The sequence below is a fragment of the Watersipora subatra genome, chromosome 1, assembly GCF_963576615.1.
Source record: "Watersipora subatra chromosome 1, tzWatSuba1.1, whole genome shotgun sequence".
Lineage (NCBI taxonomy): Eukaryota > Metazoa > Bryozoa > Gymnolaemata > Cheilostomatida > Watersiporidae > Watersipora > Watersipora subatra.
The window spans coordinates 61,924,551-62,068,729 of NC_088708.1; the positions used below are offsets into that span (position 1 = coordinate 61,924,551).

A 144,179-nucleotide genomic window follows, 5' to 3' on the forward strand; every position below is an offset into this window, starting at 1 on the left:
ACTCTTATCACAATCTAAATCAGTTTTTAGTTAGTTTAAATTCATAATAAATCAAGTAAACTATTAAAATTCATAACTACAAAGCTTTGAAACATTGATAACATCTAAAAGAAATTATTTACATTGAACATCATTAGTGATAAACAACCAGGAAAGGTCTACTACCGTGTCGAATGCTCAGTGCAGTTTGTCAATTAGCAAACCAACTGTGATTTCAGAATGATAATCATCTGAAGTTCATAAAATCTGGTTACCTATGATGATTGTTTGAAAGCCTGCTTATTTATTTTTTGAAAGGGATATCAGCTCTCACAAAGGATATCTTCAAAGCATGAACTTGTGAACTAGTCACAAATACAATAGAAATTAAAACCAAAAATGTCCATAAATTCATGTACTATTCTGTTTTCCTTTCAGCTATTGTGAACTATCTCACGTTTATTAGTTTATTACTATTTTCAGTGAATTCTGCTTGCCGTGTTACATTTTCCGAGGTGCACGCTACAAGAAAAAACATGCTAGAAGAAAAAGGTTATGAGATAGATAACTTTATTTGGATCAAGAGTGAGTTTTCCCACAAAACGATTGTTAAGTACGGTTGGGCACAAGTAAAGCAGGTCCATGAGGAGCATGAAATCTTGTCATTATAACTGTTGAAACTTTTACTGTTCTGGACAAGGTATTATTTTGGTGACCTTTGTCTAAAGATGAACTTACACAAAATTTGAGTAGATTTTATCAAAAAGTATCCGCATTTTTGTATCATTTGCGATTGTTTTTAATATTTGAGATGGTCTGACTGCCAGAATGTTTCAAGATTAAAATCAACATAACTTGATCACAGTTAAAACACTTAAAAGGAAAATACACACAGAAATTACGTCACTGTTTGTGTGGCTGCCTGTCTCTCATTATTGATATCAGCTGTTGTGTTCAAGTTGCAGAGTTACACATCTCTATTCTGTCGGTCACTTTGTCTAAGTACAACTATAGACGCTATAATTACACTTTACTTTAATTTGAATGATTTAATTGTGATCAAGTTTTATTGGTTTTCATCTTGAAACATCCTGGCATGCAGATCACCTCAAAAATTAAAATTTATCGCTAATTATAAAAAATACCAAAAATTTCTGATAAAATCCACTAAACATTTTGTGCAAATTCATGTTTAAGATAGACTAGTATTGGTGGCTGTTTTGTTCATAAAAATTGTAGACGAAAAACTGGGTGGGCTTTAGAAGTCTTTACTGTAGAGCCACCTACAGATTGACAACCATTTATTTGGCCCCTCTATTCATATGGATCCTTTACAATAGCCACACAAGATAACAAAAGAAAACCTTGCAAACATGAAGCATTGAGCACTCAAGTAAAAAGTTTTCATAACCAGTTAGCAAATCAGTTCCTGGTAGAGAGGTCTTGAATGTATGGTCTATGATATCATAACAGTCATTAAAACAAACTTTATCCCGACTATAATTGTTAGTTCATTGTCATGTCACATATTTCTTGTGATGACCATCGCTAAATATTTCAAAGCTATTTCAGATGGCTGTCAATCAATACATGCAATAATATATCAATAATTCGATGAATGAAACCCCAGTAATGTTTAATATAGTTTTAGTATTTAACGTATTTGGGTATAGATATAAAGATTTTTATATTTTATTATATATGCAAATTTAAACCACAACTCACAAAATACCATAAAACCTCTATTTTAGCGCCACGTTTGTTTGAACGCCACCTCTATTTGACCGCCACTATAGGATAAGGATATCGACTAGTTCAGTAGCGCAGAGGATTTTTGGTCAGCAGACACTGTGGAAGGTATTGAACAACCAGAAAATGAAATGGTTCTATACAACAGCAACAACCAGAATGCAACCTGCCGAGCAAACGATGCAGATATTTTTGTTTCTGCATGTATTGTAATTATGGTTTGTTTATGTCACTTGTTCTTGAATATATATTTGTAGCATTTGCTAGATGATTATTATATAGTTTAGAAATTTGCAGACTTACAGTATCTTATTTGATAACATCATAGCGGCTATCTAAACTCGGCTTACAATGGGTCGACGCCCATAACTCTTCTTCAATCGCACATAGAAAACCAGTTTTGGTCCCAAACTGTAGCAAACATATCAATGGGTGCAATGAGTTTTAATGCAACATTGTTAAATATAGTTATAAAATAAAAATATTATGCCTTTAAATTTAGACCAAAATAAAAAAATTTGAAGCTCCAAAAGATGCAACGCAGGCTATAAGACCATCGTAGGTTAACTGTAAACAATATATATCAACTGATAGAGATATTTCTCAGCTTTCCAATGTATATTTATTTAGAGATCTACCACAAGTTGGAGGTAAGTTATAGCATATTCATCGCACCCAAAGAGGGTTAATGTAGTGGCATTCGAAGGGGAGTGCAAAATGTAGGTGACATTCGCTTCTCCTGTAAATGAGTTACATTTAGCTTCCAAAATTCTAACGTTCTAACGAACTCCTTGAAAAATACAACGACATCCTCTATTTGAATGTCACCTCTGATAAACCCCCACTACAAGAGAAGGTTTGAAAAATACAGTGCTATGGTGTTCAAATAGTGGTTTTGCTGTATCTCTGCTCTGAGTCAGAGCACAAATGTAAAAACTTGTACTTTTTTACGATATGCACTCATATGCCCTCGCATGAAATATTGGCCATCAGCAATCAAAACATTATTTTTTACATTTCAACATTCCAATGGCCAGAACAGAGCATACAGTCACACTATATCTTGAAATACATTCATCTGGTCAGCTTGCTTTTCTTGTGTCTCATGAGATCTTTGGTATCAGCAGGCCTACTGTTAGGCACAAGATTATCCATATGTAAATCTTAGCTAATACCCAACCTTATAGACTACCTAGACTACCTTAGGCTATATTTCCCTCATGTTCAATGTGCTGCTCTGTTAATTTATCAGGTCATGAGCAGATCTGGAAGTTCAAGCTTTACTTCTACTCCCATTTTCAGCAATGGGTCTGTCAGGAAAATAGGTCAATTCAGTTTCCTTACTGAAGATACCGACTAATTCATTAAGCTGTATTTATCGTTAATATATGTAGCTCTTTTAGCTAGCATCAATAGCAAGAGGGACATTACAAGAATAGTGGCAACTATGAGAAGTATGAATATTCTAGTGTTGTAAATAATAGCACCATAATACAGCATATAGTGGTAAACAGGAGCAGTCTAGAAACTGATAATGTTGATAATAAGAGCAAGAGTTGTCACCCTTGATTATTATTGAACCATATCATTCGTATGTATAGGAATATTCTGTTCTCATGACAGAGTATATGCTAGCATTTTGCTTCAAATACCAGTCTAATGGAAACACAAATATACCTAAGTGCACCAACATCTTCCTATGACTGCACTGCCAACAGGGCCTCTACAGATGATGGTCGCTCTATGCAATTGGAATAGCATTAGAAATCTGATGTAATAATGTTGCCAAGTAACAAACCCTAAAAATATATGTGTAGAGGAACATGCAGAAAAATAGAAAAAAGTGGACATCTAAAGATATGAGCTAACAGTACTAACGACTGTCCATTCCATTGTTTTGATACTCTGCCAGTATTTCTTTGTCTATATGTGTCATCTTTGTATCATTATTTCGTGGTCTATCAGATGGTTACACAAAAATGGCTACACAAAAAATCTAATTTAGCAAGATGATTGTATCTTAGTATTTTTTACCATAAATTATGGGTACCCCATGTAGTAAGGACTCTGAGAGCACTTGCGTAACAGTAATTAAATTGCGCAAAAAATGAAGTAATACGAAACTTACTCTATTATCTCTGGCATGCAACTTCTAATTCAATTACATCAGCAAAGTTATTAAAAAGTAATCTTTAGATGTGGTCAGCTACCCACTATACATATCACCTGTCAGTGTTTGTCTTCTGACTTATGAGGTTTATCTCTAATTTAACTGAGTACCCTATATGTGCAACAACTGTTCCTACTGTTTAGTATGTAAATGTATATCTTTAATTATGTGTGTAACTAGTAAATACCCACAGCGAATCATGGCAGTTTCAAGTTCTTAGAAAATCCTGCTGTACAATACTATAAAGTCTATGTATCTGAATAAACCCGTGTACGCAGTCATTCCTAAATGAAGATGGTCATACAAGATGCTTATGCTACATTTAGTACCAATAGCACATGTTTGCAAACCATTTGGTAACCTGAATTGTGGTGAAGACAACCAACTCAACAACGAGTAGTCTCCATCCATAGTTAGTATTACTAAGTAGTCTCATGGAGAGGTTACAAGGGAGTAAACTCCACAACACTTTCATCATACTGCCTCATTCTCAGCTTGAGCCATAAGATAGTACAAAACAGCTGTACTAGAAACACTTCAAGTCTTTTCTTTGTACAAAACAGTATATTTTAGTAGATCTATTAGCCATAACTATGCTCGTTTTATCTTTACCCAAAAATGTAAGAAAAAAAAGATAATCCGATGTCGTCTTCTTACTTAAAGGTTTACTTGCAACAAAATTCACATTACAGTTATCTGGTATCAAAAGGTTTACCATGCCTTACTCTGCTGTGTTGTAGATGCAAAATATGTGGAAATGTGAATACAAGCTCATAAAAGCTCAAAAACGAACAGTTAATTGCGGCCATCATAAAACTGTCGTAGATTCGAATCTCTTTATTTTGATGATATACTCAACTCGACCTGGTTATTGTTTTGACACGTTATGTTATCACGTGAAATGAAAGGCCAATAGAAAGCTCAATATAAAATGCCTCGAAGCACTAGTTTATGACAAACCCTTCGGGTTCTACCAGAAAGCCCTCATGAAATATAGATGCTCGCTACTTTACAGTTTTGTTTCAGCTTGGTCTAATCATCTAGTTGTAATCTGATCATTTGACTCATTAATACTCCTGCACGCACTTATTCCAATGCGTTTCCGTGAGACAAAAAAGTTTTTTTTTTGTTCGCATCTACATGTATCAAGTGTTAAAAATGTGTAAAATTACAGGCCCTAAGGACTTGATTTTTTTATGTCTATTCTTTTAAGAATGGATCATCCTAAAAAATTTTTACATGTTGTGAGCCATTTATGTCCATTGGCTATGGGAAAAAACCAATTCAACACAGTTTTAAATGAAAATCGAACTTGAAAACAACAACTACTATAAAAGTTTAAAACAGAAATAACTTTAAATGTCAATAATGTTAATAATTGCCAGATTATGTCACAAATCTTGAAAATTTGGCTGAACAGTTTATTGGTCTATTAGCGTACTTTAGCTTCAGCTTGCAACAAACCAAAATTAAGTTACAGTGTATATATAATCTTCACTGACTATAATGAAATCCACTTATGATAATTACTTATTAACAGCTACTATAGCGAAGTGGATTTTTAGTGTGGACACTCAGTGATTATGTTGCTGATGATTGAGGTAACCCTTTTATTCACACGCTGTGGACTGGAATACCTCACTGAACTGACATCACACATGTATACTAGTAAGAGTTATGAGACATGTAAGATCTCTTCACAAGATCATATCAATCGATTTACACATTTAATATCAGCACTTTACAACTCATCATTGGCCCTACATCCACTATGCCATCAATTGTTTCTCATGCTCTGACCATATGACCATTTCATGATACTTGTAGACTGGATTAGTACGAGCACTAGAAAACTGTAAAAAGAACGTGCATGTGAACATAACTTCCTGAGGGCAAGAGAAATTTGAACAAAGTTTAATGCATCCAGTTTGTGTATGAGGGAAGAGAGATTCAATGCTCAATCCACGAACCTCTTAGCTCCAGCTTAGTGACTCATTGCAAGGCAAGTGCAAGGCCTGAATAAAGCAATCAGTTTCTCAAGGAGTGTTTACACTAATGGATAAAATACTAAAAACTCTGTACGCTGGCACTTTTAAGGAACGCAAATGTCATAAACAATGTAAACAACAATAGCAGTTAATAATGGAGTGATGCAGGCTGTTGTTGTTGAAAATCTAACTGTTGAAGCAGCCAATAAAAGTACAACATACTCAAGAAAAGCCAGTCATGATAGCCCTAAGATGCTTGCACACAAAAGTCAGCAACCCAAAACTATGATGAGGTTATGATCCCACGACCAAACACGAGCGAAGCGATTGTTTGGGAGATTTATGATAAATGCATATGTGCCCACAACTCACGAAAATTATTCATCAACGGACATCGCAAACCCTTGTACCAAAATCTCATCAAGGAATTTAAACCATTTTTCTATGGAGTCGTTTAAGTATAATAACGATACAAAACACATATAAACCTGTTTAAATATGTTACCAACTCTTTATTATTCGTAGAAAATTTCCTAAACCTTACCCATCTGATCGGATTATACATAAACAGACAGATTAATTTGGCCTGAAATCGTTATTAAAACTTGACAAGCCTTATTTTTATCAAAATTAAGACCGGCAAATGAAACGCCGAGCAACAGAGAATAGAACCATTAAGTCGTGCGCATTTCACACAAAAAAAATGTGCACATTTCACCAGTCTATAGTATTGTCGAATTGCCGAAGGTTTCTGTAGCTAACGTAGAAGTACTGAAAAAGCAATCGCTGTTTTTGCCGATTTCAAAGTAACTGACTTTTTGGACATTTATGAGTACTTTGGTATTCCAACTGATGTCCAAAGCAGTGAAAGTAAAGGAAATGACGATGATATTTTTTTAACGATTCTTACGAGATTATTACAATATTCAAGTATAAGAACAATTATTCGATTTTATAAGATTTAATTATAAGAATAAGCATTCGAATTTACAAGATCGAAGTATATAGTGGCCGATGTTGGGAAATACGTTACTGTTATTATTTTTTCTAAATAGTTTTGTTAAATAGATTTTCTAAAAATCTATAAAAATATCCCAACTTCTTGATATTGTTAGCTACGATGTTTTGAAATGTAAACAAAATTGTGCATTGGTTTTTTATTATTACTGTATTATACTATATTAATAATATTGGTTATTCTAATAATATCAGTGCACTTTACTTCTAATATTGCATTTCTCCTATTGCAGCGGGAGAGATATAAACATATAATCCTTTCCTTTCATTATTGCTGTTTGTTGTACATTATAATGCCCAGTACATTACAGCTACCATTGCAGTTATCCTGTTGCACTGCAGTGCCATTTGACTGCTAATATTGCATTTCTCAACCATCAGTACCCTTTCCTTTTTCCAGTATCACTTTGGTCGTGGGCTGTATGACAGTGGAATTTCTAGTATTATAAATATTATTGTTAGCTTCTTTAACAATCTAATATCCGTTCTCCTAACATAGAAAAGTACTTTAAACACTTTATGTTAAACTATTTACTTATTTGATTGATACTTGCGTGACATAATTTGAAAAAGTTTTTATTTGAAATGCCAGTATTCAGACCAAGAAATTTGTGACTAGAGTCTTACCAGTTGATACACAAATAACTCGAACTGTAACAATGGTTGTAGTACACCTCTCATTCACAATGACAATGTCATGGTATGAACTAAACACATTAGATTATACACAATGAGTACTGCAGACACTAACGATTCACATAACACTCTATGCTGAGACAGCGCACTATTGTAGATTTCCTACTCTGTCTCTTTCCTGAGTTGGAAACTAATCATGATAATTATTCTACCAAAACAGACAGAATATTGAGCAGGTTGTTATATATGTATTGTATTACTACTGATATATTGGCACGTTCTACTGCTCTGGAATGCTTGCAGTAAAAATATAAACGTTTAACTATAAAATCAGTCCAAAAATATCACTATTTATAAATTGCACACATCTTGTTCCAAAGCAGCATTTTCTAAGATTAATACTTTGCTGTGGTATGCAGCAGCCTTGTTAGTGCTGGTTAATTCGGTTTGTGCTTATAACAATGTGAAAAGTTGGAGCAAGTGGTTTGTGCTAATAGCCTTTGTGAAAAGTTGGAGCAGGTGGTTAATACTACCAGCCATGATGAAGAGTTATATGTGTTTTGCGGATGCTGGATGGCTCAGCTCATCTGTGGCTGATAGAAGGACATGAACACTGTCAATATTAATCTCAGCATTCCCTGACAAGGTACAGGATGGTATGTGCCTAAGTGATAGAGAGCAGTTTACGTTAACCTTTATAAAAAGAGTTCAAGGCAGTAATACAAGATGAAAGTATGGTCAGACCAAAGTATGGCCCGCAAGTACATTAGACAATCCTATAACAAATATCTCCTATAACGTAAATTCTAGATAATGTAAAAATTTATGTAGTTTTTGCTTTGTACTACGTAAAAAATTCCAGATGACGTAAAGTGGCAAGTAGAGGCAACTTCTCAAGTTTGATTTAAATGGTAACATATCTCGCCGCAATTGTGCAACAAAAATGACCTACAAATAGAGTTATATTTTAGATACAACTTCCATGTTACTACAACTTCCACAACAATCAGTGCTACCAGAGCAAGCAGTGCTGTAGTGCTATCTAGCATACCTGTAGTGCTACAGGTATGCTGCGTGATTGCTAATAAATGGTGTACGTACTTGAAGGTGATCGATTTGGGTAGGTATTACAGCGTCGGTCTACCAATCTGAATGTCACGAGTTAAGAGTACTGCCAAAAGTTATCTTTTACCTTAACCTTGACCCCTGAATACAGATAGACGACGAACAGGTATGCACAGCTCTTTTTGTAGTAAAAATATTTTATTGTTTTGCTTTGTTATAGACGTGTAAAATGTGCTGTGAGTTTAACTTTGAAGAATAGACTGTGCTGTCTAAAAACATAAAAAGATCGTTGTAAATGGACATCGAATATGTGCATTCCCTGTCAACTTATTGTAAAATTACCGCAATCAAAGTCTATAAAACCAGTGAAATTGATCAGAAAAAGGAAACAAATTGTTGATGCAAACTAATAATATTACAGTTGCGATACAGCCAACACATTAAAAATTTAAGTCTAGTTTTTTCATGCTGTATGGCCAAAGGAGTCAATTTGGAAAGATCTCGGAACGGATTAGGCTATTTACATGTATTTTATTGTTCGTATAATGTAAAATCCTTATATCGTAAACGTTTCTGGAATGGATTATTTACGTTGTAGGACCATTTACTGAATGATTATACCTCGACATACAAGTGCCCTAATATACGAGAAAATTTGAGATATGTGCAAAATTTCGAGCAAGTTTCTGCTTTGAGATACAAAAAACATTCAGACATGAGAATATGAGCCGATTCTTGATGCGGCCACTAAATGGTCAAGTATGTGAGAGGCTGCTTTCGAGAACAGCATCACTTGGTCTTTCTCTTTGAATCAGTTTGAAGAAAGACCAGCTAACAGTCATAGCGAAAGTGAGACACAAGGTCCAAAGCTGAAGAAAGATAAGGCAAAAGCTAAGATGAAGACAAAATAGAGGCGCAAACACATTAGGTGATATTTACTATGATAATTTGCTGCGCAGTGTCAATCTACGCTGGATTACACTGGTTGAACTCATGCTGAGCGATAATGCTAGACTCGCTCGATCAGAGCTTTCTCGCACAGGAGGTGCATTTTGATTGGTTGTTTTTTCCTCAGAATGCAATATTCTGGCTGCTAATTATTTCGTATCAATGTTTAACAACAAATATCGACAACATTTTGATATTTTGTTACTATTGAAACATCATCCAAATGAACACTGAATTGTTCATATATTTAATAAGAGCGTACCCAGTCCTGTATATATGACACAACACACAAACATCACAAAGATATCCAGTTAAAAACTAACGTTTGGGGTCAAGCGTTGTAAAAGTTTATCATGTTAAAAATGGTAAATAGTTATTTTATTAAAGATTAAAAACTACTATAAAGTAAATTATATATAAAGTTATTAATATTATTGTTAAAAATTTAAGAATCATTTTTCATGTCTTCTTGTAGTGTGCAATTCATGAAAGTGAAATAGGCCTAATAAAGGAAACAGAGTTTGTTTACGCCGTTGTCTAGAAGGCGCCATATTTAATTAAATTTATTAACAACTCCGAAAAAACTGTTGATACAGCATTTTATTGGCTGTTTGCAAACATGCCCGCGTTATCGCTCACTGATGAATCGCCCAATTGTGTCTGGGCACACGTCAGCGAACTCTCTGCGCTCCTCATGACGCCCGCGATAGTATCGCCTAGAGTGTGTATGTGTCTTTAAGAGGCAAGTTTTAAGCGCATACTTAGTAAGCTAAATTCATTTCAGTTGAATTCAAAGTTTATGCTATATTACGTAGCGTTATGTAGATTTCAGAAGATTGACTAATGAGCTCCTTTCCATAATGCATTACGCTCATATGTCAAGATTTGACTGTACAGTAATACCTCGCTACTTAGCAGCTCAGCTTTCGCGGCCCCAATACTTTATGAGGTAAAACATATTCATTAGAAATTGAAAAAAACTAAAATATATAAATATTTTACATACTCTGGCCAAGTGAGATCCCAAACCCATGACATGCCAAACCCACATGTAAGAAAAAGTGAAAAATGCATACGAATAACCAAAAAGTGATTTTTTATTAGATGAGTTTATTAGTTTTTATTTCACAGATGTTTACTTTTCACAGGGTGGGACAAATCCCGATTAACTGCAAAAAATGAGGGATTGCTGAAAAAGTGAATTACTGTATAGATGCAAAGGGCAGACTTACATACAAGGATGTTGCTGTTATAATGTTGAGTTTGAAATTACAAATTGAAATTTATGACGACCAAGCGTCAGCAGAGTTATGCTGTAGAGGAAGATTGGAGAATTGAGGTAAATCTATCTTTAATTTTGAGTCTCCTATATATATATATATATATATATATATATATATATATATATATGCTAAACTAAAGGTAATAGTTTTTCTACTCAAAAATCCATTTACTAATTAATAAAATTATAATTTTTGCTATCACCAATCATTGTTTTATAGTTTTTTGTCGTTTCATCTAGCTAAAGTATTTACTCGGAATTTTCTTGGGCAGCTTTAACTACTAAGTTAGATTCATGATTAGAATTTATGTTCACTTCTCGCAAGTAGAAAGGAAAGAAAATCGATTGATCAATGCTTATCTTTAACTCCCAGAAACAGAGCTTCGAATTTTTGGCTTGGCGTACTTATGCTTTTGTTAAACATTTATTCATTTTGTAATTTTAAACTCTCAATCTACATGTAGCTCCCAAATTGAAAGCTTTCAGTAAATACGCGCTACAACGACATAACAATGAATGACATATTGTTTTACATTACTATTACTATTGTTTTACAAACTATTACATTTGTTTTATTGATTACAAGATGTTTATGTGGCGCGCCTGGGGGGTGCAGTGGCATCAGTGTGAAAACTGGCATACATGGGAAAGAGAGACACGAATGTGTGCTGCACAAACCATGATATTTTTTGTTTGAGTTTACTGCAGTAGAGTAATTTGTCTTATTACATGTATATGAGCTGAAACTATGTGAGTGGCCAGGACTTGTATGTATGTTTTTAATAAAAACTTTCAAGCAACTAAAACAAAAACTTTAAGGTATGATTGTGCTTCTATTATATACTTGAGCTAATAAATTCTTCTGACAGCAAAATTTGACAGAAATTAAATTATCAATGCACACATTTTTTCAACATTGAATTACCCTACATAATAATATTATTCGACGGATTTAAAAAATTGCAAATTCGAAGGCAGACACTAGCGTGCATGCTTGAAAACAGTTAATAATTAGAGTTGTTGGTTTTTGAAAATGATGATAATATGGAATATATGACAATGATGATTCTGATTTGCCATAGACATCATTATGGTATGTATCTGTTTTGAATAAAAAAGTCAACTAGGCCTACAAAGTAAAACATGTGCTATATGCATGTGAAGGTTTTGCACTCTTGTAAAGGATTCTGCTGGCCTTTAATCAGGCAGATCTAGCTTGCAATAAATGTTGCATAAATTTAAGAGAATGAGTGTGGTTTTTCTTTCGTTTTTATTCTGAAGGAAATTCCATTAGTCGTGGAGCTTGCAACTACTGCTCTGCTCTCCCACTGAAAGCGCTCCCTATATATACATGCATTTTACTCGTTCTGGATAATGGAACTGAGTAGGAAATCATATAAAAGTGAAAATAAATAGAGTCGCTAACACGTTGGCATGGTTATAATAAACTAACAAATTATTAGCGATACGATGCGTAATAAAAGCGACAAACACAACATGCAAAATATATACGAGTAGTTATAAGAAAAATACGGTAACAGAAAGTCATGGCCTGGCGTCCACCACACACTCCTCTTCATTAGAGATTGTGTCTAATTCAAACAAAATGGTGGAGCAACTAGCCTGGCCCAACTAGCCTACTAGTCAATCGTTTATCGTCAGCAGATAACAGATTACTGATGATGTATCCTTGTTCTGCTGCTACAGTCGCCTCTTTACACCATCTCAAGCTATTTGAAAAATTTAACTCCAGCCAATATTTGAATGCCCCTTCTATTTGACCGCCACTATAAAGGATGGATTGAAAAATAGAGCGCCATGGCATTCCATTAGAGATTTTGCTGTATTTCCTGTGAATAAGCTCATTTCAGTGGTCACATCATATTTCCTGTGATCTGCTCACTTGACATTCTTCACTTGAACTTCTTACATTTAGTATTTCTATAGTTTAAATTCTAACACCTATTTTATCAGTGATAATGACATCCTATGCTAAATTCAAATTTTGAGATACAATTTTCTTCTAATTGGATGGACTTGGGCTCTCTTAAAGATTTAATGGCAGCACAAATGTTATTGCATTAATAACATCGGATAGTGTTACAGGTTGGCATTTCAATAATAGTGTGGATGATTTCAACCGAGTACCAAATTTGACCAACCTTTTCAAGTTGTAAAAATGAAAAGAAAGATTTGTGATCTTTTCAAAATTGGATCGGAAACCGCTATGATGCTATATAACTATATTAAAATCTCGTCTTCCGAACTACATGTAGGTTATATAAAAACCATGTGTATTCACAATCTTAATTTCTAAAAGTGGAGCATGCTTCAAATGTTTTTAACATATGACTTCAAAGAATAGAAAAATTTTTGGACAGCTTTATAAACTTCTCAATTTTTGTGCAAGAAAATATTTTTGCTAGAGCACTGCACAAGATGTATGCAAAAGTCAATCAGTGTGATTCTATAACCATATTTTCAAAGTTAGGGCTGTTTGTATAAAAATTATATTTTTAGTATTTGTGCAAACTTCTTCAAGTATGCCTTATAATTACTGGTCATGTTGTGTAATCATAACAATGTAACAAAGTGATTAAGAAAAACACATGTATAAGAATGGCAGCCAGCAGGAGCGCTTTTGGCACACATTCCCGCTGAGGCTAATCATAAGCATTGACATTCCTTATTGTATGCCTGTTTAACTGAAATAGTGACTGTCTTATGTCACTGTTTGATGATTGTATGACAGGTGTTTTTATCTTCTAAAAGGGTTATATGTTCTTTTAAAGTCAATATCATTGCTGAAAAGGTAAATATTATAAGTAAATTGTTGTAAATAGATGTGGTTTTAAAACTCTGGCGGTTAAGATTTCAAAACTACCAACCAGCATTTATGCCTCCTATGCTGTTGGTTGTTCTTTCTCGCTAATACACATTTGTAGACGGTGCTCCACAAGGCACATACATGTACACATACATACATCAGCCATCCAATATTTTCAACTTTATTCAGTTGGTGTAGCCATCACAGCCAAAGTAAACAATTGGAATAAAATGTTTGAAAATAACATTAAAGGGGTTACCAGAAATTTGCTAAGGCAGTTGGTTTTATTGTGCAAACAACTTCTCACAACTTGTGAGAAAGTTTTAAGGAGTAAAATTGATGTCAGAGCTGAAACAGGATCTAGATGAAATGCACTACACATGTATCTCACTATCAACCAACACAACAATCTAATCATATTTACTGAGCTTGCATGAACAAATGTCTCAATCAGAAAAGTGAACTACCTAGAACTTAATTGGCACAAAACTGACACCAGTAACTTATGACATTTGACAGGTTCCATAAATAGAGAATGCTGTTTGATTTGTTACGCTTAATGTCATACTTCATGTTATGGTGGTTAAATCACATAAGAGGAAGTGGTTTTCACTGCAGTGACTGACTCTATTATTTACAATTAAAAGTCACCTACTTTCTCAAATATAGTTAACCACCATTGGTATTTATTGACACTATGAGTATGAGCATGACATGCATAGCTATATTTTAATTAATGTAAGACTACAGAAAACATGTTATATAGTTGAACATTTAGATAAAAATCATAAATTACATAAGAACAGGTTTAAAAATTGCTAGTAAACATCGTAAGAGGATAATTGGCATAAATAGCAATATTTTATTCATGTTGCTGTTTCATATGCATATTCACTATTGGAAGTCAGGTCTGAGTGTGAACATAATTATGACCATAAAACACAGCAACAATTTGTAGTAAATACAAAAAAGCAAAAGTGTATGATGGTGCCACATACAAGTGGAATAAAAGTGCTTTGGCATCTACGAGCAGGTGCTAGATGTCAGTATGTCATTTAAAGTTGGAGTACTCGCTGAACTCTGAGAGATAGGATGTAACAAACTCATGGAGGAGGTTGAAAGATGCCTGAAGTAAAGAACAGCAACAGACATGAACGACAAGTCATTGAATTTTGTATTTCTGAGTCAGGATATAAAGCACAGGCTGCAGAGCGCAAATTTTTTTAACAGATCTAAATAAGTGTATTCCTATTCATACATTTGGCAGATTGTTAACAAGACCAAATTAGCCTACAGGCTATGATTAATACAGTAGGTCTTTCTTGAGATCAAATACTCATATTCAAGGTTATGCATTTAACACATTTCGAAAGTTCTTAAGATAGTAAAGAATTATTTAAAATGAGACCAGTGATCACAATATATCACATGAAAACCTCAAGAGTGTATTACATGTGCTGTACAACTTAAACTGCTAGAGAGAGGAATTTAAAATGCAGCAAGTACCTCCTTGCGTATCACCATACAGCAACTCTTAAACTAAAAGTTTATATGTAAAACAAAAATGTTCATATTTACCTGTAATTTAGTTGAAGGTTTTTGAACCAGCCAATGATATTGCATACAAGTCACACAGTGGACCAACTAGTCTTTCCAATTAAAATCATTTTATGGGATCTCAATTAATTTGCAAAAACTTCCACGAAAAATTATGTATTCGCGAATTTATTTGCTGAGATAAATCTAAAGGTTTTAGCACAATTAGTGATTTTCAATTATAGAGTTGAAGTCCATCTCTTAACACGTGTAATCAAATATCGTTACGATAAGTTTTGTGTACAGCATTCTATTATAACATTAGGCACATAATATCTTTGGTACTCACAAAGTCACTTATGAACTCTGGTCGACTCCGCCGGGCCAACTTAACTTCCAGAACGATATCTACTTCCTGTTCAATGCGAACCCTCAAGAAAAGATTCATGGCTACCACAAACAGGCCACTCAATCTGCTACCATTGCTAAAATACAAATTGATGAATCTGCTATTATGTAATGGAGATGGATGTTAACACTAGTAATAAATTGAAATGGAGAGAAAAAGTAAATTACTAGCATTGTTTAATGTTTAAGTGAGGAATGAACTAGTAAAATACCTGCACTGTATAGTAATGAGTAAGGAATGAACTAGTAAAATACCTACACTGTATAGTAATGAGTAAGGAATGAACTAGTAAAATATCTGCACTATATAGTAATGAGTAAGGAATGAATTGGTAAAATACCTGCACTGTATGGTTATGAGTAAGGAATGAACTAGTAAAATACCTGCACTGTATAGTAATGAGTAAGGAATGAATTGGTAAAATACCTGCACTGTATGGTTATGAGTAAGGAATGAACTAGTAAAATACCTGCACTGTATAGTAATGAGTAAGGAATGAACTAGTAAAATACCTGCACTGTATAGTAATGAGTAAGGAATGAACTAGTAACATACCTGCACTGTATAGTAATGAGTAAGGAATGAACTAGTAAAATACTTGCACTATATAGTAATGAGTAAGGAATGAATTGGTAAAATACCTGCACTGTATGGTTATGAGTAAGGAATGAACTAGTAAAATACCTGCACTATATAGTAATGAGTAAGGAATGAATTGGTAAAATACCTGCACTGTATGGTTATGAGTAAGGAATGAACTAGTAAAATACCTGCACTGTATAGTAATGAGTAAGGAATGAACTAGTAAAATACCTGCACTATATAGTAATGAGTAAGGAATGAATTGGTAAAATACCTGCACTGTATGGTTATGAGTAAGGAATGAACTAGTAAAATACCTGCACTGTATAGTAATGAGTAAGGAATGAACTAGTAAAATATCTACACTGTATAGTAATGAGTAAGGAATGAACTAGTGAAATATCTGCACTGTATAGTAATGAGTAAGGAATGAACTAGTAAAATATCTGCACTGTATAGTAATGAGTAAAGAATGAACTAGTGAAATATCTGCACTGTATAGTAATGAGTAAGAAATGAACTAGTAAAATATCTGCACTGTATAGTAATGAGTAAGGAATGAACTAGTAAAATATCTGCACTGTATAGTAATGAGTAAGGAATGAACTAGTAAAATACTTGCAGTGTATAGTAATGAGTAAAGAATGAACTAGTGAAATATCTGCACTGTATAGTAATGAGTAAGGAATGAACTAGTAAAATATCTGCACTGTATAGTAATGAGTAAGGAATGAACTAGTAAAATATCTGCACTGTATAGTAATGAGTAAAGAATGAACTAGTGAAATATCTGCACTGTATAGTAATGAGTAAGGAATGAACTAGTAAAATATCTGCACTGTATAGTAATGAGTAAGAAATGAACTAGTAAAATATCTGCACTGTATAGTAATGAGTAAGGAATGAACTAGTAAAATATCTGCACTGTATAGTAATGAGTAAAGAATGAACTAGTGAAATATCTGCACTGTATAGTAATGAGTAAGGAATGAACTAGTAAAATATCTGCACTGTATAGTAATGAGTAAAGAATGAACTAGTGAAATATCTGCACTGTATAGTAATGAGTAAGGAATGAACTAGTAAAATATCTGCACTGTATAGTAATGAGTAAGAAATGAACTAGTAAAATATCTGCACTGTATAGTAATGAGTAAGAAATGAACTAGTAAAATATCTGCACTGTATAGTTATGAGTAAGGAATGAACTAGTAAAATACTTGCACTGTATAGTTACGAATAAGAATTGAACTAGTAAAATACCTGCACTGTATAGTTATGAGTAAGGAATGAATTAGTATTATACCTGCACTGTATAGTAATCAGTAAGGAATGAACTAGTAAAATACTTGCACTGTATAGTAATGAGTAAGGAGTGAACTAGTAAAATATCTGCACTGTATAGTAATAAGTAAGGAATGAACTAGTAAAATACCTGCACTGTACAGTTACGAATAAGGAATGAACTAGTAAAATACCTGCACTGTATAGTAATGAGTAAGGAGTGAACTAGTAAAATATGTACAGTGTATAGTAATCAGTAAGGCATGAACTAGTAAAATACCTGCACTGTATAGTAATAAGTAAGGAATGAACTAGTAAAATACCTGCACTGTACAGTTACGAATAAGGAATGAACTAGTAAAATACCTGCACTGTATAGTAATGAGTAAGGAATGAACTAGTAAAATACCTGCACTGTACAGTAATGAGTAAGGAATGAACTGGTAAAATACCTGCACTGTATGGTTATGAGTAAGGAATGAACTAGTAAAATACCTGCACTGTATAGTAATGAGTAAGGAATGAACTAGTAAAATATGTGCAGTGTATAGTAATGAGTAAGGAGTGAACTAATAAAATATGTACAGTGTATAGTAATGAGTAAGGAATGAACTAGTAAAATATCTGCACTGTATAGTAATGAGTAAGGAATGAACTAGTAAAATACCTGCACTGTATAGTAATGAGTAAGGAATGAACTAGTAAAATATGTGCAGTGTATAGTAATGAGTAAGGAGTGAACTAATAAAATATGTACAGTGTATAGTAATGAATAAGGAATGAACTAGTAAAATACCTGCACTGTATAGTAATGAGTAAGGAATGAACTAGTAAAATACCTGCACTGTATAGTAAGGAGTAAAGAATGAACTAGTAAAATATGTGCAGTGTATAGTAATGAGTAAGGAGTGAACTAGTAAAATATGTACAGTGTATAGTAATGAGTAAGGAATGAACTAGTAAAATATCTGCACTGTATAGTAATGAGTAAGGAATGAACTAGTAAAATATGTGCAGTGTATAGTAATGAGTAAGGAGTGAACTAGTAAAATATGTACAGTGTATAGTAATGAGTAAGGAATGAACTAGTAAAATATGTGCAGTGTATAGTAATGAGTAAGGAGTGAACTAGTAAAATATGTACAGTGTATAGTAATGAGTAAGGAATGAACTAGTAAAATATCTGCACTGTATAGTAATGAGTAAGGAATGAACTAGTAAAATATCTGCACTGTATAGTAATGAGTAAGGAATGAACTAGTAAAATATGTGCAGTGTATAGTAATGAGTAAGGAGTGAACTAGTAAAATATGTACAGTGTATAGTAATGAGTAAGGAATGAACTAGTAAAATATCTGCACTGTATAGTAATGAGTAAGGAATGAACTAGTAAAATATCTGCACTGTATAGTAATGAGTAAGGAATGAACTAGTAAAATATCTGCACTGTATAGTAATGAGTAAGGAATGAACTAGTAAAATATGTGCAGTGTATAGTAATGAGTAAGGAGTGAACTAGTAAAATATGTACAGTGTATAGTAATGAGTAAGGAATGAACTAGTAAAATATCTGCACTGTATAGTAATGAGTAAGGAATGAACTAGTAAAATATCTGCACTGTATAGTAAGGAGTAAAGAATGAACTAGTAAAATATGTGCAGTGTATAGTAATGAGTAAGGAGTGAACTAGTAAAATATGTACAGTGTATAGTAATGAGTAAGGAATGAACTAGTAAAATATCTGCACTGTATAGTAATGAATAAGGAATGAACTAGTAAAATACCTGCACTGTATAGTAATGAGTAAGGAATGAACTAGTAAAATATCTGCACTGTATAGTTATGAGTAAGGAATGAACTAGTAAAATATCTGCACTGTATAGCAATGAGTAAGGAATGAACTAGTAAAATACATGCACTGTATAGTAATAAGTAAGGAATGAACTAGTAAAATACCTGCACTGTACAGTTACGAATAAGGAATGAACTAGTAAAATACCTGCACTGTATAGTAATGAGTAAGGAGTGAACTAGTAAAATATGTACAGTGTATAGTAATCAGTAAGGCATGAACTAGTAAAATACCTGCACTGTACAGTTACGAATAAGGAATGAACTAGTAAAATACCTGCACTGTATAGTAATGAGTAAGGAATGAACTAGTAAAATACCTGCACTGTACAGTAATGAGTAAGGAATGAACTGGTAAAATACCTGCACTGTATGGTTATGAGTAAGGAATGAACTAGTAAAATACCTGCACTGTATAGTAATGAGTAAGGAATGAACTAGTAAAATATGTGCAGTGTATAGTAATGAGTAAGGAGTGAACTAATAAAATATGTACAGTGTATAGTAATGAGTAAGGAATGAACTAGTAAAATATCTGCACTGTATAGTAATGAGTAAGGAATGAACTAGTAAAATACCTGCACTGTATAGTAATGAGTAAGGAATGAACTAGTAAAATATGTGCAGTGTATAGTAATGAGTAAGGAGTGAACTAATAAAATATGTACAGTGTATAGTAATGAATAAGGAATGAACTAGTAAAATACCTGCACTGTATAGTAATGAGTAAGGAATGAACTAGTAAAATACCTGCACTGTATAGTAAGGAGTAAAGAATGAACTAGTAAAATATGTGCAGTGTATAGTAATGAGTAAGGAGTGAACTAGGAAAATATGTACAGTGTATAGTAATGAGTAAGGAATGAACTAGTAAAATATCTGCACTGTATAGTAATGAGTAAGGAATGAACTAGTAAAATATGTGCAGTGTATAGTAATGAGTAAGGAGTGAACTAGTAAAATATGTACAGTGTATAGTAATGAGTAAGGAATGAACTAGTAAAATATGTGCAGTGTATAGTAATGAGTAAGGAGTGAACTAGTAAAATATGTACAGTGTATAGTAATGAGTAAGGAATGAACTAGTAAAATATCTGCACTGTATAGTAATGAGTAAGGAATGAACTAGTAAAATATCTGCACTGTATAGTAATGAGTAAGGATTGAACTAGTAAAATATGTGCAGTGTATAGTAATGAGTAAGGAGTGAACTAGTAAAATATGTACAGTGTATAGTAATGAGTAAGGAATGAACTAGTAAAATATCTGCACTGTATAGTAATGAGTAAGGAATGAACTAGTAAAATATCTGCACTGTATAGTAAGGAGTAAAGAATGAACTAGTAAAATATGTGCAGTGTATAGTAATGAGTAAGGAGTGAACTAGTAAAATATGTACAGTGTATAGTAATGAGTAAGGAATGAACTAGTAAAATATCTGCACTGTATAGTAATGAATAAGGAATGAACTAGTAAAATACCTGCACTGTATAGTAATGAGTAAGGAATGAACTAGTAAAATACTTGCACTGTATAGTAATGAGTAAGGAATGAATTAGTAAAATACCCGCACTGCATAGTAATGAGTAAGGAGTGAACTAGTAAAATATGTACAGTGTATAGTAATGAGTAAGGAATGAATTAGTAAAATACCCGCACTGCATAGTAATGAGTAAGGAATGAACTAGTAAAATACCTGCACTGTATAGTTACGAATAAGGAATGAACTAGTAAAATATCTGCACTGTATAGTAATGAGTAAGGAATGAACTAGTAAAATACCTGCACTGTATAGTAATGAGTAAGGAGTGAACTAGTAAAATACCTGCACTGTATAGTAATGAATAAGGAATGAACTAGTAAAATACCTTCACTGTATAGTAATGAGTAAGGAATGAACTAGTAAAATACCTGCACTGTATAGTAATGAGTAAGGAATGAACTAGTAAAATACCTGCACTGTATAGTAATAAGTAAGGAATGAACTAGTAAAATACCTGCACTGTACAGTTACGAATAAGGAATGAACTAGTAAAATATCTGCACTGTATAGTAATGAGTAAGGAATGAACTAGTAAAATACCTGCACTGTATAGTAATGAGTAAGGAGTGAACTAGTAAAATACCTGCACTGTATAGTAATGAATAAGGAATGAACTAGTAAAATACCTTCACTGTATAGTAATGAGTAAGGAATGAACTAGTAAAATACCTGCACTGTATAGTAATGAGTAAGGAATGAACTAGTAAAATACCTGCACTGTATAGTAATAAGTAAGGAATGAACTAGTAAAATACCTTCACTGTATAGTAATGAGTAAGGAATGAACTAGTAAAATACCTGCACTGTATAGTAATGAGTAAGGAATGAACTAGTAAAATACCTGCACTATATAGTAATGAGTAAGGAATGAACTAGTAAAATACCTGCACTGTATAGTAATGAATAAGGAATGAACTAGTAAAATACCTGCACTGTATAGTAATGAATAAGGAATGAACTAGTAAAATACCTGCACTGTATAGTAAGGAGTAAAGAATGAACTAGTAAAATATGTGCAGTGTATAGTAATGAGTAAGGAGTGAACTAGTAAAATATGTGCAGTGTATAGTAATGAGTAAGGAGTGAACTAGTAAAATATGTACAGTGTATAATAATGAGTAAGGAATGAACTAGTAAAATATCTACACTGTATAGTAATGAGTAAGGAATGAATTAGTAAAATACCCGCACTGCATAGTAATGAGTAAGGAATGAACTAGTAAAATACCTGCACTGTATAGTAATGAATAAGGAATGAACTAGTAAAATACCTGCACTGTATAGTAATGAATAAGGAATGAACTAGTAAAATACCTGCACTGTATAGTAAGGAGTAAAGAATGAACTAGTAAAATATGTGCAGTGTATAGTAATGAGTAAGGAGTGAACTAGTAAAATATGTACAGTGTATAGTAATGAGTAAGGAATGAATTAGTAAAATACCCGCACTGCATAGTAATGAGTAAGGAATGAACTAGTAAAATACCTGCACTGTATAGTAATGAATAAGGAATGAACTAGTAAAATATGTGCAGTGTATAGTAATGAGTAAGGAGTGAACTAGTAAAATATGTACAGTGTATAGTAATGAGTAAGGAATGAACTAGTAAAATATCTGCACTGTATAGTAATGAGTAAGGAATGAACTAGTAAAATATGTGCAGTGTATAGTAATGAGTAAGGAATGAACTAGTAAAATATCTGCACTGTATAGTAATGAGTAAGGAATGAACTAGTAAAATATGTGCAGTGTATAGTAATGAGTAAGGAGTGAACTAGTAAAATATGTACAGTGTATAGTAATGAGTAAGGAATGAACTAGTAAAATATCTGCACTGTATAGTAATGAGTAAGGAATGAACTAGTAAAATATGTGCAGTGTATAGTAATGAGTAAGGAATGAACTAGTAAAATATCTGCACTGTATAGTAATCAGTAAGGAATGAACTAGTAAAATACCTTCACTGTATAGTAATGAGTAAGGAATGAACTAGTAAAATACCTGCACTGTATAGTAATGAGTAAGGAATGAACTAGTAAAATACCTGCACTGTATAGTAATGAGTAAGGAATGAACTAGTAAAATACCTGCACTGTACAGTTACGAATAAGGAATGAACTAGTAAAATATCTGCACTGTATAGTAATGAGTAAGGAATGAACTAGTAAAATACCTGCACTGTATAGTAATGAGTAAGGAGTGAACTAGTAAAATACCTGCACTGTATAGTAATGAATAAGGAATGAACTAGTAAAATACCTTCACTGTATAGTAATGAGTAAGGAATGAACTAGTAAAATACCTGCACTGTATAGTAATGAGTAAGGAATGAACTAGTAAAATACCTGCACTGTATAGTAATAAGTAAGGAATGAACTAGTAAAATACCTGCACTGTACAGTTACGAATAAGGAATGAACTAGTAAAATATCTGCACTGTATAGTAATGAGTAAGGAATGAACTAGTAAAATACCTGCACTGTATAGTAATGAGTAAGGAGTGAACTAGTAAAATACCTGCACTGTATAGTAATGAATAAGGAATGAACTAGTAAAATACCTTCACTGTATAGTAATGAGTAAGGAATGAACTAGTAAAATACCTGCACTGTATAGTAATGAGTAAGGAATGAACTAGTAAAATACCTGCACTGTATAGTAATAAGTAAGGAATGAACTAGTAAAATACCTTCACTGTATAGTAATGAGTAAGGAATGAACTAGTAAAATACCTGCACTGTATAGTAATGAGTAAGGAATGAACTAGTAAAATACCTGCACTGTATAGTAATGAGTAAGGAGTGAACTAGTAAAATACCTGCACTGTATAGTAATGAATAAGGAATGAACTAGTAAAATACCTTCACTGTATAGTAATGAGTAAGGAATGAACTAGTAAAATACCTGCACTGTATAGTAATGAGTAAGGAATGAACTAGTAAAATACCTGCACTGTATAGTAATGAGTAAGGAATGAACTAGTAAAATATCTGCACTGTATAGTAATGAGTAAGGAATGAACTAGTAAAATATGTACAGTGTATAGTAATGAGTAAGGAATGAACTAGTAAAATACCTGCACTGTATAGTTATGAATGATAATTGAACTAGTAAAATATCTGCAGTGTATAGTTATGAGTAAGGAATGAACTAGTAAAATATGTGCAGTGTTTAGTAATGAGTAAGGAGTGAACTAGTAAAATATGTACAGTGTATAGTAATGAGTAAGGAATGAACTAGTAAAATATCTGCACTGTATAGTAATGAGTAAGGAATGAACTAGTAAAATACCTGCACTGTATAGTAATGAGTAAGGAATGAACTAGTAAAATACCTGCACTGTATAGTAATGAGTAAGGAATGAACTAGTAAAATACCTGCACTGTATAGTAATGAGTGAGGAGTGAACTAGTAAAATACCTGCACTGTATAGTAATGAATAAGGAATGAACTAGTAAAATACCTTCACTGTATAGTAATGAGTAAGGAATGAACTAGTAAAATACCTGCACTGTATAGTAATGAGTAAGGAATGAACTAGTAAAATACCTGCACTGTATAGTAATGAGTAAGGAATGAACTAGTAAAATACCTGCACTGTATAGTAATGAGTAAGGAATGAACTAGTAAAATATGTACAGTGTATAGTAATGAGTAAGGAATGAACTAGTAAAATACCTGCACTGTATAGTTATGAATGATAATTGAACTAGTAAAATATCTGCAGTGTATAGTTATGAGTAAGGAATGAACTAGTAAAATATGTGCAGTGTTTAGTAATGAGTAAGGAGTGAACTAGTAAAATATGTACAGTGTATAGTAATGAGTAAGGAATGAACTAGTAAAATATCTGCACTGTATAGTAATGAGTAAGGAATGAACTAGTAAAATACCTGCACTGTATAGTAATGAGTAAGGAATGAACTAGTAAAATATCTGCACTGTATAGTAATGAGTAAGGAATGAACTAGTAAAATATCTGCACTGTATAGTAATGAGTAAGGACTGAACTAGTACAATACCTGCACTGTATAGTAATGAGTAAGGAATGAACTAGTAAAATACCTGCACTGTATAGTAATGAGTAAGGAATGAACTAGTAAAATACCTGCACTGTATAGTAATGAGTAAGGAATGAATTGGTAAAATACCTGCACTGTATGGTTATGAGTAAGGAATGAACTAGTAAAATACCTGCACTGTATAGTAATGAGTAAGGAATAAACTAGTAAAATATCTGCACTGTATAGTAATGAGTAAGGAATGAACTAGTAAAATATCTGCACTGTATAGTAATGAGTAAGGAATGAACTAGTAAAATACTTGCACTGTATAGTTATGAATAAGAATTGAACTAGTAAAATACCTGCACTGTATAGTTATGAGTAAGGAATGAATTAGTAAAATACCTGCACTGTATAGTAATCAGTAAGGAATGAACTAGTAACATACCTGCACTGTATAGTAATGAGTAAGGAATGAACTAGTAAAATACCTGCACTGTATAGTTATGAGTAAGGAGTGAACCAGTAAAACATGTGCAGTGTATAGTAATGAGTAAGGAATGAACTAGTAAAATACCTGCACTGTATAGTTATGAGTAAGGAATGAACTAGTAAAATACCTGCACCGTATAGTCATAGTATATCGAGAAGAGGAAGCATATCTTTCAATCTTGCGACACAGAGTTAATAGCTGGGTGGTGCTAGGCAACTCTCCATTTGGCAATTGCAACTCAATTAGCAGGACATCAAAATATTTCTGTAATTTCATTAAAGATAATAATTAATGGTACACAACAGGTATTAGAAAGAATTTAGGTTTTGTGACACATTATTATGCTTATTACGACACATTCAAGGATGGAAAATAAGGTGCCTGGTTTAGTCCAAAATACTGGTTTAATCAGAGATAAACTCAAAATCTATGCAGAGTCAGTAAGAGTGAAATGAGCTGCTAAAAGTATATTTGCACACACTAGAAATGTCAAAACGAACATTCACAGTAGAAAGATCAAATTAAAATAAATGATAATGACAAAAAGAAATGCAAAAAGCATGTGCTCATTGGTAGGTGAAAAATCTAAAAAACAAATATAAAAGGTCATGAAATAATTGGTCAGGAAAGTGGAGGTGCAGAGAGTAGTCTATAAAAAAGTGAATGGACAAGCTCAAAGTCAGTAAATAAATGAGAATGGTAAAATTCAAGAAGAAAATAGTAGAATAGGTAAGAAATGGTTAGCAAATGAAATAAATAAACATGAGGGAGAGAGTAGTAAAAGATACAAACTAGGGAGGAGTTAATGAAGGAAATAGAAGTTGATGAAGATCCATAAACAATATAAAATGGACACCAGGAATTGTCAGTCCTTAACAGTAGTCTGATAACAGATCTAAAAGTGAGCAAAACTTTTGTAATGCAACTTGTATCTAAACTGTCTTTATCATACCAGAAAAAAAGTTGTGAAAGAGTCATTAAGATTCTAGACCAAGATCTGTAATGTTTTTCGAAGTGGTACCTACTTAGCAACTCTAACTTCTACAGTGTTAAAAAGAGCCAAGTTAAACATTATCATAGTGACTGGTAGTTCAGGAGTAAAATTCGCAAGTTGTATATAACTGAAAGGTTGAAGTAGTGTTCTACAAATCTGAGACTGCCCACAAACCCTAATTCCATAATACCATATCTCTATATGAATGCCAAGAAACTTACTCCTTGCTGTACAACACAGAGTTCTGTTTCTGAGCAGCCATCAGATCCTAAAATGCGGTGTACACATTGCACAGTTATGTCTCTGATAGCGGTCTGGGTTTCTGGTTCATATGGCCAGTACGCTTGCTCATCCTAAAAAACAGGAGATGGTTTGATAACATATCCAAAAGCTATTGTTCATGTTTATAAAAAGTAGAGTGTTATTTTACTCTTTCCCCGTTTCTAAATTTTAAAGTTTGCCTCTTTGAAGATTGATGATTGGCATATATGATAAAAACTTTACATATGAGAAAAAATTACATACTTTGGATAGTGACCAAAAGAAGTAAAAGATGTTGTAACAAGTAAAGTATAGACCGTATTTAATACTTCACATGAAGTTTAAAATTATAATAATGTTGTTCATTGGGATCAATTTTAAGTGATGCAAGATGTTGGCACTGTGTAAAAAATTGACTGAAAATCAAATTAACCTACTCTAATAACTATCCATTAACATCTTTTAGTAGAGATGATTTGAATTATATAAAAAATTTAAATTGTAAATTTATCTCTAAACCTGGTTATGATCTCTAGATATTCATCTCTACGCATGTTTATAGTCTCTAGATATTCATCTCTACTCATGTTTATAGTCTCTAGATATTCGTCTCTACGCCTGTTTATAGTCTCTAGATAATCATCTCTATACCTGTTTATAGTCTCTAGATATTCATCTGTACACCTGTTTATACACGTTCAGTTTTAGTTCAGTGATGAAAAGAGAAATATATGATGTTTAGTCAGAGGAATAATTGTGAATCTATAAAGGAGTTTGTTTTATATTACTGGGTGAAGCGTTTAAAAAGAGTAACGAGTAACTACAATACTAACAATTATATGTGATAAGATGTCTGACCATTTTAGTAAACATAGAACACTTAATATGTTTATTAGCGCAATAAACTCTACCATCATAGGGGCAGTTCAAGTGTGTTTACACCAGGCTCAATCACAAAACTATTTTTAAAAAGGTTCACCTCATTGTTGTTAAGGTGGACTATCACAGCAGACTCTCTCATGAGTAGCATATTCCAAAAGTCATGCTCTGTATGGGCGAGGGGTGTCTGTGTGACAATGAAACCAGACTTTGTATGGTAAGTCTGTGATAAAAATGCCAGAAAATACATACCCACCAAATTTCATGCTGAGCTCATCTCATTTCGTGAAATGCATGAAGTTCAGATGAACACAACCACAATATAACAGAAGATGTGGGTTTTACACTATAATAATAATACCCTCTGTACATACAACAACATAGTGTAACACATTAAACCCTAGCGCAATGTGATAAACACATGCCTAGTAATTTGTGTAGTTTGCATGACCACAGTTGTATAGTTAGGAATGGGCGAGCCTATACAGATTAAAACTAATGATGAGTAAAATACTATAATAAAATAAATAAATAGGCCTACCAATTCAGAGCCAGTAACAAATAACAACCAAACTTCAATTTACGTACCCCAACAAACAGTTTGATCAAAAGATATATAATTTGAACTAGCTAGAATTTAACCACATTCTCATCATTATATACCATGAGCCCAATTATGCTTTTTCAGTCTGAAAGCTGTCTATTTTATCGCCTGTCTTGAATACTGCTTGGCAAATAAATTCTAGCAGATGTGCAGTATAATGATGGACTACATTTTAAACTTAAAAAGCATCAAGCATCGTGGTTAAGTGCTTTACACCAAACCTATTCAGCAAAAAGAAAAGCTTTTTCGGGTTAAAACAAACAACACTCTCACATTGTTTTTTGAATTATGTAAAATTTGAGCAATAAAAAGCGGAAAAAAAGTTGAGAGAATTTTTGCTATGACTGCTGAAAAAACTATGGCTCAAACATTCATGGAATAAACTGGAAATACCCAATAGTTATTGTCGGTAGCCAAATTACACTCTCATTATCTTTGATAAAATACGGTATATAACAGACATGCTTGTTGTGGTGTAGGACATGATGACTGAAAATTGTGTTTCGCATAGTGGATTAGTATAACTTTTTATATTTTAATAGAATACATAACCTATTCTACCATAACTTTACTCAAAATTCAGATAGAATACAGGTGGCGACTGACATGTTAATACATTCCTAACCTTCCCATAAGAAAAAGATTTATAAGAGATTTAGTGTGCTTTATAACTTATATGGTTTCTTAACATGTAGTTGATGATATAAACTATTATAAAACTTGTTGAAAAGCTGTTTTATAGTTTTGAAGTAAATTAACATTACTTAAAATATTTTTGATAAAAAAATTTGTTTCGGAATTCAAACAATTTGATTGTGACACAACATTTCAGAACAGTTTGTGATGTAAAATCCTGATTAAACTGTATAAAAATCCTTACACTATTTCCTAAAACTCTTCTATTAGTCAGCTATCAAGAAATTACAATGATACAGAAATTGACTTAACCAAATTTTTAAAGAGGTTAAAGGTATGGCAACCTTGAACAGTAACGAATAAAAAAGTTATTATTTAAAGTGTATATTTTCACTATGTGGTAAGAGGCAAAAAAATAAGAAGTCTAAAAGAAAACTAATTACTAGAATAAAAGAAAAAAAGGAAAAAAATCTACAATGAAATGAAGTACTCAGGGAACTGTCAATAAAAAGCTGATGAAACCTGAGGAGACGTGATAGACTTTTGCAGCAACCTTATTTTTCAAAGAAAATGAAAACAAAGTGAAAACAAGTATAAATTATATAGCAAAATCTGTAATAAAAACGCCAAATTCTACACATTGAGGCACATCAATTTGGTAACTTACAAGAATAGTGTGTATAGTAACTGTACTACAGAAAAAACTGGTTGTAGCATTTTGTACAATATTCATGGTTGATAAAAATTGCGCTGGAAAAGGAATATCTTCAATAAATTTAGAAAATGAGGACAACCAGCAACACCAATCAATGGAAGCTTCAATAAAATTCAATATTTAGATAAAGTTTTCAGCTTTTACATGCATATCAGGACATCTGTCTTTCTCCGAACTTAAATTAGGAAGAGAAAAACTTAGTTCCTGTGTTTGGATGTTATACAGCATACAGACCACAGATTATTATACTATATCTACACAAGGTACTCACTTACATTACAGCCACTAGACAGTACACAGACTAAAGAGTAATGTACTGTACATAGACCAGATACTCACTTCTATTTTAGCTACTATACAGTATACAGACTAAAGAGTAATATACTGTATAGAGACAAAATAGTCACTTAGATTACATATACTATACAGTATACATGCTAAAGAGTAATATACTGTATGTAGCCAGAATAATCACTTATATTACAGTTACTATACAGAATATGGACTAAAGAGTAATATAATGTATATAGACAAAATAGTCCCTTATATTACAGCTACTATACAGTATATAGATTGAAGAGTAAAGGTAGGGCCACACGAGACAAAATTCTCACGAAATCGGCGAAATTTGGACGAAACGATTCGTACGAATTGACATTTGGACGAATTCGCCAATCGTTGGTTGCGCACGATGAACGAATCCTGAATAGGACGATACGTCAGAAATTCCTACGAAACGTTGTTTGATTGGTCGGTTGAAAAGGTTAGTTGAATGTTGAAGGTCGTCTTCTTTTGCGCGTGTTTGGTCAGATCTATAAAAGATAACGATTTGCGAGTTTCTAGCCCGCAGTTCCTAACTCGGTTTGAAAACTGCATGCTGTGTTGGCGATTATATGTAATCAGTAGTACCATGGCCATAATGGATTTATTTAATAGAAATATAACTGTTTTGTAGCTAGACTAATAATTGCTGAAAAGTCAGGTTCAAATTTGTATTGTAATTAGAAGAAAAAGTAAAACGGTTTTGTGGGCAAGCCAAAACCTGCTGTAGTCATACAAAATAACCGTTTTGCAATGTAGTACGTACATAATAGTTCGTAATAAAATTATCAATGTACAAGCTCTATTCAAAAGTATACTAAAACCATTTACAACAACAGCCTACTACAACTACTCAGCGCAACTGGCATTAGGAGTTTTGTAGTTGCGTAGAAACGACCTTAATAACGCGCAGTTATATTGTAGGTCCCGAAATGTATTTACGTGTACATTCCGCAACCGATTTTAGTAATTAGGAATTGCGACTAGAAACTCACAAATCGTCACCTTTTTTAGATCTGACCCGCATGTTTGTACTGAAGCAAATGATTGAAACGGAATCGGCTTCAATTTATCACCGCGTTATGATTGCCTAGTTGAAAGTTAGTTTCGTACGAATCCGTGGTGGGGAAACTCCGTGTGGCAGGTCAAAAATTTTGTACGAATGGAATTTCCCAGATTAGTTGAAATTACACGATACGTGTGGCCGGCCTTAAGACACTGTATAAAAACAAAATAGTCACTAAGATTAGATAAACTATACATTATACATACTAAAGAGTAATATAATGTATGTAGCCAAAATAGTCATTTATGTTACAGTTACTATACAGTATACAGACTAGAGAGTAACATACTGTATGTTGACAAGATAGTAACTTATATTATAGCTACTATACATTATACCGACTAAAGAATAACAAACTGTATATAGACAAGGGAGTCAATTATATTACAACTACTATACAGTAGAAAGACTAGAGAGTGACATACTGTATGTAGACAAAATAGTAATTTATATTACTGTTACTATACAGCATACACCCTAAATAGTAATATACTGTATATAAACAAGATAGTCACTTATATGTCAACTACTATACAGTATACAAACTAAAGAGTAATATACTGCATATAAACAAAATAGTCACTTATATTACAGCTACTATACAGTATATAGACTAAAGAGTAATATACTGTATATTGACAAAATAGTCACATACATTCCAGCCCCTAAACAGTACACAGACTAAAGATTAATATAACGTATATAGACAAGATAGTCACTAATATTACAAATACTATACAATATACAAACTAAAATGTGACATACTGTATGTAGACAAAATAGTAATTTATATTACAGCTACTATACAGTATACAGACTAAAAAGTATTATACTGTATATAGACAAAACAGTCGCTTATATTACATCTACTATACAGTATACAGAGTAAAGAGTAATATACTGTATGTAAACAAAATAGTAATTTATATTACAGCTACTATACAGAATACCAACTAAAGAGTAATATACTGTATGTGGACAATATAGTCACTTATATTTCAACTACTATACAGTATACAGACCAAAGAGTGACATAGTGTATGTACACAAAATAGTAATTTATATTACAGCTACTATACAGTATACAGACTAAAAAGTAATATACTGTATATAGACAAAACAGTCACTTATATTACATCTACTATACAGTATACAGAGTAAAGAGTAATATACTGTATGTAAACAAAATAGTAATTTATATTACAGCTACTATACAGAATACTAACTAAAGAGTAATATACTGTATGTAGACAATACAGTCACTTATATTTCAACTACTATACACTATACAAACCAAAGAGTGACATAGTGTATGTAGACAAAATAGTAATTTATATTACAGCTACTATGCAGTATACTAACTAAAAAGTAATATACTGTATGTAGACAATATAGTCACTTATATTTCAACTACTATACAATATACAGCCTAAATAGTGACATACTGTGTGTAGACAAAACAGTAATTTATATTACAGCTACTATACAGTATACAGACTAAAGAGTAATATACCGTATGTTGACATGACAGTCAGTTACATTACAGCTAATATACAGTATACAAACTAAAGAGTGACATACTGTATGTAGACAAAATAGCAATTTATATTACTGCTACTATACAGTACACAGACTAAAGTGTAATATACTGTATGAAGACAAGAAAGTCACTCATATTACAACTACTAAACGGTATACAGACTAAAAAGTAATATACTGTACGTAAACAAGATAGTAATTTATATTACAGCTACTATACGGCATACCGGCAAAAAAATAATGTACTGTATGTTGAAAAGATAGTAAATTATATTACCGCTAATATACAGTACACAGACTAAAGAGTAATATACTGTATGTTGACATGACAGTCACTTATAATACAACTACTATACAGTATACAGACTAAAGAGTAATATACTGTGTATAGACAAAATAGTCACTTATATTACAGCTACTATACAGTATACAGACTAAAGAATAATATACTGTATGTAGACAAGATAGTGACTTGTATTACAGCTACTATACAGTACACAGACTAAAGAGTAATATACTGTATGTTGACGTGACAGTCACTTATAACAACGCAACTATACAGTATACAAACAAAAAAGTAATACATTGTATGTAGACAAGATAGTCACTTATACTTCAACTACTATACAGTATACAGACTAATGAGTGACATACTGTATGTAGACAAAATAGCATTTGATATTGCAGCTACGATACAGTATATAAACTAAAGAGTATTATACTGTATGTAAACAAGATAATCACTTATATTCCAGCTACTATATGTTATACCGACTTAAGAGTAATAAACTGTATATAGACAAGATAGTCACTTATTATTCAACTACTATACAGTATACAGACTAAAGAGTAATATACTGTATGTTGACAAAATAGTAATTTATATTATTGTTACTATACAGCATACACCCTAAAGAGTAATATACTGTATGTTGACATGACAGTCACTCATACTACAACTACTAAACAGTATACAGACTAAAGAGTAATATACTGTATGTTGACATGACAGTCAGTTATATTACAGCTAATATACAGTATACAAACTAAAGAGTGACATACTGTATGTAGACAAAATAGCAATTTATATTACTGCTACTATACAGTACACACACTAAAGAGTAATATACTGTATGTAGACAAAATAGTCACTTATATAACAGCTTCTATACAGTATACAGACTAAAGAGTAATATACTGTATGTTGACAAGATAGCCACTTATATTACACCTACTATACGGTATACGGACTAAAGAGTAATGTACTGTATTTAGACAAAATAGTCACTTATATTACAGCTACTATACAGTATACAGACTAAAGAGTGACATACTGTATGTAGACAAAATAGTAATTTATATTACAGCTACTATACAGTTCACAGACTACAGAGTAATATACTGTATGTTGACAAGATAGTAACTTATATTACAGCTACTATACAGTACAGAGACTAAAGAGTAATATACTGTATGTTGACATGACAGTCGGTTATATTACAACTACTATACAGTATACAGACTAAAGAGTAATATATTGTATATAGACAAAATAGTCAGTTACATTACAGCTATTATACAGTATATGGACTAAAGAGTAATAAACTGTATATAGACAAGATAGCCACTTATATTTCAACTACTATGCAGTATACAGACTAAAGAGTAATGTACTGCACGTTGACCAAATAGTTATTTATATTACAGCTACTATACAGTATACTAACTAAAGAGTAATATACTGTATGTAGACAATATAGTCACTTATATTTCAACTACTATACAATATACAGACTAAAGAGTAATATACTGCATGTTGACAAAATAGTCACTTTTAAAACCGCAACTATGCATTATACAAACTAAAGAGTCATGCACTGTATGTAGACAAAATAGTCACTTATATAACAGCTTTTATACAGTATACAGACTAAAGAGTAATATACTGTATGTTGACGAAATAGTCACTTATATTACAGCTACTATACAGTATACAGACTAAAGGGTAATATACTGTATATAGACAAGATAGTCACTTACATTACAGCTACTATACAGTATATAGACTAAAGAGTAGTATACTATGAATAGACAAAATAGTCACTTACATTACAAATACTATACAGTCCACAGACCAAAGATTAATATAATGTATATAGACAAGATAGTCACTTATATTACAAATACTGTACAGTACACAGACTAAAGAGTAATATACTGTATGTTGACAAGATAGTAACTTATACTATAGCTACTATACAGTATACAGACTAATGAGTGACATACTGTATGTAGACAAAATAGTAATTTATATTACAGCTACTATACAGTATACTGACTAAAGAGAAATATAAAGTATATAGACAAGATAGTCACTCATATTACAACTACTATACAGCATACAGACTAAAAAGTGGCATACAGTATGTAGACAAAATAGTAATTTATATTACGGCTACTATACAGTATACAGACTTGAAGTAATATACTGTACATAGACAAAATAGTCATTTGCATTATAGCCCCAATACAGTACACAGACTAAAGAGTGACATACTGTATGTAGACAAAATAGTAATTTATATTACAGCTACTATACAGTATACCGACTAAAGAGAAATATAATGTATATAAACCAAATAGTCACTTATATTACAAATACCATACAGTACACAGACTACAGAGTGACATACTGTATGTAAACAAAATAGTAATATATATGAGAGCTACTATACAGTATACAGGGTAAAGAGTAATATACTGTATGCAAACAAGATAGTCACTTATATTACAACTACTATACACTATACTGACTAAAGAGTCATATACTGTATGTTGACAAAATAGTCACTTATAATACCAAAACTATACAGTATAAAGACTAGAGAGTAATATACTGTATGTTGACAAGATAGTAACTTACATTACAGCTACTATACAGTACACAGACTAAAGAGTAATATACGGTATGTTGACATGACAGTCAGTTATATTACAACTACTATACAGTATACAGACTAAAGAGTAATATACTGTATGTTGACGTGACAGTCACTTATATTACAGCTAATATACAGTATACAAACTAAAGAGTGATATACTGTATGTAGACTAGATAGTCACTTATATTTCAATTACTATAAAGTATACAGACTAAAGAGTAATATACTGTTTGTAGACAAAATAGTTTTTTATATTACAGTTACTATACAGTATACTCACTAAAGAGTAATATACTGTATGTAGACAATATAGTCACTTATATTTCAACTACTATACAATATACAGACTAAAGAGTGACATACTATGTGTAGACCAAATAGCAGTTTATATTCATGTTACTATACAGTATACAGACTAAAGAGTAATATACTGTATGTAAACAAGATAGTCACTCATATTACAACTACTAAACAGTATACAGACTAAAGAGTAATATACTGTATGTAAACAAGATAGTAACTTATATTACCGCTACTAAACAGTACACAGACTAAAGAGTAATATACTGTATGTAGACAAGATAGTCACTCATATTCTAACTACTAAACAGTATACGGACTAAAGAGTAATATACTGTATGTAAACAAGATAGTAACTTATATTACAGCTACTATACAGCATAGAGGCAAAAGAGTAATATACTGTATGTCGAAAAGATAGTAACTTATGATACCGCTACTATACAGTACACAGACTAAAGAGTAATATACTGTATGTAGACAAGATCGTCACTCATATTCTAACTACTAAACAGTATACGGACTAAAGAGTAATATACTGTATGTTGACATGACAGTCAGTTATATTACAGCTAATATACAGTATACAAACTAAAGAGTGACATACTGTATGTAGACAAAATAGCAATTTATATTACTGCTACTATACAGTACACACACTAAAGAGTAATATACTGTATGTAGACAAAATAGTCACTTATATAACAACTTCTATACAGTATACAGACTAAAGAGTAATATACTGTATGTTGACAAAATAGTCACTTATATTACAGCTACTATACAGTATACAGACTAAAGAATAATATACTGTATGTAGACAAGATAGTGACTTGTATTACAGCTACTATACAGTACACAGACTAAAAAGTAATATACTGTATGTTGACGTGACAGTCACTTATAACAACGCAACTATACAGTATACAAACTAAAGAGTAATACATTGTATGTAGACAAGATAGTCACTTATTCTTCAACTACTATACAGTATACAGACTAATGAGTGACATACTGTATGTAGACAAAATAGTATTTTATATTACAGCTACGATACAGTATATAAACTAAAGAGTATTATACTGTATGTAAACAAGATAATGACTTATATTCCAGCTTCTATATGTTATACCGACTTAAGAGTAATAAACTGTATATAGACAAGATAGTCACTTATTATTCAACTACTATACAGTATACAGACTAAAGAGTAATATACTGTATGTTGACAAAATAGTAATTTATATTACTGTTACTATACATCATACACCCTAAAGAGTAATATAATGTATATAGACAAGATAGTCACTTATATTTCAACTACTATACAGTAAACCGACTAAAGAGTGACATACTGTATGTAGACAAATTAGTAAATTATACTAGTGCTACTATAGAGTATACAGACTAAAGAGTATTATACTGTATATTGACAAGATAGCCACTTATATTACACCTACTATACGGTATACGGACTAAAGAGTAATTTACTGTATTTAGACAAAATAGTCACTTATATTACTGCTACTATACAGTATACAAACTAAAGAGTGACATACTGTATGTAGACAAAATAGTAATTTATATTACAGCTACTATACAGTTCACAGACTACAGAGTAATATACTGTATGTTGACAAGATAGTAACTTATATTACAGCTACTATACAGTACAGAGACTAAAGAGTAATATACTGTATGTTGACATGACAGTCAGTTATATTACAACTACTATACAGTACACAGACTAAAGAGTAATATACTGTATGTTGACATGACAGTCACTTATAATACAACTACTATACAGTATACAGACTAAAGAGTAATATATTGTATATAGACAAAATAGTCAGTTACATTACAGCTATTATACAGTATATGGACCAAACAGTTATAAACTGTATATAGACAAGATAGCCACTTATATTTCAACTACTATACAGTATACAGACTAAAGAGTAATGTACTGCACATTGACCAAATAGTTATTTATATTACAGCTACTATACAGTATACTAACTAAAGAGAAATATACTGTATGTAGACAATATAGTCACTTATATAACAGCTTCTATACAGTATACAGACTAAAGAGTAATATACTGTATGTTGACCAAATAGTCACTTATATTACAGCTACTATACAGTATACACACTAAAGGGTAATATACTGTATATAGACAAGATAGTCACTTACATTACAGCTACTATACAGTATATAGACTAAAGAGTAGTATACTATGAATAGACAAAATAGTCACTTACATTACAAATACTATACAGTATATGGACTAAAGAGTAATATACTGTATAAAGACAAAATAGTCACTTACATTACAGCCCCTATACAGTCCACAGACCAAAGATTAATATAATGTATATAGACAAGAAAGTGACTTTTATTACAAATTCTATACAGTACACACACTAAAGAGTAATATACTGTATGTTGACAAGATAGTAACTTAAATTACAGCTACTATACAGTATACAGACTAATGAGTGACATATTGTATGTAGACAAAATAGTAATTTATATTACAGCTACTATACAGTATATAGACTAAAGAGTAATATACTGTATATAGACAAAATAGTCACTTACATTACAGCCCCTATACAGTACACAGACCAAAGATTAAAATAATGTATATAGACAAGATAGTCACTTATATTACAAATACTGTACAGTACACAGACTAAAGAGTAATATACTGTATGTTGACAAGATAGTAACTTATATTATAGCTACTATACAGTATACAGACTAATGAGTGACATACTGTATGTAGACAAAATAGTACTTTATATTACAGCTACTATACAGTATTCCGACTAAAGAAAAATATAATGTATATAGACAAAAAAGTCACTCATATTACAACTACTATACAGCATACAGACTAAAAAGTGGCATACAGTATGTAGACAAAATAGTAATTTATATTACGGCTACTATACAGTATACAGACTTGAAGTAATATACTGTATATAGACAAAATAGTCACTTGCATTATAGCCCCAATACAGTACACAGACTAAAGAGTGACATACTGTATGTAGACAAAATAGTAATTTATATTACAGCTACTATACAGTATACCGACTAAAGAGAAATATAATGTATATAAACCAAATAGTCACTTATATTACAAATACCATACAGTACACAGACTAAAGAGTGATATACTGTATGTAGACAAAATAGTGATATATATGAGAGCTACTATACAGTATACAGGGTAAAGAGTAATATACTGTATGCAAACAAGATAGTCACTTATATTACAACTACTATACACTATACTGACTAAAGAGTCATATACTGTATGTTGACAAAATAGTCACTTATAATACCGAAACTATACAGTATACAGACTACAGAGTAATATACTGTATGTTGACAAGATAGTAACTTATATTACAGCTACCATACAGTATACAGACTAAAGAGTAATGTACGGTATGTTGACATGACAGTCAGTTATATTACAACTACTATACAGTATACAGACTAAAGAGTAATATACTGCATGTTGACAAAATAGTCACTTATATTACAGCTACTATATATTATACCGGTTAAAGAGTAATAAACTGCATATATACAAGGTAGTCACTTATATTGCAGCTACTATCCAGTATACAAACTAAAGAGTAATATACTGTATGTAGACTAGATAGTCACTTATATTTCAACTACTATACAGTATACAGACTAAAGAGTAATATACTGTATGTAGACAAAATAGTAATTTATACTACAGCTACTATACAGTATACTAACTAAAGAGTAATATACTGTATGTAGACAATATAATCACTTATATTTCAACTACTATATAGTATACAGCCTAAACAGTGACATACTGTGTGTAGACAAAATAGTAATTTATATTACAGCTACTATACAGTATACAGACTAAAGAGTAATATACTGTATGTTGACATGACAGTCACTTATATTACAGCTAATATACAGTATACAAACTAAAGAGTGTTATACTGTATGTAGAATAGATAGTCACTTATATTTCAATTACTATAAAGTATACAGACTAAAGAGTAATATACTGTTTGTAGACAAAATAGTAATTTATATTAGAGCTACTATACAGTATACTACCTAAAGAGTAATATACTGTATGTAGACAATATAGTCACTTATATTTCAACTACTATACAATATACAGACTAAAGAGTGACATAATATGTGTAGACCAAATAGCAGTTTATATTCATGCTACTATACTCTATACAGACTAAAGAGTAATATACTGTAAGTAGACAAGATAGTCACTCATATTACAACTACTAAACAGTATACAGACTAAAGAGTAATATACTGTATGTAAACAAGATAGTAACTTATATTACAGCTACTATACAGCATAGAGGCAGAAGAGTAATATACTGTATGTCGAAAAGATAGTAACTTATATTACCGCTACTATACAGTACACAGACTAAAGAGTAATATACTGTATGTAGACAAGATAGTCACTCATATTCTAACTACTAAACAGTGTACGGACTAAAGAGTAATATACTGTATGTTGACCAAATAGTAATTTACATTACTGTTACTATACAGCATACACCCTAAAGAGTAATATACTGTATATAGACAAGATAGTCATTTATATTTCAACTATTATACAGTATACAGACTAAAGAGTGAAATACTGTATGTAGACAAATTAGTAATTTATATTATTGCTACTATAGACTATACAGACTAAAGAGTATTATACTGTATGTTGACAAGATAGCCACTCATATTACACCTACCATACAGTATACGGACTAAAGAGTGATATACTGTACTTAGACAAAATAGTCACTTATATAACAGCTACTATACAGTATACAGACTAAACAGTGACATACTGTATGTAGACAAAATAGTAATTTATCTTACAGCTACTATACAGTATATAGACTAAAGAGTAATATACTGTATGTAAACAAGTTAGTCACTTATATTACAGCTACTATACAGTATACATCCGAAAGAGTCATATACTGTATGTAGACAAGATAGTCACTTATATTATAGCTACTATATATTATACCGGTTAAAGAATAATAAACTGTATATAGACAAGATAGTCACTTATATTTCAACTACTATACAGTATATAGACTAAAGAGTAATATACTGCACGTTGACAAAATAGTAATTTATATTACAGCTACTATACAGTATATTTCCTAATGAGTAATATACTGTATGTAAACAAGATAGTCACTTATATTACAGCTATTCTACGGTATACATACTAAAGAGTCATAAACTGTATGTAGACAAGATAGTCACTTATATTATAGGTACTATATATTATACCGGTTAAAGAGTAATAAACTGTATATAGACAAGATAGTCACTTATATTTCAACTACTATACAGTACACAGATTAAAGCGTAATATACTGCACGTTGACAAAATAGTAATTTATATTACAGCTACTATACAGTATATATACTAAAGAGTAATATACTGTGTATAGACAAGGTAGTCACTTATATTACAGTTACTATACAGTATACATACTAAAGAGTCATATACTGTATGTAGACAATATAGTCACTTATATTTCAACTACTATACAATATACAGACTAAAGAGTGACATACTATGTGTAGACCAAATAGCAGTTTATATTCATGTTACTATACAGTATACAGACTAAAGAGTAATATACTGTATGTAAACAAGATAGTCACTCATATTACAACTACTAAACAGTATACAGACTAAAGAGTAATATACTGTATGTAAACAAGATAGTAACTTATATTACCGCTACTAAACAGTACACAGACTAAAGAGTAATATACTGTATGTAGACAAGATAGTCACTCATATTCTAACTACTAAACAGTATACGGACTAAAGAGTAATATACTGTATGTAAACAAGATAGTAACTTATATTACAGCTACTATACAGCATAGAGGCAAAAGAGTAATATACTGTATGTCGAAAAGATAGTAACTTATGATACCGCTACTATACAGTACACAGACTAAAGAGTAATATACTGTATGTAGACAAGATCGTCACTCATATTCTAACTACTAAACAGTATACGGACTAAAGAGTAATATACTGTATGTTGACATGACAGTCAGTTATATTACAGCTAATATACAGTATACAAACTAAAGAGTGACATACTGTATGTAGACAAAATAGCAATTTATATTACTGCTACTATACAGTACACACACTAAAGAGTAATATACTGTATGTAGACAAAATAGTCACTTATATAACAGCTTCTATACAGTATACAGACTAAAGAGTAATATACTGTATGTTGACAAAATAGTCACTTATATTACAGCTACTATACAGTATACAGACTAAAGAATAATATACTGTATGTAGACAAGATAGTGACTTGTATTACAGCTACTATACAGTACACAGACTAAAAAGTAATATACTGTATGTTGACGTGACAGTCACTTATAACAACGCAACTATACAGTATACAAACTAAAGAGTAATACATTGTATGTAGACAAGATAGTCACTTATTCTTCAACTACTATACAGTATACAGACTAATGAGTGACATACTGTATGTAGACAAAATAGTATTTTATATTACAGCTACGATACAGTATATAAACTAAAGAGTATTATACTGTATGTAAACAAGATAATGACTTATATTCCAGCTTCTATATGTTATACCGACTTAAGAGTAATAAACTGTATATAGACAAGATAGTCACTTATTATTCAACTACTATACAGTATACAGACTAAAGAGTAATATACTGTATGTTGACAAAATAGTAATTTATATTACTGTTACTATACATCATACACCCTAAAGAGTAATATAATGTATATAGACAAGATAGTCACTTATATTTCAACTACTATACAGTAAACCGACTAAAGAGTGACATACTGTATGTAGACAAATTAGTAAATTATACTAGTGCTACTATAGAGTATACAGACTAAAGAGTATTATACTGTATATTGACAAGATAGCCACTTATATTACACCTACTATACGGTATACGGACTAAAGAGTAATTTACTGTATTTAGACAAAATAGTCACTTATATTACTGCTACTATACAGTATACAAACTAAAGAGTGACATACTGTATGTAGACAAAATAGTAATTTATATTACAGCTACTATACAGTTCACAGACTACAGAGTAATATACTGTATGTTGACAAGATAGTAACTTATATTACAGCTACTATACAGTACAGAGACTAAAGAGTAATATACTGTATGTTGACATGACAGTCAGTTATATTACAACTACTATACAGTACACAGACTAAAGAGTAATATACTGTATGTTGACATGACAGTCACTTATAATACAACTACTATACAGTATACAGACTAAAGAGTAATATATTGTATATAGACAAAATAGTCAGTTACATTACAGCTATTATACAGTATATGGACCAAACAGTTATAAACTGTATATAGACAAGATAGCCACTTATATTTCAACTACTATACAGTATACAGACTAAAGAGTAATATACTGTATGTAGACAAAATAGTAATTTATACTACAGCTACTATACAGTATACTAACTAAAGAGTAATATACTGTATGTAGACAATATAATCACTTATATTTCAACTACTATATAGTATACAGCCTAAACAGTGACATACTGTGTGTAGACAAAATAGTAATTTATATTACAGCTACTATACAGTATACAGACTAAAGAGTAATATACTGTATGTTGACATGACAGTCACTTATATTACAGCTAATATACAGTATACAAACTAAAGAGTGTTATACTGTATGTAGAATAGATAGTCACTTATATTTCAATTACTATAAAGTATACAGACTAAAGAGTAATATACTGTTTGTAGACAAAATAGTAATTTATATTAGAGCTACTATACAGTATACTACCTAAAGAGTAATATACTGTATGTAGACAATATAGTCACTTATATTTCAACTACTATACAATATACAGACTAAAGAGTGACATAATATGTGTAGACCAAATAGCAGTTTATATTCATGCTACTATACTCTATACAGACTAAAGAGTAATATACTGTAAGTAGACAAGATAGTCACTCATATTACAACTACTAAACAGTATACAGACTAAAGAGTAATATACTGTATGTAAACAAAATAGTAACTTATATTACAGCTACTATACAGCATAGAGGCAGAAGAGTATTATACTGTATGTCGAAAAGATAGTAACTTATATTACCGCTACTACACAGTACACAGACTAAAGAGTAATATACTGTATGTAGACAAGATAGTCACTCATATTCTAACTACTAAACAGTGTACGGACTAAAGAGTAATATACTGTATGTTGACAAAATAGTAATTTACATTACTGTTACTATACAGCATACACCCTAAAGAGTAATATACTGTATATAGACAAGATAGTCATTTATATTTCAACTATTATACAGTATACAGACTAAAGAGTGAAATACTGTATGTAGACAAATTAGTAATTTATATTATTGCTACTATAGACTATACAGACTAAAGAGTATTATGCTGTATGTTGACAAGATAGCCACTCATATTACACCTACCATACAGTATACGGACTAAAGAGTGATATACTGTACTTAGACAAAATAGTCACTTATATAACAGCTACTATACAGTATACAGACTAAACAGTGACATACTGTATGTAGACAAAATAGTAATTTATCTTACAGCTACTATACAGTATATAGACTAAAGAGTAATATACTGTATGTAAACAAGTTAGTCACTTATATTACAGCTACTATACAGTATACATCCGAAAGAGTCATATACTGTATGTAGACAAGATAGTCACTTATATTATAGCTACTATATATTATACCGGTTAAAGAATAATAAACTGTATATAGACAAGATAGTCACTTATATTTCAACTACTATACAGTATATAGACTAAAGAGTAATATACTGCACGTTGACAAAATAGTAATTTACATTACAGCTACTATACAGTATATTTCCTAATGAGTAATATACTGTATGTAAACAAGATAGTCACTTATATTACAGCTATTCTACGGTATACATACTAAAGAGTCATAAACTGTATGTAGACAAGATAGTCACTTATATTATAGGTACTATATATTATACCGGTTAAAGAGTAATAAACTGTATATAGACAAGATAGTCACTTATATTTCAACTACTATACAGTACACAGATTAAAGCGTAATATACTGCACGTTGACAAAATAGTAATTTATATTACAGCTACTATACAGTATATATACTAAAGAGTAATATACTGTGTATAGACAAGGTAGTCACTTATATTACAGTTACTATACAGTATACATACTAAAGAGTCATATACTGTATGTAGACAAGATAGTCACTTATATTATAGCTACTATATATTATACCGGTTAAAGAATAATAAACTGTATATAGACAAGATAGTCACTTATATTTCAAGTAATATACAGTACACAGACCAAAGAGTAATATACTGCACGTTGACAAAATAGTAATTTATATTACAGCTACTATACAGTATACAGACTAAAAAGTAATATACTGTATATAGACAAGATAGTCACTTATATTACAACTACTATACAGTATACAGACTAAAGGGTAATATAGTGTATATAGACAAAATTGTCACTTATATTACAGCTACTATACAGTATACAGACTAAAGAATAATATATTGTATGTAGACAAGATAGTCACTTATATTACAGCTACTATGCAGTACACAGACTAAAGAGTAATGTACTGCATGTTGACATGACAGTCACTTATAACACCACAACTATACAGTATACAAACTAAAGAGTAATATATTGTATGTAGACAAGATAGTCACTTATACTTCAACTGCTATACAGTATACAGACTAAAGAGTCACATACTGTATGTAGACAAAATAGTATTTTATATTGCGGCTACTATACAGTATATAAACTAAAGAGTAATATACTGTATGTAAACAAGATAGTCACTTATATTCCAGCTACTATATATTATACCGACTTAAGAGTAATAAACTGTATATAGACAAGATAGTCACTTTTATTACAGCTACTATACAATATACAGACTAAAGAGTATTATACTGTATATAGACAAGATAGTCACGTATTTTTCAACTACTATACAGTATACAGACTAAAGAGTGACATACTGTATGTAGACAAATTAGTAATTTATATTAGTGCTACTATAGAGTATACAGACTAAAGAGTATTATACTGTATGTTGACAAGATAGCCACTTATATTACACCTACTATACGGTATACGGACTATAGAGTGATATACTGTATTTAGACAAAATAGTCACTTATATTACAGCTACTATACAGTATACAGACTAAACAGTGACATACTGTATGTAAACAAAATAGTAATTTATATTACAGCTACTATACAGTATATAGACTAAAGAGTAATATACTAAATGTAAACAAGGTAGTCACTTATATTACAGCTACTATACAGTATACATACTAAAGAGTCATATACTGTATGTAGACAAGATAGTCACTTATATTATACCTGCTATATATTATACCGATTAAAGAGTAATAAACTGTATGTAGACAAGATAGTCACTTATATTACAGCTACTATGCAGTACACAGACTAAAGAGTAATGTACTGCATGTTGACATGACAGTCACTTATAACACCGCAACTATACAGTATACAAACTAAAGAGTAATATATTGTATGTAGACAAGATAGTCACTTATATTTCAACTACTATACAGTATACAGACTAAAGAGTCACATACTGTATGTAGACAAAATAGTATTTTATATTACAGCTACTATACAGTATATAAACGAAAGAGTAATATACTGTATGTAAACAAGATAGTCACTTATATTCCAGCTACTATATAATATACCAACTTAAGAGTAATAAACTGTACTTAGACAAAATAGTCACTTATATTCCAACTACTAAACAGTATACAGACTAAAGAGTAATATACTGAATGTTGACAAAATAGTAATTTATTTCACTGTTACTATACAGCATACACCCTAAAGAGTAATATACTGTATATAGACAAGATAGTCACTTATATTTCAACTATTATACAGTATACAGACTAAAGAGTGACATACTGTATGTAGACCAATTAGTAATTTATATTATTGCTACTATAGACTATACAGACTAAAGAATATTATACTGTATGTTGACAAGATAGCCACTCATATTACACCTACTATACAGTATACGGACTAAAGAGTGATATCCTGTACTTAGACAAAATAGTCACTTATATAACAGCTACTATACAGTATACAGACTAAAGAGTGACATACTGTATGTAGACAAAATAGTAATTTATCTTACAGCTACTATACAGTACATAGACTAAAGAGTAATATACTGTATGTAAACAAGTTAGTCACTTATATTACAGCTACTATACAGCATACATCCTAAAGAGTCATATACTGTATGTAGACAAGATAGTCACTTATATTATAGCTACTATATATTATACCGGTTAAAGAATAATAAACTGTATATAGACAAGATAGTCACTTATATTTCAACTACTATACAGTATATAGACTAAAGAGTAATATACTGCACGTTGACAAAATAGTAATTTATATTACAGCTACTATACAGTATATATACTAAAGAGTAATATACTGTGTATAAACAAGGTAGTCACTTATATTACAGTTACTATACAGTATACATACTAAAGAGTCATATACTGTATGTAGACAAGATAGTCACTTATATTATAGCTACCATATATTATACCGGTTAAAGAATAATAAACTGTATATAGACAAGATAGTCACTTATATTTCAACTAGTATACAGTACACAGACTAAAGAGTAATATACTGCACGTTGACAAAATAGTAATTTATATTACAGCTACTATACAGTATACAGACTAAAAAGTAATATACTGTATATAGACAAGATAGTCACTTATATTACAACTACTATACAGTATACAGACTAAAGGGTAATATATTTTGTGTAGACAAGATAGTCAGTTATATTACAGCTACTATGCAGTACACAGACTAAAGAGTATTGTACTGCATGTTGACATGACAGTCACTTATAACACCGCAACTATACAGTATACAAACTAAAGAGTAATATATTGTATGTAGACAAGATAGTCACTTATACTTCAACTACTATACAGTATACAGACTAAAGAGTCACATACTGTATGTAGACAAAATAGTATTTTATATTACAGCTACTATACAGTATATAAACTAAAGAGTAATATACTGTATGTAAACAAGATAGTCACTTATATTCCAGCTACTATATATTATACCGACTTAAGAGTAATAAACTGTATATAGACAAGATAGTCACTTTTATTACAGCTACTATACAATATACAGACTAAAGAGTATTATACTGTATATAGACAAGATAGTCACGTATTTTTCAACTACTATACAGTATACAGACTAAAGAGTGACATACTGTATGTAGAAAAATTAGTAATTTATATTAGTGCTACTATAGAGTATACAGACCAAAGAGTATTATACTGTATGTTGACAAGATAGCCACTTATATTACACTTACTATACGGTATACGGACTAAAGAGTGATATACTGTATTTAGACAAAATAGTCACTTATATTACAGCTACTATACAGTATACAGACTAAACAGTGACATACTGTATGTAAACAAAATAGTAATTTATATTACAGCTACTACACAGTATATAGACTAAAGAGTAATATACTAAATGTAAACAAGGTAGTCACTTATATTACAGCTACTATACAGTATACATACTAAAGAGTCACATACTGTATGTAGACAAGATAGTCACTTATATTATACCTGCTATATATTATACCGATTAAAGAGTAATAAACTGTATGTAGACAAGATAGTCACTTATATTACAGCTACTATGCAGTACACAGACTAAAGAGTAATGTACTGCATGTTGACATGACAGTCACTTATAACACCGCAACTATACAGTATACAAACTAAAGAGTAATATATTGTATGTAGACAAGATAGTCACTTATACTTCAACTACTATACAGTATACAGACTAAAGAGTCACATACTGTATGTAGACAAAATAGTATTTTATATTACAGCTACTATACAGTATATAAACTAAAGAGTAATATACTGTATGTAAACAAGATAGTCACTTATATTCCAGCTACTATATATTATACCGACTTAAGAGTAATAAACTGTATATAGACAAGATAGTCACTTTTATTACAGCTACTATACAATATACAGACTAAAGAGTATTATACTGTATATAGACAAGATAGTCACGTATTTTTCAACTACTATACAGTATACAGACTAAAGAGTGACATACTGTATGTAGACAAATTAGTAATTTATATTAGTGCTACTATAGAGTATACAGACTAAAGAGTATTATACTGTATGTTGACAAGATAGCCACTTATATTACACCTACTATACGGTATACGGACTAAAGAGTGATATACTGTATTTAGACAAAATAGTCACTTATATTACAGCTACTATACAGTATACAGACTAAACAGTGACATACTGTATGTAGACAAAATAGTAATTTATATTACAGCTACTATACAGTATATAGACTAAAGAGTAATATACTAAATGTAAACAAGGTAGTCACTTATATTACAGCTACTATACAGTATACATACTAAAGAGTCATATACTGTATGTAGACAAGATAGTCACTTATATTTCAACTACTATACAGTACACAGACTAAAGCGTAATATACTGCACGTTGACAAAATAGCAATTTGTATTAAAGCTACTATACAGTATATAGACTAAAGAGTAATACACTGTAATTAGACAAGATAGTCACTTGTATTCCAGCTACTATATATTATACCGATTAAAGAATAATATACTGTGTATAGACAATGTAGTCACTTATATTACAGTTACTATACAGTACACAGACTAAAGAGTAATATACTGCACGTTGACAAAATAGTAATTTATATTACAGCTACTATACAGTATACAGACTAAAAACTAATATACTGTATGTTCTCAAGATAGTCACTTATATTATAGCTACTATACAGTATACAAACTAAAGAGTAATATACTGCATATAAACAAAATAGTCACTTATATTACAGCTACTATACAGTATATAGACTAAAGAGTAATATACTGTATATTGACAAAATAGTCACATACATTCCAGCCCCTAAACAGTACACAGACTAAAGATTAATATAACGTATATAGACAAGATAGTCACTAATATTACAAATACTATACAATATACAAACTAAAATGTGACATACTGTATGTAGACAAAATAGTAATTTATATTACAGCTACTATACAGTATACAGACTAAAAAGTATTATACTGTATATAGACAAAACAGTCGCTTATATTACATCTACTATACAGTATACAGAGTAAAGAGTAATATACTGTATGTAAACAAAATAGTAATTTATATTACAGCTACTATACAGAATACCAACTAAAGAGTAATATACTGTATGTGGACAATATAGTCACTTATATTTCAACTACTATACAGTATACAGACCAAAGAGTGACATAGTGTATGTACACAAAATAGTAATTTATATTACAGCTACTATACAGTATACAGACTAAAAAGTAATATACTGTATATAGACAAAACAGTCACTTATATTACATCTACTATACAGTATACAGAGTAAAGAGTAATATACTGTATGTAAACAAAATAGTAATTTATATTACAGCTACTATACAGTATACAGACTAAAAAGTAATATACTGAATATAGACAAAACAGTCACTTATATTACATCTACTATACAGTATACAGAGTAAAGAGTAATATACTGTATGTAAACAAAATAGTAATTTATATTACAGCTACTATACAGAATACTAACTAAAGAGTAATATACTGTATGTAGACAATACAGTCACTTATATTTCAACTACTATACACTATACAAACCAAAGAGTGACATAGTGTATGTAGACAAAATAGTAATTTATATTACAGCTACTATGCAGTATACTAACTAAAAAGTAATATACTGTATGTAGACAATATAGTCACTTATATTTCAACTACTATACAATATACAGCCTAAATAGTGACATACTGTGTGTAGACAAAACAGTAATTTATATTACAGCTACTATACAGTATACAGACTAAAGAGTAATATACCGTATGTTGACATGACAGTCAGTTACATTACAGCTAATATACAGTATACAAACTAAAGAGTGACATACTGTATGTAGACAAAATAGCAATTTATATTACTGCTACTATACAGTACACAGACTAAAGAGTAATATACTGTATGAAGACAAGAAAGTCACTCATATTACAACTACTAAACGGTATACAGACTAAAAAGTAATATACTGTACGTAAACAAGATAGTAATTTATATTACAGCTACTATACGGCATACCGGCAAAAAAATAATGTACTGTATGTTGAAAAGATAGTAAATTATATTACCGCTAATATACAGTACACAGACTAAAGAGTAATATACTGTATGTTGACATGACAGTCACTTATAATACAACTACTATACAGTATACAGACTAAAGAGTAATATACTGTGTATAGACAAAATAGTCACTTATATTACAGCTACTATACAGTATACAGACTAAAGAATAATATACTGTATGTAGACAAGATAGTGACTTGTATTACAGCTACTATACAGTACACAGACTAAAGAGTAATATACTGTATGTTGACGTGACAGTCACTTATAACAACGCAACTATACAGTATACAAACAAAAAAGTGATACATTGTATGTAGACAAGATAGTCACTTATACTTCAACTACTATACAGTATACAGACTAATGAGTGACATACTGTATGTAGACAAAATAGTATTTGATATTGCAGCTACGATACAGTATATAAACTAAAGAGTATTATACTGTATGTAAACAAGATAATCACTTATATTCCAGCTACTATATGTTATACCGACTTAAGAGTAATAAACTGTATATAGACAAGATAGTCACTTATTATTCAACTACTATACAGTATACAGACTAAAGAGTAATATACTGTATGTTGACAAAATAGTAATTTATATTATTGTTACTATACAGCATACACCCTAAAGAGTAATATACTGTATGTTGACATGACAGTCACTCATACTACAACTACTAAACAGTATACAGACTAAAGAGTAATATACTGTATGTTGACATGACAGTCAGTTATATTACAGCTAATATACAGTATACAAACTAAAGAGTGACATACTGTATGTAGACAAAATAGCAATTTATATTACTGCTACTATACAGTACACACACTAAAGAGTAATATACTGTATGTAGACAAAATAGTCACTTATATAACAGCTTCTATACAGTATACAGACTAAAGAGTAATATACTGTATGTTGACAAGATAGCCACTTATATTACACCTACTATACGGTATACGGACTAAAGAGTAATGTACTGTATTTAGACAAAATAGTCACTTATATTACAGCTACTATACAGTATACAGACTAAAGAGTGACATACTGTATGTAGACAAAATAGTAATTTATATTACAGCTACTATACAGTTCACAGACTACAGAGTAATATACTGTATGTTGACAAGATAGTAACTTATATTACAGCTACTATACAGTACAGAGACTAAAGAGTAATATACTGTATGTTGACATGACAGTCGGTTATATTACAACTACTATACAGTATACAGACTAAAGAGTAATATATTGTATATAGACAAAATAGTCAGTTACATTACAGCTATTATACAGTATATGGACTAAAGAGTAATAAACTGTATATAGACAAGATAGCCACTTATATTTCAACTACTATGCAGTATACAGACTAAAGAGTAATGTACTGCACGTTGACCAAATAGTTATTTATATTACAGCTACTATACAGTATACAGACTAAAAAGTAATATACTGTATATAGACAAAACAGTCACTTATATTACATCTACTATACAGTATACAGAGTAAAGAGTAATATACTGTATGTAAACAAAATAGTAATTTATATTACAGCTACTATACAGTATACAGACTAAAAAGTAATATACTGAATATAGACAAAACAGTCACTTATATTACATCTACTATACAGTATACAGAGTAAAGAGTAATATACTGTATGTAAACAAAATAGTAATTTATATTACAGCTACTATACAGAATACTAACTAAAGAGTAATATACTGTATGTAGACAATACAGTCACTTATATTTCAACTACTATACACTATACAAACCAAAGAGTGACATAGTGTATGTAGACAAAATAGTAATTTATATTACAGCTACTATGCAGTATACTAACTAAAAAGTAATATACTGTATGTAGACAATATAGTCACTTATATTTCAACTACTATACAATATACAGCCTAAATAGTGACATACTGTGTGTAGACAAAACAGTAATTTATATTACAGCTACTATACAGTATACAGACTAAAGAGTAATATACCGTATGTTGACATGACAGTCAGTTACATTACAGCTAATATACAGTATACTAACTAAAGAGTAATATACTGTATGTAGACAATATAGTCACTTATATTTCAACTACTATACAATATACAGACTAAAGAGTAATATACTGCATGTTGACAAAATAGTCACTTTTAAAACCGCAACTATGCATTATACAAACTAAAGAGTCATGCACTGTATGTAGACAAAATAGTCACTTATATAACAGCTTTTATACAGTATACAGACTAAAGAGTAATATACTGTATGTTGACGAAATAGTCACTTATATTACAGCTACTATACAGTATACAGACTAAAGGGTAATATACTGTATATAGACAAGATAGTCACTTACATTACAGCTACTATACAGTATATAGACTAAAGAGTAGTATACTATGAATAGACAAAATAGTCACTTACATTACAAATACTATACAGTCCACAGACCAAAGATTAATATAATGTATATAGACAAGATAGTCACTTATATTACAAATACTGTACAGTACACAGACTAAAGAGTAATATACTGTATGTTGACAAGATAGTAACTTATACTATAGCTACTATACAGTATACAGACTAATGAGTGACATACTGTATGTAGACAAAATAGTAATTTATATTACAGCTACTATACAGTATACTGACTAAAGAGAAATATAAAGTATATAGACAAGATAGTCACTCATATTACAACTACTATACAGCATACAGACTAAAAAGTGGCATACAGTATGTAGACAAAATAGTAATTTATATTACGGCTACTATACAGTATACAGACTTGAAGTAATATACTGTACATAGACAAAATAGTCATTTGCATTATAGCCCCAATACAGTACACAGACTAAAGAGTGACATACTGTATGTAGACAAAATAGTAATTTATATTACAGCTACTATACAGTATACCGACTAAAGAGAAATATAATGTATATAAACCAAATAGTCACTTATATTACAAATACCATACAGTACACAGACTACAGAGTGACATACTGTATGTAAACAAAATAGTAATATATATGAGAGCTACTATACAGTATACAGGGTAAAGAGTAATATACTGTATGCAAACAAGATAGTCACTTATATTACAACTACTATACACTATACTGACTAAAGAGTCATATACTGTATGTTGACAAAATAGTCACTTATAATACCGAAACTATACAGTATAAAGACTAGAGAGTAATATACTGTATGTTGACAAGATAGTAACTTACATTACAGCTACTATACAGTACACAGACTAAAGAGTAATATACGGTATGTTGACATGACAGTCAGTTATATTACAACTACTATACAGTATACAGACTAAAGAGTAATATACTGTATGTTGACGTGACAGTCACTTATATTACAGCTAATATACAGTATACAAACTAAAGAGTGATATACTGTATGTAGACTAGATAGTCACTTATGTTTCAATTACTATAAAGTATACAGACTAAAGAGTAATATACTGTTTGTAGACAAAATAGTTTTTTATATTACAGTTACTATACAGTATACTCACTAAAGAGTAATATACTGTATGTAGACAATATAGTCACTTATATTTCAACTACTATACAATATACAGACTAAAGAGTGACATACTATGTGTAGACCAAATAGCAGTTTATATTCATGTTACTATACAGTATACAGACTAAAGAGTAATATACTGTATGTAAACAAGATAGTCACTCATATTACAACTACTAAACAGTATACAGACTAAAGAGTAATATACTGTATGTAAACAAGATAGTAACTTATATTACCGCTACTAAACAGTACACAGACTAAAGAGTAATATACTGTATGTAGACAAGATAGTCACTCATATTCTAACTACTAAACAGTATACGGACTAAAGAGTAATATACTGTATGTAAACAAGATAGTAACTTATATTACAGCTACTATACAGCATAGAGGCAAAAGAGTAATATACTGTATGTCGAAAAGATAGTAACTTATGATACCGCTACTATACAGTACACAGACTAAAGAGTAATATACTGTATGTAGACAAGATCGTCACTCATATTCTAACTACTAAACAGTATACGGACTAAAGAGTAATATACTGTATGTTGACATGACAGTCAGTTATATTACAGCTAATATACAGTATACAAACTAAAGAGTGACATACTGTATGTAGACAAAATAGCAATTTATATTACTGCTACTATACAGTACACACACTAAAGAGTAATATACTGTATGTAGACAAAATAGTCACTTATATAACAACTTCTATACAGTATACAGACTAAAGAGTAATATACTGTATGTTGACAAAATAGTCACTTATATTACAGCTACTATACAGTATACAGACTAAAGAATAATATACTGTATGTAGACAAGATAGTGACTTGTATTACAGCTACTATACAGTACACAGACTAAAAAGTAATATACTGTATGTTGACGTGACAGTCACTTATAACAACGCAACTATACAGTATACAAACTAAAGAGTAATACATTGTATGTAGACAAGATAGTCACTTATTCTTCAACTACTATACAGTATACAGACTAATGAGTGACATACTGTATGTAGACAAAATAGTATTTTATATTACAGCTACGATACAGTATATAAACTAAAGAGTATTATACTGTATGTAAACAAGATAATGACTTATATTCCAGCTTCTATATGTTATACCGACTTAAGAGTAATAAACTGTATATAGACAAGATAGTCACTTATTATTCAACTACTATACAGTATACAGACTAAAGAGTAATATACTGTATGTTGACAAAATAGTAATTTATATTACTGTTACTATACATCATACACCCTAAAGAGTAATATAATGTATATAGACAAGATAGTCACTTATATTTCAACTACTATACAGTAAACCGACTAAAGAGTGACATACTGTATGTAGACAAATTAGTAAATTATACTAGTGCTACTATAGAGTATACAGACTAAAGAGTATTATACTGTATATTGACAAGATAGCCACTTATATTACACCTACTATACGGTATACGGACTAAAGAGTAATTTACTGTATTTAGACAAAATAGTCACTTATATTACTGCTACTATACAGTATACAAACTAAAGAGTGACATACTGTATGTAGACAAAATAGTAATTTATATTACAGCTACTATACAGTTCACAGACTACAGAGTAATATACTGTATGTTGACAAGATAGTAACTTATATTACAGCTACTATACAGTACAGAGACTAAAGAGTAATATACTGTATGTTGACATGACAGTCAGTTATATTACAACTACTATACAGTACACAGACTAAAGAGTAATATACTGTATGTTGACATGACAGTCACTTATAATACAACTACTATACAGTATACAGACTAAAGAGTAATATATTGTATATAGACAAAATAGTCAGTTACATTACAGCTATTATACAGTATATGGACCAAACAGTTATAAACTGTATATAGACAAGATAGCCACTTATATTTCAACTACTATACAGTATACAGACTAAAGAGTAATGTACTGCACGTTGACCAAATAGTTATTTATATTACAGCTACTATACAGTATACTAACTAAAGAGAAATATACTGTATGTAGACAATATAGTCACTTATATAACAGCTTCTATACAGTATACAGACTAAAGAGTAATATACTGTATGTTGACAAAATAGTCACTTATATTACAGCTACTATACAGTATACACACTAAAGGGTAATATACTGTATATAGACAAGATAGTCACTTACATTACAGCTACTATACAGTATATAGACTAAAGAGTAGTATACTATGAATAGACAAAATAGTCACTTACATTACAAATACTATACAGTATATGGACTAAAGAGTAATATACTGTATAAAGACAAAATAGTCACTTACATTACAGCCCCTATACAGTCCACAGACCAAAGATTAATATAATGTATATAGACAAGAAAGTGACTTTTATTACAAATTCTATACAGTACACACACTAAAGAGTAATATACTGTATGTTGACAAGATAGTAACTTAAATTACAGCTACTATACAGTATACAGACTAATGAGTGACATATTGTATGTAGACAAAATAGTAATTTATATTACAGCTACTATACAGTATATAGACTAAAGAGTAATATACTGTATATAGACAAAATAGTCACTTACATTACAGCCCCTATACAGTACACAGACCAAAGATTAAAATAATGTATATAGACAAGATAGTCACTTATATTACAAATACTGTACAGTACACAGACTAAAGAGTAATATACTGTATGTTGACAAGATAGTAACTTATATTATAGCTACTATACAGTATACAGACTAATGAGTGACATACTGTATGTAGACAAAATAGTACTTTATATTACAGCTACTATACAGTATTCCGACTAAAGAAAAATATAATGTATATAGACAAAAAAGTCACTCATATTACAACTACTATACAGCATACAGACTAAAAAGTGGCATACAGTATGTAGACAAAATAGTAATTTATATTACGGCTACTATACAGTATACAGACTTGAAGTAATATACTGTATATAGACAAAATAGTCACTTGCATTATAGCCCCAATACAGTACACAGACTAAAGAGTGACATACTGTATGTAGACAAAATAGTAATTTATATTACAGCTACTATACAGTATACCGACTAAAGAGAAATATAATGTATATAAACCAAATAGTCACTTATATTACAAATACCATACAGTACACAGACTAAAGAGTGATATACTGTATGTAGACAAAATAGTGATATATATGAGAGCTACTATACAGTATACAGGGTAAAGAGTAATATACTGTATGCAAACAAGATAGTCACTTATATTACAACTACTATACACTATACTGACTAAAGAGTCATATACTGTATGTTGACAAAATAGTCACTTATAATACCGAAACTATACAGTATACAGACTACAGAGTAATATACTGTATGTTGACAAGATAGTAACTTATATTACAGCTACCATACAGTATACAGACTAAAGAGTAATGTACGGTATGTTGACATGACAGTCAGTTATATTACAACTACTATACAGTATACAGACTAAAGAGTAATATACTGCATGTTGACAAAATAGTCACTTATATTACAGCTACTATATATTATACCGGTTAAAGAGTAATAAACTGCATATATACAAGGTAGTCACTTATATTGCAGCTACTATCCAGTATACAAACTAAAGAGTAATATACTGTATGTAGACTAGATAGTCACTTATATTTCAACTACTATACAGTATACAGACTAAAGAGTAATATACTGTATGTAGACAAAATAGTAATTTATACTACAGCTACTATACAGTATACTAACTAAAGAGTAATATACTGTATGTAGACAATATAATCACTTATATTTCAACTACTATATAGTATACAGCCTAAACAGTGACATACTGTGTGTAGACAAAATAGTAATTTATATTACAGCTACTATACAGTATACAGACTAAAGAGTAATATACTGTATGTTGACATGACAGTCACTTATATTACAGCTAATATACAGTATACAAACTAAAGAGTGTTATACTGTATGTAGAATAGATAGTCACTTATATTTCAATTACTATAAAGTATACAGACTAAAGAGTAATATACTGTTTGTAGACAAAATAGTAATTTATATTAGAGCTACTATACAGTATACTACCTAAAGAGTAATATACTGTATGTAGACAATATAGTCACTTATATTTCAACTACTATACAATATACAGACTAAAGAGTGACATAATATGTGTAGACCAAATAGCAGTTTATATTCATGCTACTATACTCTATACAGACTAAAGAGTAATATACTGTAAGTAGACAAGATAGTCACTCATATTACAACTACTAAACAGTATACAGACTAAAGAGTAATATACTGTATGTAAACAAGATAGTAACTTATATTACAGCTACTATACAGCATAGAGGCAGAAGAGTAATATACTGTATGTCGAAAAGATAGTAACTTATATTACCGCTACTATACAGTACACAGACTAAAGAGTAATATACTGTATGTAGACAAGATAGTCACTCATATTCTAACTACTAAACAGTGTACGGACTAAAGAGTAATATACTGTATGTTGACAAAATAGTAATTTACATTACTGTTACTATACAGCATACACCCTAAAGAGTAATATACTGTATATAGACAAGATAGTCATTTATATTTCAACTATTATACAGTATACAGACTAAAGAGTGAAATACTGTATGTAGACAAATTAGTAATTTATATTATTGCTACTATAGACTATACAGACTAAAGAGTATTATACTGTATGTTGACAAGATAGCCACTCATATTACACCTACCATACAGTATACGGACTAAAGAGTGATATACTGTACTTAGACAAAATAGTCACTTATATAACAGCTACTATACAGTATACAGACTAAACAGTGACATACTGTATGTAGACAAAATAGTAATTTATCTTACAGCTACTATACAGTATATAGACTAAAGAGTAATATACTGTATGTAAACAAGTTAGTCACTTATATTACAGCTACTATACAGTATACATCCGAAAGAGTCATATACTGTATGTAGACAAGATAGTCACTTATATTATAGCTACTATATATTATACCGGTTAAAGAATAATAAACTGTATATAGACAAGATAGTCACTTATATTTCAACTACTATACAGTATATAGACTAAAGAGTAATATACTGCACGTTGACAAAATAGTAATTTATATTACAGCTACTATACAGTATATTTCCTAATGAGTAATATACTGTATGTAAACAAGATAGTCACTTATATTACAGCTATTCTACGGTATACATACTAAAGAGTCATAAACTGTATGTAGACAATATAGTCACTTATATTATAGGTACTATATATTATACCGGTTAAAGCGTAATAAACTGTATATAGACAAGATAGTCACTTATATTTCAACTACTATACAGTACACAGATTAAAGCGTAATATACTGCACGTTGACAAAATAGTAATTTATATTACAGCTACTATACAGTATATATACTAAAGAGTAATATACTGTGTATAGACAAGGTAGTCACTTATATTACAGTTACTATACAGTATACATACTAAAGAGTCATATACTGTATGTAGACAAGATAGTCACTTATATTATAGCTACTATATATTATACCGGTTAAAGAATAATAAACTGTATATAGACAAGATAGTCACTTATATTTCAAGTAATATACAGTACACAGACCAAAGAGTAATATACTGCACATTGACAAAATAGTAATTTATATTACAGCTACTATACAGTATACAGACTAAAAAGTAATATACTGTATATAGACAAGATAGTCACTTATATTACAACTACTATACAGTATACAGACTAAAGGGTAATATAGTGTATATAGACAAAATTGTCACTTATATTACAGCTACTATACAGTATACAGACTAAAGAATAATATATTGTATGTAGACAAGATAGTCACTTATATTACAGCTACTATGCAGTACACAGACTAAAGAGTAATGTACTGCATGTTGACATGACAGTCACTTATAACACCACAACTATACAGTATACAAACTAAAGAGTAATATATTGTATGTAGACAAGATAGTCACTTATACTTCAACTACTATACAGTATACAGACTAAAGAATCACATACTGTATGTAGACAAAATAGTATTTTATATTGCGGCTACTATACAGTATATAAACTAAAGAGTAATATACTGTATGTAAACAAGATAGTCACTTATATTCCAGCTACTATATATTATACCGACTTAAGAGTAATAAACTGTATATAGACAAGATAGTCACTTTTATTACAGCTACTATACAATATACAGACTAAAGAGTATTATACTGTATATAGACAAGATAGTCACGTATTTTTCAACTACTATACAGTATACAGACTAAAGAGTGACATACTGTATGTAGACAAATTAGTAATTTATATTAGTGCTACTATAGAGTATACAGACTAAAGAGTATTATACTGTATGTTGACAAGATAGCCACTTATATTACACCTACTATACGGTATACGGACTATAGAGTGATATACTGTATTTAGACAAAATAGTCACTTATATTACAGCTACTATACAGTATACAGACTAAGCAGTGACATACTGTATGTAAACAAAATAGTAATTTATATTACAGCTACTATACAGTATATAGACTAAAGAGTAATATACTAAATGTAAACAAGGTAGTCACTTATATTACAGCTACTATACAGTATACATACTAAAGAGTCATATACTGTATGTAGACAAGATAGTCACTTATATTATACCTGCTATATATTATACCGATTAAAGAGTAATAAACTGTATGTAGACAAGATAGTCACTTATATTACAGCTACTATGCAGTACACAGACTAAAGAGTAATGTACTGCATGTTGACATGACAGTCACTTATAACACCGCAACTATACAGTATACAAACTAAAGAGTAATATATTGTATGTAGACAAGATAGTCACTTATATTTCAACTACTATACAGTATACAGACTAAAGAGTCACATACTGTATGTAGACAAAATAGTATTTTATATTACAGCTACTATACAGTATATAAACGAAAGAGTAATATACTGTATGTAAACAAGATAGTCACTTATATTCCAGCTACTATATAATATACCAACTTAAGAGTAATAAACTGTACTTAGACAAAATAGTCACTTATATTCCAACTACTAAACAGTATACAGACTAAAGAGTAATATACTGAATGTTGACAAAATAGTAATTTATTTTACTGTTACTATACAGCATACACCCTAAAGAGTAATATACTGTATATAGACAAGATAGTCACTTATATTTCAACTATTATACAGTATACAGACTAAAGAGTGACATACTGTATGTAGACAAATTAGTAATTTATATTATTGCTACTATAGACTATACAGACTAAAGAATATTATACTGTATGTTGACAAGATAGCCACTCATATTACACCTACTATACAGTATACGGACTAAAGAGTGATATACTGTACTTAGACAAAATAGTCACTTATATAACAGCTACTATACAGTATACAGACTAAAGAGTGACATACTGTATGTAGACAAAATAGTAATTTATCTTACAGCTACTATACAGTACATAGACTAAAGAGTAATATACTGTATGTAAACAAGTTAGTCACTTATATTACAGCTACTATACAGCATACATCCTAAAGAGTCATATACTGTATGTAGACAAGATAGTCACTTATATTATAGCTACTATATATTATACCGGTTAAAGAATAATAAACTGTATATAGACAAGATAGTCACTTATATTTCAACTACTATACAGTATATAGACTAAAGAGTAATATACTGCACGTTGACAAAATAGTAATTTATATTACAGCTACTATACAGTATATATACTAAAGAGTAATATACTGTGTATAAACAAGGTAGTCACTTATATTACAGTTACTATACAGTATACATACTAAAGAGTCATATACTGTATGTAGACAAGATAGTCACTTATATTATAGCTACCATATATTATACCGGTTAAAGAATAATAAACTGTATATAGACAAGATAGTCACTTATATTTCAACTAGTATACAGTACACAGACTAAAGAGTAATATACTGCACGTTGACAAAATAGTAATTTATATTACAGCTACTATACAGTATACAGACTAAAAAGTAATATACTGTATATAGACAAGATAGTCACTTATATTACAACTACTATACAGTATACAGACTAAAGGGTAATATATTTTATGTAGACAAGATAGTCAGTTATATTACAGCTACTATGCAGTACACAGACTAAAGAGTAATGTACTGCATGTTGACATGACAGTCACTTATAACACCGCAACTATACAGTATACAAACTAAAGAGTAATATATTGTATGTAGACAAGATAGTCACTTATACTTCAACTACTATACAGTATACAGACTAAAGAGTCACATACTGTATGTAGACAAAATAGTATTTTATATTACAGCTACTATACAGTATATAAACTAAAGAGTAATATACTGTATGTAAACAAGATAGTCACTTATATTCCAGCTACTATATATTATACCGACTTAAGAGTAATAAACTGTATATAGACAAGATAGTCACTTTTATTACAGCTACTATACAATATACAGACTAAAGAGTATTATACTGTATATAGACAAGATAGTCACGTATTTTTCAACTACTATACAGTATACAGACTAAAGAGTGACATACTGTATGTAGAAAAATTAGTAATTTATATTAGTGCTACTATAGAGTATACAGACTAAAGAGTATTATACTGTATGTTGACAAGATAGCCACTTATATTACACTTACTATACGGTATACGGACTAAAGAGTGATATACTGTATTTAGACAAAATAGTCACTTATATTACAGCTACTATACAGTATACAGACTAAACAGTGACATACTGTATGTAAACAAAATAGTAATTTATATTACAGCTACTATACAGTATATAGACTAAAGAGTAATATACTAAATGTAAACAAGGTAGTCACTTATATTACAGCTACTATACAGTATACATACTAAAGAGTCACATACTGTATGTAGACAAGATAGTCACTTATATTATACCTGCTATATATTATACCGATTAAAGAGTAATAAACTGTATGTAGACAAGATAGTCACTTATATTACAGCTACTATGCAGTACACAGACTAAAGAGTAATGTACTGCATGTTGACATGACAGTCACTTATAACACCGCAACTATACAGTATACAAACTAAAGAGTAATATATTGTATGTAGACAAGATAGTCACTTATACTTCAACTACTATACAGTATACAGACTAAAGAGTCACATACTGTATGTAGACAAAATAGTATTTTATATTACAGCTACTATACAGTATATAAACTAAAGAGTAATATACTGTATGTAAACAAGATAGTCACTTATATTCCAGCTACTATATATTATACCGACTTAAGAGTAATAAACTGTATATAGACAAGATAGTCACTTTTATTACAGCTACTATACAATATACAGACTAAAGAGTATTATACTGTATATAGACAAGATAGTCACGTATTTTTCAACTACTATACAGTATACAGACTAAAGAGTGACATACTGTATGTAGACAAATTAGTAATTTATATTAGTGCTACTATAGAGTATACAGACTAAAGAGTATTATACTGTATGTTGACAAGATAGCCACTTATATTACACCTACTATACGGTATACGGACTAAAGAGTGATATACTGTATTTAGACAAAATAGTCACTTATATTACAGCTACTATACAGTATACAGACTAAACAGTGACATACTGTATGTAGACAAAATAGTAATTTATATTACAGCTACTATACAGTATATAGACTAAAGAGTAATATACTAAATGTAAACAAGGTAGTCACTTATATTACAGCTACTATACAGTATACATACTAAAGAGTCATATACTGTATGTAGACAAGATAGTCACTTATATTTCAACTACTATACAGTACACAGACTAAAGCGTAATATACTGCACGTTGACAAAATAGCAATTTGTATTACAGCTACTATACAGTATATAGACTAAAGAGTAATACACTGTAATTAGACAAGATAGTCACTTGTATTCCAGCTACTATATATTATACCGATTAAAGAATAATATACTGTGTATAGACAATGTAGTCACTTATATTACAGTTACTATACAGTACACAGACTAAAGAGTAATATACTGCACGTTGACAAAATAGTAATTTATATTACAGCTACTATACAGTATACAGACTAAAAAGTAATATACTGTATGTAGGGTAGACAAGATAGTCACTTATATTACAGCTACTATCCAGTTTACAAACTAAAGAGTAATATACTGTATGTAGACTAGATAGTCACTTATATTTCAACCACTATACAGTATACAGACTAAAGAGTAATATACTGTATCTTGTCAAAATAGTAATTTATATTACAGCTACTATACAGTATACAGACTAAAAACTAATATACTGTATGTTCTCAAGATAGTCACTTATATTACAGCTACTATACAGTATACAAACTAAAGAGTAATATAATGTATGTAGACTAGATAGTCACTTATATTACAGCTACTATACAGTATACAGACTAAAGAGTAATTTACTGTATATAGACAAAAAGCTCACTTACATTACAACTGATAGCATTAATATATCCTGTTTTGTTAATCTGGGTTTCTGGTAACAGGATTCTGTGAGACTCAACTGTAACAGAGTTCAACAAACAGTCAAAATCATGTAAACCCTCATCAAAATCGAGTCTACCAAACTGTCTCTACCTGAACAATTATAAATTTGTCTTATCAACTGCATTGCCATCCACCTGGCTGATTGTATAATTTAGTAGAGGAGTCATGTCAATGTTCTGCAACAATCATGAGCACTCTAACAACATTATACACTGCGCTAAACAGTGCAAACTATTTTGGCATCTTCTCTTATGAGGGCTTCAAATGTCTCGCACTTAACCTTTCAAGGTGCAGCTAAAAAAAATTCCGTTTAAATATGTTACGCGATGATCAAATTTTCGCGCCTATACATTCCCCTAAACTTGGAGTCATCCTCTTTATGTTACTTCCGATGACATCAGAATTATAATTAAATGACCCATGAACACAACAGTTATTATAAACTACTAATATTAGTGGTTTACAAAGATTTTAAGCTTTAGTTTTAATGCTACCTACTGAGGCATACACTCACTGCAAATAAATCCCTTATTTTTTACAAAAACCGACGGCAATTCTTCTGCAGTTGTAAGGCGTGCTTAGTAGGAATCTGAATGTCTCGCGAGTACCCCATATGCTCATCCCCTTTTAATTGAAAACTGAAAAGCGTACCTAGAGATGATAATCCTAATCCCTGTCACTCAACTTGATACCTTAATACAAAAGTATTTAAAATAGAAAACCAATTAATAGTAATAATAACTACTGCATATTGAAAACATGCTGTAGTAAAAATACCTTAAACTTTGGTTTTAGAGCCATTTGCCATTACTAATACCAGGACATGTTACAATGAATGTTCCAAGCAGCAAATTAGGCTGGTAAACTTATTTGGTATTCAATAAAATGGTAAACTCTAATACTAGAAATGAGAAGGCCAACTATCTTGTTTAGTATTTTTAGTACTGCTTAGCATAACGTAAACACTCTTGGAATGAATTATTTCATTGTAGGGATGGTTATTATAAACTGCTTCTTTTTCAAGTATTTTTCAAAGTCAGCAAAACTATAAAGCAACAAGTTACAAGTGTATCATTTGCTCCACTAATGAAACCATTATATCAACGATCTACAGTATATATATATTTTTCTTAAACTTTGTCATCTGTTTGTTGTTATGTGTTTGGATGAATCTGTCTGAATCTATTAAAATCTTGGAATTACAATGTTGCATCCTGCTAGATTTGAACTCATGGCGGTTGCAACTGCGAGTTTGTAATCCTATTGTCTACCCACAAGCCCATGAAAGATCTTACAATTTATCGCTCTTACTATATACTTCATACACCTTTTTCCCGATTTTACTTGCTAAATGACGTAATATATGAAACTATAAGCTCTATGAAGCATGATAGAGTTTCATAGAATTATTAATTTAAACTCTATGAAATGCAATACTTTTTCAGCTTTTCGTGAACTTATATTTCCAGTTTTTCGTGAGGTTCAGTTATTAAATCAGTCAATACTTTGCACGCGGACAATTGCATTATCTCGGGTAGGAATAGCCACTACATTCTCTCTCCGTTCGGTCAGCCAAAGACAGACCGATATCTCATTTGTACCAGTATCGAGAGGTACCGGACCGGTATTGTCGCATTCAAAGTTTTGAATGATATCTTCTGCTAGAACAGTAACCTTTTTTATACATAGAAATCTATGCACGGAATTTTTATTATTAGTTCGATCTACAAAATGTATTCAGAATTTCTATTTAGTTTTCTCAGTTCGTATTATCGCATCATTACCAAATCAGCTTTTATTTACGTGTAATCATAGCAAAACAGACTTAATTTAGCTATTAGTTGGTAATTATTTTACATTTAAACACTTTCATAGCTGTTTCATTTTGTTTCTTAATGTATTTGACCTGTACAAAACATTTTCTTCATGATATGAAGTTTGAAAGTTGCAGTTGTTTGACAAAGTTTAAAAACCTTTACAGTTGTTTTCTTTTTTCTCTTAATAATTTAAATTGCAAAAAAATACTTTTCTCATGATATGAAGTTTGAAAGTTGGAATGGTAACTGCTGTTATATGTTAAATAAAAATAAGTTTTCTGTGTAAAGACTTTTATTACCCGGGCACCGCCGGGCATTCACCTAGTAACTTCTAAACGTGAAAGTTTTTGGCTGACAGATACAGTTGATTTATATACGTAGTGGAAATAGGAAACTCTTTCATAAACCTGTTATCACTTTGGTCTACTAGCATACCCACAACTATGAACTTACATTACCGCTGAATAAAACACCAACCTTCAGAGCAATAAACCGCTTGTGATGAAAAAATAATATTAATCCTTCTGGAAATAGAATACCTGAAAGCAAACAAACAGGGATGACATAGAACTACCATAGACAACAAATGTGAGAGTTGACATACGTGGCAGCACGCTCTGGTCCCTATTTCGATGTCTGTTCTCGAGAGCCTTTCCTGCGGAGAACTGGTCATCCGTATTGGGAGAGCAAGTAATCTTGCTTCTATCAAACATCAGTTCCAATGTGCACTTCTCCTTACCATTTCTCTGTGATAGAAACAAGTTTAATGGATTTGACTAGTCAAAATTTACATCGGCCTTATATGGTCATACGCCGTCTAACGCAATGCACACTGACTCATTTTCAGACTTTCAATTACCCTATGTGCCAATGTGGCCCGCCTTTCTTTTCTGGAGTTGAAATTCACCATCACACACCTTGCCGTTAAAGTATTGTATATACGCCTATTCACTCACCACCTAAATCCACAATTTCTCACTATGAGAAGCAGCATTTGCTATCAGTAAATAGGGTTCAGCTTGGAAACTTACATTCCTCCACTTGACTAGTTTCTCATAAAATTGAGCACAAGTTACAGCCGTTTCTCCACAGACAAGAGCTTCTACCAGCACCTCATAGAGAAACGCATATTGCTCCTGAAACATACCCACAGAGATATCCATAAATACACGATGCAAAAGCTAAATTATGCTAAAACAGTGAAACAGGACAGGCAACGAAATGAACATGCTAACTAATCATACAACAGGATCTCTCAAACGTAAAATATTCTAGATGAATTTTGACATAAAATTTCCTGGCTTACTACTGAACTTGACCAAGCTATAATAACAAATAGGATAAACAGTTGGCAATTAACTATTTTTAACAAATATCATTTTTTGACCCTAAATCACTTTTAATTTGACTTAACCTTGACACCTGATACCATTTGTAAAGCTCTCAAAGCTTCAACTAACTGTGTTTTATGCACATTCAAATTTTACAAATGGTGGACATGTCGCTGTCTGAATGGCATTCTGGGTGATTACAGACCTAAAGACAGGAATGAAATGGGACATTTATGAAGGTTTGCAGAAAGTAACTGGTCCTAATGTTGAATCATGTAGGCAGGTACTAATGCTGAAACTGACCAGAGGTGATCAATATATATCCCCACATTACCCCAAATGTTTTTCGACCATACTAAAAAATGTTGTCATCTCAGATCTCCGAAAAACCATACCACAGTTTTAATCATTTTAGGCCTCTGCAATCTCATTCTATGAACACAAGTCACCACATTCACTTTTGATTCTGATTTTTTAGGTTGGTTCACTGCCTCTTCAATCAGCAGATCTAGAGCAATGAATGTCCCAGTTCGTCCAACACCTGCACTAAAAGCAGATATATGAGTAGAATTACATTAGATTATATTAAGATCGCAGAAAGCGCCTTAGAAACAATTAAATGCTTTATTCTGAGGGTAAAAGGTTAAAAGCAGATCAAGTTCGTAAACTATTTTAGAAGCAGGTGGAACAGGAAGATATTGAGGATGGATACGACTAGTAAAATACTAGTACTCGTACTCACCTGCAGTGTACTATTGTAGGACCTGCATTAATAGCCATTTCTTGTTTGACTCTGTGCCTGAAGTCCAGTAACCCAGCAGTAGTAGGAACTCCATGTTCAGGCCATGCGGTAAAGTGAAAAAGTCGGACTGTCCTTGTTCTCTAAAGACATAATTGCTCAGCATGTTAGGCTGTTGTACACCAAAACAACTTGTTGAATGTATTTTGCTTTGAGAAAAGCATGATCTGTACGCTACTGATCTTCTGTCATTTTCTAGAACTTGAGACTTTTTTTAGACTTTTAGACTTCCCTTGTTGTAACCGTCATCTGAATTTATTTAGCTCAATTTGATTAGTTTGGAAGCAGTTTTACCTACCTTTTCAATGTTTTGTTGTAATAATATTCGTTGTGCATAATTATACAACCTTAAAATGTCATGCAAGTTCTCAATAAGTATTGTCCCAGTGAGCCATTTCCTTTAGAAGGTATTCACAAAATGAAAAATTAACCTGTTTGAACTTGTAACCAAAATAAAACTCACAAACTGCAGCTCCATATAACTACAGTAGTTGTAAAAGATGAAAATGTTAAAGCTGCACTGTTATCATTATACACCTATCGACTCATCTAATCTTTCTGTTAGTTTTATTATGTAAAGGCAAGACATCACCGCTTATCAATTTGTCACTTTGAAATAGCAAGTGCTGTAAGTTATACTGAAACAATGATAAAGGTTAGAATGACAAACAAAATATAGCGTAAAGAAAAACTTTGGCAGAGACACCTGAGATAGACATAAAATAAAGCAGTTTATTTTATTAGTCGCAAATTAGTTTTTTTTAAAGCAGTGCAATTATTAGTCGTCTAGCACCAGACAACTTGCTACCCTAAATCAACTAAGTATATCAACCTAGAAGTCTCATTTTTACTCCTAGGCAATTTCCTATATTTTTATTTTGGAAACATTTCATTGAACATATTCTGTGCAAAAAGTGGTAACAATAAAAGAGTTTCAAAGGAATTATTATTGCTGCTTGTAAGAAAGTAAATATTTCAATATATACTCGGCTTCATGAGAAGAGAAAAATATATCAGGAATTCATTATTAGGCTAGAATTTATGTAAGCGCGAACAGTAAACGACCAAACACACTACGATACACAAACTTAAGATGTACATGTAGTAGAGGAATGGACAGGTGGCACCTACTTCTCCAAAAGTGTATTCGAGTTTTCTGATGGTGTACTCAGCAAACCTTTGTTCTTCCACCAGCCTCACCTCAAACCTCCCAAATACTTCACAAGAAATCTCTCCCTCTGGGTAGTAGATAGAGCATTTGGCCTATTCCAGAAAAAACAAATATTAATTTACTCATATACCTGACACAAGTTATGTCTCTAAATTGCAGCAAAACAAAACTTATGAAAAAACACTCATCTAGTTTTATTTCACTTTTTATCAAGATGTCCATATATAAATATCAGTGTCTGTCTGTCGTTCGTCTGTCAAGCTGTAGCCATAAAGTCTTAGGAACTAAAAATGACCAACACAAGGATTTGAACTTGGAGCTTCCAGGTTGCTGTGCCACAAATTATTTGGACACATACTTGTGTAGCGCTCGCAAAAATACTAGCACTCCTGGATCTTAGCTTGCGTGCCACAATTATTGATTACGAACAAAACTTTGCCTCTTTTCTTTATTTACAGTTTTTACATAATTTATTTATTTTAATTAGAACTAGTTTTCTTCATAACTATCTTCAATCAGTTTCATTTAAAACATGGTTGTTTGTATAAATATTGCCGTTTCATTTAAAACATGGTTGTTTGTATAAATATTGCCGTTTCATTTAAAACATGGTTGTTTGTATAAATATTGCTGTTTCATTTAAAACATGGATGTTTGTATAAATATTGCCGTTTCATTTAAAACATGGTTGTTTGTATAAATATTGCTGTTTCATTTAAAACATGGTTGTTTGTATAAATATTGCCGTTTCATTTAAAACATGGTTGTTTGTATAAATATTGCCGTTTCATTCAAAACATGGTTGTTTGTATAAATATAGCCATTTCATTTAAAACATGGTTGTTTGTATAAATATTACCATTTTTTAATCTAATATGGAGATAGTACAATAACATGCACAACTTCCTTTCCTAAACAGACGAGTGTCGAGTTCTTTACGCTCATTCATCATAAAAACCCATAATATAATTTGTTTTATGTATTCTTTCACACAATTTTTTTCAAATTCCACGAATTTGTGATTTACATTATCTCTTCGCTCGGCCACTACAAGAGCATCGGTTGCACTTGCCTGCTTCAGCGGTGTATTTTATTCTGATACTACATTTTTACATTTGTACCAGTATCGCTACATTCAAAATTTTATTGGATAGCTTCTACAGCAACAGTAATCATTTTTATACGCACACTTCTACCTACTGATTATTACTATTAATTCATTTTGTATATTCATGATTTTTATTCAGTATCAAATATTTTTATTACAATCATTGTAGTAGAAAAGACTTGATCTAGTCATTGCCTGCCAATTATTTGACGTTTAAACACATTTACCATTGTTTTATTTTTTCTGTATATTTTTTGAACTGCGCAAAACACCTTTCTCATGATACAAAATTTTAAAGGATTTATATTTTAATATAACAAAATTCATATGCAAAAATCAAGTCCTTTGAGATATTACACATTGTATAGAATTTTGGGGGTTGATATGCCTACTGAAGAAGCCACCACTTTAAAAATGCGTAAGGCGCCATTTGTTTACTTCATGGTGGTGTGGAAATGACAACAGTAGGTGTCAGCTAGCTCCAATACCTTCATATAAACAGTAGTATGGCAAATGCTGTATGTTAAATAAAAAGTAATTTTCCGTGCAAAAACCTTTTTTATTACGCATGCAACGCCAATTATTCATCTAATTAAAGCATATTCTGAAGGTTGTCTGTCTTACCTTGTTGGTCTCCACTGGATTCGTCAACATAACAATAGTAGAAGAATTGGTATCATGAATCATCCTCCACATGTCTTCAATAGTCTGGTCAATCGGACCTGGTAAGATGACCAGAGAAGCCAATACATGCAAGAGAAACAACTACTAAAGTTAAGTACATAAACAAGCTTTTGAAACATTGATCAACATTTAAATTCAAGTGTTTCACAAATGTGTAAACACAATCACTAAAATAGGAGAAACAAATGTCATTGACTGCATATCCTGCTGTTGAGATAACCAAATAATAGAGAGTGAGCGGAATTACGACATCACATAGTTAACAAAAACACTACATCAGCACCAATACAATAACACGTGGTTAGTACTATATTAGCTCTATGGCAACAATAATATAGTATATGGATACCGATACAATAGTGGCTAGCACTACATTAGCTCATTGGTAACAATATAATAGTATATGGACACCGATGCAATAGTGGCTAGCACTAAATTAGCTCCTTGGTAACAATATAATAGTATACAGACACCAATGTAATTACGGCTGCCATTAAAAAGAAAGCACTTGATGAATGGAACCAATACATTTAGTTTATATACAAAATAATACGAAAAAAAATAGTTTTTTATTTCGAACAATTCGCTTTTCAAACAGGCTTTTGGAATGTATTATGGTCGAAAATGAAGGTTTGACTGTAGAATGAATGCGAGTCAATATCATATTATTGAGTTCACGAGAATGCTTTATAAGAGGTAAAATGTCAAATATGATATGTGTGACATATGTGCAAACATATATGAGAAAGAATTATATTGCTTAAAATTGATAGGGTACCTTGGCATGCTATGAATTTATTTCTCTTCTTGGCATCCTGCAATCATATAGAAACGGTTGATAGCTTTAAGTTAGCAGAAAACTATGGCATACATTGAAGCAAATCTAGAAATTATGTCACCTCTACTGTTAGGAGGGCGCAACTCTAGAGAAAAACTGTCACCGTTTTGAAAGGGTCCAATCAAAAGGCTTATAAATGAAAATAATCACAGAAATATACTAAAACTATAATATTTCACACTCACTGTTTCTATTTACAGTTCATGAGGAAATGACAATGTAGCTTTGGAGGCTTTTTATGACAAAACATAGGATATAATATAAAACATTGATAATCAAAAACGCTTGAGCAGATCATGAAATCTGATATAATGGCAGTATTAGTAGCAACGGATGAAGCAGAATCAACGAGTACAGAAAACTGTGTAAGGAATTAAACAGTTTCTGTAAGGTTACAGTGAAAGTACAGAAATTATCTTGGTACAGTTTTTAAGGCCATATAAGGATAGTGAGCTTTAATAGTCTACCATAATACCTGAATGTAGTTAGCGTTGATATAATCTGTGTCTGAGTCATTGGCTATAGTCAGCTTTACTCTAGTAGTGTCAGCTGTAACACATAGCAATAAAATTATGTTTTACCATGTCAGAGATAGAGTCCTGAGTGACTAAACACTTCAAAACAAATAGAGAAGGTGAATATGAAAAGAGTTCTCATAGAATTTCAACTCAGTATTATGGATTACCCAAGTACGCATATATACAGTCTAACCTCTACTAATGATTACCTCAACATATGAAGTCTCCAGCATAAGATGTAAAATATGAGCAAATACATATATGTGGTTCCGTACCGGCAGTAATTCCAACATACAAGTTTTGAAATTTTTGCAATTATTACAATGTCTTGAGTGAAAAAGAAATTAGTAAAAACATATGGCATAAAAACATTTAATTAGCAAAAAAGATATATAATTCGTTAAAACTTGATCAAGTTTAATTTAGACTAGAGTACACAGAATATTTAGCTCTAAAGTCACATATCATTGAGAAAAAAACCTCTGTTTGCATATCTCTAAGGTAAAGTAACAAAGAAAACATATCAATTTAATTTTAGATACGGCTTTTGTTTGACTATGATGTGTAACTACCTGCAGTATTTATTAAGGTGTTGTAAATGATCTCTGAGCTGTGAAACAATATTGTGTAAAGGTTGAACTGCGTGCTACATGATGAAAGTAGTGAGAGGAAAAGAATGGCAAACCAGTTGTTCGACAAACATAAAAACTCAAGCAGACCTTTGACATGAAAAGCACACAAGCATTGCATCGAAAAACATTGTCTCGTTCTACATCAAAGTATCCAAGGCTACTCAATACTCTTCGCACAATCATGACAGGTGGCACATGGGAATCACACTTATTTAACAACGATACCAGGGTGCTAAATACAAGACATGCAACTTTTTCACTTTTCTTTAGACAACAAAAGTCTCAAGGTATTCCCATATTTGCAAACTGTGTAGTTGCAATGGAACCTGGATATTATTGACTATTGGATATATAGCTTAGATACATGGTGACAATAATATTGGATATTATTGCCACCATGGAAAACCATGGTGACCAAGATCATGGATTCAAGCAATGCTATATGGTGTCACACATATACATGTTTAGTAATCAAAGAGGATAAAACGAAAAAATATGGACTCACGTGCCATGATGTTTTTAAATCGATTCTTGTTCGCATTCTCAGTCTTTTTCCCATCGTTACAGGCCATCTTTGGATGGCCTATTTGCTAAAAGAAAAAACCTGTGTTAATCCGGTACTTCGCATAAAAAAACTTACAAATGACCTATAAAAATCAAATGGGCAAAACTCTCTTGGTAATAAAAATATATTCGATCAGACTTGATTACAAGCTGTTGAGTTAAATTGGCATTAGAGGGGTATAGTAAATGTATTTAATATGTTCTTTTGTTGTCTAGATAGAAATAATTTTGAGTTACACTCATCTGTGAACCTCAAGTACATTTGAAGCAACATATAAAATCTGACATTAACATGGCAGGTATCAATTAATCCTTATTATAATGTTGAGGTATATTTGAAAACTTTGTATAAAAGTCCCACACGGCTTACTGAATATTCATCTTGAAACGGGGAGTCAGGGTTGTCTTCCTTAGCCTGCTGAACCATCAGGTGAAGTTCAGAGACAAGGATAGGAGGGGTATTGGGAGTCCCTAAACCAACATTGGCATAGAGATTCTTATCCTCATCAGCATGAAGTAGAGGTTCAGCAGCTTCTTCTTCAATATGGCGGGACCGCCTCATTATAGCTGTAAAAATGTGCAATCAATAAACAGTCGAAGTTCCATATATCAAGGTGGTCATCTGCTATATCATACCCATAAAAGTTCTTTCAGAGCTCAATAATATATCGTTCAAAACAATAATGTAATAATTGCTTTGTTTTACAGCTAATTGGTGTTGAGCATTTCTGTATTCACAATACAGATCTCTCCAGAGAGTCAGTTATTTTGGCAAGTGAGTTTTCACATAAAGACTATGATTGAAGACTGTTAACACACATTTGTGCGCCAACTTGACTAAAAATAATAACTCTAAACAAGCCTAAGAGTTGGTTAACACTCTGAATTTTGAACTAACAAAAGAGTAACAACTTACACAGGTTATACAGGTCTTATCTATTGCTTTACCATTACCACAGTGCAGAAAACACCGAGTTACCACAAATTATGATAGTTATTTACTCAGTCAGATACTGCATCATTGCCAGAAGTAAATAAAAGATAAAAGACAAATGACAAAGATTCTTCAGTGAAACTAATTATATGAATAATAAGTAACAACAGGTAATAATAGAAACTCAGCACTTACCATTGGCAGAGCTCATTTCTAGACCAGTATGTTGCGCCCCAACTGCTTTTTCACTTCCTTTCCTAATATAATATAAAACAGCAAAAGTTTGATAAAATTGCAGCTAGTTGATTAAATAAATATAATAATAATAGATTGACGTTGATGAGGGTTGCATTATAGTTTGAATGCATCACACATTTTGCCAACATCACATGCACATCATGTTTATGTACAACAGCACTGACACACAGTGCCTATTGTGTAATGCCATCAGATACAAAGCAGCGCTGACACAAAGTGCCTACTGTGTAATACCATCAGATACAAAGCAGCGCTGACACACAGTGACTATTGTGTAATACCATCATAATCAGATACACAGCAACACCAATAGTTTACAATTCATTTTTGACCAAAGCAGAGGCAGTAGGGTGGTCTAATGTAGCATGTAAACAAGTATTACAACAGCATGTAAAAACTGGTATACATCTTGAAAATGAATATCAAATGAAGAGCAGAGAAAACTTATCATTTTATATCAGATTAATCAACCTACTTTGAGCGCTTCCGGAGAAGCAAAACAACTAGAACGAAAGCAATAAGTAGAGTAATGGCAAGACCTCCGCCTGTGCCTCCAATGAGAACTGCACTTTGAAATGGATTTCCAGTTGGAGCCACTAAAAATTAACAACAAATTATAACAACCTGATAATAATACTTGTTTACATCTAAAGCAAAAATTGGCTTCTGTAAGATCTACTCTCTTGATGCAAACCTCTTAAAGACTGATGCAAGAGAAGTTCTAGAAACTGTACGGAATAGTTGATGCAGCTGTAACACATTCCTGCACACTGCTGCTGACTGTTGATAGCAAAGTATTGCATGTAGTTACTTATACCAAAGGTAAATACCCACCTATTTCAATCTGCCAGTAGGGAGATGTAGTAAAATCAACTACCTCTTCAGTAACTGGTTTTAATCCAATATAGAATGTATAGTTGCCAAACTGTAAAGGCTTGTTCAAGTAGCTGCCATATGTATTTTTGTCTCCTATTGTGAATATATTGGACAAGCTTGAAACGGGTAACTCTGCTGTAATGTAGTAGTCCTCATTGGTCTCTATGTCAGCACTGCTTAGCTCCCTTTTGATCCTGGATTTCTTCTGAACAGCTATTAGCAAACTCTCATATCCTGGAGGTGATTGGCGGTCGAGAGGTGTTGGTAGGGTTAGAGTTACTAGTGTGTCATTAACTACTGGCTTTTGCTCAGAGAAGCTCCAATCAATTGCTAAAATTATAAGATGTCCCGACACCTGATAAAATATGTGAGAGCTCTGTGTATAGTATTTTTACACGGATCTGAAAAACAAACAACAAGATTTGAAGTATGTAAATCAGTGCACACTCTAAATCAGTTTTGTGTTTTCAGGTCAGAAGATTTCAACAGATAGATGTAACGTATTTTGTGTGGTCATACTGGCTATCATGTGATGAACTGAGTAGCAAATTTTTTGCTTAAACAGGTCAATCAGACTGGCTTGTCTAGATAACATCAACTGGTTCAACAGAAAAGTAAACAATTTAACTCTATTTATGCTTTGGATAGCAGGGGCGGATCTACTGTTGCGCACATCGTGCAAATGCACCACCATAAATATGGCAAAATTTAAAAAAAAAAGATTTAAAATCCATCAAAAAGTGAGTAAATTACAATTCATTTCACTGAGAACTTGCTTTGGGAGGAAATGAACAAAAACGGCCTAGTAGAGCTCGTTATAACGAACCAGTTTTAATAACATTGACCTGAATTTGTTTAGCTTATAAACAAATGAGAGTGGTCCTAATAAACATCCCTAATTGAGCCACAACTTTTTCGAAAGAAGTACTACAAGCAATTTTAAAAACAAAATGTCTCAAAGAAAGGTCACGAATGAACTTTGGATCATTTTTTTTGACGACAAAACAACAATTCAAAAAAGTATGCCCTAATATGTCTGTTTTATAATAGCATTGTTATGTAGCTAATACTACGAAACATTTTTTATGGTGGTTTGCAGAAATGATGGCTTATTTCTGCACAGCCAAACCAAATGGCTGTTGAGGTTTTGTGATTGATTTTGTCTTGATTTTATTTTATTGCATAAATGTTTGTTAACTTTCTGTTTACATATAATCTTGATATACATAGTATAAGGAGCATTATAAAACACCAATTTAGTTAATCATATCTAATGTCAAATTTTACTTCTAAACTTGTTGTTTGCTGCATATAAATGATTACCATTTTTTGGGCTCAAACACACCTATCCATCATTCTAAGATGCCTAAATTTCAAAAAATTCTGCTAGCGCGGGACCAGGTAAGGGGGTCGCGGCGCGCACCCCCTCCCACTCTAGATATATTACACAAATTTTGCACCACACACTTTTTTTCCTAGATCTGCCCCTGGATAGCGAATCTATTTTTAGAAGGTGCTTTATCCAGGACAATGGCCATCAGAGCATGTCTCATTGGATGGGAACTTTATAGTACGCACAAAGGCGGGTAAGCATCAAATCTGACAAGCCAGTGTCAAAGCTTGTACCACCGATGCCTTTGACTAAAGACCCAAGCTGAACTAGCTAACGCACTAAATGTGCCTTTGCACCAAAATCTTCTTTGTTAAAAATGGTAAAGGTTTATTGTAGAAAAAAAAGAATATACAGTCTTGTAATGCATATACAATTGTAGTGGACTCTGATAGCTGCTGATTTAAGAAAAAGAACCGGAGTCAAAGAACAAACGATGACAGTTTCGTTTTAGTGCTTGAATTGTGTTGTATTTTGTTTGACTATAACAGTAGTATATTGAGTGTATTGATGTTAAATTGTGCTCAAAAGTTATAGAGACTTTACTTTTTGTATATCATATTACCGGTAGTACTGTGCTTTACCCAAAACATGAACTATGGTTGGCACAGCTTCTAGTTAGTTTTATCTGTGTCGGGGCAAGTTTTACCTGAGCTTTACCAAGTGTTGACTGTAGATATAAGGAGCCCAAATTCTATGGAGGGCAGTTGTGTTTTGTACCTTGGTACAATAAATATACATATTTTAGTTGCAACAAACAGTCTGATTCACTGAACCTGATTACCCGGAAACTACTTGGACTTGGCCCGTTATCTGTTTCAAGGACACAGAACCAAACTATGTTAGATTAGTAGGGTCATTGTCCGGACTGCATAAGTGGACTTGGTAGTCAGCATAATTGACAGTAAAAGGTGACAATCGATCGGAAGCAGCTTTGAAGGCAGCTGTCCTGGCAACCATTACACAATGTAGGAGTGTACATGCATTCAAGTTACTTAATGTTAAAAACTGCATGAAAAGCGTTTTTGTGTAAAACTATTTAATATTGTTCCATATATGAAATGAAGTACATAGTAAATTTTACCTGCTGGTTTAGTCCAAAAGACTGTATACTCAGACCACTGTCCATATCCATTTGACAAATGTGCTCTCACGTGACAACTGTACTGAACTTGAGGAAATAGTGATGTGACATTTGCTGACAAGTTATTTCCAGTCACATTCGAACTCGCATTGTTAACAGCAGGATTGTATGTACTGTTTCTGATGAAACATGAAATCTGTCAAATATATTACCAAACTCACACATGGAGAAGTAGGACTAAATTTAGCGGAAAGCATGCAACAGAAGTAAAACTTGAAAGCAACCTTAGGTTTCTATCACTATTTTAAAAATAATATGCTAACACTGCGAGCAAGGTGAGCATTTCTTCTACTTATGTCAAATATTGATGAACTTATAATTTTCTCTCACAACTGATCAATATTTATTGAATAACCAGCCTACAGTAAAAAAACTTAACCTGACCTGGTAAATAGAAGTATTGTTCTAGACTAGCAATATACAGTAGGTAAAGTAAGTTTTTGCAGTAATAAACAGATGATGCGCATCATGCAAACTCGCGCTAGCTTGAAAACTTTAAAGGTTGGCTTGCAACAAAATTCATGTTACAGTTATTTGGCATTAAAATATTCACCATGTCTTCCTCTGCTGTGTTGTAAGTGCAAAATATGTGAAAATGGGATTACATGCTCTTAAAAGCTCAAAAACGAAGTTAATCGCAGCCATCCCGAAAACGCTGTAGATTGGAATCCTTTTCCAAAGCGGGTCAAATGGGACATAGTTGAACTTGATGGCTTCTGTTTACACTTTCATGCAACCTCATTCGTCGAAACTTTTCAATATACAGTCAAACATTGATAACTAAAACTTCATGGAACCGAGTGAAAGTGTTCGAGTTACCAGAGCGTTCAAGTAATCAGAGCACTGTCACAAGTCCATGTATTTATTAGTAGATACATGTACATATACAAACTATATATGAATCAAAAGCATAAATGGCTTGCTTCAAATTAAATGCTTCTACTGTGAAGTTTAAAAAATTTTTATCAGAAAGTATAGAGATTTTCCTATCACTTGAGATTTGTTTGTTGTTTTATGTGATGTGACTGCCAGGACGTTTTCAGATGAAAATTGGCAAAACTTGATCGCTGTTGAAATGCTCAGAAAAAAAGACATTTATTTCTTTTGAGTGTTTTAACCAAGATCAATTTTGCCGATTTTGTTTGAAGTTTATGCGAAGGTTACCTTGCTTTTCCTTGCCTTCGAAGGACCATCGCTAAGGGGATGTTTGATAAAAATCAAATTTCACCTAACCTTTAGAAAACTTGTTGACAAATATTTTACCGATGATGGTAATAACAAAGCCTATGAACTACTAAAAGTTGAGGTCTATCTCTATGGCTTGGAATAAAGTGATATTCTAAAGCGATAACAACCGCCTCGGTCGCCTTTGGTAAAAAAACTGTTCGAGTTAACAAAGTTGAGGTCGAGTTATCTGAAGTAATTTATCATTGCGTAGGAACGGACCAAACAAAACCATTCGGGTTAACCATGTGTTCGAGCTATCCGAGGGTGACTTATCCACATTTGACTGTATATATATATTTCAATATATCAATAAAACCATGTCTATGGTCCTTACGCGTCTAATGTAATGCTGTCACTTTGAGCACTGATATATTAAAACCTACCAAAAAAATTTGTTTAATTTTTTAACCTTGGATGGAAGGAGTGCATATCATCCTCTGATTAACATGATGAGCCTGTTGGTCACCTGTGATAGTCGAAAAATGCTGCAGAAATTGTTCGCCCCATTTGGCAGGAAGTATGGGTCACATGATCAGATTACGACTAGATGATTAGATCAGGCTGAAACGAAACTGTAAAGTAGCGAGTATCTATATTTGATATGGGCTTTTCGGTAGAACCCGAAGTGTTTGTCATAAACAACTGCTATGAGACATTTTATATTGAGGCTTTTATTGACCTTTAGTTTCACGTGATAATATCACGTGTCAAAACAATAACCACAATGTGTGAGTACGTCATCGAAATAAAGAGATTCCAGGCTACGGCGTTTTCGTGATGGCTGCGATTAACTGTTAGTTTTTTAGCTTTTAGGAGCTTGAAATCACATTTCCACATATTTTGCACCTACAACACAGCAAAGTAAGACATGGTGAACCTTTTGATACCTAATAACTGTAATGTGAATTTTGTTGCAAGTAAACCTTTAAACTAAAATTTACATCTGAAACAAATTGTGTGTAGCAGCGACACAGCTTACGCTTATGAGAGCCAAAAAGTAGGAGTCCATAAAAAAACTGTGAATTATGAGTCATTGTTTGAGAAACTGAGCAGGGAAAACATTCAGAGGCACATTGAAAAAAACTATTTCAACCGTATTAGATCTGGCCAAATCAAATGGAATGGTGGTAATCTGAACTCATGAGACACGTGATAAAATTTATATAAGATATAAAATAATATTTTTTTATTCGATTAATCAGGAGTTTACAGATTATAAGATGGTTTAAGACAGGTAAATGACAAATTTAAAGCGGTGAGAGTAAATTCATATAAAAAATGTTCAGATGAATAAATACTGAGAGACCTACATGTATGATAATGTAAAGAAGGACTCTACCTCATAGCCAATAACATAAGATTTTTTCTTTAGCCGATCGGGTTTTGTCCACTCCAAAAGTACTGAGTCTGAACTTCTTAGTGTTACAGGTGCTATCACAGGTTCTGTAGAGACTAGAGAACACAAAAAATAGCAAGAATGACAGTCCTCGCAAGTGTACAAATAAGTTTTATAAGGCGTTTGCTAGTGGAATGTTTAAAATTCTTCCCGTAGCATTGTTATGGCAGAGCCCTGTGACCAGAGCCGTAGCGATCAACCTTCTGACCACCACGATCACAGAACCGGGCCTTCCGGCCGCAGGAAAAGGCTCGGTCACCGATATGACTGACAAGACCGTAATAGAAAACCGAAAGCAGAGCAAAAGAAAAGGGGCGGAGCCTAAAAAGAAAGAAAAGATATAAAAGGAGCGCAAAACGATTGCTAAGGCGGAGTTGTATGCGCACACTCTCCGCATGTTTGCATATGGTTTATTGCCAATCTTACATGTATACTGATGTATATTATTTATATCAATATGTATTTCATAGGAGTTTAACAGTCGGAGTTGTTGCTTGACTGTCTTGTGAAGAGCAAAGGAGACCAGCAGTTTCCTTTATTGTATTTTAAATCTTTGCCTGCTGAATAAAAACAATCGGGTTCCCTAATGACAAAAATACAACAAAAACTAGCAAGAAATATAGTTGCTACATAGTATGTGAATATGTTAGAATATACATACATGTATATCATTTTCAACAGAAAGGCATTTACTACTTTTCTAAAAATATATTTATTTATATATTTCTGAGCTGATTAAAAACAATTCGCTACCTGATAAACTTTCCCGGAACTTTGTTTTGGAACCAATTCATCATTTGCACAATAACTGAATTTTCTAAAACTAGGATTTCTATAAAAAATTTTAATTTGACATTGACACATATATCTATAGCTGCTGGCAAATAGGTGAAACAATGCTACTTAAAGAAATAGTAAGCTACATGTATATGTATATGAAACTGTATGCATACTAACCTATCTCTACCTGCCAGTCGGAAATTGAAGAAAAATCAACCACCTTCTCAGTAACTGGCTTTAGTCCAATATAGAATGTGTAGTTGCCCATGTGGAGTGGTCTGTTCACGTATCCACCATATGTATTATTGTCTCCAACTGTGAACTTATTAGAGAGACTACTAACAGGAAGCTCTGCTGTGATGTAAGAGTCATCGTGGGTCTCTATGTCAGTGCTAGTAAGTTTACTACTGATGCTAGAGGACATCTGAGCAGCTATTAACAAACTCTCATATCCTGATAGTGAGTCAGGGTAAGTAACCTTTGGTAGAGGTAAAGTTACTAGCTTTTCATTAACTACCTGCTCTTGGGAGAAACTCCACTCAACTTCTAAAACAAAAACCGTGATTACTTAAAAATAGCATTTCCTAATTTAAATTTTGCTCTATCAGTCTCTAAGAATCTTTAGACTAGAAACTATAGCACCGAAGAAGCTAATATATCTTATCAGCAGATGCATAACTGACACAGCTAACTACAAGCTTACCTGCTGGTTTAGTCCAGAAGGTGATAGGTATGGATGATTTTCCATATCCCTGTGATAAAACAGCCCATACATAGCATCTGTACTGTACTTGAGGGTTGAGTGATGTGAGAGTTATTGAGAGTAGAATTGTTTTAATAAAAGGAAGATGATATCTTGTCTCTGAAGGATGGTATGTGTTGTTGAGAATGTCACATTTTACCTGCAACACAATGTGAATACATATATAATGTAACACATAGGCTATGTATACATTAGTTGTGTATATATACAGCAATAAGAATGAACTAACTATTGGTACACAACAATAATGAAAAATGAAACATAAAAAAGTAAATAAATATGTAGACCAGAATCATAATGGGAAATACCTACAAGATAAAAAGGTCAAGGCCATCACTAAAAAGGCTAGATCAATTTATTAAGCTTATGATAGATTATAATCACATGGATGTTAATAAAAAAGTATGCACAATACGTTTAACAAATGTCATTGCATATGGTTGACCCAGTCGAAAAAGGAACTCTCACTTAAATTACTTGTCTATAAATAGTCTTTATTTAATTATGTTTATTATACCAAAGATCATAGAAAATATGGAGGAAAATTTGTTGATCCAGCTTTCTATAACATCTTACCATTCAGAATATCATGTGAATGACTACAAATATGTGAGTCTGTTTTAAAACTAATACAATACGAAACTTGAGAGCTAGCAAACTCCTTTGTATATAAAACTAGCGGAATGCCCAGTGTTGCAAGAGTATTAAAAACCAGCTTATAAACAGTGACAAGTAATGTAGTTGCCTGCCACTTGTCATTATCCTAGCACATTGCCAATGGCTAATTTGAGTAAGTTGGTAACCTATTACTAAACTTACTAATAAGAGCCGTGAGAGCAAGCATAAAATGATATTTCACATCGACATAGCGACATATATAACTCAAGGAATCCATGAATCTTGCATAGCTCACGGGATTAGCGTATCGTCTAGGGAACGAGAGGTTCCAAGACCAAATCTTTTGCGCTACGGATTCTTCATACCAAGATTTTTATAGTTATAGCTGGACAAACTGAGTCACACTCACGCAAACTTTGAGATTTATATATAGATTATTTGTCATTTTTCGAGTTGTTAAATGTAAAATGTGAGAATTTGTTCCATAATATAAAAACATGTGACATTTACTAGTAGCTATATTTTCAAGCAGCTGAAACAAAAACCTCAAGTTATGATTGTGCTTATATTATATATTTGAGCTAATAAATTCTTCTGACAGCAACAGTTGACAGAAAATATTTTGCCAATGTACACATTTTTTAAACATTGAAATACCCTACGGGATAATATTATTCGATGAATTTAAAAATTTGCAAATTTGAGGGTAGACAATACTGCGAATCATTAAAATCCATTAATAGTTAGAGTTGTTGGTATTTTGAAAATGATATGATAATATGGAATGTATGACAATGATGATTCTGATTTACTACAGACATCATTTCGGTATGTATATGTTTTGATTTGCAGATATGTTTACATATAGAATAAAAATGTCATATAAAAAGTTGAAAACGTGCTATCCGCATGTGAAGATTTTGCACTCTATTGCTTGCTGGATTCATGGATTAATTTATTTGCCAATGTGTTCCTCCGTGAATAATGGTCTACGGAAATGCAAGAAAAGACAACTTCTACAAAGTATATCTCCATGAATAATATTGGTTACATTTGTAGAAACAATCAAAGAAAGATATCAATGAAGACAATTTATTAATGAGGTTATTACCTGATAATTTATGATTGGATGATCAACATCTGTCCAAGTCGGAGCTGTCCATGTTAATTGTGCTGCTGTGCTATTCCTAGTGTGCACAGACAGTTCTGTAGGCCCAGCAGGAACTATAGTAGAATGATAAGATGATCAGTGCAGTGCTTATTTATTAAGTTTTAAAGCAAGTTTAAACTATACTGAAATTATTTTTAATTTGGAACTTGAACAATTTAAAAAAAATGCTACAATCGTTCTAGCTTCGCTATTAATAAATGCTCAACTGTTAACATGATTCATAAATTTGGTCTTATTCATATAATTGTCAGAAACTGACATTACTTTTAAAGAATATAGTTTTGCTTCAAACAAATCTTTATGAAGAGCTGAGAATACTTTCCACAACATACAAGTAAACAGTTGTCAACCTTATCATACTAACTACATCGGGGAAAAGAGGCAAAACAGTCACAATTTTAACCTTCTAGTGCTGACATTGATCAGCTGTCACTCACATATCTACATTTTTATTTGCTATTGTCTGTCTGTCTATTCTTCAATTTGCTTCATCTGTCACAAAGCCTACCAAATATAAATTGGCACCACGGTTTTCAACGGAAAATTATGATCTAGAGGAGGAAAGTTTAGGCCGGGGCAGAATTTTGGCGTTGTCCTCTCGCGCCTTCAAGACAATTCCAAAAAATTCGAGAATATATAAACCTTTAGATAGTTTACAAGTTGTCATTACAGCAAGTTACTTGCATGCGCATGAAGTGCCCATTTATAACACATCGCCTTAGTTTCTGTGAAACCAATCGACAAGGCCATATTAAATACTAGCTTTGCTACAAATACAATTTTGATACTGATACAAACTAGTTCAGCAATGGAAAAGATTTTACGTTAGAAGACAATGAAGATGAAATTAGAAACCCCAAAAAATGTGAAGTGGGTAAAACAGTGAAACTGAAACTTACAGCAGCAGCGCGGAAGCTTATGAACTCTGAATAAATTTATTTAAATAGTTTTATTTTAGCTCCTCCAATCAAAAACCCTCATCATTTGTCTCAAAAGCAACCAGCAAGGACAGGTCAAAAATGGTCGGGATGGTCTGCCCCTTTGCCCCAGCTGGAAAAACCCTGATTGGCACAATTATTCTAAGGATTCAGAAGATTTTATAACGTGGTCTATTAGCTCAGTTGGTTAGAGCATTAGTCTATTAATCTGAATGGCATGGATTCAAGCACCATACTGGCCAACGATTTAGCCGCCTTATTAATTTCACATACAGAATTTAGCAAAATGTTGGAACATTTAAAACAACTGCTATTATTATGCAAAAATAAACAGCTTTGACATCCATAGAGCATTTTATCAATCCTAACCATTCCACATTGATGTGAAAGTCACTTTTTAGTTACGATTAATCCGTGAGTATCTTTAAACGAATCTCAAATGAAGCCGAGTTTAGATAAAATGAATCATAATGGAAATTTTAATCAGTCTAATGAGAACCACTCATGTCAATGAATCAAATATACGTAGGGTAGAGTATTTGTCATCCATTAACTACAAAAGCTTATGAATTGAAAGGGCAGTAGCAGTCATTCAGTTTGTTGACTATCAAAACACAACTGAAAGTCTCTTAACAATGAGTAATTTTATTGAGCAAGAACCTACTGCCCATCTATAATAGATCAAAATTTTCTTCACAATTTCTATCGTAATATTTTATGTTCAACTTGAAACAAAACATTAAATATGCATTAAAATATAGAGCTATAGCACCGGGATATAAAAACATGAAAAGAAACAAGAACGCCTAATTATCTGACTAGGAAAACCTGACAATCATCCACTGAAGAGTCCATAAACAATGTAGGAACATATATAAAAGCTATGGGTACAGTAAAGGTTTCACAAAATGGCTACTTTGTATTATGTGTGTTTAAGTGTTAAAAATAATATAAGATGCCCGTAATATTCTTCCTTTAAAATTAAATAAAACTCAAATATCACTCAATTTCCCTTGACTAACTTTTGTAATTGTACATGGGGTAATAGACCAAAATAAATGCCGTTAAAAGTGGAAAAAATCAGCTTTTGTATTTTACTAAATTGGTTCAAACTAGAAAAGCTTTTGTTTTACTTTTTTGTATTACTTATAGGCTTGTTCAAAAATTGTTAAATGCCTAAAAAGAAATCAATGCAGTAAAGATATATTACCCATAGCATCATACTTTTTGGTTACAAAGAAAAGATAATTACTTAAAGGTTGACTTGCAACAAAATTCACATTACAGCTATTTGGTATCAAAATATTCACCATGTATTACTCTGTTGTGTTGTAAGTGCCAAATATGTGGAAATGTGATTACAAGCTCTTAAAAGCTCAAAAACGAAAAGCCGTCGTATATTGGAATCTATTTATTTCGATGACGTAGCCATGAAATTTGGTTATTGTCTTGTCACATATGTTCTCACGTGAATTGAAAGGCCAATAAAAAGCTCCATATATAACTTATCGTAGCACTAGTTTATGACAAACACTTCGGGTTTTACTGAAGACCCCGTATCAAATATGGATGCTCGCTATTTTACAGTTTTGTTTCGGTTTGGTCTAATCGGCAAGTCGTAATCTGATCATGTGACCCAATACTTCGCAAATAATTTTTGCAGCACTTTTCGATTATTACAGGTGACCAATAGGCTTGTCATGATTATCAGACAATGATATGTACTCCTTCGAGGTGAGGTTAAAAAATTAAATTAATTTTTACGGTAAGTTATAAGATATCACGGCTAAAAGTGACAGCATTACAATGATGATAAAACAGACGCGTAAGAACAATAGACATGGTTTTATTGAATGCGTGAAGTATCTTTGTAAAAATATTTCGACGAATAAGGTTGCATGAAAGTGTAAACAGAAACCATCTCTCACAACTACGTCACATTTGAGCCGTTTTGGAAAGAGAATCCAAACTACGGCGGTCTCGTGTGGCTGCGATTAACTGTTCGTTTTTTAGCTTTAGCTTTTAAGAGCTTGTAATCACATTTCCACATGTTTAGCACCTACAACACAACAGAGTAAGACATGGTGAATCTTTTGATACCAAATAACTGTAATGTGAATTTTATTGCAAGTCAACCTTCAACTAGAACAAATTGAAACAATGTTAGATGTGCACAACTTTCCATACACAAGCATGTCAAACAATATTATATTAAATTGCAATATAAATACCTAGACATAGCTGCTACAGCTTTAAAAACTGCACAGTTATTAGTTTTCAACAATAACAACATTGCAATAAGATTGTTTGTAATGGCAGCAGCGAGTACTCCGTATCTGAACCTGTTTAACAATAATCAGTAGTGAAAGTAATTAGGTTCATAAATTTGGTTTATGTGATCGACCATTGGGTTCTAAACAATATTTAGTAAACAGATAAATGTTTCTTTGTAAGTAATGAATATATACAAATTCATATGCTGAAAAGTCTGTGTATAGACTGATTTAAATATTACTATGACTAAATGTGTTTACCTAACTTATGTTATCCACAAGAATGTGTACAAGCTGGGTTATAATTAATGACAACAATTATCATGAAAAGTGTAAGTTTATAATAGAACCAGAACTAGTCATAGCAATGACAATATCCTATATGCATACTAACCTATCTCTACCTGCCATTTGAGAGATGAAGTAAAATCAAACACCTCCTCAGTAAATGGTTTCAGTCCAATGTAGAATGTGTAGTTGCCCATGTGTAGAGGTCTGTTCACATATCCACCATATGTAAGGCTGTCTCCAACTGTGAACTTATCAGAGAGTTCACTAACAGGAAGCTCAGCTGTGATGTATGAGTCATCGCGGGTCCCAATGTCAGAGCTGGTAAGTTTACTACTGATGCTAGAAGACCTCTGAGCAGCTATTAACAAACTCTCATATCCTGCTAGTGAGTAGCGTTGAAGAGGTGTTGGTAAGGTTAGAGTTACTAGCCTCTCACTAACTTTGGAGTTCTCATTAGAAAAGCTCCACTTAAATTCTAGAATAAAAAGGTGATTAATTAACTAGAAAAGTAAATAAAAGAAAAACCAAGGAAGAAGTTATATTTACAAATTTGAAAAGTGCTGCTTGTTGCCATCTTAAGTCCCTCATCAGGTGAATTGCGAAACAATTTCATTATACTTTATACGATGTACTGCAAGAATATTCTCTTGTTTTTTTCAGCATCCACCAAGTCAGCAGCTAAATCTTACTGGTTATAAACCTTATTATATTCTAACTGTATAGCTGCATCAGGTAGCAATGAGTCTTCACAAAGCAAAGTAATTAATGAAATAAATTTGTTGCAGTGATCTTAGAGAGAGAGGAGAGCGAGAGAGAAAAGAGAGCGAGAAAGAGAGAGAGAAAGAGGAGAGCGAGAGAAAGGAGAGGAGAGCGAGAGAAAGGAGAGGAGAGCGAGAGAGAGGAGAGAAGAGCGAGAGAGAGGAGAGAAGAGCAAGAGAGAGGAGAGAGAGAGGAGAGAGAGAGGAGAGCGAGAGAGAGGAGAGCGAGAGAGAGGAGAGCGAGAGAGAAGAGAGCGAGAGAGAGGAGAGCGAGAGAGAGGAGAGCGAGAGAGAGGAGAGCGAGAGAGAGGAGAGCGAGAGAGAGGAGAGCGAGAGAGAGGAGAGCGAGAGAGAGGAGAGCGAGAGAGAGGAGAGCGAGAGAGAGGAGAGCGAGAGAGAGGAGAGCGAGAGAGAGGAGAGCGAGAGAGAGGAGAGCGAGAGAGAGGAGAGCGAGAGAGAGGAGAGCGAGAGAGAGGAGAGCGAGAGAGAGGAGAGCGAGAGAGAGGAGAGCGAGAGAGAGGAGAGCGAGAGAGAGGAGAGCGAGAGAGAGGAGAGCGAGAGAGAGGAGAGCGAGAGAGAGGAGAGCGAGAGAGAGGAGAGCGAGAGAGAGGAGAGCGAGAGAGAGGAGAGCGAGAGAGAGGAGAGCGAGAGAGAGGAGAGAAGAGCGAGAGAGAGGAGAGCGAGAGAGAGGAGAGCGAGAGGAGAGCGAGAGAGAGGAGAGCGAGAGAGAGGAGAGCGAGAGAGAGGAGAGCGAGAGAGAGGAGAGCGAAAGAGAGGAGAGTGAGAGAGAGGAGAGCGAAAGAGAGGAAAGGAGAGCGAAAGAGAGGATAGCGAAAGAGAGGAGAGGAGAGCCATAGAGAGGAGAGGAGAAAGAGAAGAAAGGAGAGGAGAGAGAGAAGAGAGAGAGAGAGAAGGAGGAGAGTGAGAGAGAGAGGAGAGCGAGAAAGAAAGAGGAGAGAGAGGAAAGAGAGGAGAGATAGGAGAGAGAGAGGAGAGAGAGAGAGGAGAGAAAGAGGAGAGAGAACAGTATTTTAGCTATGGAATATGCAGAGTATAAGTAGTACATACATTGGGGAATTACATGCATAGTATGATTACATGTAGAGGCAGTACCACGCTAGACAAAAGTTACCATCACACACCAATATTGATATTAGTAGTTTGTGACCTACAAAAGCTTCAACAAAAAGTTAGATTAGAAGCTGTAGATGAAGTGTGAGTAAATTACCAGCTGGTTTGGTCCAAAAAGCAAGAGGATTAGACCATCTGTTTGAACCACCCGGTGATGATACTTTTACATAACACTTATACTGAACTTGATAGGAGAGTGGTGTGAGGGTTGTTGGAGGTTGGCTTGATCGAAAGTATCCAGGTTTAGCAGATGAATTGTATGTACTGTTCGTGACAGTGCATGATATCTGTAATAAAGATTGTAAAGGTAAATCATAAGACTTGGCTAATGTGTACATTATGGGTGTACAATTTGTAGCAGATAGGCTCTGGGTGTAGGAAAGTAAACTAGAAATACACTCACACAATCATGTAACAAAGAGTGCATTTACCATAAAACCTCTATTTGAAGGTCACCTTTATTTAATTGAGCGCCACCTCTAATTAAATGCCACTATAGAGGAAAGGTTGAGCGCCATGGCTTTGAAATAGAGGTTTCACAGTAAATGGGTTGTAAAAAAAGAAAAAGAAAACATCACTACATAGTAGTCTCCCAATTATGAAATACAACGTATGGATAAAGCTTTTAACAGTGTTGTAAAAACTTGCTAAATTATCGCTTCCACAATTTTTTGAAAACAGAAGAAGTTTGACTGTGCCTTGTTCCTGCACTGCCACAAAAGGGTATAAATAAAATTTTTGACTTCATACTGACTAAAAATAAGCTTTCAGCTTCACTACTGCTAAACACAACTATCAAGGCATAATCTCATGCAATAATTGATGAAACACAATCAAAAGACCATTATCATACAAAATAACAACCATAATCATGCTAAATTATTTATTTTCACATTTAGACTTTTCAATTAGTGAGCTTAAAAGATTGTATGACTCTGATCATAGACATGAACTCCAAATTTTATGTGCTGCTCACATTTCCATAAAAAATAAAATACAAAAGCTAAAAACTTATTTTATGTTTGAGAGATCTTCGGGTCATAACAACTTGTGAGAACCAAAAGCCTCATGAAGTAAGCGTTCTCGAGATTTCCTCACCTGTTCCCTTGACTAATAATCGATGCTTACTTCATTTGGCATGTTTCAGGTGTATGGCTTGTCAAACTTCTAATTAATTTGATGTATTCAATGGTAAACTACGGGGGACACTACAGGTCTAATGATAATATAGCTGCACCGAAAAATTAACTGGTTAACAACATCATGTTTTTTATAAAGTGAAAAAAAGCTTTTCCCTATTTTAAAAAATAAAGATTTTACTTCGAGCCTGCAATTTTGTGACACCCTACAGCAGCACGGAAATCTACTGAGGAATGTCAAAAGAGCAACAAACAAATACACAGCACAGTCAAAATGGATTACATATATTCAGAATAGATTCTTTTGAACTGACTCATTAGAAATTTAGGCCTTTTATAAACAGAGCATTAGCAACAAATGAGTTTTTGCAGCTTTGATATAAACTTCAAATAATCACAGGCACATGATCATAGAAGGAACATTTTTTAAATGAAATAATGTAATAGCGTTTCTTATACAAATAAAGTTAATCACCTCATATCCTGTAATGGGATTAGTAGGGTCTGTCCATATTGGAGGAATCCAAGTCAGTCTGACTGAGATACTGTCTCGAGCTTGTACAGACAGTCCCGTAGGAGGACCAGGAACTAAGATAGAGTATCATGAGTGGGAAAAAAGAATGATTCTCATATACCTGTATAAACAACTTTAACAATGACCTAAATAAGGGTTCATTACTAGTATGTTGTTAACTTCAACAAAGTTTTGACAGTCATATAAGATGGTCTATAATGATCGCAGCTGCTGCAAAAACCAATTCTGTAAGGGTTTACTTGAAGTTATACAATGCGAAAATTATTCTTATAATAACTCTATATTGTATAAAAACATATATTACAAAAACCTGATGTAGTGTACAACCCCAGGTTACGGCGTTCCGGTTTGACGATGTTTTCACCTTACAATGTGGAACACGACGTTTTCTCATCTCCTTAAAGCACATTTTTCGCTATATGACAACAACAATGTCTCTCGAATTTCAAATTTAGTGGTCGGTGTACTGAATACATTGGAATAACGAAAACTCAAATATGCTATTTGCTGAAATCCCTCCCACATTGCCTGAAAGAGATATGATGCTCGCTCTCTCAGTTCAGCATTCTTTGTACTTCGTAAGTGCTTGATATTGGGTGAAACGAAAATTATTGAAAAGTGAAAGTGAAAATTTATTGTACATTTTAGCGCTTAATATAATATATATTATAAACTTTAAGTCATTATACAAATATAACTATACAGTGCACTTTCGAGATACGATTACCCTGATATACGATTTTTTCACCTTACGAAGTTGAACATCGCGAGATCTTCACCTTGCTATACAAATTTTATTTCACCATACGAATTTGAGAAAAGTTTCGCCCGAGTTAAAATTTGGCAGTCGGTGTGCTCATAACGCAGGTCGAAATAACAAAGACACCGAAATGTGGTTTGCCGAAAACATTTCACAACGTTTGGAAGAGACAAGATGACTGACTTCTCTCAGGTCAGAGATCCACGTGGGAAATTTTGTGAAAAGTACATAATCGAGAGCGAGTATCCATTTTTAGCGCTATAATCCCTCTACAAGACAAAGGAAAAATGATTTCCATGACAAAAGAGTTGGAGGTCATAAATAAAAATAGGAAGAAGACGCCTGTATTGTTAATATTGCCAAGGAATATGTTCGCAACCAGTCAACAATTGCAATTATTAAAAATAAGAAATTCGTTAAAGCAAGCAAGCACAAGGAGGAGCTTACGACTGACGACTTGAAGGAGTTGAAAGCAACACACGAGAGAAGAGACATAAAAACCTACATGGACAGAAAAGTGTGAAGTGTTAATTTACCGATGCGAACTGGTACATAAAAACATTACTGTACAATGAATATAATTATATATCTTCTTTGTTTGGCATTTTTTTTCGTGCTTTATTCAATCCATTTTATGTTTTATTTATTTATTTTTGAATTCATGTTTTATTTTCTTGTTTAACCATGTCTTTGCAGATGGGCCTGTTTTTTACTATGTAAATACAAATCATCGTATGTATGTAACTCATATATAACTGGCTACTAAAGATAGTTGACGCATCCATATTACTTTCTAGAAGATGCTAAAACCATGCCGTTTAGGGTATAAATACGTACAAACCTCTGTATGTATGGGCACATTGATTTTTGTGGACGTTTCATTCAAGACAAACTACTGTACAACATTCTCTGAATCATTTTACAAATTTTAGCTAGCTAGCAATTTTCTGCACTGCACCAGCATTTACAGTGCACGAGCAAGCGTCATCCTCAATAAGTAATAATCCGCACTAAGTTAGTTTATTTTCTTCGAGCACTCTCTGTACCAGCAGCAAAGTTGTGTCTTCCTGGCAATTTCTGCTTTTCACGACCCAAAAATAATAAACTAGATCAACAGCTCAAGTCACGTTACTCCAAAGGTATGCGCGAACACTACTGTATAGTAAATAAAATTTCATTTTTTGATTACCATTATTTGGTCAAGTGTACGAGATGCCGCTTTTGAGAATTGCAACGCATGGCTTTTACGGTCAAGTTAGGTTTAAAAAGGTTTTAACCAGACTCGCTAAAGGCTATAGTAAAAGCTGGGAAGCGAAAAGATTTTAGTGATGAAAAGTTAAAATTTAATGAAATAGTTAAAAATACATACTGAAACTCAGCTTTAATTAGCTTTGAATGTGTGTTTAGTAAGATAAACATATTTGAAGTGAATTAAAAGCTTATGTTGTACGTACGTCTTGATAGTAAGAACTCGTTACCGTGCATACTGCATTTCGAACACACATGATATTGCATTTACAGTTTTGCAGATTATAATCACTAGGCGCACTTAATACAATGCAGCTACTGTAGGTAACTATAGCTACTAAAATTAACATATTATTTTGTTACTAATTTTTAATATGTACAACATTTTTATAAAATTTTGGACGATTTTCACCATTTTTCTTTGCATTGTGTAATTACAATGGCTTCTATACCCCTACATACGATTTTTTCACTATACGATGCCAACCTTGGAACGGATTAACATCGTATCTCGAGGGTGCACTGTAAAACTATACAACTTTAATTCATTATCCACAAGTCCTAAAATTAATAACGATGTTAAAGGTAGCGGTAAGAATCATAATCATAAGCAGATCATAACCACTAAATACACTAAAGTTACTGTAAATAACTATAGCTACTACACAGAGAGAAAAAAATGATTGTAATTTGATTTAGCCAGGCTTAAGATTTAATATTATGTTGATAATGATCTAAAAATCACTGTTACCCATAACACATACCCATACTGATTGAAAAATGATTTGATAATGATAATTAATGGCAAATTAATCAAAAGCTGGAGTAAATAGTGAGTCTATCCTACATTCAGCTGACAACTCAAACTTCAATCACAACTGATCATTCTTAAATCAGTGAAGCAAAATGAAAAAATCAATCATATGACACTGAAGATTGATTTAATAATGATCGCTAATTAATTGTTGACAGCCAGGACGATCAAAATTCAATCACATACTTTCTCATGAATCTGTTTTAAATCATTGTTGAAATAAATCAAATTTCAGACAGTTGCCATTTAATATTGATTCCACAATCCACAGCAGTTTAGACCAAGAGTTGTTCCCACTTTAATCTGGTTACACATATTAAATACATATGTTACACATAACAAATACAACCATGTTCAATTGTCTCTGTATGAAATGCTTACAAGCATTCAATTTGCTAGAGTCCAACGCTATAAAGTTGCCGTGTGAGCTACCATAACAATTGTTTTTCTCTGTATATTCCAAGTATAATAAAAGTTCAAAAAGTTTACATCATTTCTATCATCTGAATTATTTTTTATTCTGATCTGACAAAAAATCACTAACGATCGCAGGATCAAAAACTTTTATTTTACCATTTTGAAATTCGAGCCTATGTTGACTAGGTTTTTCAATTTTTATTCTTTTCCAAAAAGGCACGATTTTTTTAGCTTTTAGCACAAAGCAACGTCTCTCAGATAATCGTTTCATATTGTAATTCATCGACTAATATCTTGTTGATGATATTTAAAACTTACTAGCATTCACATCCTTTGTTTAACGCTACTAGACGACAGCTTTATAAACGTCTACCGAAAGCGACATAAAGTTCGTTTCTCCACGCAACTGATAAACGACATTAAAACGATAAATGACACCCTTTCCCCAGCCCAAGGATTGAAGTCAAGCAAAAATGACCTGAATTCCAGGATTTGAGTTTCAAAAAATGGTACTGCCATGGCAGAAACCGCAGTATAGACTAAACTGCATGGCAGTTTAGTGAACTGAGCTAAGAAATGTAATGCATTGTATTTTGAACCGCATCAAGCTGGGGTTAGTTCATGAAATTATCTGTTCCCTAATTGGAACTAGACAGAAGCGTTGGATTTGAACTTGGTAGTGGAAACTAACAGTCAATAAATAAAAAGTACTGGACATCCTTCCTTGCTGAGATCTGGGCACTGCCCCCTTGATTGATTCATATGAACAATTTATACATTTGGAGAATTATAAATATATTCATTCGTCAGTTTGTTCAAACCTAGCTAGATATTCTCTCAAGAAAGGTTTTCAACATGGCATTGTTGAGTTCACTGAACTAAGGTTCCTTTGCACAACTTTGCAGAAATGGTGTGTAGCCAAACACCGTTTTTGGCCCAAGACTGCTTTGGTCTGATCGCTGGGGTAATGAAATGCTGGAATAAGACTACACAACAGAGTAAATTATTGAGAATTCGGTAATTGCATTAACCTTTTGTCTAAAAAATGTAAAATGGTAAAATACGAAATTTCCTCTAGCAACTTATCTCATCATAATATGTTTAGCTTGGATGTCAAAAGTCTAGTAATATAAAGGCCAAGACTGAGATCTCATTAATAAATCCAGACCACCATATCATCGGCAGCAAGTCATATCTCACGTTCTACCAGCAACACAAAATTGAGCTGTCATTTACAAAGCTGTTTATTAACGAGCTTATGCAGAAGCAATGAAAGCTCTTTAGGCATGCTCTCTATCTAATGAATCCAATGAAATAGCTGGCCAAGGACTGACATGATCAACTTGCAATAGTTGTTTTAAATTTTCTATTAAACCTTGGACTGTTGTAGTAAGGAAATAGCTATGATCAGAATGTTGTTGAGTTTCAAATCTGGAATAAATGAAAAATTGCCTTATTGCATATTATTGGTCTACTCTGGAATGTCAACAGTATAATTATTAATATTAGACTTCTTTGATATTGCAAAAATTCATTTTGAAGCAATTGAAATTTCACAAGCATGACTAAGTTGTGTACATATTAATAATTAGAGCTTTGTATATATTCTTCTTGATTAACATAGAATTGTGTTGTGAATCTCTTGACTAAATAGTTGTACATGTAAAACCAAGTAAAATTATAGTATCACACCTTTTCACACTTGCAGAAAATTGGAATGAGCTACAATAAAAGAATGTTGAAAACGGGGCAATCAGTCAAACATTGTTTTTGTAGACAGTTTTAGATATAATTGATATCAATGGTAAAAACCCTCTATCTAATATTATTGGTTTTATTGTTATATTTATTATTTAGTTTTATTGTAGCCTAAGCTCAGCCTGTCTCAGGTTAGTTGCAGTTGATATATTTTTATATACATGCTAGATGGTAAACTCATTGGCTGTTATGCTACAGCCTTCCTAATTCAGCGAGCCCAATACTATCTACTAGCCAATGCCTAAAACCTCTGTTGGATTGTGCATAAAATGCTATCTTCCACAATCTTCTACTACAATTATCTAATACTATATGATTGCTTATTTATAGCGTGGTTATACCTTGTCTTATTATTAACAGATGCTATAAGTTACATAACTTAATTCAATGATGGGATTTATGTTGTATATGAAACAATGACGCTGTGAGTTATTGGGAGTGCTTGCTTTCAGTATGGGCCAGCGCAACAACTAGAGCGACCTGGTAATATTACAACCACAGCTGAGAAGAACATTTTTATAGACAAGCATTTAGTTATTATTGTTGGTCACTTTGTTCTTTTAGCTATCAGGATGTTTTGCTGAGCACTGTACACTATGATACCAAGCAGCCTTAATACTAGTATTCTGTAATGTGCTTTTGCAGTAGAAACAGGTAGTTGAAACCACCCCTTGACCGACCGCGAAACTCATGATGCCTTGAAATGAGTATGATTTAAATGTAAATTTCTATATGGCTTGGCACTTCAATTATGGTGGCCTTTTGAAAAAAGTGGTTTTTGGTAGAGCTTATTGTATGTCAGGTTTTGAGGCAACTGAAGCCATTCTCCCATTATCAATGAAAACAAAAATAAAGTTTCAGCTAATCATACAAAATTATTGTGCAATGCAGTCACAGTTGTTTAACCAATGCTTCATGGATATAATTAATGGCCAATTGATGTTTGTCACTAGTATGACTGTATTTCACCAGAGATACAATAGCTAAGAAAACTTACCATCTTGTTAAAATTCAAGGATAAACATGACTCTGAAATCCTCTAATTGTAGCATGTAGCTAATGTATCCAAACTGCTGCAATCTAAGCTTGAGGCTGTACTATTGACAAATTTTCATCACCTTACTATTTGAATGATGGCTTCAAACAACCCATTCGATGGCCATTGTATGACTCAAATCTCCTAATTCCACTTTCCTAATTCAACAAACAAAATGTAGTTTGTGGAGTCGAATATAAGTAAATAGTATAGTATTAGTTGAGCCATCTGTAAGCTTTCTACTAGAGCTAAAAGGATGAAATACTAGATTAAATTACTACATTACACTTATTTAGGATGTTTTGCCTTACCTGATATCGATAAAATACACTTATTACCAGCGAAACATTTGGTTGGGAGCAATGATCTGGCAATTGTTTTCACTTAATCTGATACATAGAAACCTTTAGTGTATTTCATTTTACTGAGTGAAAATTGATTTCTCCTATTAAGTTGCATCGTCATTTGTAGTGCTCAGAAGATCTGTAATCTGTATGTTTATTTGACTTTTGTAAGTGTTGCTTAAAACATGGAGTTAAGGTGGTTATATATGAGCCAAGGGGGTGGCAATGGTTTGCCATGAGCTGACATTTATTCACAGTATCATATAGATGTCGATTTCGCTGTTTATTGGTGCTATACAGTATATACACAAAATTTGATTTACGTGGTAATAAGGAAAAACCCTGATAGTAATGCATTCCTAACACCGCACATCTTCGCCACTGTTGCAACATCTATCTGATACTCAACCCAACTGAAATGATTAATGTATCCATAATACAATATTCAGTATAAGATAAGCTATTTGTTTTAAAGTCAACTCAAGTAGCTACACTACACATATTGCGTGGTGGGGTAGAGGCATGGCTCTTTCCCTCTCCAAGAGAGCCTATCCACACTAACTCATATTCATTATGTATTTTTTTACTTATGTTGACATCTTGGGGTTTTTTAAATTCTCTGTATTCCTAGCTTAAAAATACAAACTAAAATCATTGCATTCCACGGTTAACTATTATTCACAGTATTTTTGCTCAATACATGTACAACAAATTGGCCATGCCTTGCTTTAAAGCTATAAATACCCAATATCTATGATGATGATAAGCGGCTCAGGCGCTGGGCAGCCTATTCATCGCATTGACCAATGAAAACAAGGGAGGCATTTTCAAATCATCCTTGTAGAATTAAAGCTGGCAATGGTCATTTTGCACTTGATACTGTTAAAGCGATCACCTAGTAGGATACACAACACAATAGACAACTATTCAGATAATTACAAAATATATCGTAGTGACGACATAGACAATATTGAAGCAAGTAACCATGAAGAGCTTGTGCCATCTGTGCCATCACACTTTCTGCAGTCATTTGGATAATCAATTGTGAAAGCCTGCCATGGTGAGTTTGTATAACATACAACATGGCAATATTTAGCCAAATATTTATCATAAATGTCATACTAATGTTTCTGTCACTAAGCAATGTAAAATTCCTGAGAACTACATCATTGGATATCACAAAAAATCATAGAACACACGCACACCCCTTGGAGCAAGAGTAATGGTGGCTGTATTGGGATTTTTAAGACTATATTCACAATCTCAAATCTTTTATAATTTAATGTATATTGTCTGTTGTTTAAAACATATAATAGAATATTTAACCTCACAGAAACAACAGAACAACTATGAAGAAATTGCTCACATATTCAACCAGAATATATCATTTAAATTTTTCTATCAATTTTAGACCAAGGCGTCGATGAAGATATTTTTATAGAACTGATGGAACACCAGCTGGCCAACCTTCAGCCTAACATGATCTCAAGAACTCAAACTCTCCTTATTAGGAAACAGAAGGAGTTAAAACGAGTAAGTTGAAAAACATTAATTCAAATTGTAAGAGTATGTTGAGTAAATCAATATTCCCCATTGAGTTAGATAACTCAGAATCATTAACGCAAAGTTAGATAACTCCTAAACATCTACCCTACCTACCCACATAACTATATTACTAGTTGTAGCCAGAGCTATTAGTTATGACTTGTATTATTATCATCACCCAGACCTTAACACAGAGTTAGATAGCTCCTAATCATTGACGCAGAGCTAAATAACTCCTAATCATTTACCCTACCTACCCAAATAACTGTATTACTAGTTGTAGCCAGAGCTCTTAGTTATGAATTGTATTATAATTATCACTCAATCCTTAACACAGAGTAAGGTAACTCCTAATCATTAATCCTACCTACCCACATCACTATATTGCTAGTTTTAGCACATTTACATCATGAGCTATTAGTTATGAACTGTGTTATTACCTCTATGATTTTTACCTTTGTACCAATTATTACCAATTTACCTTTGTGGTTTTATAGGTGACAAGCTTGATGATGAAAAGCAATGTGTTTTGAGGGGCAAGTCGACAGCCACCAGCCTGTTTATGGAGAGACTTTCGCAAAGTACCTTAAATGAAACCAGCAGAGGAGCCATTGTATTGAAAAATGAACAGGAATGCATCTACCTGGTTTTGCCAACGGGAGCAGTGTTCCTGATGGCAACTGAGGTAGATGCATGTCTGGCCTATGTTAAGTGTTTGTTTGTGGTTAACCAGAGGTACCACATCCAAGCCCATTCATCAGTTGGGGTTCTGGTGGAACGTCTGTTACGGCTGCTCTCATCATTGATGACAACAACCTCTGCATTGCGGATGAGACTTCTTCAAATGATGGGGATAGTCAAAAAACAGCTTCTCTAGAACTCCAACTGATGGTATCTCGGCTGGTATCGCTAGTACTCAATTAAAATATTTTCTCTTTTATAATTATTTGTAAACATTTACATGTAAATACTTCATTGCAAAACAGTTCATTTTTAACCTTTTTATTCATATTATAGCTTTAAAGTTATCATAATATATTTTGCTTATACATATATTTAACCTCAGTATTTCATGAAAATAAAAATAAGAAGTTCATAGTAATCAGTTCACTCAAGTGTGTAAATGTCTTCTCCTGGTATAAAGTTACAATTTTATTGTGATTTAAAAATGACAGTACCATGAGTAAACAGGGAGCATCCATAGCAGCACAGCACTGAATCACAGAATGATTTAGTTTTGGTTATTTCCACAAAAAGCATCCCTGTACAACAACTCGACTATCAATCATAATATGATTGAAAAAGCCCTATTATACCTGTACCACAGCTCAACAATCAATCATAATAGGATTGAAAAAAGCACTAGCATACCTGTACAAAAGTTCGACTATCAATCATAAAATGATTGAAAAGGCACTAGCAGAGCTGTACAAAAGCTCAACTTTCAATCATTATATGATTGATCAGGCACTAGCATACCTGTACAAAAGCTCAACTTTCAATCATTATATGATTGAACAGCACTAGCATACCTGTACAAGAGCTCAACCATCAATCATTATATGATTGAAAAGGCACTAGCAAAGCTGTACAAAAGCTCAGCTATCAATCATAATATGATTTAATAGCCACAGTATGCGTTGGCATAGGTAAATCATTATTAAATGCAAATTAAATCAATTTTGAGTACAGTTTTGTCACCCTGAATTTAGATTTATTAATGATTTAAAATTCAATCAAAATTTCTCTCTGTGTAAGGTTAATACACCGTTCTGTTACTAATTTTTAATATGTACAGTATGTATATAAAATGTTGATGTTTTTTCACCAGGGGTATTTGCATTAGATAATTGCTATGGGTTTCTATACTTCTCTATATGACATATTCGTCTTAATGAATTAATGTCGTATGAAGGGGTCCACTGTATATCAGAATGCTTGTATACTAAGTACTTCATAAATTATTGCGTGAGTAAATTACCTTATAGAATGTATTCACATATGCCATGTTATCTATTTGCATGTAGAAAAGCTGAATTACTCAATACTATCATGCTGGCAGTCCCATTCGTCACGTATAATAAGTAATACTATCACCACAATTATTCTTATACTTGAATAGGTGATCGAGTCACACAGATGGTAGTGAGCTTAACTTCAAATACAAATGCCCGGGTTTGATTTCTGTACGGTGAAGTCTTTCTTCCTAACGCCCTCAGATGTTTCAGACCGACGGATGGATGGAAATGGCTCTTATAGTAAAGATGCATTCTTATCAATGAATAATTAGTAAATGGCAAATATTACATGGATCAATGAAGGTACTCCATATAAACTAACCTATAGTGACCTGCCACTTGGAAGGTGAAATAAAATCAACCACCTCCTCAGTTACTGGTTTTAGTCCAATATAGAACGTATAGCTTCCCATGTATAGTGGTCTGTTCATGTATCCACCATATGTAATACTGTCTCCAACTGTGAACTTATGAGAGAGTCTACTAACAGGGAGCTCAGCTGTGATGTATGAGTCATCACTGGTCTCTATGTCAGTGCTGGTAAGTTTACTACTGAAGGTAGAGGACAACTGAACAACTATTAGTATACTCTCATATCCTGACAGTGAGGAGGGGTAAGTAACTGGTGGTAAGGTTAGAGTCACCGACCTGTCACTAACTGTTGGCCATTTTAAGTAGCTCCACGTAATGCCTGAAAAAGTCACGCAAGACTGAACAAGTCAGAATGATGGATAAACCTTTAGTTACTCTACAAATGCCAGTCTTATATTTCACAACTAGAGACTTACTCTCTGGTTTAGTCCAAAAGATGATAGGACTAGACCGCTCTCCATACCCTTGTAATGTGTATGCCTGTACATAACATCGGTATTGTACTTGAGGGGACAGCGAACTAAGGATTACTGATGATTTATTTGTTCTTGCATCTGGTCCAGCATCTACTCCAGCTGAATGATAGTATGTATCATTTATGACCTGACATGGTATCTACAATATAATGTGAGTGCATGTAAGGTACCAGACATACATTGCGCGTATATTAATTATGGATATGTATCAAAAGCAGAGCTAGACAAGTATAACAAGAAACATTATTGATAACCAAAGTGAGTAAAATATAGCTGTAAGGTTGTCAACATGGGTTATACAGTTATACTCAAACGCACAGCTCTGTTTGAGTTATTTTTTTCTATCATGAACTTTTTGAAGTGTTTCCGTTGCGAACAACATTTATTTCTATTAACTGTATGTTTACAGCCAATTTATACACAACTGACAGACTCGAGTAGTCAAGTTGTGCAACAATCATAAACGGTATTCCATGGGTAAAATAAAAAAAAATTAAGTTCATTGAAATTAAGAAAGGGAGTCTCCGAAATGAACCATTCCTCCAGCAAGTGACTTGGCAATCCTCTAGAAATGTGAGTTACAAAAAAATATTCTCCTTAAGCTCTCTAAAATCCCTAAGCAGGTACAAATTTTTTTGTGAAACTAGGTGATTTGGATTCTTTAGAGTCTAAGCATTTCATTGATATATAAGTATCCATAGTATCCGAATGAGAGACAACAAATATGTTGAGATAACAAATTTGGTCTGAATTAGTCTAGTGAACAATCGTGTCCAAACTCTTTTGCCCATCATCATACTTGGTGTATTATCTGAACAGAATAAACTTAAAATACTGCATTTAAAACAATTTTAAATAAAATATGTAAAATGTTTTAAAATTAAAACATTTTAATTAAAATGTAAAATTAAACATCATTGACTTGCTCATATAGTTTCAAGGCATTAATTATCAATATTATCACAAACATCATGTCGGATACTTCAAGCGCTTCAACTGCACATGGGTGGTTTGCTCTTTATCACTTTCTATTTGTTATCAATTTTGCTAATCATTTGGTACACTGATCAATAATATAGATAGAGTTAATAAGTTGTAATATCCAACTCATCAATATTGAAAACATGACATGGTTTTGTTATTAGTTTTTACCATTCAATCTAGCAAGAGGCTAATAAAGTGTATGATAACAACCTTTTGTGCAAAAAACAATTAGAAGATATTAAGTTTTTAAAATATTGTTGTGAACAAAATTATATAAAAATAAATATTAGCAAAAACTTTAAAAGAAATTTTGGAACAATTTGTCTCAATATGCAAACATGTATTATAGTTCTTTGTCGATGCTCCTCCAGTTAACAAAAAAGATATTTGAAGTTGTTATGAGAAATATAAAAACAGTTGGTATCTTTATAACGCTGTTGCATATTATTTATTCTATTAAGCAGACATTTGTAAGCACAACTGTGTAAAATAGCAATAAAGGCTTTTATCGTAAATTAATCACCAGGTAGTTTGTGATTTGGCTGTCAGCATCTGTCAGGACAGGGGGAGTCCATATCAATCGTACAGTTGTACTTGTCCTATTGTCCACAGACAGTCTCGTAGGGGCAGCAGGAACTATTGTAGAATAACAAGAATAGATTGATGATGGATTGCTGACTCAGCAGTTTCTACATCTGGTTGGCAATGTGAATGCGATTATTATTAAACCATCACTGACACATACATCTTTTATCGTATCTCCTAGGTAAATCACACACGCTGATTCCGATTTTGTACTCAAAATAAAGATTGATCCACTAACTTTCAAAGTCATGAAGGCTTTTTACAGCGTTTCAATATCGGTCTCGAAAACAACACAATCAGCACAACAAGCTAAGCCCATAAATATGGGACGTACGCTAGCTTTTTAGGAACGGAGGTTAGGGATGTTTAGTCCGATTTAGAATGATAGAGATGGGTGTCTTAAAACCCATTACTATTTAAATTCGGCATTCAAAATCTTCTCAGTCTTCTATGAAAGGTAGATGAACTATTTATAATTGCTCGTAGCTTGTTACAGGATGTTTAATAGGCTGAATGCCGAGAAACATGAGCTCAAAAAAGCTCGATTTTATCACAAGCTAGCATTTTTATCGCACTTTTTGAGCTCATTTTTAAATATGCAGTGTTAAATAGCTTATCTACCTTTCAGAAAAGACTGAGATTATTTTGAAAGCTGAAATTAGATAATAATGGGTTTTAAGATAACCTTCTATATCATTCTAAATCGGACTAAACATCCCTAACTTCCGTTCCTAAAAAGCTAGCATGTGTCACATATTTATGGGTGGAGCTTGTTGTCCCGATTGTGTTGTTTTCGAAACCGATATTAAAACGCTGTAAAAAAGCCTTTATTACTTTGAAAGTTAGTGGATCAATCTTTATTTTGAGTGCAAAATCGGAATCAGCGTGTCTGATTTATCTAGTATATACGATAGAAGTTGTACATGGCAGTTATTGTTTAAGTATATAGATATCATCGAACGACTTCTTACAGTGAGGTTATAATATGTTTTAAAGGTACGCCAAATGTCATAGCCAAAGTACATGCAAACACTCTAACATCAAAACAATTATTTGAATGATTATATTAAAGACTCTCCCAAATATATGTTATAGCTAAATATTAATATCATTTTAAAGAAAACATGACAGATGAGCTTTAAAAATTCAATTAGTTGTCTCCACCCTCAATTGATTGACTCATAGCTTGTAGGTGTTCCATGTCATATCAACTCAATATTTTTGCTATTATTTTCCAATAGCTCCTACATAATAATTTATGACTAAATGATATTTGTAGAAATGATAAAACTTAGACTATTTATACACTCAAACTAAATTGAAAAGTGCCAGACTTCCATATTTGTAAAGAACAAACATGCTGGTTCAAGATATTTTTAAGTACTAAACAGTATTACGTTGTATTACATTACATTATAACATGTATTACAAAGTATTATATAGTATTACATTGGTTCAAGAAATTTTTAAGTACAGTAATTGATTGCACAACAGTAAATGTTCCAAAACTATTATTCACAAATCATAATAATAAAATAATGATAATAATAATTATTATTATTATTCTCCAAATATTATTATTATATATAATTATTATTCTACCAAATCGATGGAGAAGGAAACGTATTGAAAGCAGAAAGACACAGCATTGTGTAGACTATGCGGAAAGAAGGAAGAAACTTTTTTCCATCTTTTTATAAAGTAACCAAACATACAACAATAGTACTGAGATGTTCTGTAACAATGAGCGTAAAATAACATTCTAAGAAAACGTTTTCATAATGTTCCATAAATGTTATCTGATTATTACTATTGAATTTTGTTAAAACAACCTCGCAGAAAAATTTTAAAGAACGTTGTTATTGAATGTTCGAGCATTATTCCATGAAGGTTACTTTGGAATTTTTGAGCATAAATGTGCATATAACATTGACATGCAATGTAACTGGAACATTATCGTGCAGCATCATTTCTACCCTCAAATTAATGTCTAGGCAAAGTTACAGGAAATTTACTTTGGAATGTTGGAGTGTAAACATCCATATAACATTGACTTACAATCCAATGTAAAGGGAACATGAGGTGCGACATCATTTTCACCTTTAACTGAATGTCACAGTAATGTTACAGCAAAGTTATTTTTAATGTTTAAAAATCTGTTACCTGTTTGAGAATCTGTTTGAAAATCTAAGTCACTGCTACATGGATGTACCAAATAACAGTGATTTGCAATGTAAAGAGAACATTATCGTGCAACATAATTTCTACCCTCAAATGAATAATATAACATTTTTCTGACGATCTTTTCCCATTAATGTAGTTTAATAGCATTTCTATTGTAACCTTTTAATTTTGCTAGTTAGCTGGCTCTTTTAGAACTGCTCTCGATAGCTTAATAAATACACTGGCAACAAATCTTTAAGAAAATAAGTTAACTTTAGTTTTACTACTTTTGCCAGAAACATAGGACCTTTTTTGAAGTTGTCGCCCTTTGATAATGAAAGATTATTTTAAATTGGATGAAATCAAGCAAATTAAAAGTTTTATTTATGTTTTATTACAAATACATATTTAAGCAAAATAATTTAGGACAAATTATGTTAATTTTAAACGATATATATAAAGAAAAATAAAGGTCATTACAAATTTCAATTTTAGCAATTCATTGAAAACTAGGTTACAACGAAGGTAAACTTTATTGAAACTCCATTAATGACTAGGTTTCATTAGTGCTTTTGTTATAAATCACAAAGGATTTTTATAGCTATACACGTGTTTTAACTGCTCTCTATATTATTATTCTTGTCGTTATATCATGCTACCATTTGTGCATTTACTAACAGTACAGCTTGAGGAAGAAGTGTTGTAGAAAGGTTATGCTCGGGACATTATAGTAATGTTGTACTTAATTCACTAGAGGAGAATTCTGTGAAACATAATCAGAATGTTTAAGTGTCTCCACATTTACATCCCACTTATCTTCTGCATGTAAAGTTCTTGAAATGTTAGCTAATATCTTTGAAGCAACATCATGGAAGGAGTGTTTGTGGAATATTATGTAACATTCTTCCACTATGGTGGGAATGTTCAACAAGATAATTTGCTGGATGATCCAGCAATGGATTTCCTACAACGTTGCTGGGACGTTAAAAGGTCTTTACAAATTATATTGTGACAACGATGCAATAAAACGTCTCTAGAATTTTTCGGAATCTCCCTCAAATTTTCTAGGAATATAAAATTGTTAAATGGGAAGATAGCGGCAACAGTGCACAAGAAATGACACAATGGAGTAGCAAGAATAGTGCATCGGAATCTATCTAGACAGTGTGGGTTCAAAACATCTATGAAGTGGTACGACCACCAAAAACAGTTATAGAGAATGGGAAAGCAAAATTATTATGGGATGAGCATTCAAACAGATCATGTGACACAAGCTATAAGACCAGATATAGTATTACAGGATAAGGAGCTAGACCACCCATGGCTGATTTATATGGTTGTACCAGGAGATGGGAGAGTGAAAGACAAAGAACAGGAAAAGGTGGAGAAGTATGAAGAAAAGGAAGAAGTAAGAAAAGGTGGAGAGAGTTGAGGAAGATCTAGAAGACAGCTGTGCTGATGGTACCTATCGTGGTTGGGGCATTAGGTGCCCCACCCCTATAGTGGCTGGGGCATTAAGTGCCCCATCCCTATCGTGGCTGGGGCATTAGGTGCAGTCAAAAATCTGGAAGAAGAGCTGACCAAACCTAATGTTGACAAAGTACATGTAATTCCAAAAGTGCAATTTGCTGCATTGCTAGGATCGGCTAGAATACTAAGGAAGGTCTTAGATCTCCCAGGTTAGTTGTTCTGACCCGAGTTCCAAAGATACCAGCTTCAAACCACGCTGATCTAACTAACAATAATAATAATAATAATAATAATTATGGAGGCAGATGACATAAAACAATGCCATGTAAAGAGAACATTATCATGCAACATCATTTCTGGAAGAAGAGCTGATCGAACCTAATGTTGACAAGAAGGAAATTTCAAAAGTACAATTTGCTGCACTGCTGGGATCGGCTAGAATACTAAGGAAGGTCTTAGATCTCCCAGGTTAGTTGTTCTGATCTGAGTTCCAAAGATACCAGCAACAGCTTAAAACCATGCTGAGCTAACTAACTATAATAATAATAATGATAATAATAATAAGGCATAAACTGAGACTGAATTCTTCAGGAAATGATTGCAAGCTGATGCAATAATAAGACACTCACTCACAATTGAGGGTTTCTATAACATCAGGTCAAGGTAGGTTATGTAGTAGGGGAGGCTGGGGAATTTGCAACAAAAAATGCATTTTTGGGTATAACGTTTTCCTAAAATATTGGAATGTAGATAATCATAAAGGATGTAGAAATATGTTTTACATAAATGTGCCAAATGCCAATTCTGCTGGTTGTATACTTTGGAAAATATCACAAAAGTATTAATTGCATAATTGGTTTGTCAACATGCCCTGGTAGGGCATGTTGACAGATGAATTATTTCTGTCTGTCTTGTCTTTTCAATTAGTTGAAACACCCTATGGGGCACGTTGAAATATCCTTAGTTTTCATAGTAAATTTTAGTTTTAGAGTTGTGTTTTCTTGGGATGCGAGTTATACACACCTGTAAACTTCTCACTATGTTCAGGGTTAGAATACCTTTAAGCATGCGCAAGCAACTTCTAACAATAATTTATTCAACAATAAAACACTAGGAAATATGCAGTACTACTATATTCACGTGATTATTTCCTTAGTCATTATCACTGTCATGCTACATCTCCAACATTTGAGTCCATTCGTCAGGTAGAATTGTGTCGTTATACGCATCAAAGTCCTCGGAATCAAAAGATAGCTTCATTTTAATGCTCCCATAAAACATCCTTATCTGCTCCCGTCCATTGCAGTGCTGATGCAACATTTCTTGAAGGAGTTTGCAATCATATCTGGTTTCGAACCCTTCCAGGCCTGCAGGATCTATTGACACACGGTGGCTAAAGAAGGAGCTTTGAGGTGTCCGCCATGAGTAACTGGGTGATCTCCAGATATCATCCAGTCTTTCTACTTTGCTCGCAGTCTATCTCTGTAGGGATTATTTAGTGAAACATTTAGCTAAAGTTTTGTCGATTTTAATCTTGAAACATCCTGGCAGTCAGATTACCTCAAATGTCAAAAACAATCGCAAACGATAGAAACATACCAATACTATTTGATAAAATCTACTAAAATTTTGTGTAAGTTTATCTTTAACTCGGTTACATTGTCTAAACACACAAAAATTACGTAAAGTGCTGCTTCTCATGTCCTGTTGATTTCCCGAAGGTTTTTTTCTCTGACTTTGTTGACCAGCTTGTTCCTAGCCATATTAAAAAACATTGGAGTTTCATCCATGTTTCCAACATTGTTGAGAGATAAATTGTGCCACTTGCAATGTTTTATGATGAATTGTTGAAAGGAACTAGTGTCACATTCCGAGTCTTTGGGTAGCTTTGGAGCAACTTTGGAGCAACTTTCGATTTTTGATGCAAAACTAAATCTGCTCTGCCAACCGCGAGACGTTTTGAAATTTTGGTTTAACTCACAATTCTTCTTGGACCACTTCATAGCACCGATTCGAATGATGTTCCTGGTGATCATGAAACCACATTTCTTTGTTCCGTTACCAAAAAAGCTAAAGAAGCTCCTAGTTTTAGCTACTGACATTGTTTTTCTTCTCGCACACTTAAATCGTGGAATCATCTTTAACCTTTTGAATACCGTTCCCGTAATCTGACGGGCTGAGAGCGCAGTCTCAGCGTACCAAACCCGTAATTGCCCGTCAGACCTGAGTCTTTGATACGTATTTTTTAAATTCATTTATTTATTTTAAAAATGGCACTTAAATTTTTAATTAATATTTTTAGGAGTTTTAAAAGATATCACACTACTATTTTGAGGCAATAATTAGTCCCTTCTACGCATGTGCAAAAAGAACACGTTGTTAGAAGTTGAACGTTCTTTATGAAAAGCTGATCATCATGAACGGACGCGATATTTGAGGCGCTGCTAAAAAGATTCGTTTACAAGAAGATACCGACTGGTTTGAAAGTGAAGAAGAGGATTTTAGACCAGAAAAATGTGAGGAAGACGATGAAAGTAAAAACGAAAATCAACAGAATGATTTGGATTGCGAAAGTGAGACTGAAACGGCCGGCATTGAAACGGCGAATAATGGCGAATATCAAAGAGGAGCTGATTTAAAACCAAAAGAATTACATTTTGCTTACAGCCTGGCAGGAGTACAAGTTTGAATTCTTAAACAGGTAAGTTTTTTTATTATTCAAAGCTTTTTAAACATCGGCCATGATAAATGTTTTATTTAACGAAACGAATAAATATGGCCTTCAAAAACATTGCGATGCTTCGGAGCCTGTTGATGATAAATATTTGGCGAGTTGCTTGTTTAGTTTTGCATATAGGTATTTTCAAAAAGCCTACTCTATTGCCTTACTGGTCCACATTTCTTTATTATCTATGCTGATTTTTAATCAGTTTATAAATTGAAAGAAAATTAGAAGTAAGTTTACACTTTATTGACAATTTTGAAGACCCTGCTGGCAATAAATTGTTCAAATTAAAAAATGTTTTTGCCATGACATGCGACTGGTTCTATCCTGTTTTTCTATCTGATAAATTTATATTTGTAGATGAAAGCTTGTTGGCATGGAAAGGCTGGCTCAGCTTCAGACAGCATATTCCATTTAAAAGATCTAAATTTGGAATTATGTTATTTGCTTTCCGTTGCTGTCTCTGGCTATGTGCACCAATTGTCTGTATACATTGTCGATGAGCAAGCTGAATGCACTGGCAGCGGAGTCACTTTTGGAATATCTCTGTGCGAGTCATGTTTTGATCCTTACCATGCTAGCTAAATTTATTTAGAAATGGTATTTTATTTAGTTTCTGCAAATGCTTCACTGATTTGTATTGCTAGCTTTTGTACATACATTTGCTAATCTATTGTATTATTTGTGCATTGATGTGCTGTATTTGTTCCACACTGCCATCTTCAGAGCAGCAGTCTAATCAAATAGTTCAGTTCTCATCTTGTTCTGCAATCTAGCAGTCCATGATTTGCTGTTTCTGCTCATAAATGTTGCTTCCTGTCTTTTGCTGCTTCACCAAATGTGTGAATATAGGCTCACGACTCAATTCTTCTTGCACACATCCAGTTAATCTTTGCTGCAGCACACATAAATCTGTGCAATGACTTTAGATGCAAATTTTTTACATAAATCTAGTCTCAAGAAATGCATAAAAATTCAGAGCAAAAAATTGTAACTGCGCATATATAGATGTCTAGCTGCAAAGTTTTTGCAAACTGTAGAGGAAAAAATCTCATTCTGCAGGAAAAAGTCTCAGCTTCCAGATGCATATTCATTTGCAGTTTTGTACCAATTTGCACGAAAGTTGGAGAAACCTTGTCGGATGACTGTCTTGCGCTGCTTATGGACATGGCGTCTCGAGCTTTTCCAATGGCGCTCCCGCTATACATCGGAGCTCATAACTCCGCTTTCAATGCTCTTGGACGACTAAATCTTTTTGCAAATTGTTGTGAACATATGAATCCATGCAAGAATTACTTATACCACATTGCCAATTGCTTTCAGTGAATATAAAATACAATTGAAAATGACGTACTAACGCAAAAAACTCGTAGCTTCAACGAATTGCGACTCTTGCAGGTAAGCAAATGCAAGCTAACTACATTAAAAAAGTATCAGCTTGTAGAGAAATTTCTCAGAATTCCGATGCATGTTAATTTATGTAACTACCTCAAGTTTGAAGAAAATTGATGCAGTTTTTACGCAGTGGTGTCGAAGGCTCAAATCGCTATAGTAAATGCACTGGTACGCTGGGGAATTTCCAGCCGTAAGCCTGCGGTCGCTAAAGGGTTAAACTATTCTGAGCTTTGTCCACTGACAAACTTGATTTTCCTTAAAACCAAAAACTGCAGCATTTCATTCATGGTAGTTAGTTTCCAAAGCTACCTTTACAACTTTCAATTTAAATGCAGCATTGTAGGTTTCTCAATTTAAATGCAGCGTTGTATGTTTCTCAATTTAAATGCAGCATTGTATGTTTCTCAATTTAAATGCAGCGTTGTATGTTTCTCAATTTAAATGCAGCATTGTATGTTTCTCAATTTAAATGCAGCGTTGTAGGTTTCTCAATTTAAATGCAGCATTGTAGGTTTCTCAATTTAAATGCAGCATTGTAGGTTTCTCAATTTAAATGCAGCGTTGTATGTTTCTCAATTTAAATGCAGCATTGTATGTTTCTCAATTTAAATGCAGCGTTGTAGGTTTCTCAATTTAAATGCAGCATTGTAGGTTTCTCAATTTAAATGCAGCATTGTAGGTTTCTCAATGAGACGGTTTACAAAATTTATTAACTGATTTGGTACTTGAATTCCATGGTTTGCTGAAGGCTTAACTCTTTTCTGATAAAAGTGAGAACACTCATTGGTGAATTGTCACTTCATCAGCCAATGCGTGTGGGACGACAGACAGAGACAGTAGATTTGGCATATGACTCACACGGCTAGGTTGAATTATGTGCGTTAAACGAATGAAAAAACGGCATCTGTGGCTTAACAGGCTATATACCAGTAGCTCCAAATACCTTCAAACCTTGAAAGTTTGGGGTCTGAATTATACACAAAGATTTACGGCAGGTATAAAAACTTGAGGTCGTTTAAGGTTTCTACGTTTTAGAACTGGCATTTAAAACAAGAACGTTTTTAATTCATTGAGCGTCCAATCATTCGTATGCACCCCTTCATGTTGTAAAGTATAAACACATTAGCAAGCTTTAAGTCATATTGAAAATAATGCTTACCCCGACTCAACAAAATAGATGTTTGAGCGAAATTAATTATCAAGTGTGAAGTCTGCTGATTGGCTAATCTATGGAAAACCTCCAAAAAATTCATATTGAAGGAATTATCAAGATGGTGATGGAGTGGCTGATTGATTTTGCGTAGACTAGCTAACTCTGACTATAAAAATGCATTTAACTTCAAATACAGTAAAATTTAGGAAAATTTTCATTTGTTGAAACACTCAAGTAAAACCCTCAAGGTCACCACGCAATGCTTTACTTTGATAAGTAAAATTGATAAAATTAGACAAAATTAAAAGCAAGTATTTTGTTCATTATAGTAATATGTGATCTTTTCCTGCTTAATTTTTGTAATTTTAATTTCATACTTTTTGCACACTTTCCATTGGAGCACGACGCTTAGTGATGTGCAAAATGTATCTTTTTTTACATTTTCTAAAGGTATCATGTTGAAGTAGATTGATGATTGTATAATTTGTTGCCAATGAATATAGGTCAATCCACTTCGTCGTCGCTTTATCTCACGTTTTGAAACCATTCTAAGGACACTCGTGCAGAAATGTCAGCAAAAACTTACTAATGTGTTTAAGAAAAATATAGAGTTACCCCTTATGCTATAGAAAAACTTTCTATTAAGTAGCTCAGAGGAACACGCTGCTACCTACTAGTTCCATATAACAGTAATAATTATCGATGGACATGGTAGAATTATACAATGAACAGTTAGGGAAGTCGATGTGAATTTCAAAATAGGTTTACTCGGTGAACCATATTACTGGGTGAAACATTTTAAAAAGAGTAACGAGTAGCTACAATACTAACAATTATGTGTACTATGTCTGAACAATTAGTGAAGAAAAGATTAATTTCAGGATGAGATTGTTTAAAATTAAAGGAGAAACAATTTTACATAGATAAACTTGTAACACTTTAATACTGACAACATATAGTTGTTTATCGAATAAAGGAACAATAGAGAATTGAACAACTAAAACCAAATATAGTGATACAATGGTTCGATCAACATATATGGAGCCAATTAGTACAATTATCAGCTGTATTGATACACAGTAGACCAGTTAGCATAGTCAATCTGAACTACCAACACTAACTAACATAAAGATCGTGAAACACTAATAACGTGATTGGACAATCAGATGACCTAAAACATACAGTAACCAATTGATATACAACAAGCAAATACTGTAGGATCTTACCACCAGAGACAGCTGGGAGAAGAAATAACAATAACCACAACATAGTTCTTTGGATAGAAGGCACCTTCAGATAAGAAAGTTTAGGAATAAACCTGGAAATCAAAGATGATATCAGTGTGCAAGTAGACATTGTTGATTAACATAATTAGTAGATGCATATATCAGGGTTGTTTTCAGTTCAGCTGGTATATTGAGTTGCTGTTCGATTTTAAAGTTTGCTCTACAGAGAATGTAGGATATATATTTGGTGCCAAACTATACCATGCTGATGACTGTCTATAAGCATACTTTGGTAGAAAATAGATCACTGGTACATACTTAGCATGCACTGCCTTTTAGCTTGAACCAGATTGTGTTAACATCAAAAAGGAAGTCATGTAAGGAATAAAGCAACATTCGCTCTTCTGATTAAAATTCAGTTTAGAAAAACTTAATTTTGTATTCATAATTTTGGCTGTAAGCAAAGATTCATGATACAGGATACTCCGATAGCGTTTACAGTCATACCTCTACATACGAGTGCCCCAACATTCGAGTGCTCCAACATACGAGTGCCCCAACATATGAGTGCCCCAATATACGAGAAACTCGAGATACAAGCCGATTTTCTAGCAAGTTTCTTTCTTGGGATACAAGTAATCTTTGAGATATGATCATACGAGCCGGTTCTCGATGGCTACTACACTATATGACCAAGTGTGCGCGAGGCCACTTTGGAGAACAGCATCGCTCGGTCTTTCTTCTTAAATCAGTTTGACAATTAGAAAAAAGTTTTTAAAAAGTTGGCTAAAAGTTATAGTGAATGGGACGCAAAAACCGCTCAACCGGAAACCGATACTAAAAATACGACAATAAAATTAGAGTCTTGTAAAAGATTAAAACTTAGCTTCAAGTGTGTGTTTAGTAACTTACATGTAATTTCGTTGAAGCTAAATTCAAAGTTTCTATTACGTAGGGTCACAAAAGTTTAGTGGATTAAACTCAAGTCTTTCTCAGACAGCCGTTATCCACAACATCTGTCTCGAAGGTAAAAACTCCATACAGTGGTATACATAGCAATGTTACATATTATTGCAGATCATAACAACTAAATAGGTATTGTAAGTACTGAATTACTATTAAAAACATGTTTTTCCACCGTAACATCCTGTTTAGGTGGTGTACCATACTATGGTAATGGATTAATTTGTACTTGGTGATTTTAGATAGGAAATAGTGCCATGAGACGCTAGTAAATTGACTTACAGCTCAGTCCCAGAATGCATCATGCTCGTATGTCGAGGCACGACTGTACTTCCTATAGCGTAAACCCCACATAACGTAAAGAATTTATGTAAAGTTTTAGCTCCGTACTACATCAAAAATCCCATATAATGTAAAGGGTCAAAACGGAGCAAATTCTCAAATGTGATTTGAGTAGCGAGAATCTCATACCTAGCTTTAAAAATATCGGTTTCTCTCTTACCATACTCGGGAGAGAAAACACCCTATAAGGCTCGCTCTATTACCCATATATACTAGTACCCGATTTACCAAGCTGAATGTCACGAGTTTTAGTCTTGTCAAAAGTTACCTCTTATCTAATATCGAGCACTGCTCTTAATACGTATCTTAAAGATATATTTGTGTTTCACTTTATTTTAGCCATATAAAATATTTTGCAATTATTTTTCTTTGCAGAAGAGACTTTGCTGTCGGGAAAAAAATGAAAAACCCGATGTAAATTAACATTGCAGGTGTGCGCTCCCTTTAACCTACTGTAAAATTACTGTAGTCATGAGCAATAAACTGAGTAAAATTGATTAGACAAAGTAAAAAAACTTGTCAATACAAACTAGAGTTGCCCCGATTTTGGTATCAGTGCCGATATGGGTGTTTAATCAGCCGATCTTTACTTTAAAAAATCTGAAACTTCAGATACTTTTCAAAGTTCAACTATTTACCAGAAAATAGTATTTTAGCTACACTAATAAAGATCACCAACTGCAAGTTCCATAATCTTACCTAATGAATTCCGGACCTGCCACACTATTTATTTCATGTCCATAGCCTGATCAACATCAACACAGCTGAGAAGCTTTTGCTTTAGCCAGGAAGTAATCAAAACGTGTGATATTTTCAAATTACAGCTATATGTTATGATTTATTTATACATCAACTTTTGAAGTTTATCTAAATAATTATGGTCCTAGAAATCAGTTAATGAACAAATTTTTCTGTGAGTAAACTATAGCAGGGCTCACTATAAATTAAAATCCGCTGTTTTTATGTAAGTGCTGCGTTGTTATCTCAGTTTAGATGCCAGTAAATATAACTGAGTGAGTTTTATTCATTTTTTAAACATCCAGAACTTAAATGTACTGTTAATAGCATTAGTCCTATTACTACTAATGGACGTTTATTGACTGTAAGATCTGCTATTGACTTACCAAGATTGTCCACTTTCATAAATAAATAAATACAAATAAATGCATTCATATTTATATTTTCAACACAAAAGATCTAAATTGGTATCTAAATATGATTAATTTTCAATATGAATCGGTAGATCGGATCGGTATCTGAATCGCCTGTCAAAGTTAGAATCGGAGCATAGCTAATTCAAACTATTAATACTACCGTTATTGCGCAGTCTTTAAATTAATAAAGTTAAGTCTAGTTTTTCCTTTTAAAAGAGCCAAAGGAGTGAGTTGAGGAAGTTCCTAGAATGGATTATGCAATTTAGAAGCCCACAGGTATGCTACTGTTCGTATAACGTAAAATCCCTATAACCTGAATAGATTATTTACCTTTATCTACTAATCGAAAAAGCTATCTACTGCACAGATATAGTAAATAAGCTAGAGCAGATCGTAATTCACAGTTGATGGCAGCAATAGCTCCATCTCCTCAGGCACAATGTTTGATCAAGGTTTTAGAAATAAAATGAAGTTTTCCACCATGTGGGATTCCCCAACTAAGGAATGCATACTCCACATAACAATGGTAGCTATTAATAGGATGTAGGCTAATAATACAATCACCTGTCAATGAAGAATTGATGAATTTGAAAACAAGTTTGTTCAATATTACTGAGGATACATTTTAAACAGAGTAACTATTAACATTACAACAGCTACAAACAGCTAGAAGAGTGTCAGTGAATCTAAAATATGACTTGTTTAATATTCCTGAAATGAGTTATATTAGGCAGAGTAACCAGTATAACAATAACAATAAATGTAACATGATGTCTGAACAGTCGGAGGAGGATAGGTGAATCTGAAGTTCAGTTTGTTCAATAATACTGAAGAAACATTCTGAACAGAGTAACCAGTACAGCTACAACACTAACAATTAGATGTGTTGTATGGCAAGTTAAAGAAGTAGCCTATTAATGATTTTAACAACAACACAACAACACAACAACACAACAACACAACAACACAACAACACAACAACACAACAACACAACAACACAACAACACAACGATTGTGGCAATAGCTATAACACATGCAATAAGATGTGATACGAAGTCTGGGAGTACATTGTATGTTATACACACAGACATGCATGACTTCTTGAACATATATGGGAGTACAAGTTGATGTATGGATTGATGTATCAACCAGTTTTTTCATTGTACGCGCAACAAACCCTTGAACAGATGTGTGAGTAGAAGTTAGTATATGGGTTGATACCCAAATTTAATTGTCATTGTTTACATAAACAACCATGACTACATTACATATATGGGAAAAAGTTGGCACATAGATCCATGTATCAATATTCTATGTACACGTGAACTTGGATGATTCTCCTGAACATAGATAAAAGTATATGTTGATTGATGTATTAAACCTTATAGACATTGGTGCAAGGTTATGATGTCAACATGGCATGTATATATGTTCAGGAAACTCTAACCAATTTATTAAATTCTCATTCCTTAGCGAAGTAGCAATATTGTTGTCTATTATATTAATATTGTTGCCATTAACTACAGCAGTTGCCTTAATTGGATAAATTTTTGCGAAAGAGTTGTAGTCAGAGTCATCTCTTGCGGAGTACAGCTGCACTATCCCAAAGATGACCCTTTCACTCACTTTAGGTTGTATTAAATTTTCGAGCAAGAGTATTTAAGAAATTTCCTTTTATTACGCTATTTATTCAGTCACCTAGATGTTGATTAACTCTTTCTATAGCTTTCTAGTACAGTTTCCACCTCAAATTATTAATCAGTATTTGAACTGAAATGAATGTAAATGCAGGAAGCTAACATGCATGAAACCTTTGTTCATAAATGAGCTTGTCTATTTTGATGCAGATTGTAGTATGTGAACTAAAACAGTTAAACCTCATTTTAAGATCTCATCACGCGGATAAAACAGCAATTCGTTACTTTTTTAAATTTAACAAACGCAAAAGACGCAAATACGCGTCTGTTTCTTATATCATTGCTCTAATCCACGGCACACAACCCAGTAAACTGACACGGCACACCACAGAGTGCAATGTATAGTATTTTGTGAACCGTGAGCAACCTCCCGAATCTGAGTTGCTCAAGTTTAGTTTTACTAATATAACCTACCTTGAAGTTCAGTCGACGAGAGTAATAATCCAAGTCAGAATTATCAGCAGTCTAAATACATGTGATATAGCCCAGTTACCAGTAGGTCGTTTGTGCGAGTTGCCAGCGTACGGGAGAGTAGTAACAACGCGCTACCTGTTCACTTCCCGTTCACCACATTGATTGGATTCTCTGATGAAGACCGTTATATCTCAAGACGGCCGTTTTCAAGATTTACCGGAGAAAACGTTTATGCTTGTGAAAGATATTATTTGATACGTTAAAGTTTTTAACAATAATTTTACATGTGCTATTAAATAAATGTTAATTTGTTGTATATATTTTATATTAGATAAGTTAAACTTGTTATAATAAAAATTTAGCTCTAAAAAAGATTTTGACACACTTTTCTTTCTGTTGGTCAAAGCTTACGAAGTTACTCAACAAGGAACTAAGCGGCTCGTCATAAACGTGACTTTTTTGTGACAAGCTCAACAGATTACACTAGCAGGCTTATTTTTATCCGTGCTAAATATGTTGTCATTTCCATTCGGTTTTTGTGGGGTAGGTTTGCGGCCTGACTGACGTTTACAGTAAGAATAATTAAATCTCCTTGCATTGGTCTTCTAAAAGCTTGAAAATGGTTTCTAGGCTAGCCAAGTCCTATAGACTGGTTTAACACGAAATGTAGAGGGAAAATGCCGTGATATTTGAAATGGTAGTCATAGCTGAAGAATCATGTCACATTTATGCCCTATATTGATCTTACTACATAGGCTGATAGACACTAATGGGCAAAGGAATTCCACTCTTGTGCAATTCAGTCTGACACACAGTTTCAAAATCCACAGATACACAGGAATGTACTGCAACTCCACGAACCTCATTGATAAGGTCATCTAACTTAGAGCACACTCATGATCTGAATACATACCTGAAACAAGGAAGTTCAGAATCATGAGCCCCTTTCCAACACTAAGTCATAATGAAATGTATTCTAGAATATCAACCGCAAAATAGGATAAGTAATAGTTGTGTGGTTTTACAGTAAACAGTTGTTACTCAATTTGATGTTCACTTGCAAAACATATGACCTAATAATACCTGGCAGCTACTATTAGGTGTCAATGATGTCCTTGACTTAACATTGTACTTATACCTAACAAACTATACCTAACCTACGTTTGTGTTTGGTAGCCTTGGTTTGGAATAAGTTTCCAGATTTATTTATTCTTACACTGTTTCACCCTCGATAGCGATAAGTAATGCATGCGCCATATTGGAGATTTAATCGTGTACTAGTTACGTATGTAAACAAACAGTGAAAAATGACACAAACGTACATGTTGAATAGTTATTTTCCACTTGTTTGTTAATGACAACTCTTCCTACACAGCGTTTAGAGTGCCTGATAGAAGAAACATAACAACAAAATAACAACTGTTCCATTACATTACAGATTATATTACAGATGCATAAACCATAATGGAGAAACTTAGCACATGAAGTATTTCGATAAAAACAACACATATACATGTACTGTGAAAACAGAAACTGTTTTCAAGATTTAAGTGATAATAGCTTATGAATGTATGATATGTATGATACAGTATCTGTAAAAGATGGAACAAACTACTGCAACGACTAAACAAAAATTAAAAACAGTTGTAATAGAGGATAATAAAAATAATGCAAACAAGGAAATGCAGAAAGTAGTGTAATCTGATGATCAAACTGCGTAAAAGGAGATTTGTATATCATTGGATATTGAGCCAAGGTGCATCAGAGTTTCTTAGAACTAAATCAGATTAGAAATGGCAGTACAACAACAGCTACAGATGAATATTAAAGTGATTACATTGTTACTGGCTTTTAAAAAAAGTACTGATTTAGTATTCTTATGCCGCAAAGATGCACCTTGCAATTTGAATGTACGATTTTTTGCATAATGACACCGTTGGAGATCATAAAACGACTGAATGAGGTTTCTCATCAATGAAGCACAGTGGTTGGATATGTCATCTGCTATGTCCATAAGGGGTTTCCCAAGGCATAGCACATCACTAGACCCTACACTACTGATAACATACACCGCACAATGGAATGGATCTGGCTTTGCATTAATACGAAAGTATCGATCTGCAGCTAGAAGGATTCTGATGACACCGTCTGATGGACGCACCAATCCTCCATTGTTTTGTAGCTCAATTAGAGTATAGAGATGTCGGTACTGGATGTTTGACTTAGTGGTAACCAGTGACTGATGGCAAGTGTCACATGACAGCACTTTAGTTAGCTTTCGCACGATGTAGCCAGCTATATAGACTATACTGTTACCTATAAGAGAGGTTTTGGCGTCTGAAATCATCGTGGCTCCACAAACTGATCAACTTCTGGAGTAGCCTGTATCCTGAGAATCTCATATTGAGCAGTAACATTACCTGGCTTACCATCATCTGATTCTGCACCACATTTTCTGATAAGTTTGCGAAAGGTAGCCTTAAACTGAGTAACAGTAGGATTATTATTCCGACCACCTAAACAAAAGCATCAATTATAACAATTACATAAAATCAAAAAAATGAATGTCTTATTCACATAGAACATAGTGCACTTAAGATACAACAATACAGCTATGATCATGACTACAGCTTTCAGCTGTAGTCATGATCCTGAAAATAAAATAGGTCTAAATGCTACCATATCGCTATGTAAAATGAAAGGTGGCAATTTTCACTGGAAGTCATCCACACACATCATTAATAGAAATTTCTTTATCAAGCATGCAAAATGGATTGCATCCATGAGATTATTTCAACAGAAATGTCAACAAACAAATTGCAGAAATACTGCAGAAATAAGAAGTACTAATCATTGCCATAGATGCATCACTAGAGAGATTCACATCAACATCTTTTGCTAAGCTGCAGACATCATAATCATAAGCACTTGAAGTGGCAGCTGCCACTGTTTTGCGTGCTGTTTGAGGTTTTTGGAAGAAATTTAGATATATCTAGTTCAAATTGAACAACCTAGCAGCACTGTGCTTGACAATATTGTTTTGAATTCAATCATTGAAAAGCACTATTCAACATTGAAAAAAATGAGAGTTCAATTCAACGAGAGTTCTCAGTTAGGCCTACTTTGTTAGAACATCTAGAAAGTAAAATGGATCTGTAGTAGTTAGCAACAGTAGTCATGTCAGTAGTATTATTACACTTACCTCCTTACTGCTAGCTAGCTATATCCAGGTACAACAATAAATAATATTATAGGCACTACAAACATGTTTTTCAAATACTGATTTAGAAATAATGTGATGGTTTGTAGTGCCTAAATATTATAATAAAAAAATTTAATTTAAATAATAAAAAACCTTCGTTCTTAAAGGAGGAGAAAATTCACTTACTTGCTTATAAATTCATCTAATCACTGACAACATATAGTCACACTCGCACACTCAGCAGTGACACTATTCGACTCTCACTCACCCACTGACTAGTGTAATAGAACTAACTAGTGGTAGTACTAACTAGTAACTTACTAACTACTATTAGTAGTAGTAATAGTAGACTTTAGCAGTAGCAATAGTAATAGAACTAGCAGTAGAAATGACTCACTTGTGAAATGTTAGGCTAGGCTCTTTTCTTTTGAAAGTGCATTCCTGCCGTTTTCGCAGTTGATGTAATAGCACTGTGTACCTACATCCTTCTGTATCTTGTATAAATTATTAGTAGTAGTCTCAGTAGTCTGTATCTTCAATTTAGTGGTGTATTTGCAATCACCCGTAGCTGTTAAATTAAAAACTAAATTTCTTTTCTCAGATTGAACACAACAAAATTTACCCAGATTAACTGAACATGGCGCTAACGGATTGCCATTCTTTCGAATGACTTTGGCCATTCCAGGGGTTTTGAGTTTAATGGTTTCACCTATCTCATTGATAAATGACTTTAGCAATATAATCACATAAAAGTATTCAAGACAACAAAGCCGTTGGTTGCCGTGGCGCATACCAGCTTTGCTACTGGATATTAGTTTAGAAGACAGTGATAGGTAGTTAAAATTATAGCTGTTAGCAAGCTTATGTCGTTATTGAGTTGACAAGGTTTAACAAGATAATATTAAATGTCTCGTTCTTCGACAACAGAAATTTATTTATTAATATGACTGATGATTCATTGCATTTGAAAAATTGTTTGGTTGGGTTCAGTACAAGCGAATGGTTCAGTAAAGCATAAATGTATCCAAACAAGTCAGCATAAGCCGTACAGTTCCACAGGATATCAATACAGACAAAGCAAGCTGAATTGCATTGCAAACTTCCTAAAAATACTATGATATGTCAGTATGTAATCAAACTGTATCTACAAATTCTTGGTTTCTGTTCTGTGCTATTATAGGAGTAGCTTTGATATGATATACACAAGTAAAGATTTAGCTACATGAGTGTCATATAGACACATAAGAGTTTATTAAACTGTCTTCTCTAATGTTTACAAATAGCATTGCTCCTCATTAGGACCAGACCACTTCAACTCTACAAGTTATGTGAGTGTTTAGCAGAGGTAGGTTCCTTCTTTACTACCAGCATATATAACTGTATGTATATATGCTGCTAGTAGAGTTTGCAGCTATGTACCCTCTGGAGATGCATAGAAATACAATCTTTCCAATATCCGACCCTTTAAAAGCAGCTTTTCTAATGCAATTTTGTTTTGAAGAAGGATACTTTTCGAAGAAGATAAGCTGCCACAAACTGTATTTAAAACCATTCATGTCAGTTCTTTCATCACAATCTATATCAGTTTTTAATTTGTTAAAATTCATAATACATTTGTAAATCAAGTAAACTATTAAAATTCATAACTACAAAGCTTTGCAACATAGATCACGTCTAAAAGAAATCATGGACATTGAACATCGTTAGCGATAAACAATCAGGAAAGGTTTACTACCCTGTCAAATGCTCATTGCAGTTTGTCATTTAGCAAACCAACTGTGAGTTCAGCATTTTTGAAAGCCTACCTATTTATTTCTTGAAAAGAATATCAACTCTCACAAAGGATATCTTCAAAGCATGAACATGTGAACTAGTCACAAATATGATAGAAATTAAAACCAACAAAATGTCCATAAATTCCTGTACAATACTGTTTTCCTTTCAGCTATTGTGAACTATCTCACGTTTATTAATTTATTACTCTTTTCTGTGAATTGTGCTTGCCGTGTTACATTTTCCGAAGTGCAGGCTATAAACATTAAGAATATACAAGGTTTTATAAATATTTTATAATGCTAAAAACATTCGTGCCACAGTACTTATATTCACAGAACATGGAACAGCTTGCTCATAGTAAATGATAGAATACTACAGAATAACTGGAAAAAATAACAATTCACCAAACACATAGCACCAACCAGTGAGAATGACATAAACACTAGTGACCATTAACAGCTATAGTATAACTAGCAGTGAGTATATTGGCTTTCATTTATTATAATAATAGTAATAATGATGGTTAGTATTATTATCGTGCAGCATGACCAAAGTTGGTTGCAACAGCAGTCAGCACAATGGAACGCTCTGCCTGATGAACTGCGTAGGGTTGTGAGTAGGCCCACTTTTAAACGTGCCCTCAAGCTGTACTTGTTGAGCGGTGACTAAATAGTTTCTGGCTGCTCGCTTTTAACTTGTGGCCCAGCGCCTTGACTAGCAATGCTACTGCGCAGTTTGGGACTCAAAATTATTTTTTTTGTTGTTTTTCTGTTTTCATATATTTTGATGAAATAAAACAAAACAAAACAGCTCAATCATTACATGTAAATTCAGATAATTTGTTTAGTAAGGGTAAACGAATCATGGAATTTCCAAACTACCAAGTTGGTTGGTTTAGTGCTCAATTGAACATAGCAAATCAGCTCAGAGCTGTCATTACTACAATCATGCCTTGTAGGAAAGAGTGACGGCTGCAAATTTTATGCATTATAAGAAAACAATTATGAGATAGATAACTGTATTGTGATCAAGAGGGAGTTTTCCCACAAAACAGTTGTTAAGTACGGTTAGACACAAGCAGGAATGCAGGTCCATAAGAGACACAAAATCTTATTATTATAACTGTTGAAACTTTTACTGTTCTGGACGAGGTATTATTTTGGTGAACTTTGTCTAAAGATGAACTTACACAAAATTCGAGTAGATTTTATCAAAAAGTATCCACATTTTTCTATCATTTTTGATTGTTTTTTATATTTGAGATGATCTAACAGCCAGGATGTTTCAAGATTAAAATCAACAAAACTTGATCATAGTTATAACACTTAAAAGGAAAATACGCACAGAAATTACGTTACTATTTGTGTGGCTGCCTGTATATCTCATTATTGATATAAGCTGTTGTGTTCAAGTAGCAGAGTTACACATCTCTATTCTGTCGGACCCTTTGCACAACTATGGATGTCATAATTGCACTTTGCTTGAGTCTGAATGATTTAACCAAGATCAAGTTTTGTCGGTTTTCATCTTGAAACATCCTGGCAGTCAGATCACCTCAAACATTAAAAGTAATCGCTAATTATAAAAAATACCGACAATTTCTGATAAAATCCACTAAAAATTTTGTGCAAATTCATGTTTAAGATAGACTAGTATTGGTGGCTGTTGTGTTCATAAAAATTGTAGAAGGAAAACTGGGTGTGCTTTATTGTAGAGCCACCATTGCAGACTGACAACCATTTATTTGGCCCCTCTAATCATATGGATCCTTCACAATAGCCACACAAGAAAACCATGCAAACATGAAGCATTGTGCACTCAAGTAAAAAGCTTTCATAACCAGTTAGCTAATCGGTTCCTGGTAGAGAGGTCTTGAATGTATGGCCTATGATATCATAACAGTCATTAAAACCAACTTTATCCCGACTATAATTATTAGTTCATTGTGATGTCACATATTTCTTGTGATAGCCATCGCTAAGAATTTTAAGGCTATTTCAGATGGCTGTCAATCAATACATGCAATAATATATCAATAATTCGATGAATGAAACCTGAGTAACGTTTAATATAGTTTTGGTATAGTTTTGATTTTTATATTTTATTATATATGCAAATTTAAACCACAACTCACAAAATACCATAAAACCTATATTTTAGCACCACATTTGTTTGAACACCACCTCTATTTGACTGCCACTATAGGATAAGGATATCGACTAGTTCAGTAGCGCAGAGGATTCGTGGTCGGCAGACACTGTGGAAGGTAATGAACAACCAGAAAATGAAATGGTTCTATACAACAGCAACAACCAGAATGCAACCTGCCGAACAAACGATGCAGATATTTTTGTTGCTGCATGTATTGTAATTATGGTTTGATTATGTCACTTGTTCTTGAATATATATTTGTAGCATTTGCTAGATTATTATTATACAGTTTATAAATTTGTAGACTTACAGCATCTTATTTGATAACATCATAGCGGTTATCTAAACTTGGCTTACAATGGGTCGACGCCCATAACTCTTCTTCAATCGCACATAGAAAACCAGTTTTGGTCCCAAACTGTAGCAAACATATCAATGAGTGCAATGAGCTTTAATGCAACATTATTAAATATAGTTATAAAATAAAAATATTATGCTTTTAAATTTGGACCGAAATAAAAGAATTTGAAGCTCCAAAAGATGCAACGCAGGCTATAAAACCATCGTAGGTTAACTGTAAACAATATATATCCACTGATAGAGATATTTCTCAGCTTTTCAATGTATATTTATTTAGAGATCTACCACAAGTTAAAGGTAAGTTATAGCATATTTATCGCACCCAAAAAGGGCTAATGTAGTGGCGTTCGAAGGAGAGTGCAAAATGCAGGCGACATTCGCTTCTCCTGTAAATGAGTTACATTTAGCTTCCAAAATTCTAACGTTCTAACGAACTCTTTGAAAATACAACAGCATCCTCTATTTGAATGTCACCTCTGATAAACCCCCACTACAAGAGAAGGTTTGAAAAATAGAGTGCCATGGTGTTCAAATAGTGGTTTTGCTGTATCTCTGCTCTGAGTCAGAGCACAAATGTAAAAACAATGTATTTTTATGATATGCACTCATATGCCCTCGCATGAAATATTGGCCATCAGCAATCAAAACATTATTTTTTACATTTCAACATTCCAATGGCCAGAACAGAGCATACAGTCACACTATATCTTGAAATACATTCATCTGGTCAGCTTGCTTTTCTTGTGTCTCATGAGATCTTTGGTATCAGCAGGCCTACTGTTAGGCACAAGATTATCCATATGTAAATCTTAGCTAATACCCAACCTTATAGACTACCTAGACTACCTTAGGCTATATTTCCCTCATGCTCAATGTGCTGCTCTGTTAATTTATCAGGTCATGAGCAGATCTAGAAGTTCAAGCTTTACTTCTACTCCTATTTTCAGCAATGGGTCTGTCAGGAAAATAGGTCAATTCAGTTTCCTTACTGAAGATACCGATTAATTCATTAGGCTGTATTTATCGTTAATATATGTAGCTCTTTTAGCTAGCATCAATAGCAAGAAGGACATTACAAGAATAGTGACAATTATAAGAAGTATGGATATTCTAGTGTAGTAAATAATAGCACCATATTAGTGCATGTAGTGGTAAACAGGAGCAGTCTAAAACTGATAGTGTTGATAGTAAGAGCAAGAGTTGTTTCCCTTGATTATTATTGAACCATATCATTCATGTGTATAGGAATAGTCTGTTCTAATGACAGAGAATATGCTAGCATTTTGTCTCAAATACCAGTCTAATGGAAACACAAATATACCTAAGTGCACCAACATCTTCCTATGACTGCACTGCCAACAGGGCCTCTACAGATGATGGTCGTTCTATGCAATTGGAATAGCATTAGAAATCTGATGTAATAATGTTGCCAAGTAACAAACCCTAATAATATATGTGTAGAGGAACATGCAGAAAAATAGAAAAAAGTGGACACCTAAAGATATGAGCTAACAGTACTAATGACTGTCCATTCCACTGTTTCGATACTCTGCCAGTATTTCTTTGTCTGTATGGGTCATCTTTGTATCATTATTTCGTGGTCAATCAGATGGTTACACAAAAATGGCTACACAAAAAAGCTAATTTAGCAAGATGATTGCATCTTAGTAATTTTTATCATAAATTATGAGTACCCCATGTAGTAGGGAGTCTGGGAGCACTTGCATAACAGTAATTAAATTGCACAAAAAATGAAGTAATATGAAACTTACTCTATTATCTCTGGCATGCAATTTCTAATTCAATTGCATCAGCAAAGTTATTAAAAAGCATTCTTTAGATGTGGTCAGCCACCCACTATACATATCACCTGTCAGTGTTTGTCTTCTGACTTATGATGTTTATCTCTAATTTAACTGAGTACCCTATATGTGCAACAACTGTTCCTACTGTTTAGTATGTAAATGTATATTTTTAATTATGTGTGTAACTAGTAAATACCCACAGCGAATCATGGCAGTTTCAAGTTCTTTGAAAATCTCACTATATAACTGTATAAAGTCTATGTACCTGAATAAACCCGTGTACGCAGTCATTCCTAAATGACGATGGTCATACAAGATGCTTATGCTACATTTAGTAATACACTAGCGGAATTCCCGGCGTTGCAACACCGGGAATTCTAATGGCACAATGTGCCATTACCTTGGCACATTGCCAATTTGCCAGTATATAAATATATATGTGTACATATATATATGTATATATATATGTGTATATATGTATATATATATACACCATAACAAGTTATTGCAAACCATGTGGTTATCCATGTACACCCAACATTGGCAACGCTGTCATTTAGGGGTAGGGCCTATTACAATATTGTTAAAAAAAGATAAAATATTTTCACATTGTTATCAAAATATTTTCACTATCTAATTATTTACTAATTTATACTGCTCCAATTTATGTTGAGCACTCTGAATTTAGTTTTAGGTATGATAAACATATATATATATATATATATATATATATAAATTGTTTCCTCACCCCGGATACCCCGTATGGGTGGTAAATTCTGCTCTAACTCGAGTCTCCTACCAGAAACCTGGGAGTTTGAGCACTCCCTCAAGATCTTAGCTGTTCCCAATAGCGCACTTTTCTGCAACTCACCTGAGTTGATTGTTGTTGGTATTTGGGCCAGCCACATTTTATGCGCGGTGTTATTGCGCCCAGTGCCCCAATGACTACTGGGATTACAGTTGTTCTTACATTCCAGCATTTTTCAATTTCTTCTCCAAGAGGGAGATATTTCTCTACCTTTTTTTTTCTTTGCTGGCTATATTGTAGTCATTGGGTACTGCTATATCTATTATAGTAGCCCTCTTGTTCTCCTTGTCTACCACCACTATATCTGGTTGGTTTGCTAGGACATGCTTGTCAGTTCGGATGTAGAAGTCCCAGAGGATCTTAGCGCAGTCATTTTCATTGACCTTACCAGGAGCTTCCCACCAGTGTAGTGGTTTATTAAGGCCATACTCATCACATACACTTATATACACAACACCTGTGACATGATTATGCCGCTCAGTGTATGCGTTTCTTTCTAGCTGCTTGCATCCACTGATGATGTGTTGGATGGTCTCAGGTGCATCTTTGCACAGTCTGCATCTAGGATCGTCTCTAGTGTGATAGATTTTCGTTTGGAGTTGCCTTGTTGGGAGCACTTGCTCCTGGGCTGCCATGATTAGGGACTCTGTATTGGCCGTTAGGTGTCCTTTGTTCAGCCACATATATGTCTGGTGAAGATCGCCAACCTTAGATATTTGTTGGTGGTAAGCACCATGAAGAGGTTTCGTATATATATATATATATATATATATATATATATATATATATATAGATATATATATACATCTATATAGGGGTAGGGCCTATTAAAATATTGTTAAAAAAAGATAAAATATTTTCACATTGTTATCAAAATATTTTCACTATCTAATTACTAATTTATACTGCTCCAATCTATGTTGAGCACTCTGAATTTAGTTTTAGGTATGATAAACATATATATATATATATATATATATATATATATATATATATATATATATATATATATATATATATATATATATATATATATATATATAAATATATATATATTTCTCAAAGTCTGTCCGTGTGTCGTCGTTGGAAATCTGGCTATAGATCTTAACATCTTGGAGTAAATATTCCGTACCGAAGAGGATTCGATCTCGAACTGATCCATTCACCAGTCTGACGGCTTGCCACTAGACTACGGAAGTCAAAATGCTAGCCTGCCAGTATAAGTCATTATATCAGGGCAAAACATAACTGCTTTGCGTATGACGCGGGTCACAGGCTCATAGCATAAAGTCACGAGAAGCCGTTTGCTCACATTATTAAACTGGCTAATAGCAAAACTCTCACTACTTTTCATTGTTTATAAGACAAAAAACTTTTCTCATGTTATGAAGTTTGAAAGTTGGAATGGCAAATGTTATATGTTAAATACAAATCAATTTTTTGTTCAAATACTCTTCTATTACAAGGGCAATGCCGAGTGGCACAGCTAGTATATATATATAAATATATATAAATATATATATATTTATATATATTTATATACATATTTATATATATATGTATATATATATATATATATATATATATATATATATATATACATGACACAGGTACCACCATGTCAACACAGACAGTTCTTCAATCAATCCAAAGCATTGTAAAAATAATATGTCTATTGGAACAGTGTACTCTCTTTCACTAAGTCGTACAGTTGCCTTGTTGCCTTTTGTTAGTTATGAAAAGACTATAATATCTGTATGATTTTTTCATAAAAATGATTTTAATTGCAAGAGATATTCAGGTGTTAGTATTGATTGGAGAGTTTCTATTGATAATTCATCAGAAAGCCAAGCTGATCATGTCCAGTCACACCTGCCAACATTACTCTATGACCCTATGACCTTATTACTCTATGACTCTATGACCCTATGACCCTACATGTACATGGCTTGTAAAGGTTGGTCCAATGCTCCTCAGTGGTATACTCACAATCCTTCAGGTTATCAAAACAGGCAACCATATGAAAGCTTATTTACAGCTTGCAATAATCTATTGACATACATGACTTTAGAATTAGAAAGGTATGAAACACTGTTACATATTCTTCAAGCTTGGTAGAAGCGAACTATCGTATGTGAAGAAGAACTGTGTCCATACATACTGATTTGCAGAGCTGCAACGCTTAGTAAAAACAAAGTTAGAAATTATTTCAAACATTTGCTTCAGTTTTACGTTGTATAACAAATTGTTTACAAGTCCTTGGTGTGACAAGCCAGATTCATCCTAATAAATCTAACCAAGGAAATTGACTTCATGTTGCAACTTAACCATGAGCAGACAGGAATATCTTTAAAAGCCCATCCAACCCATACTTGTACGAAGTACATAGCATTATGATAACGTCGGAGTATAACTTTGGATAGATGAAAATGTGGAAATCTGGCAATAGCCTTCCACCGATCAAACAACATATACCTTCATCACTTGTGCCATAAGACTTCTTTTCAGCTTTCTTGACAGAGGTGATTACCCAGACTTGTCTACCTATGCGCTTATTCACTGTTGCTAGTGCAACTTATTACATCATAAATGGTAGGAAGTATATCATCCTTAAAGGTGTTAGAGGTTTACTTAAATGACCAGCTGAGTCAGAGCCAGAGCTCTGGTGCTCACAATAAGGTATGAATTGCTAGGTTTTGTGCTGAAGACACTGTGGTCTGTTGTATTAAATAACGCATTGCGAAAATGCCTTTAGCTTGGCTCACTGGCTCACTTGTTGAAACGTATTTCCAAATGGCTACCTTTTTTGCTCAGCACTGCCTTTGTCAGCTGTGGGTTTTGGATTGGGTGTTGTACTTTAGGGCAAGCTTGTTTGGTAAAAGTCATCAATCAATTAAACATTCACACGCAGTTCTATTGAAAAAATGACAAATGATCACTGGATTATTAGCTTAGCAGAATGGCAGTTTTTGTAGTAATTGAAGGTCTGTGGACTCACATAATTTTTATTGAATAGCTTGAGCCAATAGCACCTGTTTGGTTTGCAAACGATTTGATAACCTGAATTGTGGTGAAGGCAACCAACTCAACAAGTAGTCTCCATCCATAGTCAGTATTACTAGGTAGTCTCATGGAGAGGTTACAAGGGAGTAAACTCCACAACACTTTCATCTTACTGATGCTTCATTCTCAGCTTGAGCCATAAGATAGTACAAAACAGCTGTACTAGAAACACTTCAAGTCTTTTCTTTGTACAAAACAGTATATTTTGGTAGATCTATTAGCCATAACTATGCTTGTTTTATCCTTACCCAAAAATGTCAAAAAGAGATAATTCGATGTCATCTTCTTACTTAAAGGCTTACTTGCAACAAAATTCACATTACAGTTATTTGGTATCAAAAGGTTTACTATGTCTTACTCTGCTGTGTTGTAGGTGCAAAATATGTGGAGATGTGAATACAAGCTCATAAAAGCTCAAAAACGAACAGTTAAGTGCAGCCATCATGAAAACGTTGTAGATTCGAATCTCTTTATTTTGATGACATACTCAACTCGACCTGGTTATTGTTTTGACAAGTTATGTTATCACGTGAATTGTAAGGCCAATAAAAGGATCCAAATAAAACGCCTCGTAGCACTAGTTTATGACAAACACTTCGGGTTCTACCGGAAAGCCCTTATTAAATATAGATGCTCGGTACTTTATAGTTTTGTTTCAGCTTGGTCTAATCATCTAGTTGTAATCTGATCATGTGACCCATTAATGCTCTTGCACGCACTTATTCCGATGTGTTTCCGTGAGTCAAAAAATGTTTTTTCTTTGTTTGCATCTATCAAGTGTTAAAAGTGTGTAAAATTACAGACCCAAAGGATTTGATTTTTTTATATCTATTCTTTTAAGAATGGATCATCCTAAAAGATTTTACATGTTGCGAGCCATTTATGTCCATTTGCTATGGGAAGAAACCAATTCAACCTGAATTTAAATAAAAATCGAACTTGAAAACAACAACTACTATAAAAGTTTAAAACAGAAATAACTTTAAATGTCAATAATGTTAATAACTGCCAGATTATGTCACATATCTTGAAAATTGGGCTGAACATTTTATTGGTCTATTAGCATACTTTAGCTTCAGCTTGCAACAAACCAAAGTTAAGTTATATATAATCTTTACTGACTATAATGAAATCCACCAATGATAATTACTTATTAACAGCTACTATGGCAAAGTGGATTTTTAGTGTGGACACTCAGTGATTATATTGCTGATGATTGAGGTAACCCTTTTATTTACACGCTGTGGACTGGACTACCTTACTGAACTGACATCACACATGTATGCTAGTAAGAGTTACGAGACATGGAAGATCTCTTCACAAGATCATATCAATCGATTTACACATTTAATATCAGCATTTTACCACTCATCATTGGCCCTACAGCCACTAAGCCAACAATTGTTCCTTATGCTCTGACCATATGATCATGTCATGATACTTGTAGACTAGATTAGTATGAACACCAGGAAACTGTAAAAGGAACATGTATGTGAACATAATTTCCTGAGGGCAAGAGAAATTGGAACGAAGTGTAATGCATCCAGTGTAAAACAAGCATAACCATTAATAACCATAACATAGTTTTTAATGCAGTTGTGAGAGTTGCTATATCATACGACAACCTGATAAGATGCTAATAGGCCTTTGACCGTCCAATCAGTAACAATAATGTATCAAATTACTTGCATACGAGGGAGGGGAGATTCAATGCTCAATCAATGAACCTCTCAGCTCCAGCTTAGTGACTCATTGCAAGGCAAGTGCAAGGCCTGAATAAAGCGATCAGTTTCTCAAGGAGTAATTACACTAATGGATAAAATGCTGAGAGCTCTATACGCTGGCACTTTTAAGGAACGCAAATGTCATAAACAGTTTAGACAGCAATATCAGTTAATAATGGAGTGATGCGGGCAGAACTGTTGTCGTGAACAAAGAAAATGTAACTGTTGAAGCAGCCAATAGGAGTACAGTGTACTCAAGAAAAGGCACTCATGATAGCCCTGAGATGCTTGCACACAAAATACTTTCACCGTTTAAATACTGTTTGTGGCACATCAGCAAAAGACACATCTGACCACCAACCTACATTTGCCTATTTTGAGAAATTTTTAATAAACGAGTCTGAAAAAATCCTTAAACGGAATTATAAAAACTTTAATCCTGACAACTTAAAAGATCTTTTGAATGGGGTTGACTGGGACACTTTGGTTTACAAGATAGAAAGTGTAGATTTAGCTTATAACAACTTCCTAAACACAACTAAAAAAATTTTTGACCAAATTGCTCCTATGAAGGAAATAACTTGTTGTAAGCCCAAAAGCTTTTAATACTTTTGGATGATCCAAAAGCTTCTTTCCGGGATATGCCAAAAAAGACAGATTATTTGGCAAGTACAGAGCTTCCCCCTTTAGTACCAATTTAAAAAATGACTACATGAAAGCTAATAATAAAGTTTCATTCTTTATTAAAAAAGCTAAAGCTGATTATTATTGTAATGAAATATCAAAAATTAATGTCCCGAGAAAGCTTTGAAATTTAATTAATAATGCTTGTGGATGAAACCAAGGAAAATCTCAACAAATTACCAAACTTTTAGACTCTAACTCCAAGGAATTAACTGATGACAAACAAATAGCTACAGAATTTAACACTTGCTTTACAGAAATAGAACCCAGACTTGCGCAAGCTTTTTCTAATACAAATATAAAGCATCAAGCTTCAGGGACAAATACATTCCCAAAATTTAATTTTGTAGAAGTTAGTGAGTGTACTGTTCAGAGAGTTATTGCAAATATAAATAAACACAAAGCAGAAGGCATAGATGGAAATCTCGCAAAATTAGTGAAAGCATGTTCGCTTGAGATATCAAAACCTTTGGCCTACACATTCAACATGAGCATAAAGCAATGTGTTTTCCCACAAAAAAATGAAAAGTGCTAAAGTTTTACTCGAATTTGAAAACAAAGGCAATAAGCTGTTATCTAAAAACTATAGACCTATTTTTATTCCGCCAGTTTTTTCAAAAATTTTTGAGTAAATTATTAACCAACAAATCTGTAACAACACTATTAAAAAAACATTATTGGAGAAACTCAATTTGGATTTCAGAAAGGGAAAGGTGCTCGTGAAGCATTGATAGAATTCACTTGCAGCTTTAAACAATGGTCTATCTGTTTCAGGTATATTCATTGACTTCTCAAAAGGATTTTGATACAATTAGATCACTCTATCTTGATTAATAAGCTAAAGCAAATACGTTTTTTTCATTCGAATTTAGAATTAATTCAAAGTTATCTATCAAATCGTCTTCAAAGAGTTATAACATCTCAAAGAATATCCCAACCTTTAGTAATTAAATGTGGAGTACCAAAAGGATCCATCCTTAGACCAACACTATTTTTGTTATATATTAATGATCTGGTCAAGTGTAATGATAAATTTAAAACTATTTTGTTTGCTGATGATACTAACTTATTTTATAGCACTAAAAACTTGAATACAGATATAGCTATAATAGACAAAGAATTAGATGTGATAAAAAATAGGTATGATTAAAACAAACTAACATTAAATGTTGACAATGCTAATTTCATAGCTATTCAAAATCCACAAAATAAATTTTGATTAACAAAAAACATTTCTCTAAATGGACAAAACATGCAAATAATGGATAGCATAACATTTTAGGCATTACAATAGATAGTACACTGAACTGGTCAAAACACATAGAACTATTGAGAAAACACTGTGACAAAGCTTGGGACTCATGGTCAGGCCTCATTGATTTTACCAGAAATGCCTCTTTTGCTTTTATATAATACACTAATCAACAGTAAAATGGTTTATTGCTTGAAAGCATGGGGAAATGCTCCACTGAGCTACTTAAACAAAGTTTTTGTCACCCAGAAGCGATTGCTTAAGATAATATATCATAAAAACTCTTATTTTCCATCAACCCCTTTGTTTAAAAGATCTCGTGTTTTGCCTATACAGCAACTTTACCTACCGAGAATAGGTCTTTTAGCCTTCTCACAATTTAAATCTCAAATTAACCTGTCAACACATTACAACACTTGTCATTCGTTATTTTCATTACCGCTTCCACCTTCCTCCTCTACTGGTGGCCATAGACGGGTTGCCTATAGTGTGTCATCACTCATCAGCATGGAATTCCTTGCCAATTTCGTTAAGGAAAATTGGTGGTCCCAATGGTTTTGGGGCTGCTTTGAAGCAGTACTTGCTGGACCCTCTGGAATATATTTATTCTGATTTCTTTTGCTTAAACAATCCATGTTTCTCTTTATTAAAAATCTCGTCTGATAACTCTGGCTCTGCGCCTTAAATATCTATGCTACTGCGCATATGGGCCCTCATTGCACCTTACTTTTTTCTTTTATTTTGTTGTGTTGTGATTTAATGTAAAATAAAATAAACAAACAAAACATATATCACATGAAAACCTCAAGGGTTTATTACGTGTGCTGTACAACTTAAACTGTTAGAGAGATGAATTTACAATAAAGCAAGTATCTCCTCGCGTGTCACCCTCAGGCAACTCGTAAACTATAAGTTCATATGTACAACAAAATAGTTCATATTTACCTATAAGTTATTTGAAGGTTTTTGAACCAGTCAATAGTATTGCATATGAGTCAGACAGTGGATTATCTAGTCTTTTCAATTGAAATCGCTTTATGGACTCTCCAACTATTTTGCAAAAACTACCCTGGAAAACTATGTATTGAGGAGTTAATTTGCTGAAATAAATTCAAAGGTTTTAGCACAATTAGTATTTGTCAATTATAGAGTTGAAGTCCACCTCTTAACACATGTCATCAAATATCGTTACGATAGATTTGGTGTACAGCATTCTATTATCACATTAGGCACATAATATAGTTGGTACTCACAAAGTCATTTATGAACTGTGGTCGACTCCGCCGGGCCAACTTAACTTCCAGAACAATATCTACTTCCTGTTCAATGCAGCCCTCAAGAAGAGATTCATGGCTACCACAAACAGACCACTCAGTCTGCAACCATTATTGAAATACAAATTGATGAATCTGCTACTATGTAATAGAAATTGGATTTTAACACTAGTAATAGTTTTAAATAAGGAAGACAAAGTTAATTACCAGCAATGTTTAGAGCTGAAGTAAGGAATGAACTAGTAAAATACCTGCACTGTATAGTTATGAGTAAGGAATGAACTAATAAAATACCTGCACTGTATAGTAATGAGTAAGGAATGAACTATTAAAATACCTGCACTGTATAGTAATGAGTAAGGAATGAACTATTAAAATACCTGCACTGTATAGTAATGAGTAAGGAATGAACTAATAAAATACCTGCACTGTATAGTTATGAATAAGGAATGAACTAATAAAATACCTGCACTGTATAGTAATGAGTAAGGAATTAACTAGTAAAATACCTACACTGTATAGTAATGAGTAAGGAGTGAACTAGTAAAATACTGCACTGTATAGTAATGAGTAAGGAATGAACTAGTAAAATACCTGCACTATATAGTAATGAGTAAGGAATGAACTAGTAAAATGCCTGCACTGTATAGTTATGAGTAGGGAATGAACTAGTGAAATGCCTGCACTGTATAGTAATGAGTAAGGAATGAACTAGTAAAATACCTGCACTGTATAGTAATGTGTAAGGAATGAGCTAGTAAAATACCTGCACTGTATAGTAATAAGTAAGGAATGAACTAGTAAAATACCTGCACTGTATAGTAATGAGTAAGGAATGAACTAGTAAAATACCTGCACTGTATAGTAATGAGTAAGGAATTAATTAGTAAAATACCTGCACTGTATATTAATGAGCAAGGAATCAAGGGAAATACCTGCACTTCATAGTTATAGTATCCCGGGGACAAGAAAGCATATCTTTCAATCTTGCGACATAGAGTTAATTGCTGGGTGGTGTTAGGTAGGTCAGGTGATTATGACTGCTATTGGATAACCATGAAAACCGGTACAACCTGTCACATGGGTCGAGCGGTCAGTGACAAAACTGACTACCAGGCCTATGGACTTGATGGTTGAGACTGCACATCCTGACATTCGTCACAGGTCTGTGGTGGGCCATGCCAGCTAGTGTGATGTGATACGCGCAGCCACAAGAGCAGGGATTAACCAACTTTTTTTCTGGTTGGTCACTGCAACATAAGAGGGGTTCAGTCTGATTTGGTTTGTTCTTGCCGCTGATAACTCTTATCACTGCCAAGTGTGTGATACTAGTCCAGCAAAATCTAGTGGCACTTCGAAAATCTCTTCAGCTGTTTGACCAGACCAAAATGAGTGCAGTCATTGTCGCATTGACAGACTGCTATGATGATGATGTCAGGCAAATCCACATTTGGCACTTGCAACTCTATTAGTAGGACATCAAGATGCTTCCGGAACTTCACCAAAGATTATTATGTATGAGACACAACAGATTTTATGACAGAACTTTGGTGTTGTGAGACGATTATGACATATTCAAGAGAAGAAAAGAATTTACTCGATTTAGTCTGGAAAACTGGTTTAATCAGAGCTAAACTTAGAATCTATGCAGAGTCAGTAAGAGTGAAATGAGCTGATTCGAGCTTATTTGCACACTCTAGAGAAGTCCAATTAACATGCACTGCAGGAAGAACAAAACTAGAATAAATAATGACGATAAAAGAAATGCATAGGGGAATGTGCTCATCAATAGGGGAAACTTCTAAAAAATAAACGGAAAAGGTCATGAGAGAAATGATCAGGAAGGTAGAGGTTTGAAAAGAAACATATGGGAAAGCGTATGGAAAAGCTCGAAGTCTTTAAAGAAATGAGAATAGTGAAATTTAGGAAGAAATAGTAGAATTAGTAGAATAGGTGAGAAATGTTTAGCAAATGAAATAAATAGACATTAGGGAGAGAGTAGTAAAATATACAAATTAGGGAAGAGTCAATGAAAGAAGTAGAAGTTGATGATGAAGATACATAAGCGATATAAACTGGACACCAACAATTTTCAGTCCTTATCAGTAATTTGCTAATAGACCTAAAAGTTAGTAAAACTCTTGCAATGAATTTTGTATCTAAACTGTGTTTATCATACCAGAATGTTGTAAAAGAGTCTTTAAGGTTCTAAAACAAGATCTGTAATGTTTTTCCAAGTGGCGCCTACTTAGCAACTCTTACTTCTACGGTGCTAAAAATAGCCAATTTAAACATTATCATAGTGTGTAGTTCAGGAGTAAAATCCGCAAGTTGTATACAACTGAAAGGTTGAAGTAGTGTTCTACTAATACAAGTCTCTGTCCACAAACCCTAATTCCATAATACCATATCTTTTTATAAATGCTAAGAAAGTTACTCATTGTTGCGCAACACAGAGTTCTGTTTCTGAGCAGCTATCAGATCCTAAAATGCAGGGTACACATTGCACAGATATGCCTATGATAGCGGTCTGGGTTTCAGGTTCATTTGACCGGCACGCTTGCTCATCCTAAACATGCAAGAGATGGTATGATAACGTATGCAAAAGCTAATCTTCTTGTTTATATAAAAATGTAATGCTATTTCACTCTTTCACCGTATCTAAATTTTAAAGTTTGCTTCTTTAAACATTGATGACTAGTAATTATGATAAGAACTCTGAAAACTGAAAGAAACTAAAAATTATATAGTTTTAGTGAAAAGAAGTCAAAACTTAGTAAAATTTAAAAAAAATTGAATAAAACTTAGCTTTGAGTGCGTGGTTTTAGTAAGCTAATCTTATTTGAGACGAATTCAAAGTTTATGTTATATGTATGCCTGGCTTAAAGGTGTGAGCTCCCTATGGTATGTACTGCGGTACATTTTAATGGAACATTTTATTACAGATCTGAACCACTAAACAGAGTAAATAGAAAGAAATTACCGTAAGTAATTATATTAACTAAAGTTAACATGTTATTTTGATACTAATTCTTAATTTTTACAGCGCTTATACAAAACTTTGAGGATTTTTACGAAAACATGTTTGCATTATACAAATACTATGGTTTCTATACCCCTCCATACAATTTGCTCACCAAATGATGCCAGCCCTGGAATGGATCAAAATCGTATCCTGAAGGTGCACTGCATATGTTTATACTCTCTAGATGTTTATTGCTGCACAATTTTATATGTCCTAGATATTCATCCCTACACCTGTTTCTAGTCTCTAGTTATTCATGCCTATTTCTGCTTCTAGTCTCTAGATATTCATCCCTAACCCTGTTTATAGTCTCTAAATATTCATCTTTATACCTGTTTATAGTCTTTAGATATTCATCTCTACACTCCTGTTTCTAGTCTCTAGATATTCATCTCTATTCCTGTTTATAATCTCTAGATAATCATCCCTACACCTGTTTATAGTCTCTAGATATTCATCTCAACTCCTGTTTATAGTCTTTAGATATTCATCTCTATTCCTGTTTCTAATCTCTAGATAATAATCCCTTCACCTGTTTATAGTCTCTAGACATTCATCCCTACACCCGTTTATAGTATCTAGGTGTTCATGTCTATTCATGTTTCTAGTCTTTAGATATTCGTCTCTACATCTGTTTATAGTATTTAAAAATTCATCTCTACACTTGTTTATAGTCTCTAGATATTCACTTGTACACCTGTTTATAGTCTCTGGATATTCATCTCTACACCTGTTTATGATCTCTAGATGTTCATCTCTACTCTTGTTTATAGTCTCTAGATATTCATCTCTATTCCTGTTTCTCGTCTCTAGATATTCATCTCTATTCCTGTTACTAGTCTTTAGATATTCATCTCTACATCTGATTATAATCTTTAAATATTCATCTCTACACCTGTTTATAGTCTCTAGATAATCATCTCTACACCTGTTTATAGTCTCTAGATAATCATTTTTATACCTGTTTATAATCTCTAGATATTCATCTCTGCACCCGTTTATAGTATCTAAATATTCAATCTCTATTCCTGTTTTTAGTCTCTAGATATTCATCTTTACAGAAATTTATAGTCTCTAGATATTCATCTTTATACCTGTTTATAATCTCTAGACATTCATCTCTACACCTGTTGTAGTATCCAAATATTCATCTCGATTCTCGTTTATAGTCTTTAGATAATCATCTCTATTCTTGTTTCTAGTCTCTAGATATTCATCCCTGCACCTGTTTATATTCTCTAGATATTCATCCCTACACGTGTTTATAGTCTCTAGATATTCATCCCTACACCTGTTTGTGTTCTTTTGATATTCATCTCTATTCCTGTTTCTAGTCTCTAGATATGCATCTCTATTCCTGTTTATAGTCTCTAGATATTCATCTCTACTCCTGTTTATAGTCTCTAAATATTCCTTTCTCCACCTGTTTATAGTTTGTAGATATTCATCTCTACTCCTGTTTATAGTCTCTAGATATTCATCTCTACAACTGTTTAGAGTTTCTATATATTCATATCTACACCTGTTTATAGTCTGTAGATATTCATCTCTACTCCTGTTTATAGTCTCTAGATGTTCATCTCTACACATCTTTATTAATAGTCTTTAGATATTCATTCCTCCACCTGTTTCTAGTCTCTAGTTATTCATCCCTATTTCCGTTTTTAGTGTCTAGATACTCATCCCTACTCCTGTTCATAGTCTTTAGATATTCATCTCTATTCTCGTTTCTAATCTTTAGATATTCATCTCTACACCTGTTTCTAGTCTCCAGATATTCATCCCTACGCCTAATTCTAGTCTCTAGTTATTCATCCTTATTTCTGTTTCTAGTCTCTAGATATTCATCCCTGCACCTGTTTATAATCTCTAGTTATCCATCCCTATTTCTGTTTTTAGTCTCTAGATACTCATCCCTACTCCTGTTTATAGTCTCTAGATATTCATCTCTATTCTTGTTTCTAATCTTTAGATATTCATCTCTACACCTGTTTCTAGTCTCTAGATATTTATCCCTGCACCTGTTTATAGTCTCCAGATATTCATCCCTTCACCTGTTTTTAGTCTTTAGTTATTCATCTCTATTCCTGTCTATAGTTTCTAGATATTCCCCCCTACTCCTGTTTATAGTCTTTATATATTCATCTCTACACCTGTTTATAGTCTCCAGATATTCATTTCTACACCTGTTTATAGTCTCGAGATATTCACCTCTACTCATGTTTAGATTCTCTAGATATTCATCTTTATTCTTGTTTGTAGTCTCTAGATATTCATCTCCATTCCTGTTTCTAGTCTCTAGATATTCGTATCTATTCCTGATTCTAGTCTCTAGATATTCATCTCCATTCCTGTTTCTAGTCTCTAGATATTCATCTCTACTCCTGTTTACAGTCTTTAGATATTCATCTCTATTCCTGTTTTTAATCTCTAGATAATCATCCCGTCAGCTGTTTATAATCTCTAGATATTCATCCCTACACCTGTTCATTGTCTCTAGATATTCATCTTTACACCCGTTTATAGTCTTTAAATATTCATGTCTATTCATGTTTCTAGTCTTTAGATATTCATCTCTACATTTGTTTATAGTCTCTAAATATTCATTTCTACACCTGTTAATAGTCTCTGGATATTCATCTCTACACCTGTTTATAATCTCTAGATATTCATCTCTACTCCTGTTTATAGTCTTTAGATATTCATGTCTACATCTGATTATAATATTTAAATATTCATCTCTACACCTGTTTATAGTTTCTAGGTAATCATTTTTATACCTGTTTATAATCTCTAGATATTCATCTCTACACCCGTTTATAGTATCTAAATATTCAATCTCTATTCCTGTTTTTAGTCTCTAGAAATTCATCTCTACACCTGTTTACAAGATCTAAATGTTCATCTCTATACCTGTTTACAGTCTCTAGATATTCATCTTTACACATGTTTATAGTCTCTAGATATTCATCTTTACACCTTTTTATAGTCTCTAGATATTCATCTCTACACCTGTTCTAGTATCCAAATATTCATTTCTATACCCGTTTATAGTCTTTAGATATTCATCTCTATTCTTGTTTCTAGTCTCTAGATATTCATCCCTGCACCTGTTTATAATCTCTAGATATTCATCCCTACCCCTGTTTATAGTCTCTAGGTATTCATCCCTACACCTGTTTATAGTCTCTAGATATTCATCTCTATTCCTGTTTCTAGTCTCTAGATATTCATCTCTATTCCTGTCTATAGTTTCTAGATATTCATCCCTACTCCTGTTTATAGTCTCTAGATATTCATCTCTACTCTCTAGATAATCATTTTTTACCTGTTTATAATCTTTAGATATTTACCTCTACACCTGTTTTTAGTCTTTAGATGTTCATCTCTATAACTGTTTATATTTTCTAGACATTCATCTCTACACCTGTTTAGAGTCATTAGATATTCATCTCTACATATGTTAATAGTATCTAAAAGTTCAATCTCTAT

The 144,179-nt window shown here is 32.7% G+C and overlaps 2 protein-coding genes across 2 annotated transcripts; both read right to left on the reverse strand.

The window, feature by feature from the left end:
* Positions 1-14,712: 14,712 nt before the first annotated feature.
* On the reverse strand, positions 14,713-68,146 carry LOC137390001 (receptor-type tyrosine-protein phosphatase epsilon-like). Its single transcript, XM_068076221.1, has 8 exons — positions 68,096-68,146; positions 67,841-67,982; positions 67,004-67,080; positions 27,600-27,722; positions 26,581-26,712; positions 25,493-25,629; positions 15,547-15,682; positions 14,713-14,787 (listed from the first exon to the last, which is right to left on the reverse strand). Exons 1-8 carry the CDS (start codon positions 68,144-68,146, stop codon positions 14,713-14,715), a joined length of 873 nt encoding a protein of 290 aa, XP_067932322.1.
* LOC137390009 (receptor-type tyrosine-protein phosphatase delta-like) lies at positions 67,854-106,903 on the reverse strand. Its single transcript, XM_068076234.1, has 23 exons — positions 106,876-106,903; positions 104,799-104,911; positions 103,232-103,430; positions 102,766-103,134; positions 92,444-92,556; positions 90,927-91,116; positions 89,044-89,415; positions 85,379-85,491; positions 83,590-83,788; positions 83,064-83,432; positions 82,050-82,162; positions 76,908-77,304; positions 76,549-76,669; positions 76,011-76,072; positions 75,252-75,448; positions 74,823-74,907; positions 73,643-73,716; positions 73,108-73,144; positions 72,270-72,367; positions 70,498-70,629; positions 69,310-69,449; positions 68,268-68,372; positions 67,854-67,982 (listed from the first exon to the last, which is right to left on the reverse strand). Exons 1-22 carry the CDS (start codon positions 106,901-106,903, stop codon positions 68,339-68,341), a joined length of 3,555 nt encoding a protein of 1,184 aa, XP_067932335.1. The 3' UTR covers positions 67,854-67,982; positions 68,268-68,338.
* Between the last annotated feature and the right edge of the window lie 37,276 nt (positions 106,904-144,179).

What these genes read in the sequence shown, in the direction of transcription:
- LOC137390001 (XM_068076221.1), bottom strand. Translation starts at nt 68,146, where the DNA reads ATGGTGAATTTCAACTCCAGAAAAGAAAGGCGGGCCACATTGGCACAT. An exon ending in CTGGTACAAATGAGATATCG is followed by an intron (nt 27,723 to 67,003) that starts GTCTGTCTTTGG and finishes TTTTTATCACAG; the next exon opens with ACTTACCATACAAAGTCTGG. An exon ending in ACTATGACTATACGGTGCAG is followed by an intron (nt 15,683 to 25,492) that starts GTATTTTACTAG and finishes TTTGTATTTTAG; the next exon opens with CAATGGTAGCAGATTGAGTG.
- LOC137390009 (XM_068076234.1), bottom strand. Translation starts at nt 106,903, where the DNA reads ATGGATGTTTACACTCCAACATTCCAAA. An exon ending in CTTCTCCGGAAGCGCTCAAA is followed by an intron (nt 76,073 to 76,548) that starts GTAGGTTGATTA and finishes ATATTATATTAG; the next exon opens with GAAAGGAAGTGAAAAAGCAG. An exon ending in CGTTTCAAGATGAATATTCA is followed by an intron (nt 74,908 to 75,251) that starts GTAAGCCGTGTG and finishes TTTTTCTTTTAG; the next exon opens with CAAATAGGCCATCCAAAGAT.